The following is a 124096-nucleotide window of genomic DNA, read 5'->3' as shown; positions in this document are numbered from 1 at the left end:
CTCTTGGATGACACAATGTGTTGTTACATTGAGACTAGAAAATTGACTCTGAAGTCTTTTAGAGAGTAAAGACAATATCTTGTTTCTACTGTTTTTCATTTTTACAGGGCAGAGTGGTGCTTTTCACAGTGTAATAATAAATAAAATATTGATATAAAAAGTTGTTAAATTTATAGATTATAGATATTACAGTGGAACAGAAAATTCAGTTCATGTTGTATCATATTTTAGGCGTGGCACTTCTTTCTTCTTCTTTTTATATGTGATTCTTCTTTTTTGGTCCTTCATTAGTTAAATGGATCTTTAAATTGTTAGACAGTGGAAGTATGTTAGCATCAATCCTTAGATCTCAACATCTCAATTCATTAAAAAATATAAAATAAAATAAAATAAAAAACATCTTAAAAAAGAAAGAAAAAAATATATAAAAAAAGCACGGTACCATAAAAAAGAGAAAAAAGTAAGAAAATCTCGTATTTTATAAAATTTTCTTTATATTATTAATATTATAAAAAAGATTAAATTAAAATATCTATTAAATTATATTAAAGTTAAAGTGTTACCAATAAGAATTTTATCGATAGTTGGCCGTACAACCTCCCACTCTGCATGCATTAAAGATTCTAGATAATACTCTCATCGCAACCCACCGATACTTAGTCCATTATATATCGACTTAATCAGTTTATTGAATCAAATTATCTATTGATTACTTTCTAAGTTAATGTAGAAGGATATCTATATCTTTTTTTTGTGTAGATTTAATAAAAATTATAACTAGGCCAAGATAAATATGTTGTCACAATTCTCTTCATCAAATTACGAAATAAAAATTATGATAGAAATTACATAATTTTAAGAACTTTCTTTGTAGTCTTCAGGGAAATCATAACCTACAAACTGAAGCCAGAGAAACGAAAACAAGTCTATTCATCAAAGGCAGATCAATATAGTGAGCCGAACTCAGTTTGCACGGCTGAATAATGAATGAACCAAGTCGAAAGAAGCTAGCCAAAGCTCAATTCAACTCGGTGAAGTTGCAACTCTACTTCTGCTGAATGTAGTCTCAGCTGTCACCATCTTAAATTTAAAATTGCAACTGAAATTCTCAGAAGGCCAGAAGTCATTATGCAATGGGAGATGTGATTTGAAGCCCACCAACCTCTACTAGATTACATAATATCAGCACAGCGTATAAACAAAAAAAATATGAAGACACAAAAGATGACAAAAGGGCATTTACAAGTTGAGTTTTAACTTACCATAATTAATTATTATATCTAAATGCAATTGAAGCAAATATAATTCAACTAGGAACATAAGGTTCAAAAAGCTTTACACACGGATTTGGATCATACTGCATGATATTTGCAGCACGTTCAAACTCCTCCCTCAGAACTTTTATGCTATACTTATCGACTACTCTACCCAGGTCATGAGATATCTCAAACGGGTCTTCTATGCATATCAAATGACGATCATTCCCAATTCTCCTTGTCCAGTCCTTTTCCCATTTACTGCAAAAATTAAAGTGCCACCAAAACAGCCATTTTTAGGAAATATCTTAGCTGATTTCTAAATTGATACTTCTCAGTGATTGCAGTAAAGCTGTATCACCTAAACATAGATTGACTAGATTTGTTATTATGGCATAACATATGCAACTTACAGATTTGTTATTTCCCTGACAAATAAAGTTTTATGAAAGTTAAAGACTGTCATATCACCTGATTATGGTTCCTTTGCGAACAGATATAACATCATTTGCATAATCATGACGATATGCCCAGTAATTAAAGAAGGCCCACACCAGCTGAGCAATTGTTTCCTTGTTGCGGGATCCAAGACCTTGAAGTTTTTCCACTTGATCAAAGTAAGCACATTCAATGTCATCTACAGTGACAGAGTATGTTGTGTCCATTTCCTGAAAGACAGCATTGCATAAATATTTCACATGATGCCAAACATATTTAGACCACGATACATCAAGTAACAGAAGAATCTAGAAACATTTTACACCAAAAGACACCAAGTAATAGAAAGCCAAGACTTGAGGTTGCTACTTATAACAGTTACAAAATCCCAACAAGAATGTCACCTAAAATCTACTTGGTTACATAGTTCACATGCATCATAAATGAACGAAAGAGATTCTTGATATAAGCTTACTGATCAACAAACAAATCCAGGGTTATGACGTAAACAGTTGCAAGTATGAGGGCAGAAAAAAGAAAAACAGGTATCAACAACAAAAGGCTATCTCTTCACAAGCCATTGCTTGATAGAGTTCTTGTGCAAGCAATACTCATCAATTTATTGGATCCATTGACTGTATATAACCAATATCTGGACTAAGACAACAGAGACATCATAGGTGGAGAAGAATAGAAACAAACAAAAGACTGGCTAGGCATTGATGTGAAACTTTTTCTAAATGTTCGCTATCATAATGATAAAAGGCATGACTATCACATAATCTAATTAAAACGCAAAACCAGAAATGCAGACCTGTAAGCACGGAAGAACAGCAGGTCTACGTTGCTGTAGAAAATGAATGCACATTAAGACATACCTGAAAAGAAAAAAGGAATTTTAGCCATGCACAGTCAAAAAAACATAAAGATCCTCAAAACCCAAAAGTTAAACTCACGCGTAGCTAGATAAGGTTCCTTGATAAGTTGCATTAACTCCTCTTGATTTTGCCCAATGTTTCACTATGAAAGCCAGCTGCCTCAGTCTCACATCTATTTGTGAGTAATCCCAAAGAAGCTTTGTATTTACAACAGCCAAGACATTGTTTATGCATATGTCACAGGAGATTCCAGTCACTGGATCCATAAGCTTTACTATGGGAACCCTTGCCCGTGTTAATGCCTGTTAATAGAAACCTCAATTAAGGACTCAAAAGGAAGGTGATGCAAGAACTGGCACATACAAGGGAAATAAACATAGATTAACTATATTTCCAGATAATAAAAACCATGAAAAGAAAGAAAGCGAATTGCAATGAACATGTAATAGGCAGTTCCATCTGAAACCTACAAACAGCAAGAATATCATCTTCCAGGTTCAAACCTTTGTTTATGTTCCAAGTCATATTTTTAATTCCAAATCGAAAAACAGATTAGCCAAGGAAGATCTCCATTTCATGGAAATGTGTAGAGTTTGCTCTTGCTTAAAAAGGGTAAAAGAGGATAATTTTGGAACCAAATGAATAAAAGAAATTGCACTATAATCTTGGCATGACATAGAGGCCATTTTCCAAAAGAAGGAGAAACGTGAATGTCCTACAGATGTAACAACAAAATATGAAGCTCCAATACCTCATTTCACCAAGATATCAAAATAATAAATAATGTACTGCAATTAGAGGAATACTTAATAGTTTTGCTTTTCGGGTGGTGTTATTTTTTTTTTTTTTTTTTTTTAAAGAGGAGTTCTCATCCTCCATCTTGTTATCCACTTCCGTGAGATGGTCTTCTTTTGACTAACAAAATACTAATGAGTAGTTAGATATGGAGTTCTAAGGAAAATCACAGAGAAACATTAACATATTATCAGAGAATATTCCAGAACCTATGTCTTGAACCCATAGCTAGAATGAGAAATGAGAATGAAGAATACTCGGATATCAAAATTCCCAGGTCAATCAATGACTCACTGAATTGAATAAGCCAAAACCAACGCATAAAGAAGAAGCCTGAGTTTACATAGGATGACAAGTATAAGGATATGTCTAGCCTGCAATTAAATGGACACCTAACATCCACCTATGATAAATATAGCCCTAAACAAACAACCAAGCTCACCATCTGAGTTAGGACCAGAACATTGGAACATATTATAAAATGATTTTCATTTTATTACCTAATACTTACCATAGCAGTAAAAAACTCAAAAACAGTAAGTAACCTAAACATAGAAATGTAACATTCAGGATCACTTCTAAGACATTGATTTTATCATGCAGCTATACTCTAATAATATCCTCCAAACCAACTATGATAGCCATAATAGAAAGCCAATTGCTCGAAGATCATAATGGAGGCTAGTTGCAAATTATAATCCCATATAAACAAGCAACAACATCTTGCTCAAAAATCAATGATCTTGAATCATTCGTTTACTGACGGAATATAACAACAATACCAAATAATAGAGCCACTGTAGGGTCAACATAATAGAATTAACACACTATTTTTCATGAATGATGTAAAAAGAAAGCTACATATGGAATATTATTATCCAAGACGGTAACAAAAATCCTTTGCAAAACTGATTTTAGCTTTCAGTGACAATTAAATGGAAGTCCAGTTGCAGTATCTTATGAACCCTATAAATGAGAAAAGAAAATATCATATCTGGAACATTGAGCACTATTAATTTACAGACTTCTCAATTTATTCCTTGAGTCAGCACTGAGGAAAGGACACTTGAACGTTATATATTTTAGTCGAAAGGTTCACCAGTCTCCGACTTTTTCTTCCTACCATCCACCAGGTTTTGGGAAACTTCCAATCTCACCGAAGAAGGAAAGAAACAAGAGAAAGTTCCAATCAACTCAGTAAACCACACATAATTTCCTCATTAATACCAAATTATAAAGAACATTAATAATTTCCTTAGAAATTAGAATATCGATTTCCAATCTCCAATCTTCTAGAATGATATTCCTCATTAGAAACCATGATTAACTAATCAAGGCATAGCAACTGGGCTTCACATGATAAAGACAAATATGAACTAAACGCTAATCTTCATCTATGAGTGACAGAAATTAAGAAAATACAGTAAACACTTCCACCACCAAAAAAGATTGTAATAACAACTGTAAATTTTCATGCTCTTGCTATAAGTGATCCTCTTTGGATAGTTGATTCAGATATTTATGCTGAAGCATGTATCTATTTTAATACAGAAATAAAAGCCCTTCACTCTTATTATGTGATCAACGAGGAAAGCTGTCATAGGGGAAAATATTTCTTCCTCCAGCCCTTTCTGTTCAGTCAACTTGCATAGTTTTGACCAATCAATGATTATATACAATGTAATTAGAAGCAAAATTTTAACAGCAATAAAAGAATTGCAAATATCCATATTCTCAATCATCCTTCCTCCAACAAGCAAAAAGAGCATGAAAGCATTGATTAGTTATGCAAATTGTTCTCCTGCTCCACCTTCTGAGTTTTTCAGCATCCAAATTTTAAGCCAAGGCAACTTTATCTATGTTTTTAGACTGGTTTACAAACTGAAAACTTAATAAGGTGGAGTGAAGATTTGTAATTTGTTTCTTTTAAGGAACATTTTGTGGTATTAACTCTGAGTTTATGAACCATATAAGAGCTTAAAACGATCTGATTCACCTGCACATTTTGGAGGTTATCCGACTGCAATATATCTGCCAACTTCAACAACACTTCAGATTTATTAATATCTGCATCCTGAATGGCAAGGCAAACATCAATATCACTCTTCCGAACCCCAAACGAATTGGCACATGAACCATATAGATACAACCGAGCCTCAGGCCATTCCTTGTTGACTAATTTCTCCAGTAATGTCAACAATTGCTTCTGCTTTGACTTCTCCTCCTCTGGGGGTATTAGTGACTCATAAATTGCAAGAAAAGAAACATTTAGCCTGTCTATGTCTCTCCGACATTCCATCTGCCTCTTAAGCATTCTCATCCTTTGGCTAAGTATCTGCTGTCCCCTGTTATCTGACCTAGATTCCTGACAATCAAAAATGGAAGTTAATCCCACATCACAAATATATTTGATTCTTGACAATTCAAAACTGAGTATTCTTGAGAGACAATTAACTTGTGCACCAACCTCGGCATCAAATTCACGAACATCATATGACTGCATGGATGACTCATTCATTTAATTAACTAGTTAAAAACCAATCATTACATTTCATAGAAAATTTGCATGAAACTTTCATATATGGATGCAAATTATTGGATGATTAGTTTGAATTAAACTACTATAATTCATAAAGACTTATAGCTCTGGAACTTCGCATGTAAAAAAACAAACACAAGTGGACAAAGTAGACCTTATCACGAGAATGGCGATTTTGCTTATTGTCATTCTTGCCCTCAGATTCACCCTCAAGCAATAAAGTATCAGCAAGTTCTTCACCAACATCATCCAAGTCATGACCATCATTCTTCCCATCTTCAACCATTTCAGCATTGAAGTTCAATAGAGACTCTTCAATGTCCAGTGCTGAAACAGAATGAAGATTGCTCCCAGCAGGTGGACCAGGGTGATCAAGTTGTCTAGTAAGCCCCAAATCTCGGGAACCATTGCCATCCCTTAAGCTCTTACTTTCACTACTTAAAAATGCATTCCTCTTACTCAATTCACTGTGATTTCCTTTTTCCTTGTTCACATTGTGATCCAACTCTCTCCTTCTACTCACATGATCCATGTTTCCTCCTCCTCTAGGTTTATTGGAAAACCCTGGAGGAGGCATTCGAGTTTCCTGAGACCTATAATTACTTCCATGGGGCTGCTTTCCCCATCCTCCTCTTTGATCCTGCTCGCGCAAATCTGAAGTTCTTAAATTCGACATCAGCTGTGGTTCGAAATGGAGATTCCTCTCCATTCCATTTAAGTTTCTAATCCCCAAATCTACTCCAAGCTCCTTCGCTGCGTTGAGCTTTGAATTTAAATTTAATAAACCCTCAGGTGGTTGGATATCACTGCGAAAGGAACCAAACTGTAACTTCTGCTCAAGTTGCTGCTTTTGCTGTACCAGATTACGAATTCTAGTATTACCACTTGACAACCCTAATCTTTGAAGATCATCACCTAAGAATCCACGCTGGTCACTACCTTGAAATTGGCTGCCTTGCCAAGGGTGGTTTTGCGGGAAACCAAGCAAACCAGGAACCAAATTAGGAGGTGACAGATTGTAGGGCCAAGCAGGAGGAGGTGAAAGAATATCATGTCCGTTCGATTGCCAAATTGACGTCGCGAATGGAATGCTAGGACCCACTGCTGCAACAGCAGGATCTACAGCGAGCTGTTGCTGTTGCTGCTGATGTGAGGGTGTATTTGGAATTGGAACAGGGAATTGAGGTTGTTGTTGTGGTGGTGTTTGCGTTTGGTGGTTACTTCTTTGAAGCAAAGAGAGAAGAAATTCGCCACCATCCTCCACCGGCTGCATCGGTGGCGCGTTCCCTCCGCCACCGTTCATAACAGTGGGGTTTCGATGAGGTTTTAGGCTGAGAAAGAAAGAAAGAAAAAAAAAATAAAAAAGGAAAGCGATGATGAGGAGAAGACCCAAAGAAATTACGTTGGCAAAATCACATTACTATTATCAGTCCAAGTTCCATACGCTATTGGTAAACTGGAGGAGAGAAGATGCATCTTTGCCCCTAATATATAGTTTGAGGCTCAAAAAAGCCCCTCAGTTAAGTATTTAGTAAAATAACTTGCAAATCACTAAAATTATGTTATTTAGGCCCCTCCTTTAATAGAGATACCACCATTTATCTCCAAGCTGCCATTATCTATATTATTCTTTTCTTCTCATTCCCAATAACTAACACCAAACAATGCTCTTTCTTAAAAGAATAAATAAATAAACCACATCATGCAAATCATCGATATTTTAAGTAGGCCTGTAATACATAAGAGATAAAAATAAATAATTGGAATATGAAACAGTTTACCATACATATTCATCCTCAGCTAATCAACACTGCAAATTATGATAGCAAATGTCGGTTGGGTTTGTGTAAATTAATATGGTAACATTTTTCTTTATTTTATCGCTGCTAGATTTACTATTATTTTTTTATTTAAATTGATTGTTTGCTCAAATAAATGCTATCTTTTGTAAAAATTGTCTAAATCTGGAGACATAAAAAGGTGAATTTAAATCTTGTATTCTCATTTATCAAAAAAAATAAATTAGAAATTGAGATAATCTCATTTATTAAATGAAAAATGAAAAAAAATTCAAATTATAATAGTCTAAAAGAAATAAAGCTTAGCTTTGTTGGGCAATTTTCAAAACCACATTTTTTTTAGGAATTTACTTTTTATAGGATGATTAAACGTTGATAAAGAAAGCAAAAAATGGTTGGGGTTTTATTTTTTAAATTTGCTTTAAAGAAAAATCTTAATAAAACATATTATAGGTTGGCCTTTGAATTTGCTTAGATTAATGGCCTTTGGCTTTGCTTGATGTTAAGTCTATTTTGTTAAACTTTGAGAAAGAAGATCTCATTTATTTAATTTTTTTTTTAAATTAATTAGTTAGTTAAATGCTAAAATAATTTTTTTGGGTCAATAATGGTTTTGAATGGGGTTGGTCCACATTAAATTGGTCCCATCTTAACAGAAAGAAAGAAATTTTCTGTAATAAACCCACAATTGATGAGGGGTTTAAATAACAAACTTTAAGTTGTTTACAAGTTATTTGGCCAAAAAAAGTTAGTTCGGGGGCATATGTGAGCATCGGACAATACAATAAGGGTAAGAATGTACTTCTCCCTAAAATCTACGTTGGATTTACTCATGCCCAAACCTTTCTACTGTAGGATTCAATGATGTTTTGATCTTTGTTAAAAACAAATCGACGTGTTAATCTGACTTAAATCTAACGGCTCCAAAAGGGTGTGCACCGTGTACATCGATGGAATGATGCACGTGATCAGAGAAGTTTTTGGTGATTTTAGGACTAAATCGAGGATATTTTGGTAACTGAAGCAGCACACGACACGACAGGATCAGCACCAGCTAGCAGTCTGCTTTTACTCAGCGACATAAGAAGAGATGGTTCATTGCATACAAAGCCAAAGTATGTGATTGGATATTCTTTTTTACACGAATAAAATAAGATTCCCTCCTTATTGTTTGCTTCTCGGATCCTCACAAATTCTTATCATCTTTCGTAAATAAAATAAATTATATAAATAATATATAATTTTATTTATTAATTATTATATTTTTATTAATTTATTTTTGTTATACTTTATTAATGATAATAAATTATTAAATAATATATCATTATATAATTAATTTAGTTCAAAGATAATATGCTAACCAGACTCTAATTAAAAGAAAATTATCCAATAAAAGAGATATTAACTTTTATACTCTTTCAATATTTACTATAAAATTAGCTTTTTATCTATATATTACACTATTATTATTATTATTATTATTATTATTATTATTTTAATTATAAAATTAAATTTATAAAAAAGTTAATTCAATTTTTAATATTTAGTATGTCTTTATAATATTTTTAATATTTTCTTAAGAGATAATCAGAATCATTATTTAATAAAAAATTAATCTATTAATTAAAATACAATTAACATGTTATTTTTTATGATAAGATAAAACTAATTTACTAACTAATATAATATTCAAAAGTAATTAATATGCTATTTTTTATGATTAAAATTAGTGTTTGATTACGAGTGTAACTTATTCATCAATAAATTAATTAAAACTATAAATTATACGTAAATTTAAATTTCATATGTCAAAATAAAAATTATATTTGAGAAGCGATGTTTAATGATTTGATCCATATTAGTTAATTTATAAATAATTATTAAAAATATTTTTATTATTTAATATAAGTATTATATTATGTAATTAATTCTTAAATTTTATATTTTATTATTATATTTCTATAAGAAAATTAATAACATTATTTTAAAGAAATAAATTCAAAAATTATAATATTAGCTAAAAGAAATACTTAGTAGGAGAGCCATTAGACAATGTAAACAAAATTAGAAATCCTACTATCCTTTTCCAATGTAATGGCTACGGAAGATTTTATTGACAAAAATGGCTACAAGAATTTTCAAACATACATTTCAAAGTTTTTCGGATTTCCATTAGTTTAATAATCCACTTCTGCGAACAACATTATTTCCTCTTCCAAATTAACAAAGAAATCAAATGGCTCAAACCTCCTCTAAACTCACTTTTGCAGAAAAATTCGATACCGTCACAAGCCAATCCGACTGCCGCTAAAGCCACAACCATGCTCAAATTAGACGCATATGAGCACCTCCACATTGCTCTCAATCGCGACGGCACCATAACTCGGTTGCTAAACATTCCTATTGTAAAAGAAAATCCTGAGGCGACCAGCGGCGACGCTGCTGTCAACAAAGATTTGTCGCTAAGTGTCGAAAACAAAACTCGGGTGCGCATTTGCAGACCCACTCGATTACCTTCCAACGACAACACCGTGGCTCGTCTTCCTATCATTATCTACTTCCACAACGGTGGCTTTATACTCCATACTGCTGCTACTAAAGAGCCTCACCAGTCTTGTTCTGAGTTTGCTAGCGAAATCCCTGCAATTGTTGTTTCGTTAGATTATCGTCTTGCTCCGGAGCATCGGCTTCCAGCGCAATACGAAGATGCAATGGACGCAATTCTTTGGACTAAGCAACAAATTCTAGACCAAAATGGTGAACCGTGGCTGAAAGATTATGGCGATTTCTCCAGGTGCTATCTATGTGGCCGCGGTAGTGGTGGGAATATAGCGTTTCATGCAGCTTTAAAAGCTTTAGATTTGGATTTAAAACCATTAACGATTGTCGGGTTGGTGTTGAACCAACCCTTCTTTGGAGGGAATCAGAGAAAGACATCGGAACTTAAATTTGCTGAGGATCAGGAGTTGCCATCACATGTACTCGATCTAATTTGGGATCTATCTTTGCCAATAGGTACAGATAGGGACCATCCTTATTGTAACCCAACAGTAGCTGGTCCGCATAAGATTAAAATGAGTATGTTAGAGAAGTGTTTGATGATCAGTTCTTGTGGAGACAGCATGCATGAGAGAAGGCAGGAGCTGGCTAGCATGATGGTGAAGTCTGGAGTTAATGTGCAGTCATGGTTCCATGATGCTGGGTTCCATAACATTGATTCTGTAGACGAGCAATTGCCTCGAAACCTCTTGAACATTATAAAAGAATTTGTCATATGAGTATGTTTTTGCAGTACAGACGAAGGAATTTGATTCAATGTTTGTAATTCTTAACCGGCAATAGAATTCAATTCTTTCAATATCAATATGGTTGACCATGAAACTGATTCATTTTATTTAAAAAATTGCAAATTAAATTGAATAAATATTAATTTTTTAATATTTATTATCTCTCAACCTATGTACTAAATTAATAAATAATTGACATCCGTTCATTAGTTTGAAGTAATAAAATATATATATCAATCATTTAATATCAGAATGTAAAATATTTTTATTTATATTATTGTGATATATGCGATAAATTTAAATAAAAATAAAATTTCACTTATGTCGCAAATATTGATTGCAATAGATATTGCCTAAAGAATTGCCCATAGACAAATGGTCCAAAACTTGGAAAAGTATCAAACAAAAGAAGAAAAGAATTGATAGTCCGCCCACTAACTCAAATAGTAAAGTCAACAGATGATAAATCAGCGTAGAAAACAGTTTATTCAATAGCTAATATTTTCATGCCTTGTCTTTTATATAGGGTTCTTATGTTCTCTTGTTCTTCTTAGACAATTAGGATTATGCTTACATAAAAAAATGATTTATAATTCTAAACTTATTGAAATTTAACTTCTATTATTGCAAATTTTCGTTCAAATTATAAAAAAACTTTTTTTATATATATATCTAAATTTAGTTTAATTAATTTATACCGTATTGGATTTTTTATAGATAATAAAATATTAATATAGGTGCATATTCAAAATTCAAATTAAAGATTTTAATTAAATTAAAAAAAAATCTTTATAATCTCATTTCCATGTTATATGGAAAAGCATTTATATATTAGGGAAAAAGAAAAAGAAAAGAAACTCAAGTTATATTCATAATCTTGTTGGAATCCATTTGATACATCATTTGAATTGTACATTTTGTTTTTGATCTCCTTATGATCAGCCTTTTATTAATAATCTGGAAACAGAAATCAACGTACATATTAATTTGTTTCTTTTAAAAAAAAAAAAAAAGTACATCAAGCAAACAGTGTAATAGAAATCTAAGCAGAGTTGAAAGCCATACTGCAACTTAAATTTTGAATGTAAAGTCATCTGGTCATGTTCTTACATTCTTCAACACTCATATAATAAGATGTAAATCTTCATCAGATCACTCTACTCAATCACAGATAATATAATTTATCTAGTCTTTTAAATGATGATCACTGTGATGTGTGTCTAAATAATGATCATTTGTGTCCAGCTGATGATCAGTACTGTTGTAAGCAATTTGTGTATGAATAAATTCCTTAGTAATTTTCAACAACCCAGCCCGTCTTCTAGCGTCGACAATATCAATCCTGTGGAACCCAACCTCATCAAAATGAGCTTCAACTTTTACTCCATGTTTCATCAACATCTGCACAAATTCTTGTTGCCTGTCTATCAATGGATCCATCCCGAAACCAAGTACTAAACATGGAGGCAAAAGTTTTATCTTCTCTTGATGCGGCCCTTCCAGCATTGGATTGCAGTACCGATGATTACGATCCGTCCCTTTAGGCAATGCTAGTTCCCATATTAAATCTAATACAGGCAAAGGTATGATTTGATCGGTAGCGAAACGAACTTCTGAATCTGTTCTTTGTTTCCCGCCGAACAACGGTTGATTCATGATTAACCCAATAAACTTCAATGGGTTCAGGTCCAATTCTACACCTCGTAAAGCAGCAAAGAATACTATATTCCCTCCGTTTCCAGCCCCAGAAATGAAACATTGTGAAGAGTCTCCATAATTCCTGAGCCATGGGTCGCCATTGGGATCTTCAAATTGTTTTTTTGTCCAAAGAAGCGTGTCCTCCGCATCTTCATATTGGGCAGGGAGGCGGTTTTCAGGTGCGAGTCTATAAATAACAAGAATGACAATTGCAGGAATTGTGCCCGCAGTCCATTGACGATCAAGATGAAGGGCAGGGTTATCAGCTGTAAAATGGACCCAAGCACAGCCATGAAAGTAAATTACAACAGGTAAACGTTTGTTGTCAGAAGTGCATACGATGGGAAGATAGAGGCGAACTTTGGTGTTTCTTTCGTCGTTGACAATGGCGTCTTTGGAGAGAACAGGTTCTCCAGAGGAAGGGTCAGCATTGGTTTTTGCAGGTGGAAGATTGAGAAGGCGAGTACAGGTGCCATCATCGTTGAGTTTCAAGTTAACATGCTCGTACGGATTAAATCTCGACATTCTTGATAGGATTGAAACTAGCCTTACTAATTTCTTGCAGATATATTGTATCTAAAGTGTTTAACTTTGGATGGCATAAAATTAGGACCTGGTTTTCAGTTTGTGCTTGCTAAATTTTTCTAACGATTTCAAACAGATTAGCCTTCAAGATCGGGTTCTGTTTGGACATCCTTCATTCTAGGCCAGTAAAACTAGGAGATCATCGACAGAATTGCAAATTAAAACTTAAAAAAAACTTGAAAAAAATTAAAATTTAGAGCTTAATAACTGAAATTAGTTAATTTAATAAACTATAGTTGCTCCAGCAACGTAAATATCGTTCGTCATCTTAGGTCTGATGGTATCATTAGCGACGTAATTTGTTCTGTCATTTAAAATATTTTTAATTGTTGTAGAAGTAAATAGATCAATAGGCAACAAGTAAAAACGCCGCCGCTAGCAGGTAAGCTGCAAGTAGTTTTACGGTTGATAAGTAATGTTTGGCACAGGATAAAATGACTATTGATCTATTATTAATTAATAATTTCTTTAATCAAATTATAGATCATGGTGAGCATTCCGAAAGTTAAATCTTTTTATCTTTATCTTTATTTATTTTATAAAACCTTATCTTACTTTACTTTTAATTTTGCCAAATAAATAGTATATAATAAACATTAAAAAGATAAATAAATATTTCGTAATTAAATTTTATCAATAAAATACACAAATAAGCAAAGTTATTTCATTTCTATTATGTAATCTCTATAAATAATTAATTTTTTTTTTTTGGGATTATCAAAGTAATAATTCTTGTATCAAAGAAAGCTTTATAAGTACTTAGATACAAGGATATATTTACCCGCTCCAATGTTGCCTGAATTGAAATGGTTGAAAATGGGGCAGATAACTTGTTTTCTTTTTCTTCATATCACATTATTAGCTTCATTATTTTTCTTGTTCTTTTTTTAAGCTTAATGTTTCGTTTAAAGAAATGGAAAATAAACTTACAATTTAAAGCAAGCTAAAAAAACCCGAAATACGTAAAAAATACTTGAGAAAAAAATACAAACAATCAGAACCTTATTATATTAGTTTGAATTCACCAGCTAACTTGTTCATAGGTCAAGAGCAGCAACACAAAGGATAGCAAGGAAATAAATATATATGCTCAGGGTGATGGATGGTTAATAATATGTATGGGTTCTCTCTCTCAACTCTTAATTAATCTTAGAATCCATTTTTTGTGATATTCCACCTCGTCCTTCAGGTTAATGTTTGGTTTTGTTGATGCAGAGTAGCAAGCTTTTTCTGATATTAACATGGGCACCTGCTATTAATAAAAGTCTTGACATCATCATACAAAGGCTGTGCCTTTAAAGGATCAAACAGCTCCACGGCATGGAAACCGTCCTCAGAAAAACTTGACACGACTTTCACTCCATTAGATTGCAGCTTCTTTGCAAACTCCTTCTGCTTATCAACTAGTGGATCTCCACCATATCCTCTAATATAACACATAGGCAACCGTCCAATCTGTTCATCGTTTGACCCTGTAACCATAGGATTACAGTACTCATGATCACGATCAACATCCTTAGGTAATGCAAGTGACCACATCAGATCATTGGCGGCTAAAGGCAATATCCTGTCATTGATCAATATCATCTCAGAGTCAGTCCTCTGCACCCCACTAAAATAAGGAACGTTCATTATAAGCCCTCTGATTGTAACAGGACAAAGATCAATATCTACTGCACGTAACCCTGCCTGGTAAACTATATTGCCACCTGAACTGCTACCCATCAGGAAACAGTTTGAGAAATCTGCATAATCTTTCAACCACGGATCGCATGAACCGTTGTTATCGCTCTCCTGAGCTTGATCTCTTACCCACATAATCGCATCCATAGCGTCGTCATAAGCGGCAGGGAGGCGGTGTTCAGGTGAGAGGCGATAATGGACGGAGAGGATCAAAGCAGGAATGTGGGAAGCCACGTTATTGCAAGATTCATGGAAGATAACAGAGGCAGGACTGTATAGAATAAAACCACCTCCGTGGAAGTAGATAATGACAGGTAATTTGGTGTCCTGTGGCGGATGGAGAGGGCAAAAGATGCGAATGTAGGTTTTGTTGTTCGGATTAAGAGGGATGTCTCTAGAGAGAGCGAGTTGGGGTAAATTGGATTCGGGGATGAATTGGTCTACTGGTGGTACGTCAGGAAAAGGAGGGTTTCTGGAGAGTGAGCCATCTGGGTTTCTTGAAATGTTCAGAAATGCGTAAGGATCCATTACTGTTGCCTCTCGTTGTTGTTGTAGCTGCAGTGGAGAAATGGACATAGGTAGTGTAGGTTAAGATAAAGGAAAGATGGAGTCTCTGTGGTTGGAAATAGACAAGTAGTTGTCAGTGGCAACTAATTAACATTTGCTTTATATTTCTAAAAAATAAGCAAAATAATAATAATTAACACTTATGAGTATGGTAGGTGCAATTGATATTTATTTTTCCCCTTAATTATTCATTGACAACTAATCAATGTGTTTAAGTTTTAATTTCGAGCTAATCAATGAGAAAAGTAATTATAATATATATTATAAGAAAATTTTCTCAAGTGTACTACTCTTTATGATAAATTCCATGAGATTTTCTTTTTTTGCCAGGGTTTGATCTCTGCAAAATGCAAAATAAATAAATAAATCAAATGCTTGAATAATTAACCATTTCTCCTTTTCCTTCATTTTTTCAGTCATTAGTCATTTTAAGGTAACTCAACAGAAATATATGTTTAAAGGCAAATATTATAGTCCTAACAACTATCTGTATCCGTCGGAGATGTTAATTATTGCCGGCACAATGATAGGTGAATGTCTCATTCTAATTAAGACCCTTATGTAATGTCAACCTTAATAAATACACCGCTACTGGCATCTACATTTCTGCTCTATGCATGAGCATCACATTATATATTAGTTTTAAATAAATTTTTCTCAAGTAATGTCCAAAATATTAGATCACCAAGAATAATAGACTACATCTCAAGTTAATTTAGGATAGCAAAACATTCTCTCGAGTTCGAAAACAGATGCATGTTTAAAGTTTCAACTCGAGAATTTAATTAAACTAGAAAAGACTCATAGACTCTTACTTTCTTTTTCGTATACTGGTGGAATGATATGAATATTTTCTTTTGAAAAAAAAAAACTAAAATAATAATTTAATAGAAGAGAATTTTTAGAGTTGTATATATTAGAGGGAATTTATCTTAAGAAAAATGATGGATTAACTATCATAACCGAAAAGCTGTGAGAATAGGTAGCAAAGATTATATGAACAGTCTCTGAAAGAACTAAAATATGAATTTAGAGATTCAAATGTTTAATGCATGAAAAATTTGGTTTCTGATATTTGTATGTATGGTTTCCATTTTTCCATGTGTTTATAGTCTCATTGTAATTAATGGACTGAAACAGCCTAATTAGTGATGAGAGTGTTGGTGGTGTAAAACGATCACACCCACCCAACAAAGAGGCTGAGGTATTAAAGCTGACCGTCAAGAGGGTTACTGTGTCAATTACTATATTCACGGGCTGGATCATGACAAAATTAAATTAGAATAACAAAAGGGTGCTAAATTTATTTTTTTTGTAACACTCAGTTTAGACTGTGAATAAAGAAATAGTGGTAGCGCAAGTGGTGGCGGACCCGTCGTGGAGTGGTGGTGATAATGGAAATAGTGGCGGTGGATGCAGACGACAGCACTGGAGATTGAGGGGTTTCGATTTTTGGACACTAAAGATAAAATTTGTATGTTTTTTTCTTTTCGTATGAGGAAGAAACAAAGTTTTTGATGGAGGAGGAAAGTAAAGGAATTGAAAGAAGGACAAAATAAACGTTTTCTTAAGGCCTTATTATTTATGTTTATTGATAATTCTTTCTTGAAAACTGGAAGAAATATAGGCCCCATTTTTATACGCTAGAATTAAGACTTTTTCGATAATTATTGGAATACCATTAGTAAATTAGATTTTAAATTATTAAAGATGTAAGTTTTTAAAATATAAAATATTATTAAAAGAAAAAAGAAAAAATAAATAAGTATTTCCTTTGTGTAGACTGTCTAATGAAAATGAAAACGACAACCCAGTATAGTCGATGCATCTAATCTATGTACCACCTCCTACTCCGTTCACCTGTTTCAACTTTTCTGGAATCTGAGTATAAATGGTTGCCAGTTAACCTACTACTCTTCTGCTATTCATTTACTGATGGCTAACATACTCCAGATGATCCAACCAAATCTTAATTATATAAAAGCCCTCGTCTCGTACATATGCGGGATTAGATGCTCAGTTAAAGTGAAAAACTACGGACAAACTCCTAAATCTTTTTTATTTAAGTATTGTTAAAATGTCATGATTTAAGATTTTGAATTTAAAAAATAGTTCAATCACACATGAAATTATAATAATTATATTTTTGAAACTAACTTATTTATTAACTAACCACAGTGGTGTGTTTTTCTTTATGAAACTGAAAGAAAAATGATCAATTTATAGATTTTACTCACTGAAAAGCAAGATTAATATTCATTTACATGAAGAAAAAAAAAAAACATGAATTAAAAAGGAAAGAGTTAAAAGCGATTTCTTTAACACTAACACTAACTGGATTCCAGGATCCCAATAGACAAAATTAGTTTCAGAGATTTAATTGTTTTGCTTTTTTAAACATTAAAAATGATGTAATTTATCTATTTTAAGATTTAGTAATTGAATTTTATTTTAAACGAAAGTTCAACAATTTATTTGTACCTCTGCCGGTATATGTATAATGTACTTCAACTAAGAAAGAAGAGAAATTTTTTCAATCCTAAATATGAGTCGCTTACTCTTTGAAAGGAAGTTAAAAGGATAATCTCAGAGGGACAGGCTACTTGAACTACTCGTCATGAAATCAATTTGGATAATTGGCCTCAGGTTGCATCATTATTTGTCTGGCGAATTCTGCAAGAACCCTTCATAGTTTTCCTGATAGACTCCAAACTTTACAGCTATACACAGAATACTTTTCAATTTTCATGATGGAACTGGGCAAGGGCCCAGGAGGAATACGTTTAGTCCAGAGAGGACCCTGTATGGCACTACAGAAAGAAAATTCAGCTAGTTAAGAAAACAATAAGCTATGTCGGTCCCTACCTTTTTGGTTGTCATGGATGAGCCTACTGTCCAAATCACAATGGGCAGTACCTGCCAGGATACTGTGACCAAACAAATATCTCTACGTGCCAGGAAAAAGAAAATCTCAAGTTCATTAAGCAGAAATTCACTCCTGATTCAGAATCGAATGTCAAATATTAAAATAATAGTAAAAGAAAAGGCAAGAAAACAAAAGTAGTTGATTAGTGACATGATTTGATCACGATTATAATTATAGGTATATAGGATCATGGAAGAAAAAGCCATTGCTGCAGTGCAATGCCAATTTAAGCATATAGAATACTGAACTTGGTAAAAAGAGAGAACTGGAACTGGGGTTTACATTTCAGTTGGTAAATTACTAAATCAAAAAGGTTCGCTCTTAAGAAATAGCATGCATTCAGGAAATGAGTCATAAGCACCTCAAGCGATCTTATCAATGAAACAACTGAAAGCATACAGGGGATTGTGCAACAGCTTCCAAAATCATCTACATAATTCTAACAATCTTCTTATATATTAATGTACATTGGTGAATAGTGCAAGTAGCATAAAAGTTTTCATGTATGTAAGCTCGTGAATATGACGGTCATAATAATTCCCAATAAAGGACAAAATATATATAAAACATGTCACTTGACTTGTAAAAGTAGCTAAAGCAATACGAAAAGAAATAATATTCCATATCATTGGTGTCACTTGCGTGCAAAATCACATTTGCACGAGAGAAGAAGCAGCAGAACATCCCACCCAAGGGCATCGCAATTGACAACTTGTATATTGCAAGATACTCCAAAGATGGCGATACATCTAATTTAGCTACAAATATAATTGAATTCCCATAGGATAATGGAATTGTGTACTTTTCTCATTATAATGTAACCGTGAGAACCAATGGTCTTTCAGCGTGCAACTGATGTGTGATGTCAGGACAATGTCACTCGTTCAATGTTCATTTACTTTTTCAACCAGTCAGGATCCCGGAGGATTTATGCTTAATGAACTTTGGTGATCTAAAGCATATTAGAATAGCAAGAAGTCACAGAAGCCACTTTAACGAACTCATATCACTCCAATTGATTGGGTTGAACTTTTGTACTGAATTTAATTCCTGTATCAAACTTTTGATTCTATTTAATAAATATATGCAACTGAATCCTTCAACTGAAAACGGAGTGATCGTATGGCCATATCGGTGCGCAAGGTGTATGCGCTTGTAGAGGGGTTAGTGCCTAATATGGAAGAATATCAACAATAATTATAATGTGACAGCAGAATCATATTGCAAAAGGATAGATTGAGCCAAGATTTGATCCCACCTGATTGAATTTCATGTTACTTGGCTAAAAAATGCGGCAACTTTTGAGAGGTAGCAGACAACAGAAAAGGATATATCTTCCGGGTCCCTACAGGTCCAAAAAGTCACAAAGAAAAAGGAAAAAAAAAGAAAAACAAAAGCAACCATTGCTCACTTTAGCACCAAGGGCACTTCAGCACTTGGGCAAATATGTTGATTCAAAGCTTTATGGTGGGATCACCATCTGGAAAGTAAAAGTTCTCTACAAATATATCTTTACATTCACCATTAATCCTGGGATACCTAAAATTCAACAACTTGCAGGTACAAAAGTGAAGTGTGACTATGCCTATAATCATCACACTCAATATAAAGTCCAACACTGAAAATAGAACTTCTAGGCCCAAAGAAAGCAATTACTAACCAAACGTAAAGAGAGTAGCCTGAAATTAAATAGAACATATGTGTATTCATTTCCATTTTGGAGAGGATTTCTTCAAGCATGATCATTATAAAATGGCCTAAAACAGCTACAACAGTACACACTCTACAGTTAATTAATCAAAATGATGTCATAAGTCCAATAAACTCACCGGGCCTTCTTCCGGGATTTGAATGGAAAATTGGACGGTGGTGATGGTGAAAATTCAAATGGCAAATGAGGTGGTTCTGTTTCACCAGAAAGCATCCCCACAATTTCTTTCATAGTAGGCCGCTTGGTTGGCGATCTCTGCAAACAGAGTAATGCAATTGTAATACAAAGCAATGCCTGATCTTTATCCAAGGAATGTATTGAAGGATCAACAAGATCCAAAAGCTTCCCATTATATGCAAGCTGCCTAGCCCAAGAAATCAAATTAGCCCTCTCAAATTCTGACATTGGCGAGGCAGTTACTTGCAGCGGTCTCCGACCAGAAACCACAACAAGAAGCAGAACACCAAAGCTATACACATCACACTTCTCTGATAATAGGCCACCACCACCATACTCGGGGGCAATATAGCAAACAGTTCCTCTCATACTAGGCGTGCTACTAACACCACCACTCTTTGGTATCTCTCCACTTAACCAATCTTGACTATTTCTTCTCCCATTTCTCAAATCCCCACTAAACCCATCCAACCACCAATCAATGCTACCTCTACTCCTCTTGTTCTTCTTCTTCGTCTCTTGTACCAAATTATCATCCTTCTGCCACCATGAATCTCCACCATTACTAGAATTAAGCCCTCTTTTCTTCTTCTTTTTAGTAAGCTCCTCGCAGAACTCTTCCTTCCACCATTCTCTAGGCTTTCTATACTTGACCTTTTTCTGCATTCTTTCCTCGTCTAAGGAAGCCCACCAATCCAATCTTTTCTTATGCTTTTTCCTTGGCTCAATCGACAAGCTTTTCGTTCTTAATACATTACTATTATCAACCGAACTAGGAGAAGCAATCCATTCATTTTTTGGTCTTTCCTTCTTAATCTCACTCCCAATCCATTCCATCACATAATCTTTCACTCTCCCCGACTCGGATCCACCTCCATTATCCTGTTTCCACCACCAGTCTCTTCTCGACCCACCTTTCTTCCCTCCATTAACCAAATCTTTCCCACTATCGACACTGACCTTATCAAACCCCATCTCTGAAATACTCCCTTTATCCATCCCCATCTCCGGAGACACCACAGCAGCAGTAGCCATCTCCGGCGAGGCATCAGAATCCAAAACCCTAACAGCAAAACTCTCCGGCGATCGATCAATCCCCGCAACAGTACTACTGTCCTCATATGCAGTGACTACACTCTCAGTCTCCTCTAAAATGGATCCATTATCCTCAGCAACAACAACAAAAGAAGCTTCCTTCTTTTCAACAGTCTCCTCTGTCTTCAATCTTGCAAGTCCAAAATCACCAATCTTGGCATTGAAATCAGCATCAAGCAATATATTACTAGGTTTAATATCTCCATGAGTCACAGGAGGATTGCAAAAATGATGTAAATATTCAATTCCTTTAGCAACATCACTTACTATATCAAATCTTTTTCTCCAATTCATAAGCTCTTCACATTTCCGATCTAACAAAGCATCCTGAAGACTCCGGTTCTCCATCAGCTCATACACTAAAATAAGCTTCTTTCTACGGCGGTCGGAAGAGAACCCTAAAAGAGACACAATGTGTGGAGAATCAAGAGAAGAGGCAAGCGAGAGCTCATTATGAAACTCCCGCTCTCCTTGTAGTGAACCGTTAGGGTCCATAAGTTTGACTGCTAACGGCTGGTTTGTTGAGGGAATAATAGCTTTGTAAACTGAACCAAATCCACCGTGGCCAAGCCTGTTAGATGTAGAAAACGATGCCGTTGCGCTTCGCAGTAGCGAGTAAGAGAAACGGCGGCATTGCTGCTGCTGGTTGCTGCTGCTGCTGCTGTTGTGATTATGAGTAGGAGACTTTAGGTCCGATGGAGCTGTACGTTTACGAGATAATTTTCGGTAAAAAAAGAAAACGAGAACAACTAAACAAAAGATAGTAAAAGAAAGAGCTCCAGCTAGAATAGAAGGAAGCAGGTGGTGTCGAAGGCGGCGGTGGTGGTAGCGGTGGTTATTGTTTAGCGGAGGAGACGCCGGTAAAGATGGGAGCAAGCGGGATGGCATTGTTGTAAATAGAAATGAAAGGGAAGGGGATATTAGAGTATCATTTCAGATGAGGTTTTGTTATAGTGGTTTCTGCAGTGAGTGTTTATTCAGTCTGTAGAGATAGCTGCGTGCGTGAGACTCGGTGTGGGTGTGTGGGTGTATAAGAAGGAGAGAGGGAACTGTTTCGCCTTGGTGTTTTTCTATTTTGAGGAGGATAAGGAAAGTGCTGAGGTGACAACGACGTCGTTAGATGCGGATGCTTGTGGAACCACTTACTTTGACTTTTTGTTGTACGTGTCGTCTTCTCGTTTGGTCGTCATCTTTTTAATCTAACTGTCATGTGACCCTCGTTCAGCTGTGAATCTTGTAATTTAAAGCCTTGGAAGTATGGTACACGCGCTATGTCGTAGATCACGTGGATTAATGATCTTTGTAGCTTTCTTTAATGTTTAACCACGTTCGTGGGATCCACCACTCTCATATTGGCTCATATAGTATATAACCCATCAAATTCTGATACTACTTTATTTCTAACTTTCTTTTATTCTTATTAATTATTGATATGCCGCTAATATTTTATAAAAATAGTTGGAAAATCTATTATTAATAATAATAATTCTTTTTGCATACTATTTTTTGAACGTTTGATCAACTGCTTGTTATATAGATGATGAAGAGTTCAATCTACATTCTACATCTTACGTAATAGAGATCAAAACTCATTTATCCAAGTTACTAACAAAAATAGGGTAAAAGTAATTTTTAAACTGTTTTTACCATGCGGTAATATAATCTTTTTAAGGAAAAAAAAAAGAAGCAAGAATTTTTGTTGGTTTGTTTGCAAAGGCTGTGTGTTGTTTTATATGGGTTTTGACCTATTTTGACAAACTTTCCTGTGGCTTTTTACTCTTCCGGAAAGACCATAATGCCACTCATCTCTAAAATTGCTTTTTTCTTGCGTTGGATTTATATTATCAATTAAGGTCCCTTCTAGAGTCGTATATAAATAATTATTTTATGATAGTCAACTACAAAAACACATAAAACATAGAAAATATTTGAATCAAACTCCAAAACAAAGTCAACAATAAAATCTAACTAAAATGTTTGATTTCAAAAATATTATGGGCTGACTGAGTGGAAAAGAAAAGAAAAGAAAAGAAAATATGATACGTTGGACCACATAATAATTTGCACTGCCTACCAATTGAATTGAAGGGCAGGCGAGTAATTTTGAAGGTGAGTTTTTGACTTAAGCAGCTTCGTAAAAGGAATCTGACCATTGGCAGTGACTGCTGCACAGAAATCAAAGAAAAAAAATAAGCCTTTGTTTACTTAGAGTGAGATCATGTGAGTCCCACCCACCTACTCTTTCTTTCTCCTCTTCACTTCTCTCGACCCAAAAAGAAAACCTGCCCCCAACCGGCTGAACCGGAATCAGGGTCAAATTAAGCATAAATTTACACTTTTTTGGTTTCGACTTTAATACTAATAGCTCATCTAATTCTGATGATAACTGGTAAATCTTATTTTTTATAAGGAAAGAAACATTAATATAACTAAAATTCTAATTCTTTATCTATAATTTTTAAATACTTATAATCTTTATGATTTGATATTTAAAGTTTGGAAATTAATTTAAATTGTTTAAAAACCACAGTATTCGGTTCGGTTTGAATATTATTCTAAAACTTCGAACCGAGCCTTGCTAGAAAATCTTTCAACCCACGCTTGTCGGAGGTGTAGCTGAGCGAGTGTGTTGATATTTCCCATACTGCTGTTATCATATGATCCAAAATAATAATTTTTACTTTTTTTTATTTTTAATCTTTCACTAAACTACTCATGGTCGTACTTTTTATGGTTCTTTTTCTTTTGCAAAACTCATATTTGGCATCTTGAGTTTTTAATTTTAAAAGAATTTGTTTAATATTTAAATTGTTTCATTTTAAGTTGCTGACGTGTTATTTATTATGTTGTACTTTATATGCAAAATACTCTCTCTCTTTTTTCGTCTTGTTTGTATTGTTTTTTGTACTTTTTATTATTTATAGCTAAACCCTTCCTTTGATTAGGATTTTCTTAAATTAGAAAATAAAAATTCAAGGACCACCAATGAATCAAAGTTAAATGTTATGGCTCACGTGTTTTAATAATGTTTAAGTTACAGGCTGTAACGAAAGTTTAGACATAAATAAAATTTAGGATTCTTTTATTGAAAAGTTTAGTTTTTTTTATAAAAGAATATAATAAATTTATAATGAAATAGAATCTAAAAGTTCATTAACCCAAAATGGATCATTATTTAGATGATAGAAAAATTGTATAAATACTTATTCGAAATTTCACTTACAAAACTCTTGTTGCAAAACAAAGTTCTCAATAATATATTTAATTCATACCACTATTTAATATCAAAAAATTATTCTGAAAAAATATTTAAAAATAGAAAATTTTCTTTTCTTTTTCTGCTAAATTCAATTATTATATATAATACAAGTCAAATGTTGCCATCTATTAATAAATATGATATACTTAAAGACGAACATGATTGGATTTGGAGGCTTATGTTTTGCAAATCTAATCAGCTACATGGATCCTTATGAAGTGAGAATCCGAAATGTTTATTCATATTTATCTTAAACTAGTCATTTATTGTGCGTTGTAAGTCCATTACTATTATTTTGATTATAAAATTAAACTAATAAATATAATTTAATAAATTTTTTAATATTTAATATTATTTTATAGAAATTTAAAAATAATAATAAACTAACTATTTTTAAATTTATTTTAATTTTTTAAAATTTTATTAATATAATAATATAAAAATTATTTCTAAAATAATATTAATAATTTTAGTATTATATAAATTAATAGTATTATTATAATTAATGTTACTATTTTTTAAAATTAAAAGTTTATTATGTAATTAAAAATTAATTTATTATTAAAAAATTTAGAAATTTATTTTTAAAATTAAAATTATTATATAATAAAAATTAATTTATTAATATACTAAGTATTTAAAAAAATTACTTATTAATTAATAAATTACATATAAATTTAAATTTTATATATCAAGAAAAAAATCTAAATCTTAAAAATTAGTATATATAAATTTCCATTTTCACGGGTCCTATTTTCTTCATTTGTGTTAGATCATGATAACGCTTTCCAAAGCACGGATCCTTAATGCATCACCACTGAATTTCTGAATTGCCGTTTTGTATAGAGGATTCAACCTATTTTTGGATCCATCAGCCCAAAGAAAGAAAGCCCAAAAAGCAGGTGCTTTATAAGACAAGTCAGCCATGCCAAAAAACAGAGAAAAAAGAAATCATATTATTTTGTACACATCAAAGATTTGAAGAGTATGCTATATAATCAGAACATAAATTTCACGAGGAAAGGAAGAAGTTACAGTTGAAACTAGGATGGAGAATAACCTGCCAAAGTTGCAGAAAGATCAATATACTGGAGAAACGCTATGAAACAAGACATAAATTTGCCAAACAAAGTTCTCAATCTAAAGTCCCGGGAGTGCAAGCCAAAAGGTCAAATTCACGTATCGTTCTACAGAGGTTTTGCCCCGCCATTTTCCTGCACGCTATTGACCGGAGTTGAGGAGCCACTTCTCTTGCTGGATTGCCCAGTAAATGTCCTGCCCACGAACTTCCCTGCTTTGCTCAGCCCACTGCCAACAGCTCCAAGGCCACTGCCCACGATGCCTACACCAGCGCCAACACCAGTTCCCACCAGCCCAACCCCAGCACCAATACCAGTTCCAACAAGGCCAACTCCACCAGCAATGCCAGTACCCACCAGCCCCACTGCTCCATCAAGTGCATCCATTGTGCTCCCTATAACTCCTGCTTCTTTGAGCTTCTTCCTTTCTTCTATAATCCTCTTCTCTTCTTCTAGAGCAGCCAATTGCTCCTCTTTGTTAAATGCATGGTACAAAACCTGCAAGTCCATCACACGTGCACATCAGAGAGAGAGAGATGGAAAGAGATAAGGGGAAGGAGGCGAGAAGGGAGCTAACATCCTAAAAGAATATAAAAATGACAAAAATAACGGACCAATTTGCATTGATATTTTCCCCTATTTCATACAGTGACTTTCATATGAAATGCTGGAGTAGATACTGGTTGTGCTATCAATATTGTCGACTACTGTCATTATGTAATAGTTGAAGCATGATATCTTGAGGCACAAAGAAAACAAAATAAAATATCCTTAAGACTTGTCTACCTTAATTGTAAGAGTTCCTCCATCCTTTTTATCCTTAATCTTCAACATGTCAAGTGCTGGTAACAGTCTTAACTCATGTTGTTTCCATGTTTCTGCTTCTAGCTCAATCAAAGGCAATTTTGCTATTCCCAACCTCTTGTCTTGCCCAATATCCTTATCAAAGACCTGTAGGAAGAATTTCATCAACAACTGCACAGAGAATAATAATCTCTCATATTCTTTTCCCATAAAAACAACTATATTAGAGAAAAGAATCTATCTCCTGTTTCATGATCAACTGGAGCCCCAACATGAACTTGCATCATCACGTCAAAAAAACAAATATATACAGGTTCCATTAGTAAAAGTGTCGCACCATGAGAAAACAGAGAAATGGATGAAAGAAGATAGGTAATTCAAAACCTCAAGAATAAGAGACTGTGTCTCCTTGTCTTCAGCAATCATCTCGAATGTTTGATCCCAAACAGGATTGAGGTTGTTCTCAATAGTACGAGATTTAACCTTGAACATTGGCCGAATATATAGAACCACATAAGGATCAGATTTTCCAATCATTTCCATGTTCTTCAAATCATTTGCTTTGACTACTGTCACTGTAAGCTTTCCTTCTGGTTTAAGCTCTAATTCACTGCATAATATCCCCCACCCCACCCCCCCATCCAATCCAAAATATAAAAAATTAGCTATGCAGTAAATTCAGATAATACTAGTATAAAATTAATACAATAGTATATCTTTATATGCATATAAAGTGTACCATGGACACGGTAGCCTCAAATTAGAGCAAAAAAAACCTATTTGCTGTGAAGTGCTGAATATGAATTGACTACAATCGAATAAATTGGACAAGATAACATGACAAATTGTGTCAAAGACTTCAGGTCCAATTCAATATTTGGTAGCAACTTAAATGTAATATTGTCAAATCATGTTGTTACCTTGTATCAACAGGTATACCACCAATTGGAACAACAACCCTGTGGGGCCACTGAAGCATATCTGTGACAATTGAATGCACAGTGTCCTACGAAATTTGATATAAAAAGCAGAGTGAGAAAGAAAACCAACTCAAGAAGGAGTCATCAAAGGGAAAATGTGTTATGATACCAAAAAGAGAACTCACATCAATCATATCTGATAGTCCAGGAATGGCTGTTAAGCTTCCACCAACAGCTTTCAGAACATAGTCAATTTTAGGCTTTGGCTGATTGATGTATCAAGAATTGGTCATTTACAAAATAATTTTAACTGAAAAAGTGACCACAAAATCATTAATATAAATATTCAAGACGTACCTCAGAAAGTAGAGCAATAACAACAGCAGAAATGCATGGTATCTCCTCAGCAAGTTGGAAGATAACTCGGATCACAGTATAAACTTCAAGGTCTTTCAACTGTATCACATTGCACCATGAAAGTAATGAGATAATTCTTGTTAAAATTTTACATGCTAAACAGCAACTAACATAATTTAGTTATTGTTCAAAATCATCTATACAAGAACCTGAATGGGTATAGAAGCAACAAGTGCAGCTTCAACGCCTAAAATGATGCTTGGATCACCACCCCATCGAAAATCAATATCCATAATGATTTGACCTTTCTTAAGACTCTGAACACGTATACCTGCATTAAATAATCAATTGAGAGTGGACATATATGAAAAGAAAGAGCAATTCAGTGGTAATCACAAATGCACCTAATAAATAATAATTTTTTGTGAACACAAACACATTTTCTTTTTGTTAGAGCATTCATGGATGATTCACATATAATATAAGTCTATATAAAGACGAATGTCAGGGTTTGGCCCTAACTATTGAATGCTATCAAAATCAAGGAAAGACGTGCCAAGCTAATTATCACATATGCCAGAGAAATAAGAGCAGATCCATAAAGATAAGTAAGCGCAAGATACACTCATACACATACACAAAGTTATGCAGCAAAGAAGAACTATATATCAAGTCATACCTCATACACATACACAAACTTAAGCAACAAAGAAGGACTACATATCAATTCATACCTTCAATCTTGGGTGGCACAGTTCCAAGAGAAAATTTGTTGAACTTTAATGAAGTAATCCCTGGGGGTCGATAATCTTCTAATAGTGGTTCAACAGATTCTTTTACTACCATTGTAGCTGCCTGCATACAAAAACATCCACAACTTTAGGTTAGTATATATATATATATATATATATATATAAAAGAACAATCTTCATTGGACCTATTATAATTTTTTCTTTTTTCTTTTTTAATCTTTAACCAACAAATATCCCTACTACCCCTCACCCCTTTGTCATTTCTCTTCCTGTGACAAAAAATCTTTACTTGTCAAAAGAAATGAGGAAAACAGAAGGAATCAAAAGAGAAAAGAAAAAGCACTAATTCTTTGTTGAATATGGATGGTATCTACCTTAGTACTGTTATATAGGACTCTAACCTACCCTATCAGCAACAAAGTCATTTCACAAAATTTATCTACTTGCATCTACTTGTAGACTAACTATGTGATAAAGAAAGCAAAAGGCTTACATCTGCCACAAATGGCCATAACTTGCTCAGTTGCTTGTTCAGCCACTTCACCTGCACGATGTGACAGAAATATACAATGCTACAACCAATCATATATATAATACATAGATAAAATTCAAAGCAAGCAAGATCTAAGTGCACAAAAATACTTCAATACAAAATCCTTCCCAATGGAGAATGTGACATCTTTAGAATTTGTAAAAACATAATATAAGCATCCAAAATGGTTCAACATAAGATTCAAACTAAAATTGCCATTTTCCACAAACAATTTGGTGGGGCAAATAGACGTGTTAGCATGGATTAGATAAATTGACATGTAATAGCCAATTTCAAATCTCGATATAGCCATATTAAATATTTTACTTAGGAGTTGAACAGCCAACCATATTAAATATTTTAGTCTGAAAAGGAGAAAACAAGACATGACATTGAGCATTTAGTTATATCAAGATATCAAAAAAGTAAACATTCACTTTAGCCTGAAAAAGAAGAATCCACATGGCTCCAAACAAAGAATTGCTAAAGATTTCCCTCGGATCTTAAGCATTAGGAAACTTAAATAAAATGCAGACCTGCTCAAAGACAGGAAAAGATATCCAATCAGGAAAATTATCGCCGCATATTTTCTTCAAATCATCTCTGTTTAAGGACCCGAGAAGTTTTATATCAACTGCCTGCAATGCAGAAGAATATTATACAGTATACAGTAATCCAAACAGTAACAACACATTGTGATAATTCAGAAAAGAGGACAAATCAATTTCATAGCTTCAACTACTAGAGAGTTCTATTAAATAAAAAGCATCTGCCATAATCATGAGCCAGCCATTACGATGGAGTTATGGAACATAATTCAGTAAGTATTGAATAATGAATACTTTGCCAGGTTAATCACTACAGAGAACACTACCTTATAATCTTCACTTAATAATTTATCTTCACTCATATGATATCTTTGCCAAAAGTGCTACAGCTGGCACACACAAAACAAGGAAGTCCAAACTACTAAGATATTGCATACATGTGTTGGTAATGGTGTAACTTGAAAAGATGATTAAACAGGCACTGGATAGCAGGTTAAAATCAAAGACAGTTTAGAAAAAAAGGAACCCTAATCTCTCAATACTAAATTCTTAAGCAGCACTCTAAGCAAGCCAATAACTTGCCATCTTATCTCTCATACTATTCAATACTCAGTAACTCACTAACACTTTAAACCCAACAAATTTTTCATGCCTGTATATCTATCCAGTATAAACATATACTGAACATACAGAAATGGCAGTTATGGAAAGAAATTCAATACTCGGCTCATTTTTAGATATAGCATTGTTATATTTAAGGTAATTCCCAAAAAAAATTATTAAAAAGAAAAAGCAGCGTGATAAAATTAAAATCCAAACAAATCAGTCAAGATACAATCAAATTCATCCAAGAGAAAAGAAAAGATTTGCAAAACAAACAGACCTTGGCAATTCGCTTGGTGCTTCGGTACCTCATCATGTGCTTCCATCCCGCCATAACCGCGATCCCGAAGATCATTCCCATAAAGATCCCAGATATCAACCCCATTTTCCTCGGAAATCAAAATGAAAAATTTCTCCTGAAAGCAAAGAAAATCAATTCATCAGAGAAAACAAAAACCAAAATCCCAAATAATTTCGAAGAAGATCAAACAAAGAACTTACAGTGACGTAAAATAATGCGTCTGAATAGAGACAGCGAGAGAGGGGAAAATAAAGGGGGAAATTCCAAATTGGGGAATCAGATTCACTGCAGTTAATAAAACCTAGAGAAATTCTTTGTTGGTTTTTAGTTTTTTTGTATATAAAGAGTAATGGTTTTCTCGGTCTAAAATAAAATGTATTTATCGAACTCTTGTGGTGGTGTAGGCATTTGCTCCACAAGATCATGAAAGGGAAAATGAAAAAGCATCAAGAAATGAAGGTCAAGTAGGCCAGAGTGCGAGAGCTCTGTCTCGGCATTTAATCCAAATCTCTCCTGGCATTCAATTCCTTGGTCTTTTTATTGCACCGTTCTGTCCGTTTTTCAACTTTGTTTGGAAATATCGTTATTGGCTTTTTTGTTTGTTTGTTTGTTTGTTTCTTACTATTACTTTGGATTTTTTTGTTTGGGCTACTTTCAGTTCCTGCTCCTGTTCAGATTTTAGTTGTTTCTATTCTAGATTTGTATATGTATAATTCTTTTTCTTTTTTTCTCTAAAAAAGCTCAATAGGATGTTCTGCGTCCGAATCTAGGAAAAAAAGAAAACGATAAAAGACAACTTGCCCCTTGAATTGTTTTCAATGGATCAAAATGTACCGAATTTAAATTATTTCAGCAATTAACCTTAAATTTCCAGTTATTTAAAACCCAAATTTAGACCAAATCAAATAGTTTGAGAAACATTCTCTTGAAAGGATGTAAGTGAACATCCTATTAGAAAAATAATAATTAATTTTATTTTAAATTTTAAAATTATCAATTTTTAATTACATCTAAAAATACATTGTTTCATTTAAATTTTTAATTCACAAATCACAATAAATATACTTTTAAGTTTATCCATTTCTCCTTTATTACTCGCATTTAATAGCTCTTTTTTAATGTGTTAATCAAAATAATTTTTGAGAATCTAGATTGTAATGAGAATAAATTTGGATGATATTATTTTAGTTGTTGTTGCATATTCTTATAATTAAAAGCGTCATTTATTTAATAAATTTGGCAAATTATAAGAGTTTTTTTGTTACAATATCTAAACATTAGTTAATTCTTCTCATATAATATAACAATTATTGGATTATATTTATGTGTTTTAGAATGTTTAAATATTTGATTATAGCAAATATGGATTTTCCAGTTGCATTTTTTTTATCACAAAAGATAATTAATGAATTAGAAAAATAAATACGAGATTATTACACTATTAATTTTTATTTATATTATTACATCTATCATGTAATATAATACCTTTATATATATTTATCTTTAAAAAATAATATTTATTTGTAATGAATGTTAAAGATAAACCCATAAATTTAGTTATTCAGTTAAATACTAGTTTTATGAATTTAAATTCTGCAATTTTGTTTAAAATTTATTGGTTTTGAAATTCATCAAGCTAAACGATGTCCTAAAAGAACTAAAGAAAATATAAAGGTTTAAAATTGAAAAAGAAATTTATTTTCTTTTTAACAATTCCAAAAAAAAAAAAAGGTTAAATGCCAAATGAATCTTCTTTATCTTTTGTTTGTGGCCAAAGGTCAAGGAACCGATGACTTCAACTTATGAAAACAAAAATAAAATTATTCCGCCGGAAAAAGAAAAAGAAAAAGAAAAATTATTCCAAGACGGTCATCTTTTTTTTACATTGGTTGGTGATTGAGATTTTCAGTTATACCAAACAAAACTTTTGGGGAACATTTACAATCCAACGGAAAGATTGAATTGAATCGGCAGTACCATGTCGTCGTCGAGCAGAATTCCACAAAATAAATGGCGTTGGGGCATGGAATGTTATATGATTAAATGCAGAAGTAGATTTGCCACAAATCAGTTCTCCATTTATATCAATTTTTCTTTTTCCATTTCATGAAACAAGAGAGACATGCAAAAACAAACAAACACGGTAAGCTGTAACTTGGTTTCAAAAAATCGAATTATATCCTTTTACTTGATAGAGAATCTGTAATCCGTTTAGAGGGTATATGATTAAACTGAAGAAGTGCATCCTACATTAACACCCTAACAACCTCTCAAAGATTTCCTATTTTGCCGACACGTCTATTCGGATAACCAAACACACCGAACAATCATTTTTAAAAAATAACCCACCTCTTTTACCACCAGTGTCAATAATTGTCTAAGACAGAGCACAACCTGCGATGATAAAGAGAAGGCCGCATGCAACTCCACCCGCACCAGTAAGATCCTTAACCCTAAGATTCCCCGATGACTGCGGTCCACCTTGAATGGGAATCGGCGGCGACTGAGCAGAATCAGGCTCTCTGTATGGTGGGGGCGGCGGCTGATTAAGGCTGGGAGGTAAGCCAAGGCCGCGGTTGACTTGGATCTCGAAGGCCATTCCATGAAGACACTGATTGCCGTCTTCGCCATCTGAGAAAAAATAATTTGGACCTTCAATAGTCAACGGTACAGAGATTGTCAACGCTATGCCAAACGCTGTGTTTCCACCATCGTACTGGATCGTATCATTATCCAATGATTCGTCGATTGTGCAGTTCCTAAATGTTGTCTCGTTGTAGGTCTGGATCACCGTCTGATTGGTGTTTGTGTTGAAAACTGCACAGATCACAATTAAATTGAAATGTAGGATTAAAACTTAAAAAGGAAATTATTAAATCAATGAGAAACTTACTCAAAAAGTCTCCTAGATTGAAGGTTTGAGAAGCGGCCCAGGAGGAATAGTTAACTGCAGGGGTGCTAGCGGTGGAGTTGAAGAACCAGCCGGCCTTCTCGCCTACAGTGTGGTTGGTATACACGGTTGAAGGGGTCTGCGATGCGGCTGCAGTGATCATGAACGCAGTGAACGTTAACTGCACAAGTGTAGCTACTCTCATGGCTGGTTTGATCTCCTGATGATGATTTCGGCAAGCTTAATGAGGAGCTATTTATTGAAAAAGAAAAAGGACGGTGATGATATGGAATGGAGGAAGAGTGGTGCGATTCCTGGTTTGGATGTGGGTCACATGGGTGTGGGTCCACAAACGGTACTTCTGGACTGCAACATCACTTTTTTGTTCAATTTCCTTTGTTCTAATTTTTGGTTACATTTACATACATTTGAGCTTCTTGATTAATTATCAGACAACTTGCGACTATGGATATTTGTCTAGTTATTTAAGCTGTAAATTTATGTACTAAAAATGTGTACTTTGAATAATCAATTATCAAATACAGCATTTCCTCAAAAAAAAAAAGAAAAGGATATAATTATCAATTTAGCAAGTAAATAAGCCAATGCGCTTTGCTTTAGTAACGATGCTAGAGGAATAAACGAGTTGAAATCCTAATCTGAGTTTAGCTACAAAGAAAAGGGTGATTATTGTTTCCCTTTTTTTGCTATACTTTGAACTTTTGTGGTTGTCTTATTCTTGTCTTGGGAGGGTGGACATAGCAAATGATGTATGAAACACTCGCTATTTCAGTATTGTTTGGGCCTGAGTCTCTTTTTAATTATTGTCTAATTTTGATGTACATCTCTCTCATTTACCACGTCTTTGTTAATGTCGAAAAATTAGACCACGTCTTATCTAAGCTGAACAACTAGACGTGGACCTCAAAAGAAAACAGAAATATTTAGAACTCAAACTTAAGTGAAAGGCAACATTACGCTATTGACAAGGTACATACTGCTAGAAGGGGCTCAGCCTTGTGTATTGTGAGGCCAAAATTCTCACTCATGTTCATATCTTCTGGTTTAACGCCATCTGCTAGCTTCCATTCAAATCAGTGTATAATAGAATCCAACATTAGGTGCACCATCTATACGCCAAAGTTTCAATCCCGGCCAATTCTCCCAGCTCCAAATGGAATCAGCTCAAAATCTCTTCCCTTCACATCAATCTTCTTGTCTAAAAACCTCTCGGGCGTGAACTTTTATGTGTTCTTCCATATGTTTTCATCTCTTCCAAGCCCTGCTCATTTACTAGTATCTGAGCAATTTTTTATATCTTGAAGCTACATATCTCTACCTCATATTCCAGTCCATGTGATTGTGACACCAAGAATGGAGCTAGTGAATGCAGTCGAAAAGTTTATTTGATTATTGGTTGTAGGTAAAAGAACTCGGAAATGTCAGATTCTTGAACTACTCCTTCCACTTCTTGGAGCTCGCTTTTGAGTTAGCAAGTTCTTTTTTTTTGGATTACGAGTAACTCTGCATTTCCCACGTGCCTTTTCACTTGTCTCTGTATCTGCAACATAAAAGGTCCTAAAATTGGTTAATGGGTTAGCATTTAAATCGACAGTTCCTCCTCAAAATAATCACCATATCGTTATTGAAGTGGGACAATTCGATCGTTTGTGATATGCACGAGAAGCATAGACTTAATAGATTATACTACTTCAGCAAAAAAAAGAGAGAAAGAGCGCACCAGAAGCGTATGCTTTGTATCAAGAAAGCTCCAGAGTTACTTTCTGTGGCAAGAATGATGGAATAAACAAAGTTGCAATCCATAAACATGTATAATATTCACAACAATCCACGTGTACATATGTGAGTTATGAAATGGTAACGTTAGCTCCATTTACCTGAATGCAGCTGTGTTATACGTCCAAATACCTATAGCGGTTAATTAATTAATAATTTTTATTTTATTTAGATTTAGTATATATATATAATATTATAAAAAATAAATAAAAAAGTAATAAATATTATGAATATTTTATATTTTGATATCAGATGATTGATATATATTATATTATTTAAAATTAATAAATATGTATTAATGATTTATCGATTTGGTATATAAATAGATATATATCCAAATTTTAAGTAAAAAATTTTCTTAACCAAATAGGATTCAAGAAAAACCATAGGATGTCAACCTTTCACATTGCATGGCATTCTGCATCTTGGGGCAAGAATGAGGGCTATATATACAATTACAAAGATACTTAATTTCTCTTTCTAAAAGGAAAGGAAAGTAATTCTTTTCCCAACCTTCACTCTTCCCTGTTTCAAGAAAAAAAGAAAAGAAAAAGGAAATCCCTTTCTCTTCTTTCATCAAAGAGTACGACTGTTTAAATAACTTCGAATGTTAAAATAAGGCCCATTTTACAGAATTTGACGGTTTCTTAGGCCCAGGATTCTAACCCGTCTTTGCAAGCGAGGACTGATCTAAGACCGACCGGTGTTTCTTTTTATAGAAATAAAGAGAAAAACTTTAATTAAAATTTTTATTCAAAATAAGGTTTAGTTTTTTTATGGCAAAATAAATTTTATTTTCAATAAAATATGAAAACTAATATCTGTTTTCTGTAAATAGTAAAAATCACATTCATCTCATTTTGAAAAGATTTTTTTATTTTTAATCTTATCAAATAGAATTTCAAATGCAAACTGAATAGGCTGAAAAAGGAAAATAGAAAATGAGCCATAATCGATTTTTAAGCCAACATTCGAAAAACGCATGTTGAGTCATTTTATATCTGGTGCGTCCAAGCGGGATACGAAATTCCATTTTCTTCACTTACAAGGTAAGATAGAACAAAGACTTTTCAATTATTATTAATATTAATAATTATTACTTCTAAAATAAAATAATAATAATAAAGACGTTGGATATAGTATTAATCCATTAACCACTCCTTGCATTGTTTTTGACTGGGCAACCATAAGAAGAAGGGCCTTATTAGTATTACTGGCTATATCCTTCTTCTCTCTCGCGCCCAATTCGCCTCCTCTTTCGTCTTCTCCAATTCTCAATTTTTCATTTTTTTTTTAATTATTTTCCCTTTCTCTTCTCTTCCTCGATTTTTCTTTTTCTTTTTTTCTCTCTTAATTTCTGTTTATCTGTTGCAATCAAAATCGAACCAGGCCGATCCATTTTTTTATTTATTTCAAAGGTACGCTCATTTACATTTTTCTCAATGTTTTCTACTAAGCAATGGCGATTCGAATCTGATCTGTCTCTGATCATTTCTTTCAAAATTAGTTCTCGTCTTTCTATTTTTGGTTTTAATGTACATGTTTAAGTGTAACATGTATTATTATGCCTGTATTAATAGGCTTTATTGCTGTGTTTAGAGATCTTGTTTTGATAATTTAGATATAATGCGTGTTTTTGTACGCATTGTAATAATGTTTCTCATGAGCTAGATCCGCTAAAAATTGATTATATTATCCGTATGGTTCAGATCATCAATTGCTTTACTTATCCTTTTGATTTGGAGTTTTAGGTATCCAACTACATGATGCTGTATTTTGCTGTTGTTGCGAATTCATAGTGAAACACAAATAATACATGAATGCGTGAAATAACATGTTTAATTGAACTAAAAGAAAGAGTGGTTGCTAGCTTTGATTTGAAACTCATTTCTTCAATGCAATCATATTGTGTTAGCTTAGTTGTTCAGCTTTAATTTATTAATTCTATCTTTGTTTTTATAGGTGTGTAAATAGTTCGGATGAATTTTTTTAAGTCCTTCTAATGGAAGAAGAGGAAGAAAAGAAGGAAACCAAAGAATTATCTATGGAGGACTCAGAGATCCCTCAAGTAGTTAGTATTGTAGAGGATAGTTTAGGAACATCTCATCTAGAAAATGTAAATTCCAGTGCTGGCAGTGATGTGGAGATACAAAATAATAGTAATAAAGATAATAATAATGTAACTACAGTTATGGATGAAGAACAGTTTGAACAGGTATCTTTGAAAGATCAAGAAAAGGCTGCTGGTGTGTTGGTGCCGGCTGATAACGTGGACTTGAACCGATCATCCTATTCAGAGAATGAGAGGCAATCATTTGATAAATTTGAAGATGCCTCTCAGAATTTGCCTTTGAATTTTGGAGCCGAGCATGATTCTCCTCCAATGTCTGAAATTCGGCATGATCGCTCTGTATCAAGCCCTGGTCCTGATAGACAATTTGGTTCTACAATTAAACCATCATATTCATCAACCAGTCTAAATTCTGCTTACTTTGAAGATGTTGGATTCTCTCCCATGGGTTCACCACAGAAGTCTAAGCCAAAAGCTGTTGTGCCAAATGTGTCTCCAGAGTTATTGCATTTAGTGGATTCTGCTATTATGGGAAAACCTGAAAGCTTGGACAAGCTGAAGAACATTGTCAGTGGAGTTGAGCATTTTGAAAATGGGGAGGAAGCTGAGACCATCGCTTACTTGGTTGTTGATTCACTTCTGGCCACAATGGGTGGAGTTGAAAGTTTTGAAGATGAAGATAACAATCCTCCTAGTGTGATGCTGAACTCTCGGGCTGCTATTGTGGCAGGTGAGCTCATTCCGTGGCTTCCTTGGGTGGGGGATAGCGAGATTTACTTGTCACCTAGGACACGGATGGTAAAGGGATTACGTGCTATATTGCGAGCATGCACAAGAAATAGAGCAATGTGCTCTATGGCTGGTCTGTTAGGAGTTCTTTTAGGGTCAGCAGAGAAGATCTTTGTTCAGGATTTTGATTCAACAGCGCAGGTGAGATGGGATGGTACTCCCTTATGCCAGTGCATCCAACACTTGGCAGGCCATTCACTTAATGTCATTGATTTGCACAGATGGTTCCAAGTTATTACAAGAACACTTACCACTGCATGGGCACCTCGCTTAATGCATGCCCTGGAGAAGGCAATGGGTGGAAAGGAGTCAAAGGGACCTGCTTGTACTTTTGAGTTTGATGGTGAAAGCTCTGGTTTGCTTGGTCCAGGAGAGAGCCGCTGGCCATTTACCAATGGATATGCATTTGCAACGTGGATCTATATTGAATCATTTGCAGACACATTGAATACTGCTACTGCTGCTGCAGCAATTGCTGCTGCTGCAGCAGCTAAGTCAGGGAAATCATCTGCTATGTCAGCTGCAGCTGCTGCCAGTGCACTTGCTGGTGAAGGCACTGCTCACATGCCACGACTTTTTAGTTTCTTATCTGCTGATAACCAGGGGGTAGAGGCTTACTTTCATGCACAGTTTTTGGTTGTTGAAAGCGGTAGCGGAAAAGGCAAGAAAGCTTCTTTGCATTTTACCCATGCATTTAAGCCACAATGCTGGTATTTTATTGGTTTGGAGCACATTTGCAAGCAAGGACTACTTGGGAAAGCAGAGAGTGAGCTGCGATTGTATATTGACGGATCATTGTATGAAACTCGCCCTTTTGAGTTTCCTAGGATCTCCAAGCCACTTTCTTTTTGCTGCATTGGAACAAACCCCCCTCCTACAATGGCTGGTTTACAACGTAGACGTCGTCAGTGCCCTCTGTTTGCTGAGATGGGGCCTGTTTATATCTTTAAGGAGCCAATTGGCCCAGAAAAGATGGCACGCTTAGCTTCTAGAGGTGGGGATGTGCTGCCTACTTTTGGCAATGGCGCAGGACTTCCTTGGCTAGCAACAAATGATCATGTGCGAACTATGGCAGAGGAAAGTTCTCTTTTGGATGCAGAGATTGGAGGGGGCATTCACCTTCTATATCATCCAAGTTTGCTCAGTGGACGTTTCTGTCCAGATGCTTCCCCTTCAGGTGCTGCAGGTACGCAAACCATTTCTATGTTTTTTCTTCGTATAGTGGAAGGGTTAGGCCGTAGTGACTTTTCATATGATGTCCTGACTATATCAGTCACATGTATGCCTTTTCTTCAATTTCCAATCAGGCATGCTGCGACGACCAGCTGAGGTTCTTGGGCAAGTCCATGTTGCAATGCGAATGCGACCTGTGGAGGCTCTGTGGGCCCTGGCCTATGGAGGTCCTATGTCCATACTTCCTATTGCAATTAGCAATGTACAAAAAGATAGTCTGGAACCCGAACAAGGAAGTGATTCATTGTCTTTAGCCACAGCTACTCTAGCCGCCCCAGTATTCCGAATTATTTCCATAGCAATTCAACACCCCAGAAATAATGAAGAATTGTGTAGAACCAGAGGGCCTGAGATTCTTTCTAAAATTTTGAAGTATCTTCTCCAAACTTTGTCTTCATTGGATAGAGGAAAGCATAATGGTGTAGGAGATGAGGAACTTGTTGCATCTGTCGTCTCCTTGTGCCAATCGCAGAAGTTTAATCATACACTGAAAGTGCAGCTCTTCAGTACATTGTTGTTGGATCTCAAAATTTGGAGCTTATGCAACTATGGACTGCAAAAGAAGCTTCTATCATCATTAGCAGACATGGTTTTCTCGGAGTCATCAGTAATGCGAGATGCCAATGCTATTCAGATGCTTCTTGATGGATGCAGAAGATGCTATTGGACAATTCGTGAAAAGGACTCCGTGAGTACATTCTCACTGGATGAGGCAACACGTCCTGTGGGTGAATTGAATGCTCTAGTTGATGAACTCTTGGTGATCATTGAACTTCTAATAGGAGCAGCATCTCCATCAATGGTTGCGGATGATCTCCGGTGTCTACTTGGCTTTATTGTTGACTGTCCTCAATCCAATCAGGTAAGTTACTTTGCAGAAGACAATTTTAACCAGATAAAATTATGATGAAAAATATTTAAAATTTTATTTTCTATTTTAAAGGTCCTTAGAGCAACATATATGATAAGGAGAATGTGCTTTGCATCAGGCAGCAAAATTTGTATACCTTTTTATGCTGTTGAGACACATTAATTTCTGACGATCTAAAGTTTAAATAACAAGTTTCATGGATCTGTTTTTTTCTTTTTTTTAAAAAAAAATTATTTTGGTTGGTCATCATACAGGACGAGAATTGTTTCTCATCTTTTTCTGTCTGTCTTGGATTTTGGGACCAGATAATGATAGTACTTATATATCTACTGTTTTGCTGTATGGATATGAAACTCAGTTCAATTTGTTGTTTGAAGGTATTCTTTATGAGTCATTTAATCATTAATACTCTAAAAATGACTCCTTCCTTCCAGATTGCCCGGGTGTTGCATCTGATTTACAGGCTTGTAGTACAGCCAAATTCAGCAAGGGCTAATACATTTGCAGAGGCATTTGTAACCTGTGGTGGGATAGAAACACTTCTTGTTCTGCTGCAGCGAGAAGCTAAAGCTGGTGATCATAGTATTTCAGAATCAATGACAAAGAGTAATGATAGTTTATCTATTGAGGAAAGTGAGCTAGATGCGAGCAATGAAGTTCCAGAAAAACATCCGAACAATGAAGTAAAGGATTTTACTTCATATGAGAAAGATTTTGAATCTGAACCATCTGATACAGCTGGCAGCCCTGCTGCTTCTTCCGCTAGTTTGAGAATTGAAAGGGTGTCATCTGTTTCTGAAAATCCATTTGTTAAAAATGTTGGTGGTATCAGTCTTTCAATTAGTGTTGATAATGCAAGAAATAATGTTTACAATGATGATAAAAGCGATGGTATTGTTGTGGCAATTATTGGGCTACTGGGTGCTCTAGTGACATGTGGTCATTTGAAATTTGGTTCATGTGCACCCTCAGATACAACAAGCTACCTTTTGGGTGGGGCACTGCATGAAGGGGGTGGTTCAATGTTTGATGATAAAGTTTCTCTTCTACTTTTCGCGTTGCAGAAGGCTTTCCAAGCAGCACCAAATAGGCTTATGACTACCAATGTCTATACAGCTTTATTGGCAGCTTCGGTATTTTTTTCATTTCCCCCCTTTTAGTCTCATATATTCCATTGATTTTTGTAAATTAAAAATTATGGTCCGTGCAAACTACATATACTCAACCTTTTTCTCTTTGTGGCTTATGTTGGTCCTTTATATGAATTTTTTGGACAGGAGAACACAATAGAAGTTATAAATTCATTTTTGTTTTAAATTTTGTCTTTTTCCCTTTGTAATTTATACATTTAGTGTAGGTTAATACTTTATGCACTGAGGGGTTTGAAGGATACTACATTGGTTCATGTGTTGATAATACATGTAGGTTGTGCCAGAAAGTTGAGGCTTAAGAGCGAACCTTGATATTTCTTCTTCACATAGTGTAATCACTTTGTCATATTAAATTCCAAGTCTTTTATCATTCTTCTGACCTCTGATCAAGATACACGCAAACTTGCTTACTGTGTTGAATGAGTATTACCTGTTTGTTGTAATTAGAGGATTTTAAGGATTTCCTTCTTTCTGCTGTGAGTAATTTGCCATGCTTTATATTTGGTTTAGTTCGTTTGTTCTTGGTTTGTTTCAGAACTTCTATTTTTGATTTCCTTTGGCAATGCCTGTAAACATGAAAACTGAAAAGAAATTTTTTGTTAAAAGATGTTATCTTATGCCTATCATGCAACCTTAAGACTGTTTAGAGACTTAGAGTCTCTGATTTTTTGTTGTTTCTATGACATGCTGAAACCTCCTTTTCGAAGGAAGCATTCATTGCTTCCATTATCTTGAATGCTGACTTCTTTGTAACTTCTTGCACTTATGGACAATTAGATATTGAAAATGTCTTCCCTTCTTATTTGACAGATCAATGCTTCTTCAGCAGAGGATGGGCTGAACTTCTATGATTCCGGTCATCGCTTTGAACACTTACAGCTTCTGTTGGTTCTTCTGCGCTCGCTGCCTTATGCATCTAGGGCTTTGCAAAGTCGAGCATTGCAGGTATTGTATTTATGTTAATACTGCTTTCTGTTTGTTTGCATGTTCATGTGTTTATTAGTTGCAATATGTGTTGTTCATGAAGTTTCTTTAATAGAATTTGCTTCTTCAGTTCTTCTGGTATATGGAACAAAAGATTTAATACTTGCATGTCTATTATGTGGAATTTCAGATGGACATAAACTAGTTGATGTTACTTTATATGGCTTAATTATAGTTATTCGTGAGGCTATCGTATGTTATCTAGGACTTAATATATGCCTTAAATTTCTTTTAGTTGTAGAAAGGATGAGTGGACATTATTCCATAATTCTCCTCCCTGATGTTGATAAGATAAGTATGGGGGATGCAACTTTTAAATTACTGAATGAGGTCAGTGAAGTAGTTTCTCATGATTATATATTATTTTAGGAAAGTGGACTTAATTCTGCTAATGAGAGATTTTAACATCAGTTGTATGTAGCTAAGCCAACTAGATTGGCTTTAAGGCTGAGCTGAGTTGTATCTTAGGAAGGTGGATTTAAACAATCAGTAGTTTATCCTGCCACTTGGATGTAGCCAGATATTATAGCTAGAAGAGCTTTATGCAGCAATTTTATAATTCTAGGGCGCCACTGTAAAATCAACTGGAGTTGCTTCCTTTATCTTATAATATGGTTGCACTATGCTGCTTACCCAATCATCTGATCGTAGTGTTGGATGTAGAATAGGTACTTAGTTAACTAAATCCTGGTCAATATTTTATGTATGTTTATTACACTTTCTCTCTACAAGTGCTAGAAGCCAAGTACCAGAAGGAAGTAGCGGTAGTGTTCTGAATTACTGTAAGTAGCAGGGATCTTGATTTGGTGCTCTAACGCAACAAATCAATATCTCAATTAGGTATTGATAGCTTATTTTTCTTTTTTAATTTCACATTTATAGTTTCGTGATCAGGGTTGTCAATATTCTTTTTTAGTTTCTGAGCTGCTGCTTCCTATATTATTTCAGGATCTTCTGTTTTTGGCTTGCAGTCATCCAGAAAACAGAAACAGTCTAACAAAAATGGAGGAATGGCCTGAGTGGATTCTGGAGGTTTTAATCTCCAATTATGAGGTGATTTTATCTTTTCTTGTTCTGGGTTTTACTTTCTGTGGAGTTTTTTTTTTTAAAATCTTTAATAGAATGAGAGACACGATGTTTAGTTATGCTACGGACATTTTATCTTAAATAGAAGGTAAATTAATTAATTTGGTGAATTGAATTATTTGTTTCACAGTTTCAGTTCTGGTTTTCGCAGATGGGCGCTATGAAAAATTCAAGTTTGGCAAGCTTAGGGGACATTGAGGATCTCGTACATAACTTCTTGATTATAATGTTAGAGCATTCAATGCGCCAGAAGGATGGCTGGAAGGTGGATTATTATCTATATTTTCACATAATTTTGTTTTGCTTTGTTGGGAGACAGGCTTATAGAATAGGAGTTTACATGTTTGTCTTTATGTTGCTTACGGAGGTATCGTTTCCAATCATTACATATAATTTTTCGCACATATCTTCTAGAAACTGGGGATTAGGCATCCATATCATAATCAACTTGCACAATATAGAATGTGAAATGAAATGCTATAGTTGTTTCCATACACGATCAACTTTGCAATAAGTGCTTGTTCACAAATTTAAAAATTTTGCCTCCTGGAAATCAGAACAAATCTCAACTTTATTCTTTCCTTTCCTTGCTGTTTAGAAACATGCTTTTTTGCTGAAATTATCTTTCTGGCTTCCCAATTTTGACTTATGGATGGCTTGTAGTGCTGTACTCATGCTGGCAAGAGTTAAAGTTTTATATAATTTGTATATATAATGATTAAGCTGGCAATCCTAATTATGCATCATTACTCCTGAACCAGCCTGCTGGATATTGTTGGAGTGAGATTATGAATATTGAAGATGTGAAATGTGTTAAGTTATGCCTGACAGTAGTTTGAGATACATCTGGAATAGAAAAACTAAGTGTTTGTTTTCAGATTTTTTTAGTAATTTTTCTCTGGAGTTTGGTCCGTTAAATTAACAGAACTGCACTCGCCATGAGTGAGATGTTGGTTTGGCCAGCCACCTAATTTGATAAAGTTGCTTTAGTAACCCGCCAATGATTGAATGATTCTAGAGCAATATTTTTCAGGTAAAGATAGTAAAATGAAGTACTTGATGAGTTTACAAAATTTATATTGTTGTTGGTACATATTTTTCTTATCTTAACTGTCTTATGGTAACATGTTCTAACTCCATCTTCAATGTTTGTCTCCACTTGATTTTTCTTTTTCATTTATTATTACTTCCCTGTTACAGGATATTGAAGCAGCAATTCATTGTGCAGAATGGCTTTCTATTGTTGGGGGATCTAGCACGGGAGACCAACGAGTTAGGTATTATTTATCCAATATCAACTTCTGTGGAAATTTTGTTTTCTTTCTTTATACATTTTGTAAGCAAATTGGATTATCAGTTTCATCGATTTGCATCATGATTGTTGCTACTGATGCTTGAATCAACTGTGACTTTATCTCTTTATAAATACTGTTTGTGATGGGTTTGCATTCTCATGGTGGAAATATTGCCTTTTGACATTGTTTTTGTCTTTCTGCTGTGACCACACATATTTATACCTTGTGTGGCTGTTGCTTGCTATTTTTTAATGTCCTTAGCATTCTCAAATATCTGTGCTGTAATTTGTTTGGTGCTATCGTTTTAAACAACTTCTTTTATTTCTAATATTTTTATTGTTGATGAAGAATTCCTGGTTGTTGACAGTATGCAACCATATTGCATTCTGAATTGGAGAGGTTGATTGTATAATAGTGCAAAAGAGGGCATTTAGTGATTGTGCAGTAGTTCAAAAGAGTAAGGAACATATAACTGTCTATTTGCTCTTTATTAGTTTCTATCGAGCAATGAATAGTTTTGCCTTGTGGTCAGCGTGTCTTGACCTATCAGTCAATGGCTTATGCTTTGGCAAACTGTTTCCCCGAGAATAATAATTAGTATCTGACCTGTATATGAAGCAGCTATAGCGCAGCTGCAAAAAGTAATCCCCTTGCAGCAGAGAACAGATACTGATTAACGATGGTTAAAATCATTACAAGTGCTTATAGAAATTGTCAATTTGATACTTGTCAGTGTGGATCCCATGGTAGTTTTCTATGTATTAACTTCACGATTAAATGCTGTGAAAGCTTTATGTAATATTTCATTTATATATCTGAATCTAAAAATTTTTAAGCAACAAATTTTTTTTTCTTATTGAAATCAAACCTGGTAATTTCTAATTTATTTATTTCATGATTTGAAGACGTGAAGAATCACTGCCTATATTCAAGCGAAGGCTTTTGGGTGGGTTGTTGGATTTTGCTGCAAGAGAGTTGCAGGTTCAGGTAAGTTTTGTGTTTCAAAGTTCTCTCTTCTTGACAGATATAATCCTGGTTGTTTTAATACATTCCGGATTTTCTTTTGGCATTTTGTAACTGGTGTAAAAGCTGTTATAGTATGGAGGTCTTCAAGAGTCCCACCATAATCTTCAATCTAAATGAAGCCAGCTGCAAGGAAGTTTTTAATTATTGATTTTTCTATTTTCCCTTGCTCTCTGCTAGATATTTTTAAAACATAAAGGGGAGAAAGTAACTGAGGCAGCTACTGCAAAATTAATTCATACAAACATTCAGAAAAGAGGAAAATATTGGATTTGAGGAATGAGTAGTTCTCTCTGCTCTAAATTCATGCAATTTTGGATATGGAAGATAGTTCAAAATTATAGCTAAAGACAACCCTAAAACGTTTGATAATTGTTTCTCTTTCTAATGCAGGTTTAGAATTTTATTAATTTACTATATTGAATTTTTTAATTTTCATAAACTGCTGATCTTAAACCTGCCTTTAGTAAAAATATCAATTCACTTGCTTTTTGCAAAAGCAATTTTCGAAACTGAAAAAATAAAATGAAATAAAAATTGAGGTTTCCAACCGCAATGCCAAACCCCTCTACCTGCCTCTTCAGCAAATAGACATTTCTAATGTCTTTACATCTCTTAGGCCATCCAAAATGGAGAAATAAATGCGGATACCTTGCTTGCTGCATCACGTTTTGCATCTCGTCATTGCTCTTGACAGATCGATCTATGATTGAGCTATTAGTTACTTGATTTCCTTTTTCTGTTTAATCAATATCTCCTGTGATGTTAAATATAATACCTCAAGATTTTAAAACCATAGGTACGTAAAGAACCCATATGGGGTATACAAGGCGATAATTCCAAATTTTGTACTTTGAACTAATATAGGACAGTTCTATTAGACCTAGGCATATCTGAAAATAACAGAATTTACACCGTCATGGGCATATCCAAACAAATGAGCCTGGCATGTGGAGCAATAAGCCAATAATTTTATTAGAAACAGAAAAAGCATAGCAGCATTTCTGTACCTTGTCAGGGTGTCAAATCAAAAAACTGTTAGGCTGGTAGAGAGGGTATATAAACTGTGAACTTGATCATATTGAGGTTAATTGACATATATGTGGAACTTAAAAGACAAGAATGATGACAATTATCAATAACAGTTTTACTTGTTATCAGTTTTTAGCTGGATTAGGGGAGAAAAGAATTGCATTTACAAATACATCAAGCTCTTTTTTTTTTTTTTTCTGTAGACTCAAGTTATTGCTGCAGCAGCTGCTGGTGTTGCGGCTGAGGGTTTATCACCAAAAGAGGCTAAGGCAGAAGCAGAGAATGCTGCACATCTTTCTGTGGCATTGGTTGAAAATGCTATAGTCATTTTAATGCTTGTTGAAGATCATTTGCGGTTACAAAGCAAGCTCTCTTGTGCATCACGTGTTGTTGACAGTTCCCCATCTCCACTCTCCCTTGTATCTCCCTTGAATAATCGCCCAAGTTCATTGGCATCAGCTGATCGGGATTCTTTTGAAGCCCTAGGTGATCGCAAATCCAGTGACTCTGGAGGACTTCCTCTTGATGTATGTATTTAGAATCTTTTTACCCTTTGATATAGTTACACTCTGCTCATAATTTTCGCCAATAGAAGCATTATGAGTTATATGGTGGTTACATCTGTGGGTGATTTTTTTTTTCTTTTTGCATATCTTGTATTTGCTCCAATTACCTTAAAGTTTGTTACTTTATCCACTAATACAAGATTTTCTTAAGGTCCTTGCTTCAATGGCTGATGCAAATGGGCAAATTTCAGCTTCTGTGATGGAACGTCTTACAGCAGCAGCAGCAGCGGAGCCTTACGAATCTGTTTATTGTGCTTTCGTGTCATATGGGAGCATTGCCATGGATTTGTCTGAGGGCTGGAAATACAGGAGCAGATTGTGGTATGGTGTTGGCTTTCCTTCCAAAACAGCTGTCTTTGGTGGTGGCGGCAGTGGCTGGGAATCTTGGAGGTCTGCTTTGGAAAAAGATGCAAACGGAAACTGGATTGAACTTCCTTTAGTAAAGAAGTCAGTTTCCATGCTCCAAGCTTTATTATTGGATGAGTCTGGACTTGGTGGTGGCCTTGGTATAGGTGGAGGATCAGGTACTGGAATGGGTGGAATGGCGTTGCTATACCAGTTATTGGACAGTGATCAACCATTCTTATGTATGCTCCGAATGGTGCTCCTATCAATGAGGGAGGAAGATGATGGGGAAACCAGTATGCTTTTGAGAAACAAAGAGGATAGGTTGTCAGAAGGAATTGCATCTTCAGAAAATAACTCTCGAATGTCAATGAGACAACCGCGATCAGCCTTGTTGTGGAGGTAATCACTGTATTTTTTCCCTTTAATTTTGTCTATTAAAATGCAGTCTTCTGCCTGATTTTTTTCCTCTAAACTACTTTTTTTAATTCTTAAACTATTGGACTTCTTTTGCATTCTAAGATTTCTAGAGAACCTACTTAGTTGCTGCTATGGCCGTTATTATACTAAGGGATTAGCAAATCTGGACTTGGACAGAGTGGAATGCATGGGAAGGAATCATATACACTATCCAACTAGTGTGGAGCTAGAGTTTTATGATGCTGTTTCTTTATGATTTATAAGAGGCTTAGACTAAAGTACTACTTAACTTTGAGAATATTGGGTGGGGCATCATGCTTTTCGCCCCTTAACCATTGCAGATTGGTCCAAGCTGCATGATTGCTTGGGCTGAATTAGGTAATAACTCTTGATATGGGTCGATGCCTAAGTACAGGTAGTCTTATGGTACTTTGACATAACCCTCATCAGTGTAGCTGTGTCATAATGGGTTAGCATGAACCATGTAGTTTTGGATCTTTTGATCGCCTAATTCCTATGACCCATTTTACGTCCTGATGGGATTTCATTTGCTCGTGATAAAGGTGTATGTGTATTTAGAATATATATGCACTCATCTTGCATTATTCTCGTCAAATCTTGCTTTTTACTTTCCATATGATTGCATACTTATTTCCATATGGGCAGGAAAATCTTCAACAATCACTATCATATGATATAGATGCTGCTCAATGATTCTTTTTATTTTTTATTTTTTGTTTTTTTAGTCCCTTCTCAAAGACATTACTGGAATATATTTGCTATTTTGGACTTCATAATTAATTAATACAGGATTCTTATTTACATTTTTTGTTTTGCAGTGTACTTTCACCTGTTTTAAACATGCCTATTTCTGATTCAAAGAGACAGAGAGTCTTGGTTGCATCTTGTGTTCTGTTTTCTGAGGTTAGTTCTCTGTGAAACTGAAATATTGTACATATTAGCAAGTTGCATTATGCTTTGCTTAGCTTTCAATCCCTTCTGAAAATTAATTGTGTGCAAGATCTTGTTGAAAAGCTTTTTGCTGCTGCCCTTCTGCATTGCAGATAGATGTAATGACGGTCTTGATTCTCGCAGTTTGTTTTTGTAGTTACCTTGACTTGTACATTGCAGGTATGGCATGCTGTTGGCAGATATAGAAAGCCTCTTCGGAAACAGTACCTGGAGGCTATTTTGCCTCCATTTGTTGCAGTATTGCGGAGGTGGCGGCCACTTCTGGCTGGAATTCATGAGCTTGCTACTGCTGATGGTTTAAATCCTCTTATCGTTGATGATCGTGCATTAGCTGCTGATGCACTCCCTATAGAGGTAGTGTAATTTATCTGTCTTTTCCCTCACCTTAATCTCCACCCCTCCCTCACCATCACTGGTTGTGGAAATTCTTGTCATCAAAATTATTGTATTTGCTTATGTTGTCTATTGTCTTTTGTTAAATACGATTATTTTAAAACATTATATGGTTGATTCTTTTGGAAGAAGCCAACAATTTTTCCTCATGGATATCTGCCGTTTGTGATTGCTGTTGACTTGTTTGGCTAGTTTTCTATCATTCCATGTTTATTTGGCATGAGGCATCTGAGGCCATGGTGGACATACACTAGAAGTGCATATATGTAAAGATTTAAAGCTCTCGGATAACTGTAGTGATTTAATGTTTTCCTTTAACATGGTGTTGATCCAAGTTAGCTTCTTATTTTTGGGGTTCCTTCTATTCTATTTGATAATTACATGAAATGTCTGTAGTTTTTCAGTTCTTTTATATGTTTCAATTATGTTTCTTTCAGGCTGCTCTCTCCATGATCTCTCCTGCTTGGGCAGCTGCATTTGCATCACCACCTGCTGCTATGGCATTGGCAATGATTGCTGCTGGTGCAGCAGGGGGGGAAGCCCCAGTTCCTGCAACAACCGCACAGCTTAGGCGCGACTCCTCCTTGCTGGAGCGGAAATCAACTAGGCTACACACCTTTTCAAGCTTTCAAAAACCGCTGGAGGTAACTAACAAAATACCAGCTCTTCCGAAGGATAAGGCTGCAGCAAAAGCTGCTGCATTGGCAGCGGCACGTGATCTTGAGCGTAATGCGAAGATTGGTTCTGGAAGGGGTCTTAGTGCAGTTGCAATGGCCACATCTGCACAGCGAAGAAATGCCAGTGATATGGAGCGAGTGAGAAGATGGAATACTACTGAAGCAATGGGAGTTGCCTGGATGGAATGTATGCAACCATTTGACACAAGATCAGTCTACGGGAAAGATTTCAATGCTCTATCTTACAAATTTGTTGCGGTCCTTGTTGCGAGTTTTGCTTTAGCTAGAAACATGCAGCGATCAGAGGTTTGAATAGTGTTTGCCTTGTGGTGTAATTGCTTGTGTAAGTTGGATACCATAATCATTTATTTATTAATTCTTTTTGTCTAGGTTGATAGGCGGGCTCAAGTTGATGTGATTGCTCAACATCATTTATCTAGTGGGATTCGTGAATGGCGCAAACTTATCCATTGCTTGATAGAGATGAATAGCCTTTTTGGGCCACTTGGGGACCTTCTGTGCAGTCCTGAACGTGTATGTGTGGAGACAACTTATCTTATTGTTATCATATCATAAGCTTCTTCTCTTTATTTGAATTCTTATGTATTGTATTGAGGAGGTTTTCCTGAAAATATAACAAATTTATAGGTCTTCTGGAAGCTAGACTTTATGGAAAGTTCTTCAAGGATGAGAAGATGTTTGAGAAGGAATTATAGGGGGTCTGATCATTTTGGTGCTGCTGCTAATTATGAGGATACAATTGAGAGGAAGCATGATCAGGGGAAAGTTCCTGTTCTGGCAGCAGAAGCAATCTCGATGGAGGGAATAAATGAAGACGATGAACATTCAGAAATTGATAATTTAGATGGTAGAGCCTACGACACAGAACAGGGTGGGGAGAATCAGCCTAGACCATCAGGAACAACTCAGGAAAACCTGCAGCAGTCTGCAGAGTCTATTGATGCTCAACTTGTTGGTGACCAAGACTTAGAAAGTTCACCAGCAGTTGCACCAGGATATGTTCCTAGTGACCTTGATGAAAGAATTGTTCTTGAGCTTCCATCATCTATGGTCCGGCCACTGAGGGTTATACGAGGAACTTTTCAGGTAAATTTGACAAGCCTGGCTAAAGACTTCCTTAGTTATGTGCTTTCATTCAATTTTGTCATCCTTTTTTCTCATAATATGACTAACGAATAAAAATTTATAGTTGTTTTCCCATTCAAATGTAAAAGCTAGTTAATACATGCTTGAACCAAGTAATTCTGATCAAAATGTGGGGGAACTTGCATATCTAAATTTAATTATGAAGACTTGCTTGGCCACCAACATACCTAGAGATATATAGACTTAGAAATCTATGTTCTCTAGAAAAAGGAATGCTTTTCTGGTTGGACTAAATCTATGTTCTTAGAAAAACGAATGCATTTCTGGTTAGAGCATTTTAGTCATAACTGAAGAGTGAAGCCAGTGTTTAATGTTGAGTATCATACTGGTACTGATAAATTGGCATTGGGAACCTTCCCTTTCCCCCAGCCGCAGAAGGCTGGACAGTGTTCGATGGAAGAGATTTCTCCATATGAACTCTCGTACCTGTCTATTTGAAGACAGGACTGTTGAGTATCTCAGCCTGGATGGAAACTGAATCTTCAAAAGAGCTTGAACTCTCATCAGGAAGACCTAGCCTAAAGCTGGCTATGCAGACATCTATTAGAATAAAATGATTATTCCCAAGCACAAAGTTTTTCACCTGGATGGCCCTCAACCATAGGCTCTTCACATCAATCAAGTTAGCAGATTTTATCCCAGAGACTGCTATGACGATAAGGAAATGTCATTAACGTGTATGAGGTTTGGCCAGAAGAAAATTTTTCTGCTGTTCAATTAGTAAGAAATGGCCTTTGATTTGAAAAATTGGCTTACGAGATGCAAACTCTATTCTGTTTTGGGTTAAGGATACTATTTTGCTGAAGGAACCATTATTGCTTTCATTGTTTTATTATATCCCTTCTGCTCAATAGTAGTGGGTGCTAAACACTGAACTGCTTCCAATAGACTGAATGTAAATGGGATGCTCTACATGTTTCTCATTTTTAGGACATGAAAATGAAATTTAATGCCACAACATTTCAAGTTTTTAAGCTGACAAGTTGTTACTGAGCTAGGGATTCTGTTATATCTTTCAGGTAACAACTAGGAGAATAAATTTCATAGTTGATGCAACTGAAAACACTGTTATGGATGGAACGGAATCTTCTGAATCTAGAAACCAAGAAAAGGATCGCAGCTGGTTGATGTCTTCCCTCCATCAAATTTATAGCCGAAGGTAAAGTTGTTGCAACTTTTAGTAGTAATTATTTTGCATTTGTTTAATTGTCTTTGTACTTGAAGAATTTGAGTGTTTTATTCTGATAGCATCTACTATTTTGCTGTTATCTTCTCAGATTTCTCATTGGTTATTATTTTTCTTTTTACTGCGGATTTACAGATATCTCCTAAGAAGAAGTGCTCTGGAACTTTTTATGGTTGATCGGTCAAACTACTTCTTTGACTTTGCGGTACAATTTGAAAGATGCCCAACTATTTACCTTCCTTTTGTTTATGTATATAAAAGTCCAACAAAGAACCTTTATGTATTTAACTGTTGGTTCCCAGAGTACCGAGGGGAGAAGAAATGCTTATCGAGCTATTGTTCAATTACGTCCTCCTCACTTGAACAATATTTATCTGGCAACCCAGGTTTGCAGCTTGTTCTGAACTTGCATATTTCTTCAAGGATCAACTTATTGTGCCTGCTAGCACTTTTTGGTCTTTGTGTGTGATTCTGGAACTTAAGCTGAATGATTAGAAGTCTTTGCTGTTATGTTAAAATTTTGTAGTTGATTTTCTATTGTAGAGACCTGAGCAGCTTCTCAAGAGAACTCAACTCATGGAGCGCTGGGCTAGGTGGGAGGTAAAAAACAGACTTTAGTTTATCTTAATCTTCTTCTCAGTCACAAGTTAATTACTGAATTAGTCTGGCTTCTGAATATTAACAAGTAAAAGATAACCATTATGCAGATCAGCAATTTTGAATACCTTATGCAGCTCAATACTCTGGCCGGGCGTAGTTATAATGACATAACTCAGGTGGGTTTTTTTTTTTTTCCCTTCTTTTTCTTTATGGAGATTTTTGTACCTTTACTATTAAATTTCTTTTTGTTTTCTTGCAGTATCCTGTTTTCCCTTGGATTCTTTCTGATTACAATTCAAAGAGTTTGGATCTTTCTAATCCTTCTTCTTACCGAGATCTTTCAAAGGTGGAATGACAAGAATTTTGCTTCCACTTACTCTACATATGTCTTTTCTGAATTCTCATTACAGCGACTCACATGCTTGCAGCCTGTTGGTGCATTGAATCCTGATCGGCTAAAAAAATTTCAAGAGAGATATTCTAGCTTTGATGATCCAGTCATCCCAAAGTTCCATTATGGTTCTCATTACTCAAGTGCTGGGACAGTATGTTAACCTTCCTTTTAATTATCTAAAGTTGGCGATTTTGTTGGAGTTCATTATGACAATTAGACCCTGCTCTTCAGTCCATGGATTTTATTCATTTGTATACGTTTGCTATTCTACTATTGTTAATGTTAAAACCTTTACATCTAAGTTTTTGAACAATCAAAGTCAACAAAACTTTTAGGGCAGCCTAAAGGATGAAAAATATTCAGGACGAGAGGTAGCAGTTGTAAAAGTTCACCAGCTGTGCAATCAAATGATAAAGTTGTCCCGCAATTTTTTTTTTCCGTGTCAGCATCTGCATCCTGTCTTAATTGTTTAGCAATCTGCTTAGAGCACTATTTGCACCATATAAAATTATTAGATCACATTTTGAGTCCCAATAATTGATTTTGGGTTTGGTACATGTGCATATGTGTTTTATTTATTTATTTATTTATTTGGATTCTTACCATTTGCTGTTCTTTTTTCTTCTTAATATTTTTTCTTTATTTGTGTTTGTTTATGAATAAAACAACTGCCAATTGGGTTGTTCTATCAAATAATCATTTGTTCTGAAATGCGTCCTTGTGGCATTGTCTTACCTGGGTACTGATATTTCTATTGCAGGTATTATATTATCTTGTTAGAGTTGAACCATTTACAACTCTTTCAATTCAACTGCAAGGTGGAAAATTTGATCATGCAGATCGTATGTTTTCCGATATTGCTGCTACTTGGAATGGAGTTCTTGAGGACATGAGTGATTTGAAGGAACTGGTCTGCCTAATTATTATAATGTCATTATTTTGGTAACCAACAATGCTTGTAACTTTCTAATCAATAATTTCCTGGCTGTCTTAGGTTCCCGAGTTGTTTTTCCTCCCAGAGATCTTAACCAATGAAAATTTAATTGACTTTGGTACGACACAGATAGGGGGAAGACTCGGTATGTCTTGCTGAGTAATTTTTAGTTTCATCTGTGGGCCATGGTCTAGTTATGGAAATGTTGATAGCTCTAGTCCTATAAACCTTTGATGTTTCAGATTCTGTAAATCTTCCTCCATGGGCGGAAAACCCGGTTGATTTCATACATAAGCATCGGATGGCTCTTGAGAGCGAGCATGTGTCTGCACATTTGCATGAATGGATTGATCTCATATTTGGGTAAGTTACTATCAGAATGCCTCTATCCTTACCACTTCTGTACATGCTTATCTCGTTTGTATTGCTATTTTCAGTCTAATTCAATTATAAAAATAACCCTCTGATTTTAATCAACTCTCCACCTTTTCATTTCAACTGTTTGATGAATTGGACTTTTGCAGCTATAAGCAACGCGGTAAAGAAGCTATACTGGCAAATAATGTTTTCTTTTACATTACCTATGAAGGGACGGTCGATATTGATAAGATTTCGGATACAGTAAGTATACTTTTTCTCTGCTATAATGTCTTTTGATTTAGGTATTTTACTCATTTTCTTTGTTTCTATTTTCATCAACCAAAGGTACAACAGCGTGCTACCCAAGACCAGATTGCTTACTTTGGACAAACCCCATCCCAGCTCCTGACTGTTCCTCACTTGAAGAGGATGCCATTAGCAGATGTTCTTCACTTGCAGGTCTGCTCTTGGCTAAATCTTGTGCTTTCATGTCTCATAATAAAGATTGGGATGCTTATGTTTCTCTATGTATGTCGTCTAGTTTGTTAAAATGAACAATATTGGTTGAGATCTTAATGACTGCAATGAGAGGCCAAGGACTCTGAAAGGCTTTTATTAGCTGACCCATCTCGTAATTATGGGTGGACGTTGTTGAGAAATCATTTGTAACTTTGTTTTTTGATTTTCTAAATAACTACAATTGAATATTCAAGTGAAATTCCATCTAATGTTGATAGAAGCAAAGTAAGAACACGAAGGTACCTTAGAAGGCACCAAATAAATATGATGCATTTGATGTAAATATAGAATAAGCTTCATTAATCATTCAGTACCTGATTTGAATTTTATTCAGACTATCTTTCGGAATCCAAAAGAAGTCAAGCCATATCCTATTCCCTCCCCTGAACGTTGCAATCTACCTGCTGCTGCCATCCATGCATCTTCAGATACTGTTATAATTGCTGATATAAATGCACCAGCAGCACATGTAGCCCATCACAAGTGGCAACCCAGCACCCCGGATGGTCAGGGTGCACCTTTTCTTTTTCAACATGGAAAAGCCTCGGCAAGTTCTGCCAGTGGAACATTTATGCGCATGTTCAAAGGCCCAGCTGGATCAGGTCCTGATGAGTGGCAATTTCCGCAGGCACTTGCATTTGCTTCGTCGGGAATCAGAAGTACAGCTGTTGTTTCCATCACATGTGATAAAGAAATCATCACTGGTGAGTTTTCATTTTATTCCTTACATATTTTTTAGTACATTAAAGTGCTTTCTTTCCCTCCCAAATGATCTAAGAAATATCAAGGATCTAATTTTAGGATCCTCATTTACTTCCATAGTTTCTTCTGACTATCATTTTCGGTTTAGGACTGCCACTTTAATGTACTTTCAATTTAGCAATGTTATCTGTTTGTCAGTTTCTACTTAATTTTAAATGAAAGATGTTCTCAATAAACTAATATCCGTATTCTTTTACATGAATGACTTTGTTTAGGTGGGCATGTGGATAATAGTATAAAGCTAGTGTCATTAGATGGTGCAAAAACCTTAGAAACAGCTATTGGACACTCTGCTCCTGTCACTTGTCTTGCTCTTTCCCCAGATAGCAACTATCTGGTCACAGGATCACGGGACACTACTGTATTGCTCTGGAAGATACATAGGGCATTTACTTCGCGCTCAAGCAGCATGTCAGAGCCTTCCACAGGCACAGGCACACCTTCAACCAGTAGTACCCTGGCAAACATCTTGGCAGACAAAAGCAGGAGGCGTCGTATTGAAGGTCCTATACATGTCCTACGAGGTCATCACAGAGAAATTCTGTGCTGTTGTGTCAGTTCAGACCTTGGAATTGCTGTTTCTGGCTCCCTTTCCTCTGATGTCTTATTGCATTCCATAAGAAGGGGTCGCTTGATCAGGAGGCTGGTTGGTGTGGAGGCCCATGCTGTTAGCATTTCTTCCGAGGGGGTGGTCATGACTTGGGACAAATCTCAAAATACTCTAAGCACTTTTACTCTTAATGGGGTACCGATTGCTAGAGCACAACTTCCTTTCTCAGGCAGCATCAGCTGCATTGAAATTTCTGTTGATGGGAAGAATGCTTTGGTTGGAATTAACTCTTGTTCGGAAAATGATAGAACCTGCAATACAAATATGGATTTTAGTTTAAAGGAACCAGGTGGTGGGGATTGTGGTCTGGAACCAGAGAAAAGTGGGGCAAAGAACAATTTGGATGTACCTATCCCCTCAGTTTGTTTCCTGGATCTGCATAGATTGAAGGTATGGAGGGTGGAAGTTATAAGCAGCTTCCATCATCTGCATTTTCTCTTTATGTTACAGTTAGTGGTAACCACTCATATATGCCATCGTATGCCATTCATTGAACAAACCTGTTGTCTAGTTTTTGCGAGCATGGTATGCATATGCCTATTTTGAGTCTAAAAAGGGTAATTTGCTCACGGTAAGATGTCCTGGAACAGCATTTAACCATTGTTACTGCTAGATCTCACTATTAGTTGGTTATCCTTTCCTAACATGCAAGAAATGTATTGTACGCTCCAGGTATTTCATGTTTTGAGGCTCGGAGAGGGCCAGGACATCACAGCTCTGGCCTTGAACAATGATAACACAAATCTCTTGGTGTCAACTGCTGATAAACAATTGATAATCTTTACTGATCCAGCTGTAAGTTGAATTCCACCTTTTATCTCAGATTCAAGTCAGTTTAAGATTCTTGGATTTATTATATGCAATATTATCCAGGTCCAGTTAGGAAAAGTATGCCATTGAATTTGTATAGTTGATTGACCTAATTGATTTACTATAGCTGATTGATCTTTTATATAGAAAATTAGAGTGACTTTAATTTTTCAGTTTTCCTGGCAGTCTGAAAATTGTTATAAGGAGGGTAATAATCACTCATATAATTCCTGGTGGTGAGGGACCTGTTATTGAATTTAAAAAGCTTAATGCAAAATAAACAATGTTGTGACCTGATCTGATTTCTGCTTGCAGTTGAGCTTGAAAGTTGTAGATCACATGCTTAAGCTTGGTTGGGAAGGAGAAGGGCTGAGCCCCCTTATAAAGTAGTAGATTTAGGCCATTCAGTTTTGCTTTCTTATTAGTTGAAGAAGGATTAGAAAAGATACGCAATACCATTAGGATACCACTAGAATGTATACATTGGGATGGGTTGCTCCAGTGCAGATACCAAGTCTATGCATGACTTACAGTTCGTAGCTGTGGTCGTGTGGGTGTAACATATGTATTTGATCAGTGGACCAATCCTCAGTTCCTTGTTCCGCTGGGTGGTTCCCTTATTTTTGATTCAGTTGAGTTGAAGTTTTGCTGCGATCGTGACTGGTGATGCAAGTCTCCGCAGCTTGAGCTCTCCATTTTTGTCCGTATCATTTTGCCTAAGCTTTTTGATATAGTGATTGAAAAATGCTGGAGTTATTCCATTGTGTATGATTTTGTATATGTAGCTATTCCTTGGCGTATAAAATCGATGTTCAGAAACAGCAAAGAGCAATTCTGCTGGGCTTTTTGGAACTTTACAACAATGCGATATTTCAATCCCTTGCTACCGATTAATGTGTGGCAGTGGCAGTGGCAATATTACTTTCAAGACGAAAAGTTAGTTTAAGCCGAGTTAGATAAAAAATTGAATTCAAATAATTATTTTAAATATATATGTTTGCTGAACCCATTCTGTCACTAATTCTTTCGTCTACTGAAAATACTCTTTGAATGGTTCTTAATAATAATAATATGGATAACCTCTAAATAGTCTTCAAGTGGTTAAGTAGGGGAAAAGAAAGGTAAATTTTCTTAAGTATTAACCAATCTTTATCTCTTCTTCACTCCCGAACAAGAAGGTATTAAAGAAGCTTCCATTTCTAATCTTATCCCTTCCCAACGAGGTGCAAAGCTTACATTTTGTATTACACTTCGGCTCATACGAGAGGTAAGTGTAAAATTCAGTTAAAATTCTGAGTCAAACAAATTGAATCCAGGGCTATAACACAGCTTAATTCAGCCCTGTATTTGAAATTTCGTGTTTGGGATAATAATTGGCAAAATCTCTTTCGAAAAAGTATTTATTTTTTAATTTTGAAATTTTAGAATTTTATTTTTAGAAAAATTATAAGTAAATTGATATCTTCTTAAGAATAAATTTGACAAATCTAATTTATAAAAAATGTCAAAAGATTTAATTTATTAAATAATAAAATTTGGATTTTACTTTTTTAATATTTAACAATGATCTAAAACTCTAAATAACCCGTAGTATCATTTATTATCATCTAAAATTTACCTCTAAATCTTTCAAAAAAAAACTACTATCTAATAAACTTTTAATTTAAAAGGAAGGATTATATGTTTGTCCTAAGAAGAAAAAGAAAAAATAGTATACAATTGCTGCTCATAGACAAAAAGCGCCCTGTCACGTTAACAAAACTCGGCCAAGCACAGGAAAAAGAGAGGCGAAAGAAGATCGGCAGGGCCGAGAGACAGAAAACAGAAAAACAAAAAAAGAGATGGGAGCGAAAGGAAGAAGAAGGAGAGAGAAGAACTACTTAGCGGCGCATGGAGGTCACAGCCGTCTCCCTCCTCCGCCTGACCCCTCTCAAGTTGATGCTCTTCCTTTTAAACTTCGCAAGATTATCTCCATCACTTCTCATAATGGTTCTCCCTCTCTCTCTCTCTCTCTCTCTCTCTCTCTCAATTTATATGTATACACAAACAAGTCTCTTATTTGAAGTATCTAACTTTTTGTGTTTTGTAGAGTCTGCTAAACCTTCCAAGTCTAGCGAGGAGAAGAGGCCAAGCTCTGATGCTGATAAAGTAAGCATTAATTCGTTAGGGTTTTCATCGAGCGAAATTTGGAGATTTAATTGTATTTTGGTTTTCAATTGTTTTACAATCTGACAACAGTTCATATCTTTTGCAAAAAATGAGAAATTATTATTGACAGTTTTACTTATGGATGATATGTTTCAGAAAATCCCTTCAGCGGATGCAATTGTCTCTGTAGACGAAGGTGATGACGGAGATACTATGGCATCCCTGCATACAAATAGAGATGAAAAGAGAACGAAAAAAAGAAAGAGAAAGCAAGTGAACGACCTTCGTTTTGAAACATCCATGGAGATGACAAAAACTAGTGAGAAAAAACGCGAGCGCAGAAAGAAGTGAGCATTTTAAATCTTACTTATTTGTCTTATTCAATTCCTTGTCTTTTCATTAGTTAGCAAATGTCTACTCCATATATAGGTATGCACCTGATAATATTTTTCTTCGCTGAGAAAAATTCTTTGGTTTGGAGACAAACTGTAAATTTAAATTGATTCCTCTACAGACTCAGGTAAAGGCATACATTCTTTCTGAAAACATAGATGACGGAATTCTTAACTAATGTAGGTATTTGGAAGCAAAGAAGAAGAAACGCAAAACATCCAGAACGGAGAACTTGGACTTCCCTGGACGTGAGCTGATAAAATTTGGAGATGTTGTCCAAGCTCCGCCAAAACTGGTTGCCGTTCCTAAGGTAGCTTCAGTGTTAAATGACAACATTTGCATGACTAATCATTAACACTCTGCAGTTCGAATAAGAATATTCTGTTTTCTCCAGGTGTTTAAAAATGTCCCAGATGCTTCCCAAGAAAGAGTTAGATTAAAGGCTATTGAGGCCTACAGGAAGCGCAAAGGCTGGACCTCTAGACCGGGGCTTCAACTTCCTAATGTGACTGCAACACCGTCGTTGTAATGGGTCAGAGCTTATTCTTTATGCATTTCCAGGAAGCACATGTCTTAATTTGCAGGGTTTTGTATTTGGGTGATGATTGATAATTGGCAGCTATATGCGCTTCAATTTTGTTGTTGACTGTTGAGGGAATGAGGCAAATCCATGATCGATTTTGTTTAAAATGGCAAACCTTCTGATTCATTTCCATCAGTTATATTATTTCCTTCAAACGTTTATGTCACTGACTGGTGATCTTATAGGAAAGTTCTCAACCCTAACATGACAACGACAGTGAATTTATTTCGTTGTGCGATTGATTTGCACTGTTTTGCATGTCAATGGGCTCCAAAGGCCAATGGATCCCATGTTGGTCCCTTCTTGGTCACAGATAGCCATTTAGTGGATGGTAGCTGCTAATTTGAAGGCCCTCTGTTGTTGTCTTTATGTTGATTTTGTGAGACTTCAGATGGAAAATGCTTGCACAACTCTGTAAGAAGTGGTTTTTATTCAAAAGAGGTCAGATGGACAAATAACATCACAAAGAATATGGAAGTAAATACCACTCTTGTTTTGGCTTTTGGCGAGGTACCCAAATGCTTTATTTGGAATAGTCACTTATTGACACGATTAGGAGCCTGGATATAAAAGAACCAAGAGAGGGTATTTGCTCTCCCATCTTTGCCTGCAATCGTAAAACTCAAGATAATGTGTCAGATGTTGATCATTCATTTTCTTTTTTCCCCTGGATCCTTCTCATTCTCCACAAAAAATCTCGATGACATTCTTTAACTAGCAAGAAATTGATCAGTGTTTTTTTCATCATCTTAGTTGAATTTAAAAAATTAGAGAAACCTGCATATCTTGCAAGTCGCAATGAATTTGGAGATTAAAGAATGCAGTATTTAAAGAAACTAGCCTGGTGTAGTTGGTCTGCAAGCAGCTTCATTTCTGTACTGATTAGTTTGCTGACAAAGTCATCAAATGATTTTTCTGTTCTTGGCAAATGGATCCACAGGATATTCCCGTCGCAGCGAAGCATTCAAGTAATCAAAAGCCTCATAAAAGCAATTCCCTCTTTGCTTGATCCTTCCAAGCAATTTTTATTCCACTCTAAATCCAACTATGAATCTAAACTGAATCTCATCAATGTATCCTACCAACAAGAAAAACCATCTCAGCAACTAATTCGTAACTAGAAAGCAAATGAGAAAAAGAAAAGAAAAAAAAAAAAAAAGAAGAAAAGATCTATTTGACTCGCTTGTATATACAAAACCTGTTCAGCAATGGCAATCTTGGAAATAACTAAACAGTTTAGTAGCATTTGTTCTAAAAGTGAACAGAAGCTATCAAGATCCCTTCGTTGCCTCCACTTGTCTCCAACTACCGCAAATATCCTTTCACCAAGAAGATCAACCTCTTTTCTTTTCTTTTCTTCCTTTAGCATGCTTTTCGAAGTTTGTTTTCGTATTCTATGTTTCCTGTAGCAGGGATGAATAGTTAGCTTTTTGAGGACGCATTTACATTTCGTTGATAAAGAATATTATTCTCTGACTAATTAATAACTCAATTGCATGCTCATAGAGGTTTTGCAGACAATTTCATTTTTTGTTATTTTTATTTTTCTGTCTTGACTATGGTTAGTGACAGCACAGTGATCTTAAAGGGACTAAAAATCTGGTCAATGTCACTTAAAATTGTCGAAGGGATAGATTAGAAAAATTTAAATTTTGCTTTTATCTCCAGTAGCATATGAAATTTTATTATACAAAAAAAAAAAATGAAAGGAAGACCAACTTAATACAGAATCTAGCATATTTCATGAGTTTCATCTCTGCTATAAACAAAATTAATTTTCTCTAGCTTTTCATCTATTGCAGGTGGCATCCGTACCTTGGACATTTCAGGTTCTAATACCATTGGGCCAAGGAAAAATAGGTAAAATATCAGTTTCTGAACATGGTATTAAGTTTTACAATATTGTCGTGGCTTAAGAAAAGAAAAAGAAAATATATCTGTAAATTCACTGAAAGCGATTGTTTGGTAATTGTATCAGTTATTAGACCAGAAGAGATTATCAGAGTGATGATAAGTTGATATCATAACACAATACTCAAAACCGTGAGCTTGTCGTTCTTGGAATTGCACGAAGATGGAGACCGCTGTTCATGTGAAGGGTGAACATCATCCTGTAAATTACTTTTGTTGCATCATCAGCCAATTTGAAGCGGAAAAATCGAAGAAGAGCTATTGATAGTATCTTCATCTGCCGGTAAGCAAAGTCTTTTCCAAGACATATCCTGGGGCCAGCCTGCAATTAATGCAAATGCCAAAAGGATTAGACAGTGACCATGAGTAATTGATAGAACCATGTCTGAGAAAGTTAAGAGAGGGGAGAGATCACATGAAACGCTATGAATTTGAATGATGATTCAGGTCAGAAAATGCCATTATTGAGCCATCTTTCCGGCCGAAAATCCTCAGCATCCTCGCCCCATATATAAGGCATTCTGCCCATAGCATAAGCCATGTAAAATAATCCATCTCCCTTCCTCATCCTAAAGCCATCAGGAAGAATATCATCCTCTTTTGCACATCTTCCATCCTGAAGAGCATGAAGGAACCGTGTCATTAATAAATAGCTTTGACTGAAAATCGATCTAAAATCAGTACATATAAGACTTGACGAATACCAGTGGTACTCCAAGGTATAGCCTCAGGGTCTCTGTCAATGTCGCATGAAGATAATGCATTTGCTCAAGTGTTTCATCAGTAATTCTTGCTATAAAGTCACCCACTACATTATCATCTTGACTAACTGTTACCTGTCCCACTACTTGTGCTACTTTTTCCTGAACTAGAGGATTCTTGCAAAGCACATAGAAGAACCAGGAGAGAGAATTCGCACTAGTATCTTTCCCAGCAATCATAAAATTAAGAATAATATTCCTCAGATACTTATCATTCATTTTTTCTGGGTCCTTCTCACTCTCCATTAAAAAATGTTGACAGCATATCCTCCTTGGCATTCTTGAATTTTTATCCAAAATTAAGACTCAGTCAATGTTTTTATCTGCTGGAACCAATTATAAGAACTCTGTAAATTACGTTATCTTGAAAAATTTACCTGATATAAGTGCTTGGAGAGCAGCTTCCTCCTAGTACCGATAAGGTTGCTGACAAAATCATCAATGACTTTGATGTTCTTCTTAAGTGAAGCTTCACATCCAATGTTGAAATACCTTTTTAAGTTTCCAGGATGGATCCACATGACGCCAGTGGATCAAGGCATTGGATTCATCAAACGCCCTCATCAAGGCAGTTCCCTCTGCGGTTGACCACTCGAAGAAATTTAATTCCACTCCAAATCCAATTTTGAATATGGAATCTAAAGTGCATTTCATTAGTATATCCTACCAAAAGAATACGAATAAGAAGAAAATTAATTCAAATGCTTTCAAATATAACTAATGAACAGAACAACAATCAGCATATCATTTCAAGATACAATGAATAGCAATTAGCGAATCAGTCGACTCACCTGCATATCAAAAACACCATCAACAGCTGCAATCTCGGAGATAACTCTTAACAAGTTTAGTAGCATTTGTTTTAAAAACAGAGCAGCTAAAATCTCTAACTACTCTAGTTGACAACTCAAAGCTGGCAAGCTTTCTTTGGTGCTTCCGTTTATCTCTATCAACTTCAAAAATACCTTCACCAAAAAGATCAGAATCTATTTCTTTATTGAGCTTCCCTCTCGAATACTTATGGAACTTTGTTTTTAACATATGCTCGATGTTCCTTGTATCCGTCGTGAATAATGCGCTATGCTTAGGGATGAGAATACGAAAAGTCTTTTGTTTTTTGGCTACTTCAGTCAGGTGATCATAGATGTTGTTGTAGCAAAAGAATATTTGGCCAAATACCGTGCCGGTTACTGGTGCATAGTTGGGGTCTTTGATGGATTTTCCAGTGTGAGTCTTAAGCATTAGGTATACGAAAGTTATGAAGATGAGTAGAAATGGGATTGTTGCGAAGGTGGAGATGGCAGAGAGGGTTGGGATAATACTCCTCCTCCCTGCTATTAGTTTGTTTATCAACAAACACAAACACAAACCCAAAATCAGAATTCTCTAATAATATCACCGCAACAAGTATAATCATAATTTCAGCAAGATAATCACAACAAGACAAGTAATTGGACAATATAAACAGTCAAGCAAAAACACAAGAATTTTATGTAGAAAACTCTTTCGATGTGAAAAGTAAAAACCACAGGACGATTAGGAGTCCACCCAATTGCTCTTATTATGATAAAAGGAAGGTTACATAAATCCAGTTCTAAGTCTCAAATGGGTACTCAAATTACCCAATAATAGACAACCATAATTAGCAACATATGAAAGAGAGAGAAGTGAAAGATATCACCAAAATACAGAGTTTCGTCCAGCGGCCATATCTCATTATCCGAAGCACGAAATGACAATCAAGTCATCCAAATTGAAGCCCCTGATGACCAGATGTGCAGTCAGAATTTGAGCAAAATCAGACCATGGATGAACTTCGATTGGAGATGATCTTCAAAACTGTGTGTTGAAAAAAAAGTGAATAAGGGTTGCACTTAAACTTTCTATTTTTTCTCTAAAAAACTTACTGATCTCACCTTTTTTGTTGTTGTTGTTGTATTTCACTCAGCAAAATCAAAATCCTTTTTGCTGCTTACTTTTACTCACCCATGTGAGTTGCTCACTAAAAGTCAACAAACAAGCTTCTTTTGGAAGCTATTAACTTTGAGCCAAATAACACATAGTTATGGGTTTCTCCAAATAGGAAGGGGCCCATAGCCCAACAAATCTCCCCCTCCTGACTATGTGGAGGTGGTTACCATTCCGGTAAGCGAACGACAAGTCTCAAACTTGCCCCTTGGCAATGCTTTAGTCATCATGTTAGAATCATTATCATTAGTGTGAATCTTTTCAAGCTCAAGAAACTTAGAATCAAGAACATCACGTATCCAATGATACCTCACATCAATATGCTTAGACTTAGCATGAAAAGTGGAATTCTTAGTAAGATGAATTGCACTTTGACTGTCATAATACAACACATACCTCTTCTATGTAAATCCAAGTTGACGAACAAATTGCTTCATCTAAAGCAATTCCTTACATGCCTGTGTCGCTGCAATGAACTCCAACTCAGTAGTAGACAATGCCATACATTTCTGCAACCTAGATTGCCAAGATATTGCTCTCCCTGCAAAAGTGATCATATAACCCGAAGTAGACTTCCTAGAGTCAATATCACCCGTTATATCAGAATCTGAATAGCCAACAAGAATAGCCTTGTCACTTCCAAAACAAAGCTTCATATCTGTAGTGCCTCGTAGGTATCTCATAATACACTTAACTGCATTCCAATGTTTTTTTCCTGGATTAGAGAGAAATCTACTAACCAAACCAACTGCATGAGCTATATCAGGCCTTGTGCAAACCATTGCATACATTAAACTGCCCACGGCGGAAGTATAAGGGACATGTTGTATAATTTCTTTCTCTTCAGTGGTGGAAGGACTCTATTGAGTACTCAACTTAAAATGTAAAGCAAGAGGAGTATTCACAGGTTTTCCTTTCTCCATACTGAACCCCTAAAGCACTCTCTGAACATATGCTTCTTGTGACAACCACAACCTTCGAGCCCCTCGATCACGGATGATCCGCATGCCTAAAATGTGTTTTACTGGCCCGAGTTCCTTCATAGAGAAAGTCTTACTCAACTATTGCTTCAAACTGACAATTCTAGCCACATTTTGCCCAACAATAAGCATGTCATCAACATAAAATAGCAAAATGATAAAGTCCTTATCATAAAATTTTTTCAAGAAAACACAATGATCGCAAGAAGTCTTCTTGTAGCCTTACAACCTCATAAAGGAGTCAAATATACGATACCATTGTCTCGGAGCTTATTTTGGGTCATACAAGCTCTTCTTTAATTTGCACACATAATCTTTTTTGCCATTGACTTTGAAGCTCTCTGGTTGTTCCATGTAAATGTCTTCTTCAAGGTCACCGTGAAGGAAGGTAGTCTTCACATCCAACTGCTCAATTTCCAAATCAAGACTAGCAGTAAGACCCAAAACAACTCTAATGGAAACCGGTGCAAAAATCTCTTCAAACTCTACTCCTTTTCGCTGATTGCAACCTTTAACAACATGTCTAGCTTTGTATTATGGTTTCTTTGCATTCTCATCTTGATTTTTCTTGTAAAACCATCGATTTCTCAAAGCTTTCTTTCCCTTTGGTAGCTTCACGAGATCAAATATGTGATTATCATGCAATGATTTCATTTCATCTTCCATTGCATCCATCCAACACTGCTTGTTATCACTATCCATAGCTTTACTAAAAGACGCAGGTTCTCCCCTGTCAGTTAGGAGAACATAATCAGAAGAAGGATACCTTATAGAAGGGTTTCGTTCTCTAGTAGACCGTCTCATACGATCTGGTTGAACTTCAGGAGAGCCATGATGATCAATCTCAATAGCATCATCATCATCATCATCATCAACAGGATCATGTACCTCAGGAACATTGGCTTCATTGCTATTACCTTGCACCTCTCAGCCGGTGTAGGTGCAGAACTCAAAGGAGATACATCCAAATCAACCAGATTATAGCTATTATGAGATGTAGTCTCTTGAGCCTTTTGAATATCTTCAATAGTTTGATCTTCAACAAACACTACATCCTTGCTACGAATCAATTTCTTCTCTACAGGATCATAAAACCTGTAGCCAAACTGGTCTTGACCATAACCCATAAAAATGCATTGGCGAGTCTTAGAATCCAACTTTGATCTTTCATCATTCGGAATATGCGTAAATGCCTTACACCCGAAGACACACAAGTGATTGTACGAAACCTCCTTGCCGCACCAAACCTTGTATGGATCATCACCATCTAAAGAAACACAAGGAGACATATTAATCACATGAACAACAATAAATAAAGCTTCACCCCAAAAGTGTCTCGGTAACTTTTCCTTTGAAAGCATGCACCTCATTCTCTCTAACAAAGTACTGTTCATTCTTTCTGCCATGCAATTCAACTGTGGAGTTTTCTTGGGTGTTCTCTGATGTCTAATACCCAATGACTTGCAGTAGTCAACCAACGGTCCAATGTACTCACCACTATTATCAGAATGGAGTTTTTTACCTGTTTGCCTTTCAACCAAAGCTTGAAATTGCTTGAACACATCAAGTACCTAATCTTTGGTTTTCAAAGCATATGCCCACAACTCTCTTGAACAATTATCAATAAAGATTACAAAGTAAAGTGCACCACTAAAAGTTTTAACTTTCAAAGGACCACAGACATCAGAACAAACAAGGTCAAGCAAACTTGATTTTCTTGATGGAAGGTGTCTCTTGAAAGAGACTGTTTTTTTTCCAGCGAAACAATGTGGACACTTGTTTAATTTTGCACTCTTCAAATCAGGTAATGCATTCTTCTTGATCAGACAACTTAGCCCTTTTTCACTCATATGGCCAAGTCTTCTTTGCCATAACTTTGTTGGATCATCATCTGCTACATTAACATTATATGTGGAAATTATGGCTTGTAACAAATACAGGCTTGTTTGCTTCTTCCCACGAGCTAGCACCAATTTACCTTTAGTGAGTTTCCATTAACCACTATGAAAGGTACTACAAAAGCATTCATCATCTAGCTTGCCGGTGGAGATCAAGTTCAATCAAATATCTGAGGCATGTCAAACATTCTTGAGCACTAACTTCGCTCCAATGTCAGTCACTAAGCAAACATCTCTAACACCAACAACTTGAGCCAAACCATCATTACCCATCTTCAATACCCTATAGTCACCTGGTGTATAAGACGTGAAGAATTCCTTCCTTGATGTCACGTGAAGTGAGACTCTACTATCAATCACCCAACTTATCTCAAATTTAGCTAGGTTCACAGAACTCTCGACATGTACAATGATAAGATCATCAACTGTTGCGGTTGCAGCTCGATCATCATTGTCTTTATCTTTCTTATCTTGCTTGCCATTGCCACCCTTGTTCTCTCTTTTCCACTTGTAACAGTACTTTTGAATATGACATGTTTTATCACAATAATAGCACTTCAAATTTTTGTATCTCCCACGGGACTTGCTCCTACTCTTATCTCTGCCACTAAGACCTTTATTGTAATACTCGAAATTTTTCTTTAATAAAGATAATATTAATAATGATTAACAAATGAGTTTTATTTAAATTAATTTAATTATATTTTTTATTCGGTTTAATTGGAATGATTTAAATGCAATTTTGAAAATTTAATATTAGATAAGTAAAAGAGTTATTTCTATACCCAATTAGTTTGATTTTGAAGGAGTTAATTAAGTAAATTATTTTAGAAATAAATTATATTTTTGGTTATTCAAACTTTTTCCAAATGTATATATATATTGGAGAATTATGGAAGAATTTGTAAAGGTTGTTTTTATAAAAGAATTTTGGAAAAATTGGTATTTTAATTAGCTAGTGGTATTTAATTTTAAGTTAAAAAATATTTAGCAAATTGATTATTTAATTTAATTGTGTGTTAGGACTAAATTGAAAAATTATTTTTGGATGAGGATTAAAAGTAAAATTTTATTATTATGGGAGTTTAATAAAAATTTGTAAGTTTGGTATCTTTGTAAATAATTATGTTGCAGGGGTATATTTATAATTGTATATTTTTAATAATTCTAATTTTGGCCAAAATTAAATGATTAAGGGCTTAATTGAAAGGATAAAAATAAGCTTAGGGGTTAATTGGAAATTTTGTAGGGCGAAATTGTAAGTAATTAAAAGAGTTGAGGGACCAAATTGTAAGGAAGGAAAGTTTGGGGGTCTAATGTCGATATTGGAAGGAAATAAAGAAGAAAAGGGAGAGAGAAGCGGGGAGAGAGAGGGAGACGTCGGGAAGAGGAAGGAAGAAGGTCAGAGCGCAGCCGAGGTCATGGGGCGTAGCAGCGAAGGAAGGCGGCTTCAGGCATTTTTCCGGCCGATCCTGACTTGTCTTGCTTCCGGTGGAAATTGGCTCATCTCGGCGAGGCTCTCTTTCGGCAGCAGCTGCGACGCCTATGGTGGCCGGAATTGCGAGATCTGGCAAAGTGAAATTTGGGGTGGCAGCCGGCGTTTTTGGCTTTTCCGGCGAGCTCCAGCGGAGGATGGACGATCGAAAGACGTATCCCGACTCTCCCCAGCTCAAGCTTCGAAATGGCATCGGTTTCGTGGCGATCGGACTTCGTTTGCGAATCAACGGTGGAGATCGCCTGCAAATCTCTCAGGATGATTGGGGGTCAGATCGGAAAAATCAAAATCGGGGATCATCATCAGCGCATCGTTTCGAGTCCGATGGTGTGTTCGGATCATCGATTGGACTCCGGCGGCCGGAGGCGAGTCGACCGAGCGATCAAGAGTCTCGGTAATTTTCTCTGGCCGTTGATTTAAGAATTCTTTGATTTAAATTATGCTTATTGATTTGTGTTAAGTATTAGATGATATTTGTGTGTTACAATGATTGTTTTTTGGACTGCCTGCCATAGTTATGTTTTTGTGCTGTGCGGCGGAGTCGGGAAATAGTGAAGTCTTGGGGACCCGACTCCCGTTGTGTTAAATTGCTGGATATTTGTAGTGTTCTTTTGGCAGGTCCTGGACCCGTTTTACGGGGGGTAAATGTCCGTGTTGTAGGAGAGATTCTGCCTAATTTTCGATAGAATTTACCCGAATCGGGATTCTTAGACAGTCAGTCCTAGGAGTCTAGACCTAGGATTAATGATCGATTGTTTCAGCATTTTGATAAATTATTTTCCGTGATTATATGATCTGTCTGTTCGGCTCGCTCCAACCGAGGCACCGGAGCAGAGTTAGGAGGTTGCCAAACCAGTGAGTTAAAGTCATATATCTGCTTACATGTGCCATGCAATTATTTTATATGATATCTCTAATTTAATGATTAATATTTTGACTAATTGATTATGTACTGTTTATGCATGCTTCATTTTTCGCATTATAATTTCTATTGATTTTGTGTTGACTCGGGATGGGACGACAGTAGAACATAAGAGTTTGATCAGTGTTCCAGTATAAATTCGAGAGTGATGGAAAAGGATAAATAGGTAAATTTAAAAAGGAAGGTTTAGGACTTGCCCTGATCGAGCTTGCTATTTAGGCTTAGTAAAGTGTTTGCCGGAGGTAAGGTCCCTAATCGAGCTTGCTCTTTGGGCGCCAGACCTGCTGGATTAAGAGAGCCAAAAGGCTAACACAAGTGACCAGACTAGAGGTAAGGTCCCTGATCGAGCTTTGCTCTCTGGGCGCCAGTTCTGTTGGAATGAGAGAGTTGTGATATAAGTGACCAGACTAGAGGTAAGGTCCCTGATCGAGCTTTGCTCTCTGGGCGCCAGTCCTGTTGAAATGAGAGAGTTGAGATATTAGAGTTGATCTTAGTCGAGACGTAAGTTTTGAAATTAATTGAGATGTTGAGTTGGGATTAGGGTTCTATTGAAGTACTCCGTCCCGTTGCGTGTGGAATAATTTTTGTTTAAGCATGGCATGACACATATGTTTTGACATGACACGTTTAATTTTTGCAGGACTTATTATTTATTTTAAAATTAAATAAATGTAATTTTGACATGTTTGAAACTATTTTAGATATATGATTTTAGCTCACTCTCGAGACTAACAGTCTCCATTTACTGTTTTTCAGATTCGTGACTGTTAGTCTTCCCACGACTCTTACACAGTAACCCGACTTCTTCATCATCGGGTGGCATATTTTGATTTGGTATGTCAAATTGTAAAAATCTTAGATTCTCTGCAGTAGTAATAGTAGAGGTATCAGTAGTAATTTTCTGAGTTTCGAGTGTCACCTAATTTTTCGGGCAGACCGATTTAATTGTGTAAAATGTAATGTTACTGTAAATTATGGCATTAATAATAGTAAAAGTTGAGATGAGATTTGTTTGCGTTGTGAGTGTCAGGCTTACTACGGGATTCGGTGGCCTTACGCTTATCCATTCCCTAGTGCCGGTCACGGGCCCACAGATGGGGTCGTGACATTTACTTTTACCTATCCCCCTATTTTCAGCAACATAAGCTTCTTCGGAAGAATGGACACACCATGAGATTTCTTTCTCATCTCCTCATTCAAGATGCCAACCTTAGCAAAATCCAAAGTGACTTTGTCATGTGGTGCTGAATTACAAAGTGTCATTCTGAAAGTATCCCATGAATCAGGAAGAGTACCAAGCAACAAAAGTCCCTGAATTTCATCATCAAATTTTATTTCCATGGCAGACAATTGCTGGATAATGCCATAAAAATTATTCAAGTGATCAGATAATGCCTTGCTTTCCCTGCACTTCAACCCCATCAACTGCTTGATCAAGTACAATTTATTATTGCCAGACTTGCTTGCATAAAGGGATTCAAGTTTTTGTCAAAGTGACTTTGCATGAACTTCATCATTAATGTGGTTAAGAACATTATCATCAACCCATTGACGAATAAATCCACAAACTTGTTCATCCTCAAATTGCCATTTCTCATCAGTTTTACTTTCTGGTTTCTCAGTACTAAAAACAGGTAAATGCCAACTTTTTACATACAACAAATCTTTCATCTTCCTTTTCCAAAGATGATAGTTAGTACCATTCAAACTAACTATTCTACTAGTGTTTATATTGATAGAATCCATAGAGAAAATAACTAAAAATACCGCGGCTCTTATACCAGAATGTTGGGATAATACTCCTTCTTGCTACTAGTTTGTTTATCAACAAACACAAATACAAATGCCCAGTACAATGTTTATCTCCCAAAATCAGAATTTTCTAACAATATCACCGCAACAAGTATAATCATAATCCCAGCAATATAATCACAACAAGATAAGCAATTGGACTATATAAATAGTCAAGCAAGGATTTTACGTGGAAAACCCCTTCGATGTGAAGAGTAAAAACCATGAAACGATTAAGAGTCCACTCAATTGCTCTTATTATGATAAAAAAAGGTTACATAAACTCAATTCCAAGTCTCAAATGGGTACTCAAATTACCCAACAATAGACAACCATAATTAGCAACATATGAAAGAGAGAGAGAAGTGAAAGATATCACCAAAATATAGAGTTTCGTCCAACAACCATATCTCACTATCTGAAGCACGAAATGACAATCAAGCAATCCAAATTGAAGCCCCTGATGACCCGGACGTGCAATCAAAATTTGAGCAAAATCGGACCACAGATGAGCTTCGATCGGAGATGATCTTTAAGACTGTGTGCTGAAAAAACGTGAATAGGGGCTGCACTTGAACTTTCTCTTTTTCCTCTCAAAAACTTACTGATCTCACCTCTTTCTTTTTGTTGCTATTGTATTTCATTCAGCAAAATCAAAGCCCTTTTTGCTGCCCATTTTTACTCACCCGCGTGAGTTGCTCACCAAAAGTCAACAAACAAGCTTCTTTTGGGAGCTATTAATTTTGGGCCAAATAGCACATAGTTATGGGTTTCTCCACATAGGAAGGAACCCATAGCCCAACAGAGAGTGTGTCTATTTTCTCAAGAAAGTGGAAGAGCAGTTAGTTAGGGTTATCTACTGATTCTCTATATATTTTTTAAGTTGAAAACTATAATGAAAATATTTTTTTTATATAATTTTGAGTGTATTTAATATAAACTATTACTATTTTATAATTTTATAAGCTATGTGACATCTAACAATATAACAAAGAATTAATAAATGTATTAAAATCTTATTTACAAATTATTTTTTAAATTTAATTAAAATTAAAAATATATATTTTAATAATTTATTATGATCACAAGATATCTAATCAGGATGTTAAATTAATTAAAAATATTTATTTTATTAAATATATTTATTTTTATTAATATATATTCTAAAAAATGAAATATATTGAAATATATTAGAAAATATTGAAAGAATACAGAATACTCGTTTAAATAAAAAAAAGTGTCTCTATTTTTTAAATATAATAGTGCCAAACCCTGAAATAATTATTTTGAATTTACTTTTTTGAGAGGATGTAAACATATATAATAGGCTTTGAGAAAAGATAATTATAGAAACACATGTTGGAGGATGTGTTTGTGTATATAGTTGGCATGTTACAGAATATAAACCCACATTAAATAAAGTATGAAAATATAAATTAATATATTAGACCGCATTTTTCTTTATATACGTAAAGAGATGATATATTAGAATTCAGAGAGGAGTACAAAATTTTCTCTAACCCGTATAACTTGGAGGGAAGGGTCACTACGGAAATGACAATCATAAAAAGATATATATATATTAATTTTTAAAATTTAAATTATTTTGATATGGGTGTTTAATTTTTAACACATATAATTATTATTTTGATAAATATATTTATTTATTTTGACACATAAAATTTAAAATTATATATAATTTTATAATTATTTTATTAATTCATTGATTAATAAATTACATTTCTAATTGAATACTGATTCAAATTCTAATTATATTTTAATATTATATTAACTAATAAATAATTTCATAATCATAAGGATCCTAATTCTATAATAAGAAATAATATATTAATTATATTTTAATATTATATTAACTAATTAATTAATAAGTTACATTCATAATTAAATATTGATTCTAATTCTAATAAATAGCATATCAATTATATATTAATATTATATTAACTAATAAATAATTTATTATATGAATACTAATTATATTCTAAGAAAGTAATTATATTTTAATACTGTATGACTAATAAATTATTTTTCTAATTTAATAATAATTCTAATTCTAGAAAATAATATTTTTAATATTATATTCAACAATAAATTAATTTTTAATTATATAATAAATTTTTAAAAAGATAGTAATATTAATTTTGTTAATAGTATTAACTTATATAATACTAAAATTAATTAATAAATATTTTTAAGATATTTTTATATTATTTTACTAATAAAATTTTAAAATTAAAAAATATTTAAAAATAGTTAGGTTACTATTGTTATTTAAAATATTATATATTAATATTAAATATTAAAAAATTTATTAAATTATATATATTAATTTAATTTTATAATCAAAATAATAATAATGGTCGTACAACATACAAGTAAACAACTAATTTTTATTAATTTATAAGCAATTCTATTAAAGTTTGTATTAGAAAAGATGAAGTTTTAACTCCATTTATATATCTATTAATTTAATTTAATTCAACACTTTAAATTTACGTAATTTGTATAGTATATTAAAAAAACATAAAATTTATAGAGTCTTTACATCATATAAAATTCAATAAAAGAATATAAAATAAAATATATGCAGTTTCTATAATATATAAATATATAAAAAATATAAAATAATTTGATTTAACACTATATATTAATTTATAAGATCTAAGATTTTCTTAATATTTATAAAATTTTTATTTTAACATATGTACTTACTCTTAACACTTGAGATTCAAACTTATATTTACTAATCAAACATTAACTTATATTTTAATATTATATTAACTAATAAATAGTTTCCTAATTAGATAATGATAATAATTCTATCTTAAGAATAAAACATTAATTATATTTATATTATATTACTAATATATTAATTTTGTAATTAGATAATAATTCTAATTTTAGAAAATGACATTTTAAATTATATTTTTAATATTATATTTAATAATAAATTAAATTTTAATCCTAAAAATAGGAATATCAATTATATTGCTATATTAATTTATATAACATTAAAATTAATTAATAAATAATTTTTATACTATTCTATTAATAAAATTTTAAAATTTTAAAAAAATTAAAAACATCTAAAACATAGTTATCCTGCTAATTTTTTTAATATCTTATAAATTAATATTAAATATTAAAATTTTATTAAATTATATTTTATCAATTTAATTTTATAATAAAAATAATAATAATAGCTATGCAATACAAGTAAATAACTAAATGACTAGTGTAATGATAAATCTATTAATTTGATCGACTTAAATCATGTTAAAAAGTTAATAATTGCATTTTCATCTCGAGTTACTGCAAATGGAAAATAAAAGGAGAAGAACAGTCATTTTTACCAAACAGATACTTTTGTAGTATTTGACTTTTTTCGTAAGCTTCCTCTGCCATCGGAGAGAAGCTTACTTTGCAAATTTGATCAGCATTTGTTATGATTATGCAGTAAACATTTGCTAATTGTAACAGTCATTACACCAAACAGAGTTCACCAGTGATGATAAGAAATTCATGAGCTTGCTGTCCTTGGTATTGCACGAAGATAGAGACCTCCGTTAATGTGAAGGGTAAACATAGTCCTGTAAGTTACTTTTCTTGTATCATCATCCAATTTGAATCGGAAGAATCGAAGAAGGGCCATCGATACTATCTTCATCTGCCGGTAAGCAAAGTCTTTCCCCAAACATGTGCGAGGACCAGCCTGCAAGTAAATGCAACCCATCAAAAAATGTGTACATACATGAGTGATTGATAACCCATGTGTTCAACGTTAAATAATTAAGAGAAGAGAGAGATCACATGAAATGCTATGAATTTGAAAGGCGATTCAGGTTGGAAAATTCCGTTGTTGAGCCATCTTTCTGGCCGGAATTCCTCAGCGTCCTCTCCCCAAATATAACGCATCCTGCCCATAGCATAAGCCATATAGTATAACCCATCTCCCTTTTTCATCCTGAAGCCATCAGGAAGGACATCATCCACTTCTGCACATCTTCCATCCTTAAAGTACATAAAGCAACCATGTCATTATTCACTCCTGATAAAAGATTCACACGTATTCTGGTAAATCAGTCAGGAAATTGTTTCAGTAGGTTTTCTGAAACCGTTTTCAACAATAATATCCAAAAAGATAAGAACGAATATAATCTTAATGCTGAAGGAAATAAAAGTGTTGCAGGTATGATGAAAGCATAGGCAAATTTACCACAGGCACTGCAGGGTATAGCCTCAGGGTCTCTGTCAATGTCGCGTGAAGATAATGCATTTTCTCAAGTACTGTATCTGTTATTTTTGCCATGAAATCTTCCACGTCAATAGTACTATCTTGACTTCCTGTTACCTGTGTCACTTCTTGCGCGACTTTTTCCTGAACTATAGGGTTTTTGCAAAGCATATAGAAGAACCAGGAGAGAGTATTTGCACTAGAATCTTTGCCAGCAAGCATAAAATTCAGAATGATATCCCTCAAGTACTTATCATTCATTTTCTCTGGGTCCTTCTCACTCTCTGTCAAAAATCTTGAAAGTATGTCCTCCTTGACATTCTTAAATTACCAAAAGTTTAGTCAGTGTTTTCACATACTGAATCAAATTTCAAGAAGTTTTGAAATCACATCACCTGATTGACAAACTTATCACTGGAAGTATTGAAAGGAAAAACTTACCTGGTACCGTTGCTCCGCGAGCAGCTTCCTTCTGGTACCGATAAGGTTGCTGACAAATTCATCAATGGTTTTGATGTTCTTCCTAAGTGAAGCTTCACACCCAACATTGAAAAACCTTTTGAGTTTCCAAAATGGATCCACATAGCGCCAGTAGACCAACTCATTCGAGTCATCAAAAGCTCTCGTAAAAGCAGTTTCTTTTTTGCTCGATCCCTCCAAGCAATTTAATTCCACTCCAAATCCAACTTTGAAAATAGAATCTAAAGTGCATCTCATAAGTATATCCTGCCAATTGCAAGAATCACATCAAGAAACTAATAGGTAGTACAAATGAGAAGAGGAAAAGCCTGTTTTTAGTAGCGGACTTACTTGCATATCAAAAACCTTGTCAGGAACCGCAACCTTGGACATGACTCTAACCAGTTTGGCAGTATTTGTTCTGAAAACAGAACAGCTAAATTCTCTAAGAACTCTAGCGGAAAACTCGAAGCTAGCAAGCTTTCTTTGTTGCCTCCACTTATCTCCATCAACAGCAAATATACCTTCACCAAAAAGATCAGTCAAAATATCTTGATTATACTTCCCTTTGGAGTATTTATCAAAATTCGTCTTTAGCACGTGCTCGATGTTTCTTACATCAGTCGTGTATAATTCGCTCTCTTCAGGACCAAGAAGCCTAAAAGTCTTGTGGGTTTTGGCCAATTCAGCTTGGTGGTCATAAAGGTAGCTGAAGTAAAAGAGCTGCCCAAATACTGTGCCGATTACTGGTGCATAGTCTGGGTTATTGATAGATTTGCCAGTATAGACCTTGAGCATGACATACAAGAAGGTTAAAACGAAAAGAAGAAATGGGGTCGCTGTGAAAGTGAAGATGATAAAGAAGATATCCATTTTCCTTGTGAATACTAAGAGGCCAAGTTGAATGTTTTAAGGCTGATGGTTTCCATATAAAACATAATAGGTTTCATCACTGATAGTGAAATGAAAGACCAGACCAAATACAACCATCCAATAAAAAACAGATAGAAATTTTGAACCACCTGATGCTGATCTAATTTTATTAACAAAGACCAATTCTATTATATGGCTTATGCTTATAAATTTAAACATCAAGACAGAAGATAGAATCTTCCATAACTGTTCCAGTGGTGAAATTTCATGGGAATGTAGAAAAGAATAGTGATAGATGTGAGTTAATATTAATAATTATTTTTTAAAAGAGCATACCATCTCTTAGTTGTTTTTTTTTTTTTTTTCTGTCCACATTTAATCAGTCATTACCAATTTATGTAATAAGTTAGAATACCAATTACTTCTCTTCACAGAAACATGTTTTTGATCAGGGATGGATTTTCACATTCCCCTGGACAAAATAGAAAAGGTTGCATGTATTTCACGACGGCCAAGTCGTAGAAGAACTCGTAGAATAGATAGCACAATCACAATTCGCTACAACAGAAAATAATAACAGACCTTCCACACAAAGGAGTATGAAATTTCAACATTAATTTCAGATACTATTTTATAATGTCACTCGCACGCATCCATCCACGCGTTCAGTGCACAGACATCTTCTGATAACCCATGTAAGCTGCAAGATTGCTTTTGTTGCCTTCGCATACAACAGGATGGGGAAGATGCTGTGATGGGTAGGAAGAGATAACAACCTTTCCACGGGCTCTTCCAGTTTCTAAATGCCGAAAAGCTTCAATTACATCCATAAATTTATATGGACCAGTGGGATCAATCACAGCCTTGAGCTTGCCAGTCTCTAGATATGGCCTAAGCTTTTCTAGGTTTTCCCCTGAAACTGTTAAAGCTGAATAAACAGCAACTGGGTTTGAGGGCAGCCAGGTTATGTCGATAATTGGTGCATTATCCTTGGCTACCACAAAGGAATTCTTGGAGTCACCTGAAGATTTAAGCATGAATTAAAACAGAGTTTAATAAAAAAGCAAAAAATGAGGAGATATAAAGCAAGAACTGCTGGTTAACGTTTTTCAATATTAACTAGGTGAAGTAGAATCAGTACCAATTGTATCATAAACAAAATCATATTTCTCCTTAATATCTTTGTATCCCGTATTTGTGTAGTCAACAACTTTATCAGCTCCCAAACTTTGGACAAATTCCATCTTGGATGTGCTAGTTGTTGCAACAACATATGAAGCTCCATAGAAATGTTTGGCAAGCTGAACAACTAAACTGCCAACACCACCTGCCCCACCAACTACACAAATATTTTGCCCCTTCTTAAAATCTGCATTCATAAAACCTTCCATTGCAGTTTGAACAGCTAAAGGCAAGCTGGCAGCTTCTTCAAATGAGAGGTTTTTTGGCTTTTTGGCAACAAATCTTTCCTCCACAACTATGAATTCTGCCAGTGTCCCTAGCTGCTTTAGTTGTCCATCTGCATTAAAATCTTGAATGTTTCCATAGACCTCATCGCCGATGCAATATTTTGTCATGCCACTGCCTTTTGCTACCACCACTCCTGACATGTCACAGCCAGGGACTACCTGCACAAAAGTCATTAATACATATGACATGCTCATTCATTAAAGACCAGGAAGGGAAAGGGATCAAAAGGAGAAAAGTTTTCACCCTAAAATCTTATTAATTATGTCCAAATTCTGTTCTTGTTTGATTACATTCAAAGTTCTCCAAACTTCTCTCTACGCCAAAGATTCCTCTTGCTGAACATGCAATCCATGCATCATTCTCAAAGAAATGGACTCATGAGAGTAATTAAAAATTTTCTCAAAAATAGTGTTGGATTAAGCTTCATTACTGTTTTCACCTTTCCTTTTTTTAAACTCAGTTTCTTTCAAACAATGCCTATATCTTTGTCCGAATACTATGTGGACTCAACATATCAGAATTATGTTAGCAAATCGTTGCAGATCATTCCAACTAAATAAATCAGTATCCACAGGAGTTATGGAAACCATTTTTGCAACCAACCATCATAAGGAGAGAGATGCTAGAGTCAGTTTAAAACAACTCTAACCGACTCTCCAAAAACAAAACAAATAAAAGATCTTCCTTCTACTCACAGGAAACTCTGAAGGAAAAACAGGCTTTTGGCGTCTTTTGATATCAATAGGATTTAAAGCAGCAGCCCTAACTTGAACTAGTATCTCATTATGATGGGGAGCGGGGAGTGGAAAGTCTCCCAATTGGAGAACTTCCTTGGGACCATGCTCCCGATAGAACCAAGCTTTCTGCATGTTGATATCTCTCGCAACAAGCTATTTCCTTTCTCCCCTTTATATAACCACAAAACATGTTCAACTACTGCCCTTAATTGCTGAATGGATAAGCTTGAAATAGTACAGACTCAAGAAAGAGATGGCACATAAAAGACCTAGAATGAGGGGTTTTCATGGAGATTATATATGCAGAAGAATCTCGATAATGAGTAGATTTATTAGTAGTAGGAGAATGGTCAGTGAAAAATGAACATTATCTTAATAAATAGATTAAAAAGAGAGTCAAGTTTGCTATATGCGGACCAAGAACTTTTCGGTCAACTAGCTTCACAAAGTAATCCATCCACTTTAAGTTAAAATTACTTCAAAAAGAAGATAAACAAATTGCTTCAGCAATAACAGTGAACAAATTGCTTCAGCAATAACAGTACTTAATCCTATAAATACGCTTAAGCGTGCCTCTCTTGATCGCAAAAGCCGATAACCAAAACAACTATCCTATTAAATAGAAGGGATTTCAAGATGACAAGTCTCCCACTGTAGGAGAGACCTTTTGCTTTCCAACCTATGAGCTTCGCTTGGACAAATGTGCTGTAAGCCTTACAAGAATAGGCTAGGATAAAAATTAGAAGGGAGCTTCACAAGAATGAAATGGTTCACTAAAGAAGTTCAAGTGGATGTATAATTTTTATGGCCATCCACATGATGAATGCATATGATTATACATCTACTTTCAAGCAACCGAGATTACTCGTGCAGTCTTTAAAATGCATAATGAACTGAAGTAGAGGGGCATCCATCCCTAATGAGATCCATAAACACTTCACTATTTGGATACCGTAATAAAGTGCCTCATTCCAGCGACTATGCTATGACCTAGTGAGAAAGCACTTGAGGTTATCTTATATTGCTACCAAATGCATGTATATCTCGGACACACATATTTGTCAACCTCTCATGAGAAGCATGCCCTTTTCTGATCAACAATGAAAAACAGGAGGACCAGTAACAACATCTAAAACATATTGATCTAGTAAATTAACAGCTTGTTGAAAAAGAAAAATTGAAAACAGAAAATACAGGTAAAAATAAACACTAAGAAACAAAAGCTGAGCAACATCCATTCACAGAAGGTCTTCATATATTATTCTCCCAAATCCCAACCCAGAAAAGACTATGAAGCCTAGATTTCATTTGAGTTCCTTCAGTGCATCAATGATTTCTTGTCTTGCTATTAAATCTTAAAATACATAAGATAGAACACAATAGTTCAGATCAACACATAATCTAATTCACATGGATCTCGCCGCCTATTAGCACAGGGTTGATACTTCAATCATACAAAAGCAAAAGGTCATGCAATTAAGTTGAAACGGCTATAAGTACATTATATATACTAATGAATGTGGGATTTGTGTCCTTAACAAGATAAACTGGTTTAATCCGGCGGTAACATAGTAATATAGATCCTATGCAAGACCTTCCTAGAATACAAACATAGTCATACTGAGAATACGTGAAGCACATCATAGCTAACATCAACCTCTCAACTACAAGACCTTATCAAGCATTTAATACAGCTCTATCCATTTAGCAAAAACAAAGGCTGGAAAAGGCCGATGCGATCAACTAAAACACCGGCAATTAAAGAGCTAGATTAGAAAATGAAGTAACTACTCAAACAGCTGATTGATGAGTTTGTGAACCAAGTTTATCACACGTAAACGAACAATGTATCCTCGCTAGAAAAAATCCAATCACATAGTTCTAACACTAAGTATGATAGCAAAGGATATACCACAACTGAGGTTTTGCATTTTGATCCAACTGTTTCAGTGATGGGACTGAAGTAGACACGGGAACCAAAATGTGGGCTCCATGAATTGCATCGATATTCAACTAACAGTCCCTTCGCCTAGCAATGCAAAGAAACATTTCGTTGAAGCATCTCCATCAAAGTCATCAATAAGGCCTAAAATGGCAAAAGACTCATCAATGCTGCCCAGCCTGTAGGAAAACCAAAATCAGTACTGCTGGAGTTTTAGAGAGAAAACTTTTCGCTAGAGCATAAAGTCGAACAGGCAGTGTCCACAAATTCTCGGGAAATTACCAGTCTCATTGTGTGCTTATCTTTTCTTTTCCCACCAAAAACAAATATACACGAAAAAGATGTGGAAAAATCATGGTTCACCAAAGTGCTTTTTCACTCCCTAAGTAGAAACAAAAAAATTTCTGCAGACAGGAAATGCCGTTCAATCCAAAATGACTCACCGGACCTCTAAAATATCCGCTGCTCTGTTCCTTACGACGTCGTTTATGAGCAACAGTACACTCGCGTTAAAAACTACATCGTATTTGCGAAATCTTTTCGCGTCGCCGTCAAGTAATTGCCCTAATAACTGGCCCAACCTAATCGTTTGCTTAAAACAATAGGTCGGTGACGATTGGGCCAGTAACTGATTGCGTCTTTTTGGATCTACAATGTTGGTGACAAGATCGGCCTCTTTATACGGGCGTAATCAATCTTTCGCTACTAAACACATTTGGTTGTTGTTGACGCAACTCGTTTGTCGACGATTGAGCCTCGTACTTTAAATCCAGCCCAAGTTGCATGAAAGGCGACACGACTCTTCAGCGACAATCTTCTTTTTTCCCCCGCTGAAAATCAGAAGAAAATGTAAAACAATAAACAATGCGTAACTAATCAGTAAAAGCAGGAATAACATTCATACTTGATCACTTGTTAAATTTTTTTCTTACAACAACAATCCCTAAATTGATTGTATAATTTTGAATTCTCTTGCTGGTTAAATTCTTCTCACAGATTGATTTCTTAGCCCCTAAAAAGTTTTTGTACAGTAATGGCTAATAAATCGCTTAAACTAGGTTACTGCTTTCTTTAATTTTAGCAATGAGTCTCTTAAAAGGCATAATTGACTCTTTAGGCTCAGTGTTCTCTTCATACCAGTCTGAAGAAGGAAATCCCAGTAACAGCCCTCGAAACATGGAAGGTGTCGATGGGAGTCCAGTAACGAATGAACGTGTTGCATATAAGCTCAAAGGATACTTTGATTTGGCTAAAGAAGAGATTGATAAAGCTGTAAGGGCCGAAGAATGGGGTTTACCTGATGATGCGATTGTTCATTACAAGAACGCACAAAGGATTTTCATTGAAGGAAACTCCACTTCTGTTCCTTCTTATATCAGCTTTAGGTATTGCAGATGTAATAGACTTGGTTCTAGTTACGTTATGTTACCTAGGTTTTATCACCTGATGTAGATAGAATGAATTATGAGTAATAAACATGATAATTGTGCAATTCTTTTAAGCTCGTTTATTTGTAACAGTGAACAAGAGAAGGTCAAATCTTATCGTCAAAAGATATCCAAATGGCAGGGTCATATTTCTGAGAGATTACAAGCATTAAATCGGCGAGCAGGTTCATACTTAATTCTCAATTACTTAATGTGTACATTGTCTTTGAATTGTATTAAATCCTCGGGAAGTGCTAACAGTAATCCCGTTGGCTGCATGTTGTTTTTTCAGCCGGCACATCCTCAAACAAGGTATCTTTGCATCATCAGTTTTCGCCACTGTAAGGCATAGTACTTCAGTTTAGCAATTGATTATTAATATATTGGCAAGGAAATGAATATGCTTTTGGGATTTGATTGCCAAAAAAATTCTATTGCCTGTATTGATAACTTATTGTCATCTGTAATTGCTTAAGAATGAAAAGAGAAATGTGTTTGACTAAATTTTTACCATGGAAAACTGCTATGGTCTATGTGTTGTAAATAAATTAAGAAGCTTCATTCATGTTAGGATCTCTCTTCTACGGAAAGCAAAAAATTTATTATGTCTGATTAGCAGTTTAGCTGTAATGTTCAAAGGTTTGAACTTGATGCATAATGATGGTACCAAAGCCAGCTATCTTAGAGGCAAGTTCTATTAATTTTTTTGTCCACAAAAAGAAGCCACAGTAAGGTTGTCTTCTCAAAATAAATCTGCCGTTCATAGCTAATTTATAGGTAATTAGGGTTGCTAGGAAGTTGGAACTCACAATAAGATTGTCTACAACCATGATATTGTTCCAAGCTTTTATTAATATTCTCATTACTGTACTGATTTTCTGCAAGGTTATTGTTTTATTCCTCAGGGAAGTGTGCAAATTTGAAACTCAGTATTATTAAATGATGTTAGTTATGAGGTTACATAAATATTACTTCTTCCTCAAATTATTGCAGAACACCTTAACTCATGCACATACTGCTGCAGTTTCATCATCAAAATCAAATTTTAGACAAGATCTGTCTCAGAAATCTCCTTGTTCAACTAGAAACACTCCGGTTGTTAGGAATCAGCCCAATAAAGCTGCAAAATCTAAAATTGCTCAAAATATGCCTCAGAATTCTCCTCGTTCAACTGGAAACACTGCAGTAACCAGGAATCAGCCTGATACAGCTGCAAAACCAAAATCTGCCCAAGAATCTGGTAATGGTTATGAAGCAAAGTTGGTTGAAATGATAAATACTGCAATAGTGGATAGAAGTCCTTCTGTTAAATGGGATGATGTTGGTGAGTAACTATGTTTCTCGGGTTTCTTTCCTGTTTCTTAACTTTGAGTTTAGAAATTTACTCATCTAAGTTGTTTGCAGCTGGTCTTGAGAAGGCAAAACAAAGTTTAATGGAAATGGTTATTTTGCCAACTAAGAGAAGAGATTTATTCACTGGGCTTCGTAGGCCAGCTAGAGGTAACAAGCAAGACTTCTATGTCAACAAATATGACAGTGCAGTGTACTTTTTCATACTTCAGAACTGAAAGACACTGGGCTACTAGTCCAATGGCAGAGAAGACAGAAATTGGAGCACTTTTTTTGTGCTAACTAGAAACACTGAATTACTGTTATTCAGGTTTGCTTCTCTTTGGTCCACCTGGTAATGGGAAAACCATGCTTGCCAAAGCTGTTGCTTCAGAGTCAGAGGCAACATTCTTTAATGTCTCAGCATCCTCCCTAACTTCAAAATGGGTGTGTTTTTCATTAATAATATTTATGTTGTCTGTCTCATTCTTCTTCTATTTTTCTCACTTTGGCAAGGAAAAATCTCTAATAAGTTCTGCTTATTCTGGTTTAGGTGGGCGAGGGTGAGAAGCTTGTTCGTACTCTCTTTATGGTTGCAATATCCAGACAGCCATCAGTAATTTTCCTGGATGAAGTACATTATTCTTTCTGCTAACTATATTGCATTGGTTAATTTTATTGGAAATCACTGGTTCTCTAGGTTCATTCATCTGTACCACATCCTGTTATTTCCATCTATGAATAACAAGAGTGATGAATCCTTAGTATAAAATGTTTTGTTATAATTTTGTTTGGGTCTTAAACAGTTGATAACTGCAGCTAGTAATTCTTTTCTACTTGGTGACATCAAGGCCAATCTTGTTTTATATATCTCTTGAGAAATTTATGATCTTACCTGTTTAGATGCTTTTTGGTATAAATTTTTCACTTCAGTCTTGCAACATTCAACTACCTTCTGTGTCCTTACCGCCATAATGTTAGTAATTGCTGCCATCATCCACTTATCAATGCTTGGGCCTCCAATCTTAAAGCATTTTGTGATTTGTTTTTCTTGTTTATTAACAGATTGATAGTATCATGTCAACAAGGTTGACCAATGAGAACGATGCAAGCAGAAGGTTGAAGTCTGAGTTTTTAATCCAATTTGACGGGGTGACCTCTAATCCTAATGATTTGGTAATTGTTATTGGTGAGTTCTTCGTCTCCAATTAAGACTCATGTGTAGTTCGTTTTGCGTGTCTATAGTCTGAAATCTTCTAAATCATATCTATTGTAGTATGCTTGGATTTGTTTATTCAACATTCTTGTTCCAATTTGCTAGTTCTTGTGTTGATGCAGGTGCTACCAATAAGCCACAGGAACTGGATGATGCGGTGCTTAGGAGACTGGTCAGTATGGTGTTTAAGAATTTGTGTTAGCTTTTTCCAGGAACCTGAAGTGTAAAATGTTGTTACAATTTGCTTCCAAGCATACGATGGAAGATACTAAACTGTTTTGCTTGCTGAGTTTTGAGCTGATATGTATTTCCTTGAGATGGCATCTGTTGCTAATCTAGAGTTGGTTTTGAGGAAACATAAAAGCTTTATTCTTTTTTTCTCCTTGCACCTCGCTTCTTTTAATCCATCTACCACTATCCAATGCAGTATTGCCTAGATAGGACTATTCTATGCCTAAGCATTTGTGTAACAGATACTGATAAACTGATAAAGTACTTCTCAATGCTGTTACTGATAAGTTCTCTGATGCTCGGGAAAAGAATGTTGTGACTGATAGGGTCTGATGTTCATTTGACAAATTCGTCCAAAAAATATTTACTCTTTGATTTTGATTTCTTTTGTAACTGAGTTTAATATTCCTTGAACCAGGTGAAGAGAATATATGTACCTCTTCCAGATAAAAATATCAGGTTGCTCCTTTTCAAACACAAACTCAAGGGCCAAGCATTTTCCTTATCTGGTATACATGTTCTTACCTATAATTGATGTTGTACATATGTGTTTTCAGTTTTAAAGGTACTGGAGTGTTTCTAATTTTGTCGTGCTCAATTCTTTTCCTTGTGCAATTGCACTACTCAATCATGAAGAAATTTGGTGGCGTCCTTTCTATTTTGCTTGTGTGTCTACTTATGAATTCGGACTTGCATCCTTGAGCTACAGTACACAATAAAGAGAATGCATTAGAAAGCTTATACTTGGTGCCTTATGCCCCCCTCCCTCCCCCTTCTACTTTAGTTTGATAATTTGGATCTTTTATGTGTGACAGATGGAGACCTAGAAAGACTTGTCAGAGAAACAGAAGGTGCGATGATTGTGCCCTTTTTGATATTGGATGTAATGTTATTGGATAGATGTGAAATGCAATTTTTATTTAATAGGAAAACGATTTTAGCCCAAAGAAAAAAAGTCATCTGTGCCATTAGCTTTGTGCATGCGTTGATTGCTGTATAGTCAAAGGCCCTCATTATGCATGACATGAATGTGCCTCAGGCATCAACTTGTTAAATACCAAAAACTTATCAAATCTTTTCAACTCTTTAATTTATAGGATATTCTGGAAGCGACCTACAAGCTTTGTGTGAAGAAGCTGCAATGATGCCAATTAGAGAACTTGGTCCTAACATTCTTACTGTTAAGGCGAATCAGGTAATCCAGCTTAAAATTTATGTCTATTACTGACCTGGTAGACGCCATTCTTTTGCTATGAATGGTTTCTCCGAAGACTTAATTCTACAACCTCTTGATTCCAAATGCAAGGTGCTGTACTGTGTCATGAACAAACATTGCAGTTGGAAAAGGGGATTTTGAAACATTTTCTTTTCATTGGTTTACGTTGAATTTTATTCTTGAGTTAGTTTTGGACGTTATGGTTCAATTTCTTTTGTGTTAGATGTACATCAGTGGAGGTATGAATTTTTGGGTTTTACCCAGCACCTAAACCAGATGATACTTTTATCTGATAGTATTTGACATTTGTTTTACCAGGTGAGACGACTAAGATATGAAGACTTTCAGAAGGCAATGACTGTCATTAGACCGAGTTTAAGCAAAAGCAAATGGGAAGAGCTCCAGCGGTGGAATGAGGAGTTTGGGTCGAATAATTAATTCGCCATTGCAGTACAATGCAATATGGTTCGCCACTCATTTATCAGTTTTTATTTGTCCAGGAAAAAGGCAATTTTTACTGCATTAGTTAGACTAGGAAATCTTAGTGCAGCTGCATTATGTATATAGATTTGCAGTCTGAACTCTTGTGCTGGATACAATCCTGTTCGCAGATATGCACTTTGGAACGAAACTGTAAATGAAAGAAAGCAAATGCTAATATACTCATTAAAAACTCAAACAAATAAGATAAAAGCTTTCCAAGGTTTGATTTGGAGGGTTAGAAAGTTTTAGACTTGGGTACTAGCACTTCTTCCTCCTCCTCCATTGTAGCTCTTCTCAAATTTAAAGACAGTAAAAATGGATACAGATACTGTTCTACTTCTGCATTATGTTACTTGGTTGACTTTCTTGCTCCCTCTTTTTTCTTTTTCTTTTTCTATAAAAAAATGTTGAAGTGTATGTTAACTGGGAAGATCTGAATTTGGTCTAATGATAAGTTGGGTGCAACTATCAGTGCCCACAGGCCGGAGACTCGTTTTACCCAATCTGGTCGCCGAAACATCGAAACCTAGAAAATGCTGGTTTGAATTGGGAGATTTTAAGATATCAAAAGTTTTATAAGAAGAAATATTTTAAATTATAATTATTTTTGAAATATATAAATAATTATGAAATGCTGAATATTTTATTGATTTTTGAAATATTATAAATAATTAAAATACTAAATTATTAGTATGTATCCCACGGACAATTTTTGTTGCTGACGTTTCAAGATTAGATGACGTGGTCACATTACAGGACTGAACAATGGGAAGATCGTGGAAATTGTTCCAAGACGGTGCGTTTAACGTAGGCGGGTCGGTATTATTTCAAATTAAAAAAAAATTCAAATTCTCTTCACGGAGGAGCAATTTCCTAAATCCAAAAAATCTCCGCTTTCAATTTCAGATAAAGACCACCTCTGAAATCATCAACAATATGATTTCTAGGCCGAGATCAAGAGTGCAAACAGAAGAAGAAAAGAAGAGGAAAGAGAGGAAATGGTCCCTTGAAAATTTTGAGATCGGAAAACCCTTAGGAAAAGGAAAGTTTGGAAGAGTCTATGTAGCCAGAGAAGTTACCGTATGTATTTCCTTTTTCTAATCCTACAAATTTAATTCTGAATACTATGATTTCCAGAACATGCTGGTTTAATTTTTGTTTTAACACTTTTGTCAGAGCAAATATATAGTGGCACTGAAAGTAATATTCAAGGAGCAGATAGAGAAGTACAGGATTCATCACCAATTGAAGAGAGAAATGGAGATTCAGACAAATCTTTGTCACCCCAATGTTCTCCGTCTCTACGGTTGGTTTCATGATGATGAGCGTATTTTCTTGATTCTCGAGTATGCTCAAGGCGGTGAGCTTTATAAAGAGCTTAAAAAGAAAGGTTTTCTTTGTGAAAAGCAAGCTGCCACGGTTATTATCCCCTCTTAATTTCTCTCAATTGTAGAATGTTGGTCTCAATTTTAACTTTAATGCTCATGCAATGTTTGTTTTCTTATGAATTCAGTACATTGCAAGTCTCACAAACGCGTTGAGTTACTGTCATAAGAAGGATGTTATTCACAGGGATATCAAGCCTGAAAATTTGTTGCTTGATCATGAGGTGCACTTTCTTTATTATTCATTTTTTAATCTGCCACTTTGTTATATGGATATTTGTTGTCTTGATGATCATTTGATTTGTGGGTTTTGATGAGGCGGCTGCTTTATGTTATGTTATGTTATGATGTTGCTTTGTGTCCGTATTAAGTTGATGGAACTGAGGTTTTAGTTCTTGTCTTTTTTGCAAACTTTATTGGCCAAATTTATCTTGCTTTCTCGGAGATCTGAATTTCTGATGAATCAACTGCAAATCTGTGAGTTACTGAGTTTAAGATGAGATTAGATGCTGTCTGCCAACACCACAAAGGGGATAATTATCATTTGATCTTCAGTAAATTTGGTCACTGCTTTTTGACATGGATTTAGTCCTTTTGTTCTCTGGTTGTAAGACCTGACATTACATTTATGCCCAGTCTAAGAATTGTTAGGATTTTGATTTTCCTAATCCTTGGAATAGGAATTATGATTGAAGCTGGACAGACAAGTGGTTTTGCCTCCTGATTATGAAGAGAACAAAGGACTTCATCCTTTCTACTTACATACTGAAAAACAAATATGAAATCAGCTGCAAATATAACTATTATCCCAATTCTCAACTGGCATTTCATTTTTTATATTCTTATAGTAAAAACAAATTCTGCAGACGCTTTTATTTTCTCTTTTTCCCCCTCTTATGCTACACTTGCACTTGCTTTGTAAATTGTTTTCAATAATTTTAGGAATGTTTCAAATATTTGTAGGGTCGACTAAAAATTGCAGATTTTGGGTGGTCCGTGCAATCAAGGAGCAAGAGGCACACCATGTGTGGTACTTTGGATTATCTAGCACCAGAAATGGTGGAGAACAAAGCTCATGATTATGCAGTTGATAATTGGACTCTAGGCATACTTTGTTACGAGTTCCTATATGGTGCCCCTCCGTTTGAGGCTGAAAGTCAAAAGGATACCTTCAGAAGGTAAGGACTTTTACATGTATGCAGTTATGGCAGTTTTGGTTAATGTTTTTAGCCATTGATAAAGAAAAGGTATTGCTCTTAGCCGGTTTGTAAGCATGGATTGGATTATGTGATGCAGGATCATGAAAGTTGACCTGACTTTCCCTTCTCATCCTCCGGTGTCTGCAGAAGCCAAAAACCTAATCACCAGAGTAAGTTTGTCTCAATAATGCCATTTTAATTGGCTTTGAAAAGCAAATATGGACTAGCTAATCACTTCCCTGAATATAACTAGCTAATCACTTCCCTGAATATGCAATCTGTAAAATTTTTGCAGCTTTTGGTGAAGGACTCTTCAAAGAGGCTTTCCCTACAGAAAATCTTGGAGCACCCTTGGATAATCAAGAATGCAGATCCTATGGGAATCTATAAGGAGTAGCAATTCTTAAGCTTCTTGTTTACTTGAGTTTTTTTTTTTTTTTTTTTGTATCTAATGTTGTTATCTGGAGATAGCATAGAATGGGTTTTCAAACTACCAAGTTTCACACTCAAAACTAAGAATTTATTGTAAAATCTTCTAATTACCAAGTTTCATATCTAAAACTAAGACTTTATTGTAAATATTTTGACTGATACATCGGGATCTTGAAGGAAACCAAAATTTCCAGCGAACGTGCACTACAAGGGATTGCTAAACTAGAGGGAGATTTTTAATTTCGTTTCCCAAATAGGAACATTTCTAAATTTAATCACACGAGGTGATGGATGTAACAAAATCTTCTATTAAAATATAAATAAAATTACCTGTCAATAGTTGTTTATATTGCTGAGACGTCACTTTGAGGCAATTTTCTGTCTTAGAAACTTTTGATCTGATTGCTTGTAAATTGTAATATTTCGATATGAGAAGAAAATTTGTCATTTAATTTCATTTCTGGCAACAGAAAAATCATTTCTTTTCTTAGAGATGAAATACTCATCACGGAAGCTTCAAATCTTTTAGCAGCGAAAGAGGAGATTGGGGGTGACGAACTTACGCCTAATCTGCAGTAATCTCTCAACTATAAAATGTCTTATTGTGGCCGCCTATTTTGCAGAATAATGGAGGCAAAATCACTAAGTTGAGTCAGAGGCTTAGTAGATTTGATTAATTAAAAGTATCTATATCGTCATTTTGGAACAGCCATTGCTGTTCTACTACTTACGCAACTGTTTTTATAAAACAGTATTTGCTGCAACAACTGTCAGCTTGCAAATTTCAGAATTCTAATTGATTAAGAAGTAAATTTTAGAGTCTTCTCCAAAAAAGAAGAAAAGCAATAAGCAAGCAGGTTGCTTTTGGATGCTGGAAGTATGAAACTGTTTTCACATGGTTATTGCTTCATATCAAATAGTTAGTACTACGTAGAATCATGCTATATGATTTAGCTTCAATAAGATTTGTTGGAAGACACTAAATTTGTGTTCCCGAATCTGTTAATCCATGACTATTTTAACAGCCCTTCATTTCATTTTACTATTTAGTCTTTTTCATAGTTAAAACAAAAAATAACCCCCGCCAGACCGACACCCTAGGTAAAGAAAATAAGCACTGATTACATGTTTCTGTACTAGATTATAAACACAAAATTGACCCGAGGAGGTTGCCGGCCACGGATCACAAAATCATCCACACAGCATGCTAAGAAGAGAAGTCTATATCTTCACAACAGGCAGCTATGGTGTCACTGATGGTGGTGGAACTGCTGCTGCTGATAGTTTTGTTACTCAGATCATTGTTAATTGCAAGTTGAGGATTTGCAGGGGCAGAGATAGAGATAGAGAGGTTAGTGTTTAAGTACGTACTGTCCTCTTTGTTAGGCAAGACTGTAGTAGATTGGAGACGAATGCTAGTGAGTATATTAGTGGTGGCATTGAGATGAGCAAGTGACTGCAAACCTTCCCTGCGTTTCTTCGCTCCTCTATGCATGTGCATCTTGCAATATTTCTCATTAGGCACAACATCTCTGCGACATCGCCACTTCTTGCCGTCTGTTCTTCTACATCTTCCTGTTTCAAGTTCTGCATCGCTTCTGCAAAAGCATGCGGAGCTGCAACCTTCAACTGAATATAGTTGCAACAAACATATAAGTCCAATTTACACTAAGATTATCCAAAGTCAATAATATCCAAGAATGAGAGTCCATAAAAGAACTGAACCATAATATACATTCTGGATTTGAACAAACTTGAAATTGATGGATTGTGATGAAAATAATGTTGTAATAGATGTATCTACTTGATTGTTCTATTAATTTTTCTCATTCCATTGGGCTCTCCTGGATCGGCCAAACAAGCATTAGGGTATTTGGGACCTTTGAGCACCTACAACTGAATCAAACAAATAATAGCCTTTCTTCAAGTGGTAAGGAAGCCAATATGGAGTTTGTATTAGATAACTCGTATATATTTCGAGAATGCACCGCACAGTTGATTGAAAGATCCTGTGAAAACTCGTAACTCAACCATGATCTTTTTAAGCCATAAGTAAGGGAAAAAGTAACAATCAAACCAATTTCCATAAATATGCAAATACTACCTTGAAGAACACTCTTCGGCGAGAAGTTCATTCCTTGAGGTGTGGCACTACTGGCATTTATGATGTTCTTCCCATTGTTGCCTCGGTCAGTTAGATTTTTCAAATTAGCATTGTTGCCACAATTTCCTTTCTTATCATCAATGCCATTAATCTTGCGACTGCCGTTGCTTGAACTCTTGTTTGTTCCCATAGTTGCTGTACCGATGGTAGAGTCTGTGAGAACAGTGCTAGTGATCATGGTTTCATTGGCATTTACACAGCCAACATCCTTAGCAGTCAAGGTTGTATTTGCAGTCATGATTTTGGTATCAACATTAGTGGTTCTGATGGCAGAGTTTACATGGTTTGAGAGAGATGCAGGGGTTGAAATGGTGCTAGAATTCTCTGAAATCTTGGTTGAATTGTTGAGCGATGTTGCCTCAGAAGCGGCGACCACTTGGGAAGCTTCCACAGGCTTTCTTGAACGGTGACGGCCTCTGTGCATGTGCCGTTCACAGTACTTCTGACCAGTAACCACAATCTTTTTACACCTCCATTTCTTCCCATCAGTTCTTCTACACCTCCCGGAGTCTGGATCCATCAGGTTTCTGTGATCAAATTCCTGAGGATTGTATCCCACAACTGAAAAAGCAACATACGCAAGAAATACACACAATAGACGGAGTAATTCTAGGTTCAGTTCCACAAAACGTTGTGTGCGTGTTTGTATATATATATATATATATATATATAGAGAGAGAGAGAGAGAGAGTAACAAGAACAAAATTGCAAGCTAAGAAACATGAAGAACTGAAAAAACTTACAACTTGGGCGGATTCCAGCATTAGCGATAGAGCCACAGGAGTGAAAAGAGGCAGCAAAGCTTTTCCATATAGGAAATACAAGTGCAGAAGGAACAGGTAGGCCAGCTGCTATGTACTCGTATATCGAAACTTGTAGCTTAAGCTCATTTAGCTGAGCCGCTGTTAACAGAGGCTTCTCGTGTTTGACGATCACGAGACTATTATGATGTTCAGCAGCACCAATCCCTATAATCAAGTTCATCGACGACGCCAATTCCTCTTCTTCTTCTTTTGCCTTTTTCACCTGAACAACAACCTTCAATGTTCCGTACTTTATCATTAGTATCACTCTTATCGAGAAGAAAAAACATATATCAAATCAAGCTTTTACAGTATAAACAGAAAATTTCTGAAAAACAAGCAGTTGTATTAACCAAAATTAAACAGAATAATTTTTGTTTTTTTTTATTTAAAGAAAAAGGAGCCATTTCATGAGATGGGAGCAGAAGGGATTATAATGGATGTATACCGGAGAGGTTTAGCCTCCATAGCTTTGATGAATAAAAATGAAAGAAGAATTGGAAATGTGTTTTTGAAAAAGTGAATTGAAAAAAAAAAATTAGAAAGTAAAACCAGCAGCTCCTACTCTAACTTAAAAACATGCCCTCAGTCATGAAAGGCTGTGGCAGCTGGTTTCTGACATCCGTTTCAGCCTTTTCGCGCTTTGCTCGCCGCAGGCCGAGAAAAAAGAAAAAGAAAACAAAACTCAAAATCCCGTGCATTTTAAACATGTAATGGAATATCAACTCCTACTCCATCAAACAGAGCGTTAACTTCACGACGTGGTTGTGTTTGTTGCTTGCCATGGCACTGGCGATGAGGGTACCACGCGCCTTGTCAGAGTTAATTGCCTGCTGAGCAGTGCTGAGAGGATGACACGTCAATGCATTCGTTCTGGTAGGTGGGCTAGTGTTATCTGCCTTTTCTAATTAGTGGGCCCACTTATTGACAGGTGGACATCGGCGGTGCTTGGGAAGTGTCTCCAGACTCCTGCCTCTTAAGCAGTGACTTGAACGAAAGACTAAACGAGAGGCCCAACTTGGCATCGTCTAAACCTGCAATGATCCAATTTGCACTTACACCTGGTTCAAGTATCTGGGCCATTAGTCCAAATATAGAGTTGGCCCAAAAGTCAAAAGTGAAACAAATGACCAAATTTTATATTTATTGTTTTCACTTTCTGATGTGGCTCATTTAACAGCGAATAGGAACTAGCAAGTGGACATTGCACGAGCATTTGCACATGGCGTCCAGTGAAATATCTCTTCTTTTTCCTTCTTTGGCTTCTATAATGCTGCATTCCTGCCGACACTATGGAATTCAGCATAAACCATATATCAAACTTAATGCTCCCCCAAATACTTATACAACTTGCTTTTGTCTTCCTCTTTTTTCCTTTTCTTCTTCTTTTTTTTCTTAAATGAGAACTTGCTTTTTGTCTCTCTAATTACGATAATGAGATAAACTTTGAAAATTACTTTATTGTACAATTCTTGTACACCGACTCCCCAAACTCATAAAAACAATCTTCATAATCTAACCACTTAATATTTGGTATAGATTGCCATTCATATTTTGCGTCCACCTTCCTCTCAATATAATTGTCTAGAGTCTAGAGTCTAGAGTGGAATAATCTTATTGGCCTTTAGCATCCTAACAAAAACGAGAATTACTTGTCATTTGCATGTGACCTTAATTCTGTGAAATATCCTCTGGAAGACACCAAGTGCGTCTGCATTAGGAAAGAAAAGTTAAGAATAACAATAATTATAACACACATATCTTACTCATAAAACCCAAGCGTACGTCGAACTCCTGCTGTCATTATGAGAAAAGGCCGTAACTGCGTCTACAGGGAAAACGGAAACACTGCAACAGAGCATGATGTGCTTAAAACGGAAAAGTGGTAACAAACTAACACATTATTTTAAGACAGCTTTATAATAATTAATGATGTCTAAGCACTCACTGGACACAATATGATGTGATGCAGGGAGGGATCTTTCATGCCTAGCCTATGTCTTGCGTGTTAGCCCCAATGGTCCACTCTTGAACTATGAGAAGTCTGGAAGCTCCGGTTGAATCTTATAAAAACACCTGTATGGGCAGAAAGAATTGACCGTTTCTTGATAAGGCATTACATTCTATCTGGATTTGTAACCGTTATTTCATCTTCAACCAACCATCACAATGATAGCTAGCTGCTGAATTTTTTTCTTTTTTACTTTTTTAAAAGAAATCATATATATAATACATGTCCACGTGGCGTTAACGAGAGCACCGTTCTTGTCATTTCAAAAAATATATAAGAGGAAGAATAGAATATGCCACACATTTCCAGCTGTGACCAAACCAAAGTTATGCCCTGCCCTTCACATTCACATGCTTCCAACCAGACCTCAATCCTTTAACCCTAGTTAAACCTCTAACCACTCGACTCCCACTCCCATTCTTTCCTTTTTTTATCTTCTTCCTTCTCATTGTCTCTCACTCTCTCTCTCTCTATCTCACTCTGTTCAGTCTCTAGTAATACAGCTATATACACAATGGAAGCCTTACAGCGGCTTTTTTTCTTGTTCCTTGCTTTCTCTGCACTCAGCACCACCATTACAGCCCATAACATCACCGACATTCTTTCTGGTTTTCCAGACTACTCTGAGTTCAACAAATACCTAACCCAAACAAAACTAGCAGATGAAATCAACAGTAGGGAGACGATTACTGTACTCGCTCTCAGCAATGGGGCTATGTCTGCCCTCGCTTCCAAACACCCCCTTTCCGTTATCAAAAATGCTCTTAGCCTTCTTGTTTTACTTGACTACTATGATCCCTCAAAGCTCCACCAGATCTCTAAAGGCACTACCCTCTCCACCACTCTTTACCAAACTACCGGAAACGCCCCTGGCAATTTAGGCTTCGTCAACATCACTGATCTCCAAGGCGGAAAGGTCGGCTTTGGTTCCGCTGCTCCTGGCTCTAAGCTTGATTCCTCATACACCAAGTCCGTTAAGCAAATCCCTTACAACATCTCTGTAATCGAGGTCAGCGCTCCCATTGTTGCTCCAGGGATCTTCACTGCTCCGGCACCGTCACCCTCCGATGTTAACATAACTGGCTTGCTTGAAAAGGCTGGTTGCAAAACTTTTGCTGGTTTGCTTCTTTCAAGCGGTGTGCTTAAGACTTATCAGTCAGCTGCTGATAAAGGTTTGACCATTTTTGCACCAAACGACGAAGCTTTTAAGGCTGCTGGAGTTCCTGATCTAAGCAAGCTTTCGAATGCTGAGCTTGTTTCTCTTCTGGAGTATCATGCCTCCGTTGGATACAGTCCTAAAGGAGCTCTGAAGACTAGTAAAGATCCAATCTCAACTCTGGCCACTAACGGCGCTAACAAGTACGATCTCACGGTTTCTAGTGCTGGTGATGACGTCACTCTCCATACCGGTGTTGACTCATCGAGAGTCGCTGAAACAGTTCTTGACTCGACGCCTCTTGTGATTTTCACTGTTGATAATGTGCTTCTCCCGACGGAATTGTTTGGAAAATCTCCATCTCCTGCTCCGGCTCCTGAGCCGGTGGCTGCACCGTCTCCTTCTCCGGCTACTACTCCAAGTCCAGCTCCTGCTAGCGTCGAGGCACCATCGCCATTGGCTGCTTCTCCCCCTGCGCCGCCGATGGGGACTCCTGAAGGAGCTCCTTCTGATGCGCCGGCGGGATCAGAGAATAGTACAGCGGATAATGCTGCTTTTCACGCGGCTGCACCTGCATTGTTCACATTACTGGTCGCTATTTCTGCCTCTGTACTCGGTTCGATTCTCATGGCCTGAATCGTAATTATCTAGCTGTCAATTTATTTACCGTATTTTTTTTTTTTTTTTGGATATTGAGTTGTTATTTACTTTTATTTTAGTTGTTAAGAGAGCTTTTTATTTTTTGAATTTTTTTTAATTTATTATGATTTTCATTTATGGATCTGATGGGGATGAAGTGAAGTGAGCTGGCTGCGCATTTTAGCAGCGATAGTGTTGTTTTTATTAGAGACGATTGTTATCGGGTGCTACGCTTTCCATTATTTTAATGTTAGATCTGTCGGTTTCTGTGACTATGTTGGAATCCAAGCGCATGGATTACCGTATTTAGCTGGTGCGCCCACGTGGAGAGAGATTGGTTGTGGGATCCACAATATATATGATGGGGTCTGCTTCATCAATTTGTTTTATACATCTAGAATAAGAATTTGTGATTTTTTTCCTTTTCTGCAGCGGATAGATTTCCTGATCTCTCATTCTTTTTCTTTTTTTATTAGTTTCGGTAGCTCTTGATATTTAATCTCCACTTATTCGATGTTCGGTTAGAAAGGATGGAAAATGGAAGAAGGCACAAAGATGGAAAGGACAATGGGGAAAAAGAAAAAGAAAAACTATATTTGGTGTTCCTCATGTTGTTTAATTTACAGGGTTTCTCTCATTAAAGTTTAGATCGACCCAAAAAAAGAGAGACTACAAGAAATACCATATCTTTGTATAGTTTATATGTATACAAGCCTAAAATAATAATAGTAATGCTTAGGATATGAGAAAAGTAATTACAAATCTAATGGAATTCTATTGATCATTTCCTTGAGTATATATATATGCACCTAACTTGCGGACATCCTGTTTGAAGTTTGGAAAACTTTAATTTGTTAATTATTTAATATTAAAATAAAATTTATTCATATATATATTATATTGTTTTTTATTAGTTATGATATAGATAAGGTTTTCCTAATTGTTTTTAATCAAATCTTGAAACAAAATTGTGGGGTTTACTCGCATATTTTACAAGCTGCATATGAGTCACTTGCTCTCATAAATGTGAAAAAATTTAGCACTCCCACTCTCCTACTTTACTTTCTCTGCTGTGGCTAGTTTTGGATCATCGCCGGTGTATTTGGCAGGCAGCGATTCTTTCGGCTTCTTCATAATATATTTCCGTCTCTGGTTTCATTCCAGTTCTCTTATATATGAGGTTAAATCTATAATTTTAATTCTCAGTATGTAGTTGTTGGGTTTATAATGTATGAAATTTTTGTGGCTACAGAGGGAGTTTGCATCGTTGGATTGTTCAAGTTTATTATCTTCTCTTGAAGGTCATTAGATCAAAAGTTTAAAAGCGTCTGCAACATGGAAGTGAAATCTCAGCTCTTGTTTGGTATAAATAGTCTACTTTTTGAAAAGTTGAATTATTGAGGAAGTTACTTTATGGGAGTTAAAATGTAAAAATGTTTGGTATGTAATTTAATCTTTAAAAACAAGTATATCCATAATAAAATTAGTATTAGTTTTTTAACAATATTTAAGTAATGGTGTAATTTTTAAAAATATTAGTTGAGTTATTTACTTTTTATAATTTTTTTCTTTAATTTCGAAGTTCTTTTGATTATATAATTAAACACAATTAAAAATCTCATTTTGCAGTTTCCTATTATTTTCTAATGAAATTATTCTCACTCTTTACTTGAGAACAAAAAACGTTAGCCCCACTGTCAACGGACTTTGACTTCTCAATTAGTCTAAATTAGTTTGAGTGATAATCATAAATCCAAAAAGATAAATTAGTCAAGTCATAATTGTAACCTTTATATTATAACGGTCAATTGGATATGAAATTTAAACGTTGGTGTCGTAATTTTCTTTTTTTGAAATAAGTCCAGGTATTCTTAAACTTAAGAATGATGAGAAAACTTTTGAAATTTGGATGGGGTGGGACCGGGGGTGTCCGTGACCATTGATTTGCAAAGGTACAAGTAAAAATATTGAAAAGGAAAAAAGAAAACACCATGCAGCAGTTTTAATCTTTCATAAAAATGGGTCTTTTCATAATGTTGTTTATTAGTTCTGATTTTGTATTTTTAATTATGGTTTTTCCTATCACTTCCGTATGATATATTTTATTCTATTTATTATTTACATATTCCAGTTAATTTATAATATTAGTATTTTATAATTTGATATCTGTATTGATTTAAATCAAAAATTTTAATGTACTAAAATTAAAAGATTATTTATTTTATTTTAATAATTTAAAATTATATTATATAAAATTTTAATATTTTACTTAATTTAAAAATATTATTTTAAAAATTAGAATACTTAAAACATTCAATGATTGAATTAAATTTTTAGTAATTTAGCTTTTAACTGTCCTAGTTTTATATAGAAAAATAATAATTAATTTTATTAAATTAAAATTTTTATAGTATATAACAAATAAATTATAAAATAATTTATATATTAAAAAATAGAAGACAAATAACTTCGTTGTTCAATATTTAGGTAAATATTCATGCGATTTAACTCCAAAAAATTCATGAGAATTTACTTTAAATATGTGTTTTGATTAAGAGTTATATAAAAGATTTTTGAAAAATTAAAAACATATTTAAAAAATAAAAAATTATTTAGATAAACTAAGTTTAGTTTTCTTTCCATCTTTCTATAAAATATTTATCAAATAACTTATTTTAATGATATTTATAATATCTTAATACAAATAATAAAAATTAAATATTTTTATAAAAATAAAAAATTATTATAAATATATATATTATATTCAATATACATCAATTATTTATTTATTTAACATATATATAAAATATAAATCAAGCTTACATTGAAATCATATAAAATTTAGACAGTATAAAATAAAAAATATGATTCATTATATATTATGATGCATGATTTATTCTCTTTGTATTTACTTATATTTTCAGTTATAATTATTTGTTATACTTTTAAATTCATTTTATTCTATTATTCATTGTGTTGGGAAAAAAATATAAATTTTGATTGAATTATGAATGGATAGATAACATTTTTCCCCCAAAAAGATGGACAAAGCTCGAAAAAGTATTGGGTCGGGTCGGGTCTGCAACCAAGGCAGCCTACAACAAAAATCCCCACAGTATGGACGTCGTTTGAGCGGAGTCAAACCGGCGACCCTCCACTATAAATACCTCAAACAAAAATCCGCCGCAAATTAACAGATCCAAAACCTGTAGACGCAAATTAGCAGCAGACGCCTATGGCGACAGAACGTCCTCTTGTCACCGCAACTTCAATTCCGCAAGAGAAGCGGAACCGTTCCATCTTCAACGTCCCAGCGAGCTTCTTCGATGCATGTTGCTTACTCTCTCCCTCTGCAACTTCAGTATCTGATACCTTTGAGAGATCTGAGAATTCTACTATCGCTAAAACCCTCGACGACGAAACCGACGATAAAGAAGATAAAATTTACAAAAACGACGCCCCAATACCTAGATTAACCTGTAACACCTGTAAAGCCGAATTCGAATCGCTTCAGGACCAGCGTTCTCATTTCAAATCCGATATTCACCGAATCAATGTAATGATCTCCTCTCCTTACACTTATTTAATCCTACAGTGCTAACTTTAACTTACTGTCACTTTCTAAATGGTAAATTTCATGATTACTGGTGATTGCAGGTTAAGTTAAGCATTGCAGGGAAGGACATAGTAAATGAGGAAGATTTAGATGACTTCACATCAGATAATTTTAAAGATTATGACATATCAAGTATATCAGGATCAGAAGATGAAGCTGATAAAGCATTCTTACCTGGTAATGATGTAAAAAAGGGATCAATTGAAAGTGTTAAACAGAAGCTGTTTATCTGTCTTCGCACAGGAGAAAGAGTTTCAATTTGGAAGTGTGCGCTTTTAAATGACTTCGAAAGTGTAAGTTATGAGAATGATAAAGAAGTTCCCTTGCAATGTTTGAAGGAAAATGAAGTGATTGAAAGATTGAATTTTTTGATCCATGAGCCTAGAGATAAGACGCGCTTGAGGATTGTATTGCTTGCTAGCGGGGGACACTTTGCTGGCTGTGTCTTTGATGGTAACTCAGTTATGGTTCACAAAACATTCCACAGGTCAATTTATTTTTTGTTTCTCTTATATGCGGTTTATAGTTATTCTACCAAGCACTTTGAATGGAGTTTTTAATTATTAACTCTTGGGTTTTATCTTAAACTTCTTTCGATTTAGATACGTCGTAAGGGCCAAAGCTGGTAAAAAACAGTCATCAAAAGACGGAAGTGGTAGGGCTGCACATTCTGCTGGGGCTTCACTTCGTCGTTATAATGAACTAGCTTTAAAGAAGGTATCAGATTACAAAGTTTTTGCCGCCATCACTTTTGAATTGTTTCAGTTTCTTTGTTTTTACTTTTTACACCATTCCCCTTTTGATATTGGTAACTTTATAAAGGGGCTTTTGATGGTTACTCCGTTTTCACCTTCCCTTTCTCACTACGAGCTCGGGGCTTGTTTCCTATTTTTAAGTATAATTTGGTTCTTAGAATTATGGGGATATTGTGAAAAGAAAATGTCTGTAAAATGAACTACCAAACACTATGTCATAATAAATTCAGTACAGTTTTTGGAATTTAACATTACCTGAATTGCCCCAGTATGATTTATGGTACTTATATTTTTGCATTAATCCAAAGGTTTTCCGCTTGCACATTTATTCACAGAACATTAGTGTAAGATTATTATTTTTTGTTTAATTATTATTATTTCATATTTTTAGAAAGTTTAATATTTAATCACTTCTAAATTTTATAGGATATTCAAGAACTACTTGCTGCTTGGAAGCCTTATTTTGATGCTTCCACTTCTGTTTTCATTCATGCCCCTTCAAGCAATCGTCAACTCCTCTTTGATGGAGATAAAGCATATTTTAGCCACCAGCATTGTTTTGTTCGAAATGTACCATTGAGTGTCCGAAGGCCTACTCTGAAAGAAGCCCGGCGTATTTATAACCAACTGACACAGGTTGCCTATGAAGCAGATGAAAAGGAATTCCGATCAGCCACCAAAGAGGGCTTCAGTTTAAGTGAAATCCCTGCTACTGATAGCATCCAAGACTCGAAAAGAGAGGACTTGAAGGATTGTGTTGATCGTAGGGATACTTCTGAAGCTTCTACAAGTCATGAAAACTCTCATGAACTGATTATACCAAGTGAAGGTGAAAGTGAAGTAATTGGCATAACAACACCTTTGCATGAAGCAGCACAGTCTGATGATGCTCATAAAGTTTTGGAACTCTTAGAACAGGGATTAGATCCTGCTGTTAAGGATGAAAAGGGATGGACCCCCTATATGTTAGCAAATGAGAAGGAAGTTAGAAATACTTTCAGGCGCTTTATGGCCTCAAATCATGATAGGTGGGACTGGCATGCTGCTAAAGTGCCTAGTGCATTGACAAAAGAAATGGAGGAATCTCAAGCTGCTAAGCAGGTAGGGATACCCTGTTTCTTTATTCTTAGAAGAATTTCTTCTCACAATAGTTTTGCTTGACAATTTGGTTTAAAATTCAAGTTGAACATGCTAATTGATGATTTCTTTCTTTGGTTGTTCAGGCTGAGAAAGATGCCAAGAAGAAAGCAAGAGCAAAAGAATTGAAGAAATTGCGTAAAGCCAAAGAGAAGGCTCAGGCATATCATTTATCCATCTTAGTATAATTGTTCCTTTACTTCTAATCCAGTTTCTCAATGTTCTAGATTAGTTTTAAAGTTTGGACTAGGTGGTTTCTTATTTGTAACATATGAAATAATAAGGAAAGAAAAAGCATGCAAGTAACCCAGCTTAATATGGTAATAACTTAACAATAAAATGATTTAGGCAATTTGACATCTTTTTACATTAAAAGTGCTTCTCTATGATATCAGCATAACCTGTGTAATGAGTTTGAAAGGTGTCTCATATTTATAAAAAAAATTATTCTTCATGACCTCTTTTTAACTGAGGTAATTTGCAATTTGCAATGGATGATGGCATTTTAATCATTAGTTGGTCTTTGCTGTTACATATAAATCTGATTTCGTACTACTGCATTGTGTTTGCAGGCTCAGGCTGCCTTATCACAGAATTCTATGGCAGCATCCACAGGGCATTGTACCGCGCCAACTTCAGCTAGCAAGGGACAGCCTCAGCCTAGTGGAAGATTGCAACTTTCTAAAGAGGTCGGAGTCTTCTTTATCTATTTTCTTAATAAATGTGAGAATTATTTGAATAAGGAACTAGGAGCTTATGCTAGTCATGGCTTGAGAACAGCAATGATGGTGACAGTTGACAAGTAGTTCCTGTTCAATGCTATTTTATATTTGCAAGTGCAATATTGGTGTTAAAACAAGATTTGTTTTATTCCATTTGTTCTGATATCCCTCTTGACATTTGATAAATCATACTGAGCAATGCTTTTGGATTCTTTCTTTCCTTCTTCCTACCAAATGTACTATTAATCATCTGTCTACCATTGTTTTTTGATTTTTCTGATCCAGGAGGAATTGGAGAGGGCACAGGCTGCCGAGAGGGAAAAGAGAGCAGCTGCTGCAGAGAGGAGAATGGCTGCGGCTCTGAATTCCCAAGGCACTGGCACAACCAGTGCTGCTAAAAGTGGGTTGGCAACTGATATGAACTGCTCCTGTTGTAATGCATCATTGGCTGGTAAAATTCCATTCCATCGGTATAATTACAAATATTGCAGCACGACATGTATGCATGTACACAGAGAGGTCCTCGAGGATGGATAACATAAAAGAAATACTGTCAGCTCAGTTTGTATTCTGTATTTATTATTTTTGGGTTCTATTTATAATTTCTTGAAGAGATTCCATATAAACAACTTTACTCACCTTTCTTTTAGCTTCTTTTTCCAATTATTTTTCTCCAAATTTGGTAAGGAGTTTCACAGTTTTGATCGAAATTGTATCACTTGGCATTAACCTCACCAGGGACCTGTTAATGCTTCATGTTTTTCAATTGGAGGCAGAAGTTAACGGATGTCTGAATAGAATTTAAGAATGTCGGTAAGGTCCTTTCGGATCCTGTAAGTATGATAATTTATCCTTCAGGTTTTGACTGGGAGATGGAATCGACCATGCATACAATTAATTTGATCTGAATTTTTGAGATAAACTTGTATTAAGAACTCGGATATTGTATGCTTTACGCTCAATATATGCGCTCTTGGGAAGTTACTATCATCAAATTCTATATTGCAACTTTGATAATCATTATCTTACTCGACAGGTTTCGAATTAAAATTCCTTTTCATTTATAATTCAGATTTGTAATGTGCGTGAGAACCCCTCCCGGTCCTTCAAAAGGAAAAAGGTCAAAAGGTGCAACTGGAGTCCCGACCCTTTCTTTTGTTTTATTCTTCTTTTTTTTCCTTTTCTTTTTTTCTTTTATAATTAAAACCCTTGAAAGGCAAATATTACAAGGGCTAACAGAAACGTCAGAATTTCACCAAGCCCAGAAAGGCCCGAACGAAGGACTAGTATACCCTAACCTAACGTCGCCGTTCTTAATTCTTATCAAACTGACTCTAGAGTCTTAGATTATTTATTTATAGAATAAGGTTAAATTTGCCCTCAATTTATAAGAAAATATCAAATTAACTTTTTCTTTGACTTTCTAGGATAATTTAATCTAACTTTTTATCTTTTTGCCTCAATTTAATCCATTTTTGCAGAGTAATTTTCCACTATCCCTAATAGAAAAGTGATGTGATTAAAAAATATTAAATGTTAATTTTAAATTAAAATTAAAATCTTAGATTAGAATCATTATATATAAAAATATAATTAAATATTTAGATTGTGTTTAGGTTATAATATAAATTTTGAATTATTAAATTGTTTTTAATTTATTAAGAGAGCAACCCTCACCCCTCAATTATGGGAGACAGCGAGTTAAAAATGCAAAATTTCGAACTGTTTTAAACATAAAAACGTAAAAAGAGGTGAGTTGATTTTTTCAGAAAGTTCGAGGGGCACATTATTTCTTTAATTTTTTTAAAATTCGTTAAAACAAGAAACAGGCACTGGCTGCAAGACTTTTTGGTTGGTCTAGAGAGCTCTGAAACTGCAAAAGTTGGGAATTTTGAAGGGGCTATCACCACACCATTACCGGACGTTTTGGTCTTTCTTGAAGCGAATAGCATAAGCTTCTGTTCTCCAATCTTCACCTGACCCTGAGCTAATAATACACGAGAGATCAGATGGTCAGTTTCCTTTGCGTTATTCCATCAAACACCTTTACTACGTAACTCTATTGACAAATGAACTCACATACTATCTCACTGTTTCTTTGTTTTGTAAATTATAACAGTCAGTTACACTGCATACCAATCTTGGTGATATCAAGTGCGAAATCGCTTGTGACGAGGTTCCTAAAACGGCCGAGGTTAGTATGATAGACCCCTTAATGACCTCTCTTGATTCTAGAATTCTGAAAAACTAATTGTTAAATGCGTTTAGTCATAGCATACTCAGAAATCAAAGCTCAATTATATGCCTAATTAGGAATTCTAGACTAGGACTTTCTCGGATTGGTTCTGTTAATTGCTCTACAACTCCCTGTTACCAGTTTTTATTCCCGTTTGAAACCCTAGAATTCAGTGGGCTTCTCTATTTTTCGTCAAGATGGTATCTGGTGTTAAGTATGTTTTCTCTGTATGACTAACATAGTTCAAATTTGTCCTTGTACTAGCATAATGAACTAAAAAAAAAAAGAAAAACCCATTGGCATACATTTTTATCGCATGTCCCCAAAGTGATGGCATACATTTAAAGAGTGAAAGAAAAAAACAAGTCATGGTGTCTGATCTTTGCTTGTTTATGAGAAATCAATAAGCTTGTGGAATGCTAATGTCTCTTACATTTCATTTTTTTTCCTTGCTGGATACAGAATTTCTTGGCACTATGTGCTAGTGGTTATTACGACGGAACCATATTTCACCGAAATATTAAAGGTTTCATGATTCAAGGTGGAGACCCAACAGGTACAGGCAAAGGTGGGACCAGTATATGGGGCAAGAAGTTCAATGATGAGATCAGAGAGTCTCTTAAGGTATTCTACACTGGATGTGACATTTTGTTAACCATGTTTGAGCCTTGTTAAGGCCTGAGAAGTAAGATTCGAGAAGCTAGAGGTTGATTTGTATACAACATTGTTGCTAATGACTGCACTTATCGATATTGAATGGGCAGTTTCCAATGCTATCTTTGCAATGCTAATGCTATATTTATCTTTTCAGCATAACGCAAGAGGTATACTAGCAATGGCGAACAGTGGTCCTAATACTAATGGAAGCCAGTTTTTTATAACTTACGCAAAGCAACCGCATCTCAATGGATTGTACACTATATTTGGCAAAGTAATTCATGGCTTTGAAGTCCTGGATATCATGGAGAAGGTATATTATGCGTGTTAATGCCAATTATCTTTTCTATTCTGTTTGGAGGTGCAATAAGAATGAGACTTATAAGTACATATCTGTTTGATCCCATTGTTTGTTTTCTTGCATTAGGGCCAGTTATTAAACTTTTTGTCATTTAGTGGGTAGGTTTTCAATGTTCTAGTTGCATGACTTCTTATAGCGGTACCATTCGGAGATGCTTGAACCCGATGCAGCCCAAAACAATTTATGAATGGATAGAGCCAATTGTCTAGTATTTTTCATCGACATGAATTTCGTTCATTTCATATCCTTAACAATTTAAGCCATTCGGTTTTGTGCAGACTCAAACAGGAGCTGGCGATCGACCTCTTGCAGAAATAAGGATCAATAGAGTAACAATACATGCCAATCCACTTGCTGGATAGTTGCGAGTTGGAGATGCTCTATGGTAAGGATGAATGGAGGCTAATCTAATTATCGCCTAGCTGGATTCTGGAGTGTCTGGTTGGATGATGTTGGCATTGGCATGTTTTTGAACATTAATGTAGTACTAACAGAAAGGGAGACTGCTGATGTTACCTGTAGTTCAATGCACAGCAACATTTTGTTTAACTCCGTGAATGTAACATTTGAAGATAGGTGTCTTGCTTTAGGGAAAGTACAAATAAGACACTGTGATTAAGTGAGTTTTCGTTAACGAGGCTATGCTTTTTTTCTTAACATTTGGAGGACTTTGGTTTCATTTGTTTTTCCCCTTTTTATGCACTTCAATGACATACCAATCTTAATAACATACCGACTAGTTTTGTTAAAATTCCATGAGATGTATTAATATGATATGTATTTTCAGTAATAAGAAACATTAATTAAGAGATTTAGCATACATTTGACTATAGTGAATTTACAATAAATAAGAGTGACATGTAAAAAGTAAATTTATAATATTTTTAGAAGTAGATAAATAAATGGTTCCAACAATAATTTTATTATTGATGTTATATTAATGTCACATTAACAAAAAGTAATAATAGTAGTTGGATATTATTAATCTTTATATGGCTAGTGCGACTGCAAAAAGAATTGGAAGGGGCAGGCATTGTTTATTATTGTTACATAGTGGCATAGGCATATGTGGAGTCGTGGACAAATCTCCACCAATCAGCTGTCCTGATACCACAAGCATTTCAACTCTACCATTTCTTAATCTTCAATTTCATAATATTTTCTTAGCACCTTTTTCCAACTTTTTTTTTTCTCTCTCTCTCTCTCTCTCTCAAATCCTAAAAATAGTCTTTACATTGATAAGCACAAAATGTAACAGAAAGAAATGAGTGTAGACGCATCGGGTTTTTACAAGGATTTTAGATCAAACAAGTTTTACTGTTTCTCTGTATTTTATTTTCCTGTTATAAACATGAAGAAAAAGAACACTTCAAACTACAGATGCAGTCCTTCAGTATTTTACCAAGCTTTAATCGATTAAAACCCTAAATCTTTCTTCCTTTTCCTTCTCTAATTCTTAGAGTTTTTTTTGTACATTTTATCAGAAGAAGAGCGGGATATTCTTTTCAGGGTTGGAGGTCATTAAAATTTCGAAGATGTTATTTATTTTTACTTGCAAATTTTGGCAACTTATGATTGGTCAGATATCCGACATGGCACCTCGGACGCTATCTGTACACTTACATGGCATATGCCACATCATCATTGTAGAAAGCCCAGCTGGAGGGAGCGCAACTCAATCTTTCCATGGAAGCCTCCTTTCGATGATATTAACACACGTCACTGTCTCACTTTCCCGCAAATAACCGGCACTACCTTACCTACTAGGGTTTCAAAATCCCCGCCCTTTTTCCCCCTCACTCTCCCCGCGCTCCCTCTCCAATGGCCGTAGAAGATGAAAATCCAGAAACCACTCCTGTCGGATCAAAGCCAACTCCAAGTCCAGTCTCGCAAACAAGCTCCTCTCATCCTCCGCGTCGTTCGGATACATCGCCAAATAAGCCATTGGGCCCAAAAGAATATATACTCTCAGTGGCCTCTAATATCTCTTCTCAGTCTCTCACTAACCCCGATCCTAACGTCTGGGGTGTTCTCACTGCTATTTCCAACAATGCTCGCAAAAGAACTCAAGTACATTTAATTTCCCTTTCAAAACCCTACTCTACATCATTTTCATTTCTTTTCAAGTCTGTTTCCTCCTTTTGCTAGTTAGAATAAAATATTTTGCATCATTTTAAACTTGTTAAATTGAGAGATGTTAATTTCTGTCGCAATTAGCGTCTTATGTATTGATTTAGTCTACTTTGAGGAGATTTATTTTGGATTACAAGAGATGGGTCGTGCTTTATTTACTTTTCTCTCCATTCTGAGAACAAAAGAAGCAGTTTTCATGAAAGACAAGGCAGGAATCGGCTCTGTGTTTGTAATTGCTTATATATTTATATTCATACGACAACAACAAAGATTTTCTGTTGCAATTGCTTTGTTCCTTGTATGTGTAAAAGGACAGGTATGTTTTAATTGGTAGTCTGGGTTTGCTGGGACTACTTTTATTATCCTAATCACTACGTGGATGGTATTGTTACTATTATGTATTAATAAATTAAATTCAAGTGGTTCTGAGATCTCTGAATTAGAGGGTTGGCATGCATTCTATGTTTATATGGAGTTGGAAAGTTTCATCAGAGTAGGTTCTTCATTCTTATAGTCTTAAAGTTGCATCATCTGTTAAGTCTTTTGGAATAGTTGCACTGGGAATATAAAATGATGAAGGGATTTAATGGCCTCAAGAAGGTTTTTCATAGGATTCTTTTTAGTTGAATATTCATTTTGGTGTTTTAACAGCTTGTTTCTTCTACTTATTTATATGGAGGCACTTGATTGTATAGCACATATTATCAGTTCCAACTGATGAAATTACCATAACAGGGATGTAATATGCTTTTAACTGGAGATGAGCATTGCATTGGCAGATTGGTGGATGACTTGCGCTTTCAGATTGAATCAACTGCAGTTAGTGCCAAACACTGCAAAATATATAGGAAAAATGTTACTGTTGATGATATGGAGCATCCATCTAATTGTCAAAAATCTATTTTCTTGAAAGATACTAGGTAGTGTATTGCTCGCATGCTTTGTTTCTGACTTTGCTTATTGTCTTGTTTTCAAAATTTTGAATTCTTTGAGCTTGCTGCAGCACAAATGGAACATATCTCAACTGGAAGAAATTGAGTAAGAGTGGTCCTGAATCAAAAGTACAGCATGGAGATATTATATCATTTGCTGCACCTCCTCAGCATGGTAATTTATAGTGACTTCCCGATATCTATTTGGGAACCAGAATTCTTAGGGTTATGGATGTACAGAATTGGAAGGAAACTTAGGTAGTTGGTTGTTATTATTTTTTTGTGATGTGTTATCTTATTGAATATCTGCCTGTTACATGGCTACAGAACTTGCATTTGCATTTGTATATCGAGAGGTTCTTAGAGTTGCTCCATTCATGGAAGGTGCACCTGTGAAGAGAAAGTTAGGTATAATAATTACCATTATTCTTTATATCATAAATAATGATCTTCCTGTTGTTCTATTAAATTTCATGCTTTGCTTCCTCTAGTTGAATGCAAATCTGGATGACAAACACTTTCTCTGATGGTCTTATAATTTGGAGATCATCAGTATTCAGATGTAATAATTGATAGACAAATCTTAATTCCCTTGTCATGGAAACCAAGATGATTGGTGGTTGTTGGAGACACCATTATTTTTGGTGAATTCCCCGGAAGACTTTGTAGATCATAGTCCTTGATATAAATTTCATCTTCCTAATGTGCAGAGGAGATTGTTTCAGAAAACAAGAGAATGAAAGGTATAGGGATTGGTGCTCCTGAAGGTCCTATTTCTCTCGATGATTTTCGGAGCCTTCAACGTTCTAACATGGTATGATTAATTTTAGTCCATATTGACAGTGATTGATGACCTATCTTGTTCTTTCGTGAATCTTACCTATTAAAATCTTTGGTGGAATTTTGTCTATTATTTGCTGTGTCCAGGAACTAAGGAAGCAATTGGAAAGTCAAGTCGTCACAATCGATACATTGCGCAATGAGCATCGAGCAACAAGTGAATGCCATGAAAGTGTATGCTCTTCTAAAAGCTCAGCCTTCTTGGATTTGTTTGAATTTATATGAAAGATGGTGGTGATGTAAGCTGGTGGAGGGTGTTAATATTCTCTATTTAGGAAGAAAGCTTTTGTTCATCTTTTTCTGCTTAGTGCATAATCTTGTTTTTGGGTGTGGAAATGTTTTTGAATAAGTTCACAATTCGAGTTATGTCCTACTTCTCATCAAGAGTTTTGCGCATGAGTAAAGCTTAAATCTTTAGAAACTCCTTAACTTTTGGTGTGAGACTCATCGACATGAATTTGCAATTGAGATGTTCTATGTTTAAGACTTTAAAGCAGTCACTTCATGCTAAATGCTAAAGGGTGCTAGTCCTTCCCTTTGACCCTGCTCCAGTGGTAGCATAACTGGGTATTGTTCCTATCATCCAGTGAAGTACTTGAGTCATGAGATTCCATTCGGATGTGTGCATAACATTTCATTTCAGAACGAATTAGTTCATTTACAAGAGTGGCATCCTGTGACTTTTGTGATGTATACAAGTTGTTGCTCAAGTGTATTATCAATCCCTTGCTCTTGGATGCACTCAACTTAATTCCAGTGCTGTATCAGCTTCATTGTTTTTTTATTCTGCAGGAGATGAGAGAGATGAAAGAATCTATTGCAAAACTATACCTAGATCAACTCAAGGAGTTGCAACATATATTGGATATTAAACAGAAAGAACTGGTGGAAGTTAACAGAACATCAGCTGAACAAAAGCATGCCTTGGAAGACCTTAATGAAACACTTACTGCTTCCAGGCAGTCATGTATTGAAGCAAATGAAATAATGAAGAGGTGATGAATATTGACATTAAACTTTCCAAATAGAATGCCTAAAAGCAGTAAGACTTGTAGTAGGTCCCTTCTATGCGGAGTTGTGTTACAATTAGGACTCTGACTCTGCTCAATTGGAGGATTTACACTACATTAAGCATGCTCATAGTGATTATTGATATGTTCCTGCACTAAGAAAAGCACAATTTCCAACTTAACGCTTTTGGATGGTGTGGTTGAGATGCATCTAAGTTTGAATCTTAACAATAGTTGAGAAAGAAATAGAACCTGACATTGAAATGCTCAGTACTCTCCGTTTGTTTATTGTATCTTGACTTCCAGACCAAAATTATGATTTGATTTTACATATACTTTGCATAAGAGTATCTGCAAAAAATTGCAACAACATAGTGAAAAGATCTTAATTACTTCAATATCTATTTTCAGTCAGAAGGCATCTATATCTGAACTCGAGATACAATTAGAAGAAGAGCGAGATCAGAGAAGAGAAGAACGGCAAAAAGCTGCTTCTGATCTCAAGGCGGCAGTACAGAGGGTTCAGTCTGAGGCTCAAGAGGAACTTAAAAGACAATCTGATGCTGCTTCCCAACGGGAGAGAGAGCTGCAAGAGGAAATAAATAAGCTTCAGGTCAGTAAAATTTTGTATTATTTCTAACATCTAAATGTATATATTTGATACTCGTATTATTTCAAAAAATCTCAATGTGAAATTTCCTGCACTTGCATTCAGGAAAGGGAGAAAAAATGGTGTTCACAAGTGGAATCTTTGAGGCCCAAACTGGTAGGATCAGTATTTTAATTTCACAATGTTTCCATGCATTATTTATGTGCTTTAATATTTGTGTACTGCTTTCCATGAATTTAACAGGAGGAAGCAAGACAAAAGTTGGTCTTCTCTGATAATAAAGTTCGCCAGCTAGAATCTCAAGTTGCTGAAGAGCAACTGGCCTCTGCGAATGGAAGAAAAGTAACAGTTGCACTTAATGCCTGTCATATCATATCTAAAATAATACTGCTAATCCTGTTTTCTGATACCATTCTGTTAATAGATGCTGGGCCTGATGTTAATTTTACAACTTTGCATTCTATGAGCAGAGAGTTGAAGAACTTGAGCTAGAAATAAAACAACTGAGGAAAGAGCTCGAGAGTGAAAAGGTATATATGTAAAATTCTTCAATTTCTTACCGCGTCAAGTATATTAATATGAAAATGTGAAATGATTTTGCCACACATAACATAATCTCTAAATCTCACCCCTGCCCAAATGCAAGAAAAAAAATTGTAGTTCTTTTTTTTGTAAGGAATTTTACTTTTCCAATTCCAAGTCTTTCAGATGATAATTCTATATTTTACTACATCAATCCCAGTTGTAACTTCACTGTTTACTAAAATCGTAGTGGTTCAATTATGACCCTCATATATTGATTTGCATAAGCTGAGCTTACTGTTGTATACTATCATTATCACAAACCCATTTGCTAGGGAGAAAAGTATGAAGGAAATCCTTCCTTGGATTGAATTCTACATGCTATTTTTCATTTGTTAGTTGTTATTTGGGGTGGGGGTTAGAAGGAGATGAGGACTTGGGAACAGAGAGAATGGGTTTTGATTTGGTGATCCAAAATGCAATAAATGATGCATTTCATTCCATATTAGTTCTGCAAAAAATGCAACCAATCATCAGATCTTACGAAATTTTGTTGGCATCTTATTAGATTTCATATGTTCTTAAGCTGAGGTGTTCTTTGCTGTTGGTAGCAGGCAGCGCGAGAAGAAGCATGGGCTAAAGTTTCTGCCCTTGAACTTGAGATAAATGCTGCAATGCGGGATCTTGAATATGAGAGACGGAGGTTAAAAGGTGCTAGGGAAAGAATAATGCTTAGGTAAGAATATCCGAAGCTGTCCATGTTTATATGTAATTGAATTGGTTATTCTACCTTTGTAATTATCTACTCTATTGCTTGCATTGCCCATTCTGTCAATAACTATTGATGAGTCTCTCATTTGTAACTAGGCCTCCACAGGTTGGAGGACTGGGTTTGAGCAGTTACTTCCTATGTCTATGCTATGTTAAACATTTTATCAGCCATCTCTGTATTTTACAAAATAGAGTTATTCTAATACTTCAGAGAGTCTTGACAAGATGATAAGGTTGCTCCTCTGTGGCTGGAAGTCACAGGTTTAAGCCATAGACTTCTTAAAGATTTGCTGTTTTATTATGTTCTTTAAATTGCCAATTGCTTCTATTTTGGTCAAACATTTCCATAGTCACCAGTAGGAATCATTCTAGATAGACCTGCTGTCTCTATCAATTCGTGTAAGTTGAATGTGGACAGATCTAAAATTCTCCATTGCTGGATTTGATGTCTTGTTATAATTTTTCAAACTGTATCAAATCTATCAATGTGTTTAATTTTGTGATGTTTTCTTCTTATCCGCATCTAGAATTTTCTCTATAGTTAGGATGTCACACGCATGTGTTGCATGCCAAATATTTAGATTGTGCACATTGATATTTTATGATGGGAGTAATGGCTGTTTATGTGTTTATTACATACCCAATACAGGGAGACACAACTACGGGCATTTTATTCCACAACCGAGGAAATATCAATACTGTTTGCTAAGCAGCAGGAACAACTGAAGGCAATGCAAAGGACTTTGGAAGATGAGGAAAATTATGATAATACATCTGTGGATATGGACCTAAATGCAAACCCGACTGATGATATGGATGGCACCCTAATGGGAGAAAAACAAATGATCGTGTACAATGGTGCAAAGGGTCGCTCTGCTAATTCAGCTCAGAGATTTGATGGAAATCAGGCTGTTGCTTCAGGTGATGAGGCAAGTGTCACCGAAAAGCATGAGTGTGATATCAGAAGTCAAGGAGAAGAACCGAATACCCAGGAGGAAGAATTCACAAGTTCAAACCGTCATGCTAATGGTGGCTTTGGTTCTGACATTGATGGTGTTGGCACAGCACCTGTCCTTGAAGGAGATGCCATAGGAACAGAGCAAGTTCTTGAAACAGAAAGCCTTGGATTCGATGGTGATCGGCTGAACAAGTGTGGCTCGATAGCTGGGGACACCATGCAACTTGACGATGAAGCCCATGTGCATGAAAGCGATGTGCATATTCTGACTTCTCCAGATGCCTTGCATCACTCCCAATCAAATAATCCCCTAGAATTTCAGAAAGCCATGGAAGAAGATACAGAACCAGGAGGTACAATCAGAACAAACGACCTTTTAGCTTCTGAAGTTGCTGGGAGCTGGGCTTACAGCACTGCTCCTTCTGTCCATGGTGAGAATGAGTCTCCTAGAAGTAGAGACAATGATGTCAAGGGCAGTGCAGGCCTTCATGATTCCAGTGGGCAGGTGGCTGAAAGTCAAAGTACGCCGTCTTCTGAGGCTGCAGCTGCCAGACGAAACCATGAACGGCGAGCGTTAAGTGAAATGATTGGAATTGTTGCACCTGATTTAAAGGAGCAGTTTGGAGCTGTGGATGATGATTGTGCTGGTAGGAGGGAGAAACAAGGTTCTACTTCAAACTCTGATACTGAGAGTTGTACCGACAGCGAGGATCGTAACAGGAAATATCCAAAAGTTGTATCGATTTCGGATACGGAGACCGAGGGTAGTGATCAACCCAATGAGGATGAAAAACACGATGCTATGGATGAAGATGATGAAGATACGGAAGAAGATTCTATAAGGTAGCAGGCCTGTTAATATTAGACCAAAAGACAGGTAAATGACGCAGGACACCGCATTGATGCCCAATTTCTCTCCACTGCGGTATTTGTTTGTGTATAAAATGCTTTGTTATTATTTTCTTTAGCAACAGCTGTAGATAAATTTTGTAGTCAGCAAAGTTGAAGGCATATTTTAGGGAAGATGTTGATCAATGTACATTCTGTAGTGGAATGTAATTAGTGTAAACGGATAGTAGTCTCAGTAAGCAAATACTCAACTCGAGTGGTGCTGCTACTAGTAGTACTACGTCCTTTTTTATTTGGCGTCAATTTTTAGCCTCTAAATATCAGTTCAAAGTGTCGAGTGATATGGAAAGCAGCTGCAATCTTCGCTTGGAAGCTGGCATTGCAAATTGCAAATTGCAATTGTAGAAGGAGAGGGTAGGCACTAGACATGGCATCCTCTCTATCAAATTACTCTTCTTTCATCATTATGCAATGACAATAATTTTTGGGTTTTTATTTCGAAAATGAAAAAGATGTGGATGGACGGTGAAGAAAGTGCTTCAACCCTCTTGCTCTTATCATAATATTAGCCTCTTTTTTTCTTTTCTTTTTTCTTTTGTTCTGTTATTTTTCATTCATTCATTTCCTGCGTCTACCACCCTTATTTATAATTATTGTCGTTGTCGTTGTTGGCACTACTGTGGTCAATCGATCAATCAATTTTTTTTTTTTTAAATGAAATACATTTGTGTAGCCAGTAGTTGTGCCACTCACAGCTTTTCTTTTCTTTTTTTTTTTCTTTGTTCTATCTTTTTCTTTTTTCTTTCTAAAGTGACTAGAGTGTCACAGAAAAACATAATTTGAATGATTTGATGACAAATTTGAGAGAGCAATAGCGTTATTGTGCCTAAAGGACGGTTGAGATACACCTTAAAACTAAAGTTGGGGGTATCATACTGTATAATTAGATCGAATTTGAAAATAGAAAAGACTTTCATTTCCTTGTTGACTAGCTTCTTCTTTCATAGCAGGGCAAGTACCTAGAGAGAAGATGAGTGAAGGCTAGTGGTCCAATTCCTCATCAAGTAACACACCCATTTACATTCAAATATTCCATCATGAGTTACTAAACCTCAACGAGAAATTCTTTTCTTTTCTTTTCTTTATGCATACATAAATGTACCTTAGGGTTTTTCTTTTTTAAATATATTATTAGTTAGTTTTATGCGAGTAGTGGAATTAGAATGTCAAGAATTCATGAATAAATGCACAAAGAAGTAGAATTCTAAACAAAAATGAGCATAAAGTTTAAGTTTGTGGGGAGGCAGGGTAAGTAGTAGCCCAGTGTCCAACTGGCAATCAAGGGACCATGTGAAGTGGGTCAGAAGATGTTAGACAAAGAACCACTACCATCATCATACTATTTATTATACTTATTATTTTGTCAAGTGAGAGAAAGAGAAGAGAAGTAGATGAAGTTGATGATTATGATGAAGGTGAAGAAGATGAGGCCAAAAACTTTGAGGGTTCGCTATCTCTGAATAAATGAGGAGGCCAAATGGTACTCAATTACGTTAACAAAAAGGGACAAAAACCCATGAACCTAACCACATTGACTCCCTCCTCCACTCCCTTTCCCCACAATTGCTTCTTGCCTTTCTCCTGCACTCCTCCAGGTGTCTTTCACGTGATAGGCTTAGGTTAATTTGTACTTGTCATTCTTTGGCTACATGTTAATCTTGGATTAGGACGATAGCCCTATATAGATGCTTTGCATAGACCCAAAAAAATTGTAAAATCATGTTTAGTTTAGTCTGCAAATTTTGAATCTCAATGGAACATCATCATGATGACAAATTCGAAGTTTTTCATGTAAATATTTAATTTTCTAAATTGTAAGCGATCAAAGTTGGAAGTTTATTAAAATAAGAAAATCAAAACTAGTTTTAATCATGCGGTTTACACTTCAGCAAAATAAATGTATTTTTTAGTTTGATGATTAGATCATAAGCAAACATATATATACTAAGATGAGACTATAATTTACGAGTAAACATGCAAATTGCACTAAATGAAAAGATTATTTAATTTATTGAGCTGAAGGTTGAAAATATGTTGTGTTGAAATAGAGCAGCCACATATATATCATTAAGCAAGAAACTCTATCAAGTTTGTTATGGACATTAATTTAGTAGTAATTTAATGACCCACAAATTAATACCTTTGGTGCATTAGTCACTCACTGTGTAATGATTAGATGTCTCACTCTTTTTGCATTCCATGCTAATTAATCAACAATGGAAATTTACAAGCTGTGGAATTCGACTTGAATATATTAAATGCACAGATGTAGACGCAAGGACTCATTTCTTATTTTCTGGTTTAAATAAAAGGCAAGAGATTGGAAAATTTGAGTTTACTTTTCAGACGCAAGGACTCTTTCTCATTTAGACCTTTTTGACAATCCATTCTCCGATTGAATCAAGTGGGCATTGTTTCTTCAGAATTCTAAAAACCAATTAAAAAGTCCCTTAACATTTATTATTAATAATAAACAGTATGATTATACGACTAAAATGTGATATTTATATTATACCAAATATCTCATAAATTTTTATAAGAAATAACTAAATGAGTTGAAATTAGTTAAAAATTTTGAAATAATATGCTACCTTTCAGTTCTATTCGACACAATTTAAATTACTTTAAATTACTAAATTAATTATTTAAAAAAAATCAAAATAAGTTCTTTCTAAAATTGTATTGTAAATGCAGTTAAACCAATACATATTTCTGCAAAAAATAGGTTATACATTCATTAAGTACGAGATTCTGGATATTAAGCATAAAAGCACCTCCTTGGGAGGATATATGTACTTGTAGCTATAGGATTTGACCTGCCTCTAATTATGAACCGATGAACTTAAACCCTAATATCTAACCTTTTTCTTTCTTTCTTTCTTTTTAAAGTGGCTGTTCTTGTCAACTATGGCGAGCTTGCTATTTTTTGTAAAACAAGTAATTATTAGCCCATTGGAGACTGCATCTTATCAGCTATTCCCTTTTGCTTATTTTTTCTTTTCTTTTGTATGATACCATATGAAATGCAATAGGCAAAGGAACATAATGATTATCATGTATGACCAAATAGATATATAGCATGATTCATACTCTTACTTAGGAATATAAGGAGGATTGTCTCATTATGCATAGCAATTCTTGTCAAGTTGTTATCCCTCTTCCATAAAAGAAATACAAAAAACAAAATAGTTAGCTAACACTGCCTTGAGCATAAACCAACTCTGAATCACATAATGGCATGCAACAGACATAATTAACAAATACTTTGGATTTTAATTTGTCTCCTAAAAGTTGATCAAGCATTGATTTGTCAACTGAGATTTTTTACTCCGTTATGTGAACCCTGGAGCAAATGTGACTGACCTAGTTTGAAAACCTTATAACGTTCACATCTACACTGATAAAAAATACATGATTATAGCACATGTAAGAGATGAGTAATTAATGAATTATTATTAATTATTTTTCTCAGCAAATCAGAATCTTTAGTAGAAGAATATAATGGATTTGAAACTGAAAGGGAAAGTTCTAAAATTGAAAAAGAAGTGACTTTAAGAATAGTTGTTGTTGTAGGGTTACTCATGCTTGTATGCATGAATGGCCCTATTCTGTGTGCCAACCAGCATTTTAGACTTTCTGAAACAGTAATCAAAAAGGCCGAAGAATAGAAGAGTAGTAGAGCCCTTTTTTTCCCCTTCAACTTCCTGCAATTTCTTCCATCTATTGCTGGCCATTGTAATCATGAGTCCTTTTGCCATCATTACATGAAAAGCCTCTCTCTCTCTCTCTCTCTCACGCACACACATTATGCACATAACAGACACATCGTCCCATCTATATAACGAGTATTATTTTGTCATGGGTTCTTCACATATCCCCTCCATCTCTACGGCAGCAGTCTCAAAAGGCCAAAAGCCATCTCTTATTACTCTAGCAACCCTTTTTCTCTTTAAGTTCTTTTTCGTCCAACCCTTTAATTTTTTCCTCTTCTTTCTGGCACTAAATTCTTAGAGGAAAGAGAAATGTGTTTGAACTCTTTGAAACGGAGCCCATGCAGTAGTCCTTTATATTTTGCTTTGCGCAGTAGAAAGCCATCACGAGGGTGCAACCTTCAGTATTGCCGTCTAAGCAGGTTAGTTCCTTGATCTTTTGTGATTCTCTATGTATATCTATCTTTCTGCGGGCGGAGGCGTTGCCTGTTTGAAAAGTTCAGCGAGAGCAGCGCAATTAGCAGAAACATAAAAAGAAAAAAGGGAAGAAATTAATTATTTAATTTAATATATTTTGCAGGAGAAGGAGAACAGCAAGACAGCTTAGACAGAGCAAGGAGAAGAAGAAGGAGGGGATTTTAAAGAAAGAGATGGAAATCAAGAACCTGAAACTGTATATGAAGAATAAAAGCATAATAGAAGAGAATGAGAAACTAAGAAAGAAAGCTTATTTTCTCAACCAAGAGAACCAGGCCTTGTTAATTCAGCTCCAAAAAAAGTTCTCTAAATCATCTGCTGTCTCTCAACAGCAATCACAAACAATAACCTTGTAGTTATAGCGCTATAATTATATAGGGTATCGTCTAAATACATGCAGAAGAAGAGGAATGGTAATTATTTAATTAATTAGGAACAAAAGATGGATTAATAGGTTCTTTGATCTTTATACTTGATGGGGATAGCGATCTTTACATGTTCTTGAATGTTGATCACTTTAATTAACCTACGTATATGTATATAGTTCCATATATCTGGGATGGGAACAAAACTGTGTCTATGTAGACGTATAGTTGTTAAGTGGAGCATTGGAGAAGTAGAGATTCAGTACCATATTTGGTGAAAAATGGATAAGATGTTCCACTTCCTTTCCCATCCTATGAATTTATCCTGTTTAATAAATGCAAGAATGTATGACATCGAACATGAATCTATTGTACTCTGCAGTTCAAAGGAAAGCCATGCACTTTTTTCCTTGGATGTGTATATATATATATAATAAACTGGAGATCACCTAGCCTAGGTTGGCTTGAAGTTTCTATTAAAAAACAACTCAATTAGTATCCTTAAGTGTTAGTCCATTTATAAAGGAGGTTTTATTCTTTTTCCATCTTTTTATGTTAACTGTGAAATCATTCTCATAAGAGCATTCGAGGATCTAATTTAAAATATCAGGTTAATGTGGAAGATTGCATTCTTATATAATTTAAAATATCAGATTAATGTGGAAGATCTTACGGTTAGACATGAGAAATTTATTAATATTCTAAACTAAAATAATGGTGCGTAAAATTCGAGAAAAGAATATCATAAGAAAAAATGAGAAAATAATATAAAAGTGATAAATAATTATAATTTAAAAAAAAAAAAAAGAAATAGTAAGTATGAAAGGAAAAAAATATTTGTTTTTGAGTATTGGGGCTTTGAAGTAATTTGTCTTTTAATAGATCTTAATTTACTATTTTTTTTAATAAGGATAACTTTTTTTGTTTAAAATAAAATATATAAAATACAGGATAGCGAATCAGATGTGTATATAATGCATGATATAGAAAATATAAAATAAAAAAAAATATATTTCTAAATTAAAATAAAATTAAATTTAAATTAATAAATAATTAATATATATTTATTAATTTTAAATAATAAAAAATATATTAATTATTTATTAAATTAGATTCAATTCTATTTTAATTTAAAAATATTAAAATATAAAATACTCGTATCTATCCGTAAATATAAATTTGCTAAATGTGACGGTGAATAATGAAACTTCAAGAGGCGCAGTGAGCACGGATGAAAGCATATATCTTAAGTGAGGCCCAATGGCAAAAGACACAGACAACAATTGAACAGGCCCGTTGCTGCTCCAATTGTCAAATATGACTTGTCTGTCGGCCTCTCCCTTATTACTGCCCAGTAACAATTGCAACCTTTATGAATGATTACTCTTTTTCTTGATCATATTTCCTTTTCTATTTGTCTCTACCATCATAGGATGAGTGCGTCCTTTATTACCTCAAAACTTACTTATTTTGTAGATAACCAAAATTATTGTAAAATTCCGTAACTATAGATCTTATTTATTATTATTATTATTATTATGACGTCAATTCTTATGCTTCTTGTTAATAAATCTCGACTTCGTAGGGTCAGACATGCATTTCCTTTTCTTAACCTCAACAAAAACACAATTAAAAGTTAGAAGAAACATCATTTGTCGTAATCTTTGTCTCCTTAATTGTCTCTCTAATTTTTGGGGCACTGAAGTGAAACATTTTGGGACATCTGAGGGACCATTGAGTTGAATGTAGCATGACAAAAGCTCATATTATATATATATATATATATATATATATATATATATATATAACAATTACAGTTTGCAATGAGCAGTGGGTCTTCTGCTTTTAGTGACTCTTCCCAGTTATCCCGGCTTGAAGGGCATTATTATTTGCTCATGGCACATTGCACCATCCTCCTCTTTAATGTCATGTAACCTCACATAACTATTCGAACATATTCAATTATTGAGCAATTACCTTCATATTAAATATTTGTCTGACTATCTACTTTTCTGAATATTAAAGAAAAATAAGTTGATACATATAGGTAAAGTAATGCCTCAAATTTTATACCACTTTAGGCGGATCCCTTAATAATTTAAGACCAATTGTTAACTCATTAATTAAAACTTTACTTTCATTTATAAGCAAATCTCAATTAATTATGCATTAAACTAATATATTAAAACTGAATTCGGGAGTTGTTCAATCCTTAAAGCGGATTGTATTAAATAATATATGCGAGTTTGTCTTTTCATTTTAGTTCTTTTGGGGTTTCTAAAGGATATAACCAAGTTCGTTTGTTAATTAAAAATGAGTAAAACCAGAAACAACGGTGATTTTGGGCAGTAACGCAGTATGCCTAATAAACCGGCGCACGTGAATGAATCCACCTCTCACACGACGCAGGGTTAAAATATAGTTAGCTGTCGTGTCAAAATTACGAACAAAGAATTGCTATTAAGTCCCTCAAATTAGGAGAATCGGGTCACTACATCCCTTGAATTTGATTCCATTAGCAAGAAAGTCCATTTTTTCTTTTTTCCATTTTTCTCAAATTAATACTATTTAGTAGATTCAACAACGTAAAATGGTAACCAAGATGCCTAACTACTCCTAATTTATTTATACATAAATAAATAAAAGATAAATGGAGAGAAAGAGAATAAATTCACCTCAATTTTTATTGCAAAATCTCTTTATGTATTTCCTTTATTCTTTTTTCTCATTTTTCTTTCTAAATTTAAAAAGTTGAAAAAAACTTAGAAAAGATATTAGATAACGTTAATATCATTAGAATTTTTATTAGCGAATTGAGATAAATTATGACATCCGGAGATAAATTTTGAATTATTAAATAACAAATAAAATAAAATTTTAAATTTTAAAATAATGAGCAAAGGTATATATTTTTGTTTTTATTATTCTATATCTTTCAATTTATATTTTTGTTACAAGTTAGAATTATAATTATTAAATTTTATTTATATTAGAAAGTTTATAAAATTTTCTACTTTAAATTTTTACGAGAAAAGTTTAGTAAAATATAGCTTGAGAAATGAAAACTGCCAAAGGATTAAAATATTTATAAGAGGCAATTTAAACACTTTACATCTATAAGATATATATAAAGTAGAGCAAGTTTTTCTACAAGACTCTATTTGACAACATTTTATAAAACCGCATCATATAAAATTTTATTAAAAAATATATATAGTTTTGATATGGTTATATAATAATTTATTATAATATTAAATATTAATTAAATAAAATAATAATATTAATTACTAATCAAATAAAAAGAATTTGTGATAATACTATCAAACTACTATATATCTATTATGTTTTTTTTTAATTTTTTCACAATCACTAAATTTAAAGTTATTAAAATAAGAAAAAATATTAAGCGTTTATTAAAATAAAAATAAAAGCTAAATATAATTATTTTAATAATATAATATATTTATAATCAAAATTAAATATTTAAATAAAAAATTATTAATAATTGTATACTAGCAGAAGCAAATTGATAGACAAAACTAAGAGTAAAGTATGAAAAAATAAACAGAAGGAAT

At 34.9% G+C, this 124096-nt stretch overlaps 19 protein-coding genes, 1 long non-coding RNA gene and 1 pseudogene across 30 annotated transcripts; 10 read left to right on the top strand and 11 right to left on the bottom strand.

The window, feature by feature from the left end:
* Window positions 1-1105: 1105 nt before the first annotated feature.
* LOC8258473 (UTP:RNA uridylyltransferase 1) lies at window positions 1106-7327 on the bottom strand. Its single transcript, XM_015729022.3, has 6 exons — window positions 6061-7327; window positions 5364-5732; window positions 2651-2874; window positions 2509-2572; window positions 1728-1924; window positions 1106-1517 (listed from the first exon to the last, which is right to left on the bottom strand). Exons 1-6 carry the CDS (start codon window positions 7207-7209, stop codon window positions 1307-1309), a joined length of 2214 nt encoding a protein of 737 aa, XP_015584508.2. The 5' UTR covers window positions 7210-7327; the 3' UTR covers window positions 1106-1306.
* Window positions 7328-7673: 346 nt separating this feature from the next.
* Window positions 7674-11069, top strand: LOC8258472 (probable carboxylesterase 9). The gene is made up of 2 exons (XM_048370431.1): window positions 7674-7746; window positions 9839-11069. The coding sequence occupies exons 1-2, from the start codon at window positions 7674-7676 to the stop codon at window positions 10981-10983; spliced, it is 1218 nt and encodes a 405-aa protein (XP_048226388.1). The 3' UTR covers window positions 10984-11069.
* Window positions 11070-11839: 770 nt separating this feature from the next.
* On the bottom strand, window positions 11840-13504 carry LOC8258471 (probable carboxylesterase 9). The gene has a single exon (XM_002511707.3). It carries the CDS (start codon window positions 13213-13215, stop codon window positions 12178-12180), a length of 1038 nt encoding a protein of 345 aa, XP_002511753.2. The 5' UTR covers window positions 13216-13504; the 3' UTR covers window positions 11840-12177.
* A 756-nt stretch (window positions 13505-14260) lies between these two features.
* On the bottom strand, window positions 14261-15599 carry LOC8258470 (probable carboxylesterase 8). Its single transcript, XM_002511706.4, has one exon. The coding sequence runs from the start codon at window positions 15532-15534 to the stop codon at window positions 14512-14514; it is 1023 nt and encodes a 340-aa protein (XP_002511752.2). The 5' UTR covers window positions 15535-15599; the 3' UTR covers window positions 14261-14511.
* Window positions 15600-19945: 4346 nt separating this feature from the next.
* Window positions 19946-22632, bottom strand: LOC8258469 (receptor-like serine/threonine-protein kinase At2g45590). Its single transcript, XM_002511705.4, has one exon. The coding sequence runs from the start codon at window positions 22320-22322 to the stop codon at window positions 20277-20279; it is 2046 nt and encodes a 681-aa protein (XP_002511751.2). The 5' UTR covers window positions 22323-22632; the 3' UTR covers window positions 19946-20276.
* Window positions 22633-25631: 2999 nt separating this feature from the next.
* On the bottom strand, window positions 25632-31150 carry LOC8258468 (calcium-dependent lipid-binding protein). The gene is made up of 12 exons (XM_002511704.4): window positions 30790-31150; window positions 30569-30704; window positions 29674-29775; window positions 29099-29149; window positions 28588-28708; window positions 28063-28184; window positions 27854-27952; window positions 27682-27762; window positions 27497-27582; window positions 26961-27186; window positions 26559-26723; window positions 25632-26270 (listed from the first exon to the last, which is right to left on the bottom strand). The coding sequence occupies exons 2-12, from the start codon at window positions 30671-30673 to the stop codon at window positions 25881-25883; spliced, it is 1548 nt and encodes a 515-aa protein (XP_002511750.2). The 5' UTR covers window positions 30674-30704; window positions 30790-31150; the 3' UTR covers window positions 25632-25880.
* A 1594-nt stretch (window positions 31151-32744) lies between these two features.
* On the bottom strand, window positions 32745-33946 carry LOC8258467 (cucumber peeling cupredoxin). The gene is made up of 2 exons (XM_002511703.4): window positions 33483-33946; window positions 32745-33406 (listed from the first exon to the last, which is right to left on the bottom strand). Exons 1-2 carry the CDS (start codon window positions 33682-33684, stop codon window positions 32967-32969), a joined length of 642 nt encoding a protein of 213 aa, XP_002511749.2. The 5' UTR covers window positions 33685-33946; the 3' UTR covers window positions 32745-32966.
* Window positions 33947-34403: 457 nt separating this feature from the next.
* LOC125369050 lies at window positions 34404-35289 on the bottom strand. Its single transcript, XR_007214535.1, has 2 exons — window positions 35221-35289; window positions 34404-35040 (listed from the first exon to the last, which is right to left on the bottom strand). It is a non-coding gene; the product is annotated as an uncharacterized LOC125369050 (long non-coding RNA).
* Window positions 35290-36435: 1146 nt separating this feature from the next.
* LOC8258466 (BEACH domain-containing protein C2) lies at window positions 36436-58347 on the top strand. Its single transcript, XM_015728832.3, has 32 exons — window positions 36436-36694; window positions 37239-39322; window positions 39444-40231; window positions 40675-41373; window positions 42202-42336; window positions 43324-43428; window positions 43613-43726; window positions 44662-44738; window positions 45662-45743; window positions 47015-47338; window positions 47529-48124; window positions 48982-49066; window positions 49274-49468; window positions 49945-50490; window positions 50575-50718; window positions 50833-51291; window positions 52371-52510; window positions 52673-52742; window positions 52840-52923; window positions 53081-53137; window positions 53245-53313; window positions 53397-53483; window positions 53566-53682; window positions 54292-54441; window positions 54526-54610; window positions 54708-54828; window positions 54990-55086; window positions 55171-55284; window positions 55679-56048; window positions 56322-57106; window positions 57389-57511; window positions 57842-58347. The coding sequence occupies exons 2-32, from the start codon at window positions 37279-37281 to the stop codon at window positions 57914-57916; spliced, it is 8937 nt and encodes a 2978-aa protein (XP_015584318.2). The 5' UTR covers window positions 36436-36694; window positions 37239-37278; the 3' UTR covers window positions 57917-58347.
* An 874-nt stretch (window positions 58348-59221) lies between these two features.
* LOC8258465 lies at window positions 59222-60816 on the top strand. The gene is made up of 5 exons (XM_048376378.1): window positions 59222-59515; window positions 59616-59674; window positions 59831-60021; window positions 60251-60377; window positions 60462-60816. Exons 1-5 carry the CDS (start codon window positions 59368-59370, stop codon window positions 60594-60596), a joined length of 660 nt encoding a protein of 219 aa, XP_048232335.1. The 5' UTR covers window positions 59222-59367; the 3' UTR covers window positions 60597-60816.
* Window positions 60817-62562: 1746 nt separating this feature from the next.
* Window positions 62563-66072, bottom strand: LOC8258464 (annotated as a pseudogene).
* A 9648-nt stretch (window positions 66073-75720) lies between these two features.
* On the bottom strand, window positions 75721-78066 carry LOC8258463 (cytochrome P450 704C1). 2 transcript variants are annotated; one of them, XM_015727447.3, is made up of 5 exons: window positions 77439-78066; window positions 77070-77354; window positions 76611-76940; window positions 76205-76405; window positions 75721-76106 (listed from the first exon to the last, which is right to left on the bottom strand). In XM_015727447.3, exons 1-5 carry the CDS (start codon window positions 77958-77960, stop codon window positions 75915-75917), a joined length of 1530 nt encoding a protein of 509 aa, XP_015582933.2. In that variant the 5' UTR covers window positions 77961-78066; the 3' UTR covers window positions 75721-75914. The 2 variants fall into 2 exon arrangements, with proteins under 2 accessions (XP_015582933.2, XP_002511745.2); XM_002511699.4 differs by having other exon boundaries at window positions 76611-76949; window positions 77439-78057.
* Window positions 78067-78458: 392 nt separating this feature from the next.
* Window positions 78459-82529, bottom strand: LOC8258462 (2-methylene-furan-3-one reductase). Of its 3 annotated transcripts, XM_015728966.3 has the most exons (4): window positions 82392-82529; window positions 82080-82288; window positions 79102-79588; window positions 78459-78981 (listed from the first exon to the last, which is right to left on the bottom strand). In XM_015728966.3, the coding sequence occupies exons 3-4, from the start codon at window positions 79568-79570 to the stop codon at window positions 78626-78628; spliced, it is 825 nt and encodes a 274-aa protein (XP_015584452.2). In that variant the 5' UTR covers window positions 79571-79588; window positions 82080-82288; window positions 82392-82529; the 3' UTR covers window positions 78459-78625. The 3 variants fall into 3 exon arrangements, with proteins under 3 accessions (XP_015584452.2, XP_002511744.2, XP_048231045.1); XM_002511698.4 differs by lacking the exons at window positions 82080-82288; window positions 82392-82529 and adding an exon at window positions 80126-81829; XM_048375088.1 differs by lacking the exons at window positions 82080-82288; window positions 82392-82529 and adding an exon at window positions 79674-80081.
* A 473-nt stretch (window positions 82530-83002) lies between these two features.
* LOC8258461 (spastin) lies at window positions 83003-88351 on the top strand. Of its 2 annotated transcripts, none has more exons than XM_015728964.3 (13): window positions 83003-83494; window positions 83630-83721; window positions 83829-83848; window positions 84530-84860; window positions 84941-85036; window positions 85197-85312; window positions 85419-85481; window positions 85931-86054; window positions 86204-86253; window positions 86731-86821; window positions 87128-87163; window positions 87410-87507; window positions 87847-88351. In XM_015728964.3, exons 1-13 carry the CDS (start codon window positions 83193-83195, stop codon window positions 87964-87966), a joined length of 1539 nt encoding a protein of 512 aa, XP_015584450.2. In that variant the 5' UTR covers window positions 83003-83192; the 3' UTR covers window positions 87967-88351. The 2 variants fall into 2 exon arrangements, with proteins under 2 accessions (XP_015584450.2, XP_002511743.2); XM_002511697.4 differs by having other exon boundaries at window positions 85419-85499.
* Window positions 88352-88673: 322 nt separating this feature from the next.
* On the top strand, window positions 88674-91401 carry LOC8270660 (serine/threonine-protein kinase Aurora-3). The gene is made up of 7 exons (XM_048375093.1): window positions 88674-88826; window positions 88918-89091; window positions 89188-89430; window positions 89525-89620; window positions 90360-90574; window positions 90693-90765; window positions 90891-91401. Exons 2-7 carry the CDS (start codon window positions 88948-88950, stop codon window positions 90990-90992), a joined length of 873 nt encoding a protein of 290 aa, XP_048231050.1. The 5' UTR covers window positions 88674-88826; window positions 88918-88947; the 3' UTR covers window positions 90993-91401.
* A 610-nt stretch (window positions 91402-92011) lies between these two features.
* LOC8270659 (growth-regulating factor 9) lies at window positions 92012-95131 on the bottom strand. 3 transcript variants are annotated; one of them, XM_015728976.3, is made up of 4 exons: window positions 94560-95131; window positions 93935-94229; window positions 93132-93752; window positions 92012-92656 (listed from the first exon to the last, which is right to left on the bottom strand). In XM_015728976.3, exons 2-4 carry the CDS (start codon window positions 94173-94175, stop codon window positions 92235-92237), a joined length of 1284 nt encoding a protein of 427 aa, XP_015584462.2. In that variant the 5' UTR covers window positions 94176-94229; window positions 94560-95131; the 3' UTR covers window positions 92012-92234. The 3 variants fall into 3 exon arrangements, with proteins under 3 accessions (XP_015584462.2, XP_015584461.2, XP_015584460.2); XM_015728975.3 differs by having other exon boundaries at window positions 94443-95125; XM_015728974.3 differs by lacking the exon at window positions 94560-95131 and having other exon boundaries at window positions 93935-94426.
* A 1175-nt stretch (window positions 95132-96306) lies between these two features.
* On the top strand, window positions 96307-98075 carry LOC8270658 (fasciclin-like arabinogalactan protein 10). The gene has a single exon (XM_002511694.4). It carries the CDS (start codon window positions 96520-96522, stop codon window positions 97795-97797), a length of 1278 nt encoding a protein of 425 aa, XP_002511740.1. The 5' UTR covers window positions 96307-96519; the 3' UTR covers window positions 97798-98075.
* A 2730-nt stretch (window positions 98076-100805) lies between these two features.
* Window positions 100806-104727, top strand: LOC8270657 (ankyrin repeat and zinc finger domain-containing protein 1). Its single transcript, XM_002511693.4, has 7 exons — window positions 100806-101356; window positions 101458-101903; window positions 102019-102133; window positions 102598-103272; window positions 103395-103469; window positions 103881-103997; window positions 104316-104727. Exons 1-7 carry the CDS (start codon window positions 101036-101038, stop codon window positions 104565-104567), a joined length of 2001 nt encoding a protein of 666 aa, XP_002511739.2. The 5' UTR covers window positions 100806-101035; the 3' UTR covers window positions 104568-104727.
* A 1047-nt stretch (window positions 104728-105774) lies between these two features.
* Window positions 105775-107943, top strand: LOC8270656 (peptidyl-prolyl cis-trans isomerase CYP18-1). Its single transcript, XM_015728303.3, has 5 exons — window positions 105775-106042; window positions 106150-106224; window positions 106729-106890; window positions 107078-107236; window positions 107563-107943. Exons 1-5 carry the CDS (start codon window positions 106040-106042, stop codon window positions 107644-107646), a joined length of 483 nt encoding a protein of 160 aa, XP_015583789.1. The 5' UTR covers window positions 105775-106039; the 3' UTR covers window positions 107647-107943.
* Window positions 107944-108332: 389 nt separating this feature from the next.
* On the top strand, window positions 108333-116201 carry LOC8270655 (myosin-7B). Of its 5 annotated transcripts, none has more exons than XM_015729058.3 (13): window positions 108333-109354; window positions 110153-110337; window positions 110421-110524; window positions 110677-110757; window positions 111060-111163; window positions 111277-111363; window positions 111982-112184; window positions 112611-112812; window positions 112915-112965; window positions 113053-113151; window positions 113280-113339; window positions 113943-114067; window positions 114752-116201. In XM_015729058.3, exons 1-13 carry the CDS (start codon window positions 109106-109108, stop codon window positions 115905-115907), a joined length of 2706 nt encoding a protein of 901 aa, XP_015584544.2. In that variant the 5' UTR covers window positions 108333-109105; the 3' UTR covers window positions 115908-116201. The 5 variants fall into 5 exon arrangements, with proteins under 5 accessions (XP_015584544.2, XP_002511737.2, XP_048231901.1 ...); XM_002511691.4 differs by having other exon boundaries at window positions 108335-109354; window positions 113946-114067; XM_048375944.1 differs by having other exon boundaries at window positions 109224-109354; window positions 110197-110337.
* Window positions 116202-119579: 3378 nt separating this feature from the next.
* Window positions 119580-120930, top strand: LOC8270654 (protein LITTLE ZIPPER 2). The gene is made up of 2 exons (XM_002511690.4): window positions 119580-120101; window positions 120260-120930. The coding sequence occupies exons 1-2, from the start codon at window positions 119992-119994 to the stop codon at window positions 120510-120512; spliced, it is 363 nt and encodes a 120-aa protein (XP_002511736.1). The 5' UTR covers window positions 119580-119991; the 3' UTR covers window positions 120513-120930.
* Window positions 120931-124096: the final 3166 nt, after the last annotated feature.

Source organism: Ricinus communis, chromosome 1 (assembly GCF_019578655.1).
Source record: "Ricinus communis isolate WT05 ecotype wild-type chromosome 1, ASM1957865v1, whole genome shotgun sequence".
Lineage (NCBI taxonomy): Eukaryota > Viridiplantae > Streptophyta > Magnoliopsida > Malpighiales > Euphorbiaceae > Ricinus > Ricinus communis.
This window is presented reverse-complemented; position numbering and strand designations above follow the sequence as displayed.

Coding starts and splice junctions, on each gene's coding strand:
- LOC8270660 (XM_048375093.1), top strand. CDS start 88,948: ATGATTTCTAGGCCGAGATCAAGAGTGCAAACAGAAGAAGAAAAGAAG. Junction 89,621..90,359: donor ATTTGTTGCTTGATCATGAG/GTGCACTTTCTT, acceptor AAATATTTGTAG/GGTCGACTAAAAATTGCAGA. Junction 90,575..90,692: donor CAAAAGGATACCTTCAGAAG/GTAAGGACTTTT, acceptor TATGTGATGCAG/GATCATGAAAGTTGACCTGA.
- LOC8270656 (XM_015728303.3), top strand. Junction 106,891..107,077: donor AGATCAGAGAGTCTCTTAAG/GTATTCTACACT, acceptor TTATCTTTTCAG/CATAACGCAAGAGGTATACT. Junction 107,237..107,562: donor TCCTGGATATCATGGAGAAG/GTATATTATGCG, acceptor GGTTTTGTGCAG/ACTCAAACAGGAGCTGGCGA.
- LOC8258471 (XM_002511707.3), bottom strand. CDS start 13,215: ATGTCGAGATTTAATCCGTACGAGCATGTTAACTTGAAACTCAACGAT.
- LOC8258473 (XM_015729022.3), bottom strand. CDS start 7,209: ATGAACGGTGGCGGAGGGAACGCGCCACCGATGCAGCCGGTGGAGGAT. Junction 1,925..2,508: donor CTGTTCTTCCGTGCTTACAG/GTCTGCATTTCT, acceptor GCTGTCTTTCAG/GAAATGGACACAACATACTC. Junction 1,518..1,727: donor CGCAAAGGAACCATAATCAG/GTGATATGACAG, acceptor TAATTTTTGCAG/TAAATGGGAAAAGGACTGGA.
- LOC8270657 (XM_002511693.4), top strand. CDS start 101,036: ATGGCGACAGAACGTCCTCTTGTCACCGCAACTTCAATTCCGCAAGAG. Junction 101,904..102,018: donor GTTCACAAAACATTCCACAG/GTCAATTTATTT, acceptor CTTTCGATTTAG/ATACGTCGTAAGGGCCAAAG. Junction 103,998..104,315: donor GATTGCAACTTTCTAAAGAG/GTCGGAGTCTTC, acceptor TTTCTGATCCAG/GAGGAATTGGAGAGGGCACA.
- LOC8258463 (XM_002511699.4), bottom strand. CDS start 77,960: ATGGATATCTTCTTTATCATCTTCACTTTCACAGCGACCCCATTTCTT. Junction 76,950..77,069: donor TCGCGGAGCAACGGTACCAG/GTAAGTTTTTCC, acceptor TGGTAATTTAAG/AATGTCAAGGAGGACATACT. Junction 76,406..76,610: donor TATACCCTGCAGTGCCTGTG/GTAAATTTGCCT, acceptor ATGTACTTTAAG/GATGGAAGATGTGCAGAAGT.
- LOC8270655 (XM_048375857.1), top strand. CDS start 109,479: ATGTTAATTTCTGTCGCAATTAGCGTCTTATGTATTGATTTAGTCTAC. Junction 109,734..110,152: donor TTGTATGTGTAAAAGGACAG/GTATGTTTTAAT, acceptor TTACCATAACAG/GGATGTAATATGCTTTTAAC. Junction 110,758..111,059: donor ACCTGTGAAGAGAAAGTTAG/GTATAATAATTA, acceptor CCTAATGTGCAG/AGGAGATTGTTTCAGAAAAC.
- LOC8258469 (XM_002511705.4), bottom strand. CDS start 22,322: ATGCCATCCCGCTTGCTCCCATCTTTACCGGCGTCTCCTCCGCTAAAC.
- LOC8270658 (XM_002511694.4), top strand. CDS start 96,520: ATGGAAGCCTTACAGCGGCTTTTTTTCTTGTTCCTTGCTTTCTCTGCA.
- LOC8270659 (XM_015728974.3), bottom strand. CDS start 94,253: ATGATAAAGTACGGAACATTGAAGGTTGTTGTTCAGGTGAAAAAGGCA. Junction 93,753..93,934: donor TGCTGGAATCCGCCCAAGTT/GTAAGTTTTTTC, acceptor TTGCTTTTTCAG/TTGTGGGATACAATCCTCAG. Junction 92,657..93,131: donor GCCGAAGAGTGTTCTTCAAG/GTAGTATTTGCA, acceptor AACTATATTCAG/TTGAAGGTTGCAGCTCCGCA.
- LOC8258467 (XM_002511703.4), bottom strand. CDS start 33,684: ATGAGAGTAGCTACACTTGTGCAGTTAACGTTCACTGCGTTCATGATC. Junction 33,407..33,482: donor CAATCTAGGAGACTTTTTGA/GTAAGTTTCTCA, acceptor TGATCTGTGCAG/TTTTCAACACAAACACCAAT.
- LOC8258462 (XM_002511698.4), bottom strand. CDS start 80,299: ATGCAGAAAGCTTGGTTCTATCGGGAGCATGGTCCCAAGGAAGTTCTC. Junction 79,589..80,125: donor TTTTTCCTTCAGAGTTTCCT/GTGAGTAGAAGG, acceptor ACTTTTGTGCAG/GTAGTCCCTGGCTGTGACAT. Junction 78,982..79,101: donor TTTTGTTTATGATACAATTG/GTACTGATTCTA, acceptor TTAAATCTTCAG/GTGACTCCAAGAATTCCTTT.
- LOC8258465 (XM_048376378.1), top strand. CDS start 59,368: ATGGGAGCGAAAGGAAGAAGAAGGAGAGAGAAGAACTACTTAGCGGCG. Junction 59,675..59,830: donor CAAGCTCTGATGCTGATAAA/GTAAGCATTAAT, acceptor GATATGTTTCAG/AAAATCCCTTCAGCGGATGC. Junction 60,022..60,250: donor AAACGCGAGCGCAGAAAGAA/GTGAGCATTTTA, acceptor TAACTAATGTAG/GTATTTGGAAGCAAAGAAGA.
- LOC8270654 (XM_002511690.4), top strand. CDS start 119,992: ATGTGTTTGAACTCTTTGAAACGGAGCCCATGCAGTAGTCCTTTATAT. Junction 120,102..120,259: donor CAGTATTGCCGTCTAAGCAG/GTTAGTTCCTTG, acceptor TATATTTTGCAG/GAGAAGGAGAACAGCAAGAC.
- LOC8258470 (XM_002511706.4), bottom strand. CDS start 15,534: ATGTCCATTTCTCCACTGCAGCTACAACAACAACGAGAGGCAACAGTA.
- LOC8258461 (XM_002511697.4), top strand. CDS start 83,193: ATGAGTCTCTTAAAAGGCATAATTGACTCTTTAGGCTCAGTGTTCTCT. Junction 83,722..83,828: donor AGCATTAAATCGGCGAGCAG/GTTCATACTTAA, acceptor TTGTTTTTTCAG/CCGGCACATCCTCAAACAAG. Junction 84,861..84,940: donor TGTTAAATGGGATGATGTTG/GTGAGTAACTAT, acceptor AGTTGTTTGCAG/CTGGTCTTGAGAAGGCAAAA.
- LOC8258468 (XM_002511704.4), bottom strand. CDS start 30,673: ATGGGGTTGATATCTGGGATCTTTATGGGAATGATCTTCGGGATCGCG. Junction 27,953..28,062: donor TTGCTTCTATACCCATTCAG/GTTCTTGTATAG, acceptor AATGTGATACAG/TTGAAAGACCTTGAAGTTTA. Junction 26,724..26,960: donor CACAGTCTCTTATTCTTGAG/GTTTTGAATTAC, acceptor TTCTTCCTACAG/GTCTTTGATAAGGATATTGG.
- LOC8258472 (XM_048370431.1), top strand. CDS start 7,674: ATGAAACAGTTTACCATACATATTCATCCTCAGCTAATCAACACTGCA. Junction 7,747..9,838: donor TGATAGCAAATGTCGGTTGG/GTTTGTGTAAAT, acceptor AATGGCTACAAG/AATTTTCAAACATACATTTC.
- LOC8258466 (XM_015728832.3), top strand. CDS start 37,279: ATGGAAGAAGAGGAAGAAAAGAAGGAAACCAAAGAATTATCTATGGAG. Junction 39,323..39,443: donor TTCCCCTTCAGGTGCTGCAG/GTACGCAAACCA, acceptor ATTTCCAATCAG/GCATGCTGCGACGACCAGCT. Junction 54,611..54,707: donor ACAGATAGGGGGAAGACTCG/GTATGTCTTGCT, acceptor TTGATGTTTCAG/ATTCTGTAAATCTTCCTCCA.